At 48.6% G+C, this 144,179-nt stretch overlaps 1 protein-coding gene across 4 annotated transcripts; it reads right to left on the reverse strand.

Moving 5' to 3' along the window:
• Nucleotides 1-5,308: 5,308 nt before the first annotated feature.
• Nucleotides 5,309-87,227, reverse strand: LOC144160997 (dermonecrotic toxin StSicTox-betaIB1i-like). Of its 4 annotated transcripts, none has more exons than XM_077692064.1 (7): nucleotides 87,006-87,040; nucleotides 84,945-85,044; nucleotides 48,807-49,044; nucleotides 41,933-42,064; nucleotides 39,008-39,133; nucleotides 37,828-38,071; nucleotides 5,309-5,574 (listed from the first exon to the last, which is right to left on the reverse strand). In XM_077692064.1, the coding sequence occupies exons 2-7, from the start codon at nucleotides 85,023-85,025 to the stop codon at nucleotides 5,439-5,441; spliced, it is 957 nt and encodes a 318-aa protein (XP_077548190.1). In that variant the 5' UTR covers nucleotides 85,026-85,044; nucleotides 87,006-87,040; the 3' UTR covers nucleotides 5,309-5,438. The 4 variants fall into 4 exon arrangements, with proteins under 4 accessions (XP_077548190.1, XP_077548191.1, XP_077548192.1 ...); XM_077692065.1 differs by lacking the exon at nucleotides 87,006-87,040 and adding an exon at nucleotides 85,121-85,154; XM_077692066.1 differs by lacking the exon at nucleotides 48,807-49,044 and having other exon boundaries at nucleotides 87,006-87,227.
• Nucleotides 87,228-144,179: the final 56,952 nt, after the last annotated feature.

A 144,179-nucleotide genomic window follows, 5' to 3' on the forward strand; every position in this document is an offset into this window, starting at 1 on the left:
GGTCCTGTACCGTTATTCGGGCGGTCCTTTGGGTCAGAAAGTCGGTGATGTAGTTGTACGCCTTGTTTCCCACGTTCAAGTCACTGAGATTATGAAGGATGGCACTGTGGGCCACACAGTCAAAGGCTTTAGTCAGGTCAAGCCCCATTATGACTCGAGAATCAAGTGGGAACACACCCGGGTTGTCAATTATTTGATGTTGAAGTTGTAACATTACGTCTTGGGTTGATAGGGAAGACCGGAAACCCACCATGGTGTGCGGGAAAAGGTGATGCGTGTCCATGTGGTGGTTGAGACGGGTCAAAACCACGTGCTCCATCAGCTTGCTGAGCCGAGAGGTCAGTGAAATAGGCCTCAAGTTCTCTAACTTTAGAGCCTTTCCAGGTTTGGGAATGAGCTTAATCAGGGCGCTTTTCCACGTGGGGGGAAGGTTTCCCGTGTTCCACACCTTGTTCATGTAGGCGGCAAGAGCCTGCATGGACGAGTCAAGGTTGGGGATTACACGATTGGTAATACCATCAGGGCCTGGTGCAGATCGCGTGTTCAGATGAGAGATAGCCTCATACACTTCTGCTTTGGTGATGGGTCTGTCCAGCTCGAGGTTGGGTTTACCGGCATATGGCCTAGCTGGTTCTTAGGGGGCAGTCTGAATGTAGAGGCCCCGCAGCTTTTGCAGTAATGCGGTTTCATCTCCTTGATGCTCTCCTTGAATACTCAGTAGGTTGTAGCGCGGAGTGACGCGTCTTCCCTCTGGGTTTAATAGGCAGCGGATGGTGTGCCATGTTTTGGGGGTATTCATCTGCACCTCCATCCGATCACACAAAGTGTTCCATTGTTGGTTGGTGAGGTACGCGGCGTGTTTTTGATTTACTTGTTTAGTCTAGCGAGCCTTCTGGGCAAGGAGCGGTTATGCCGCTGCGTGCGGAGCCTCTTCTGTTTACTGTCTTTGGCCTCCCACATGTGCAGAAGTCGTGAGTCTATATTTTCAAGACTAGCCTCTTCCGGTACTACGTGTGTGGACAGGTCAACGTCATTTTGTAAACTTTGCACCCATGTGTCCAAGTCCTCGATGGTAGGGTCCTCTTCTTCTGTGTCCGGCACTCGCCTTAGTTTACGGAACGTGTCCCAGTTTACTATCTTGTGTTTCCGGCCGGTGGGTTTAGACGGTCCTGCTGTGGTCACTGTGATGAAGTGATCACTGCCTGAGTCTTTAAAGGTGTTTGTCCACGTAGCGCTTGGAGCATTATATACGAGTGTGAGATCAGGGGTGGTGCCTCGTTGGACACTGTTGCCTTGCCTCGTCGGGTGTGCCGGATCCGTCAGAAGTGTCAAATTGAGTTGTTGTGTGGCTCCCAGACTTTCTTCCCTTTTTAGTTGGCCTTGTGTAGCCCCATGCGGGGTGTGGGGCATTGAAGTCGCCCAAAATGGCCAACGGGTGTCCATGGGAGGACGTGTGGAGGGCTTGGTGTAGTAGCTGCGTGTGGTTGCGCGACTGTTTGGGCGCGCTGTACACATTTAAAATGTACAATCTCTGGACGTGCCGGGCAGACGTAGGAAGAATATCTAAAAATACGTATTCAGGGCCAGGGCTGTTGACATACAGTTGTTTGGAGGGATGTTTCTGCGCAGCAATGTTGTTACCCGCTGCTTCTGTGGGGCGTCTGTGTCAGCTGCGGTAGAGTGATACGCTTTATACCCTGAGAGTTTGGCCGGAACTTCTGTTTCTTGTAGGGCGATTACATCGGGCGTTGGCTGTGAATTATGATACAGGAAATTTAGGTACTGGTGTAATACTCCCCTTTTGGATCTGTACCCCCTACAGTTCGACTGCCATATGCGGTAGCTGTTATTACGTCTTGTCGTTATCATTGCGAGCTGTGTTTTGTTCAATCTCGTTGCTCAGAATCGTGGCGGCCTTCACTGCGTGCGTACGAGCGTAGGGAGGAGGCCGCGTGGGACCTGGGGAGCTGTGCGGAACACGCGTAAGGCTATATTCCAGGGATGTCACCTTCCCGCCAATCGCCTCTGAACTTGGCGAGTGCTCCGGCCAGAGTGGTTACCATGTGGGCCAGCTTGTCAAATCGCTCGTCGAATTTCTTTTCCAGCTTGCTCTCCAGTAATTGTAGGTCGTTGTGTACTATTGGTTGTTGACGGGACGTGTTGTCCTCGGCTCGTCGTTTCGGTGGGGCCAGTTCTGAGGAATGTATGACCTGAACTGCGGGCGTCATGGCCGGAGTGGATGTAGTGGTTGTGCTACGTTTCAGTTGTACTATTTCTGCCTTGAGCTGTCTGTTTTCAGGCAAGACTTAATCAAGTGTGGCGCGTATGCTAGCTAATTCGGCGTGTGCGATGCCGGTTGATGTTTGGGTCTTGGTGAGTGTGTCCCTGCGAACTGCCCTTTAGGGAGGCCGTCGCTGCCCAGCTCACCTGTGACATTCCATCCAGTGTTCTTCTGATGCTCTGTCGATCATGCTGTACAGTGGAGCTGTGCCTCGGACCACGCTTCTTCGATTTAGAGTGAGGTCGTCGCTGGGCTGGTACACTGTTGTCTCTTGCCGATGTTGCGCCTGTGGGAGGCCAGGCGTCGGGCAGCCTGGGGAAAGAAGCGGAGCGGTCCCGTCGGCGTCCTTGCGAAGACCGACGAGAGGCTTGTTCTTTCCGCCACTGACGATGTTTGAGAATAAATGGAGTGCGGTAGCGCTGCGCGCACTGTTTGTCGCCCGTGGGATGGTCTTTGCCACAAAGGGCGCACTGGATGACACATTCATGTTCGTCCATAGGATTAGCGAGTCCGCAGGCACTGCAGTAGGAACGGTCCGCATAAGGACACACATCCATTCGGTGACCCAGCTTGCCACAGGTTGAGCAAACCTCATGCTTCTTGAGAATGTAGCACCTGTACTCGGCTCCCCTGTAGTAGACGAAGTACGGCACTCTATTGCCGGAAAAGGCGATAATCGCCAAATTTGTTCGGCCCATGCGTATCGCATGCAATGAGGTGGGTTTCTTGAGTAAACTATGCTGCGAGCTATATCCTCTGCTGAGTCGTATGCAGGGATATTGTGGATCACGCCTTTTACGGGGTCTTCTGGGGTCGTGACATACGCTTTGGCGGAGAACGAGGTTTCCCTACTTTGAGCTCTTCGATGCGCGCATAACGTTCAGCTCGATCTAAGAGTGCAATACTTACCAGGAGGATGTTCTGCTCGTGGTTAACTCTGAGTAGGTCTTCTGTTTCTTTGGCCGGTTCCAGGCCGGCGGCTTGTAGAGAGAGAGAGAGAAATAACTTTATTATGTTTGTTGGGTAGTTGGACGTGGTGGGTGCCCCTAGTCCAGGGCTCCAGTCTCCAGGGCGCCGGTGGCTGCTCTGGCGATCGTTCGGCACTGCTCGTCGTAGTCGGCGCTAGACAGTGCCTCACTCCACTGCTCCTCTGTTAGAGGGTGTTTGTGAATTTTGTGGCACCCTGCTGCCGTATGGTAGAGGGTGGCTACTTGGTTGCACTTGGGGCACAGCTTGGGTATTGGGTTGGGTACAGTTTGTGTAGACGGGAGAGGTGAGGGAAGGTGTTCGTTTGGATTGAGCGGAGTGCTGTTTGATCCTGTCTTTGCAACTTGGGATGAGGATGTGGGAATTTAATTCGGGTTGCTTTACGCTGTCTCTCAACGTAGCGTCACTTACACGAGCTACATTCATGCCTTCCCGCGGGCGGATGACGACCTTGATATCGTCTCTGAGTGGTCAGGGACGGGGGCGCTTACTTGTACGGAGGCCTGGACGTCGTTGTCCTTGGGAGGTCTTCCCCTTGTTGAACGTCGCTGTGTCGTTGACGGTGGTGGAGAGGTGGTGTGGACTCGTTGCGTCACGCTGGAACTACTGCAGGGCTTGGCCGAACTTTCGGCGATGGCATGGCAGCCATCCCACAGTGTCACCGTGCTCTTGAGCCGTTATCGGTTCCCCTTCAACAACGGTTACCATCCGCACCGCTGTTCCAATGACTTGCCGCGACGTGCTCGGAGTTTGGGCGACGACTGTGCGCTCGGGCGATGCGTCGTTGCTCTGCGCCGCAGCTGCGCCTGCTGCTCCCCGTGGCTCCGCCATACCAGGAATGGCGAACCCACCACCGCCTCGCTCAGGCTTAGCGAAGCGGCGGTTCGGGCTTGGCTTGAAGCGTCGATAGCGTGGTCGCGGGTGACTCTGGAAGCGTTAGGCGTACCTTCCCGGGTGCCCAAACACCCCAGGAAGGTCGTACACTTGTCAGGTAGGCGATAACTCGCGAGTATTCGGCGTTAGGTCATAAAAACCACGGAGCCGATGTGGAGATAGACTGTTTGCTCGTGTCCGAGCACGGCTGAAGCATGCCGTCATCGGAGCTATATTTTATTTCGTGCGGCAGAATAAAGCGTGCTTCGGTGTCCTGTTTGTTTTTACAATCCCAGATTGCTGCTACCTGACGCAGCTTTTGGGGGGCGGTACGTGATGCCATCTGTTAAGCAAAGAAGTGCGAATCTGAGTTGGCGCCGAACCGCTGAGGGTTTTCCGATAAGGAAGTTTACCGTACGTCCTGGGAGTTTACTACCGGGAAGATTACCGTCCTGGAAGTTTACCGCCAGCGACCCGACAGAGTTGTATGTGTGTACCAATGTCGACACCCGCAGAGTATTTTGCCAGCCGTAAGACCCTCCTGCGCATGCGCGCCGGCCTATGCATGCTCTCGTGACATGCGTAGCTGGTTCTGTGGATCAAGCGGGTGTTTTGTGCGTTTCTTCTTACTCCTGTTGGAATTCGTGCCTATAAAAGCAGCGAGAGTGCCTACATATGCACTGGCTGCAAGCTTGCCAGGCAGGGTTTTTTTTAACTTTTTCGCTCTGCAGGCACCGCTTCCCATGTTCTCGCACCGCACTGTGCTGTAATGTCGTTATTTTATTTATTTATTTATTTATTTATTTATTGAGTGCCCACAGCGCCTTTAGGCATTACAGTGGGTACTGCTATTCTTCCCCTCCTAAAATAAGTATTTATAACTTTTTTCTTGGGCTTTTCTGGTCCGAACCCTAGCCGTTCTACCTTCACGAGACCTGAAACCTTCTTTCCGGTTTCAACAGTGCAGATGACAACATTGTTCGTGCAAGGAAAACACGTTAAGAGAGCTGTTAGCCCACTCAGTTACACACGGCGTTTCCCTCTCCAGACATGTTTTCATAAGCACTCAGATCGAAAGTTTCTACATGGGCAGTGTTTGTTCACCGATACTGTGATGAGGCCTTTAAATGTCATAGGTTGGTACCAAAGACAGCACACAAACGCCAATCCTTCGTACTGAGTTTTTATTTGGCAGCAGCGGAAGGGTATCTTGAGGGCGAGGAATGAAGATTGATTTCCGCTACCATGGAGTTGACAGTAATTTTGCATGAATCCAGTTTAGACATATTTAACGTATCTACCTGTCTCTAATAACGCGAGTCCAAGGGCTGTCTTGGCGGCCAGCGAGCCGCACCAATGGTGCGACGTCGTTCCATTTCATGGCCGCGAGGGCGTTCCTCGGGTAGTTGGTGATCACTGCGTCCAGTCCAAGCCTGTGGGATAAAGCAGCAGCGGGTCGGTATTCGATCATTTTGCCAGATATAACAAGCTTTTATTCACGCGACTGCATCAAATAAGAGCAAAACTTTGGTTTCAAGTAGTTGGTACCTGTGACGAAGGCATAGCGAGTTGTGCCGCAAGCCGTGAGAAAACGGTACAGCCTTGAGTTACTAGCAAAAAGAGCGCAGCACACAAGGGCTAGCGAAGTGCCCCAGCTAACATCAGGGGTGTCGCCAATGAATCCAACAAGGCTCCCGCAGACTTTTTTTCTAAATGAACAAAAATAAGGATTGCAAATGTGAGAGTAAGAATTAAGGAACGCGTGGCCGACAAACCCGCACGAAATAAACATGCTCCGAAAACTTCAAGAAACCACTAACTATCGGAAATGGATAGCAGATCGTTTTGAGTACGGGGAAATTTCATGGATTTCAGCATCATTTTACAGTACGGGAGAATTTGATTTCCCCGTAAAACAACAGATGCGAAACTGATAGCACGGAGTTTATAGCACGGAGTTTATATCGTAATTTGCGGTCACAACGCGTCTCGCGGCGCTTAGACCAGCGTTGTAATATGCGCGTCGTACTCGTGGAGATCCGCGCAAAAGCAGGCGTCGTGAAATCACAGCGCGGAGTTTATATTTTAATTTGCGGTCACGGATATGCACAGGATATGCACGACACTCTGGGAGCATTTTATTTCCAAAACTTGAAAAAATCGCTGATTTTTGACTGTTTGCGCTTTCGCACGAGCAACGGGAGAATGCGCTGCTCACAGTCTGCGAGGAGCTGCATGGCGACATCATCGTCATGGGCGCCAAGGAAACTACGTAAAACGTCCAAGGAGTCCATGACCTGCGACGCGGTCACTGACGTCGGGACCGTCGGAACACCATGCCCGACTTCTTCGTCGTCGGATGAATCGGCGGCGGCGGCGGAGGCGGCGCGAGCACTTTTGAGGATCTCGGCATCACTCAGCTCCTCGTAGACGACCACGTCCGCGTCGGCATTTACGTAGTCGCTCAATGCTACGTTCTCAGGAACAATGCCGGCTTCCTCGAGAGCTGCCCATGCTTCGGCCGTTTCCTCCTCCTCCGCCGCCGCCGCCGCCGCCGCCGCGTTTGAGCGCCGTCGGCGCCGGTAATCCGGACATCGAGAAGCGGCAGCTTCTCGATGTCCGGATGTTCGGAGAAAATGTTGCTACTAATAATTTACATTGTTAGAACTTATCAAAATTAGTTAGAGTGGTTCAGTCCGTTGCAGATCGAGTGACTTGTGTCCCGGGAAAATTTCGTTGAACCGGGAGAACAATAAAAAAAGTGGTTCGTTGTGGAGGGAGTTTTAATACATTGGGGCCTATGGGATGCGGGCGGGGAATCGAAAAACCTTCGTTGAAGCGGGAATTTTGTTGTAGCGGAGTTCGTTGTAGCGGAGTTTGACTGTAGCTCCCGTTTTACTTACTCTGGATGTAAAAAGGCAGCTGTGCGATTCAAATGAGCAGAAAAAAATTAGCCCACCTTCCCGCGAGGGGAACCCTGTGGAGATGCGACGCATCTTGGGGGTTCACTTGGTGTTTCCGCTGTGTTTATTCTCTAATTGCGTGAAACGTGTGAGGAACGCGTATGATGTATTCTTTATTTAACACGCGGCGTAACGTTAACGATGACGGCCTTGTGGTCGCTGAAATGTACGGGTAGTGGATGGTGAAGTAACGGGACCACCGTGCAATTTGCAGCGAAGATCAAGTCTATGCACGTGCCCGAAATCGGAACGTCGGTGCTGGAACGACCGCGGCTATGACGCAACGCCGCGCGGCTATGACGCAACACAATCCAACACAATCCATTTTAATCCAATCCAATCCAAATCCAATCCAATCCACTCCAAGCCAAGCCAAGCCAAGCCAAGCCAAGCCAAGCCAAGCCAACTTAATCGAATCCAATCCAATGCCCCTGGCGAGAGAGTGTTCGCTATCGGAGAGGAGAGGGGGTGAGCGGCGGAGAGCGCAGTTCGCGCGGCAAGGAGAATGGGGGAGGGGTGTGGAAGACAACAACAACGCCGTATGGAGGGACAAGGCGAGTGAATGAGATGCAGTCGCATCGAAAATTGGATCAGCTTCCCCTAGTGCAGTACAGGAGAAACAGCAGGGCGGAGAAACTGGAGAAACCCCTCTGCCCTTCGTCGGCGACCCGGCTGCTGCACGTGACATGGATTTCCGAGCTTTCCGCTGAAAGGTTTCCATGACTGGTAGGCCCGGATCCTTTTGTCCGCAGTCTTTCACATCTCTCACAAAGTGGACCGCATTAGTACGTACTACAGCCCGCGGCAACCTGCTTCCCGAACTCGGCGTTAACAGGCGACTGAATGGCTTGCACGCGAGAGTTCACGGTGGGCAGAGTGTTCTTGAGTGTGGGGCCTGACGATGCCGGGCGCTCGCAAAAAGTAAAAAAGAATTAACATGCGATCGGTATCTTCTTTTTAGATGCAGAGCATCTGATTCACTCGCCTTGTCCCTCCGGCGTCGTCGTCGTCGTCGTCAGCGTTGTCCACCCCTCCCCCAGTCTCCTCGTCGCGCCAGCTGCACTCTGCGCCGCTCATCCCCTCTCCTCTCCGATAGCGAACACTCTCTAGCGAGGGGCATTGGATTGGGTTGGCTTGGCTTGGCTTGGATTGGATTGGATTAAAGTGGATTGTGTTGGATTGTGTTGCGTCATAGCCGCGGTACGTTGCGTCATAGCCGCGGCAGACGCTCTGGGGCCGGCGCATGTGCAGTACTCTCTCTTCCGCGGTTTCCTCTCCTTCGGGCGCGCTGCGCATATAACCGGTGTGCCGTTCTCCGGCGAAGCAACATCCACGCTTGGCTCAAACACCTAGAGTCCACGCCGCTTTACAAGTACGCCAACGTCGTCATCGACTGGTACCGGCTTACGCAGTCCCCTCAACGTTATGCGCGCTATAAAACGCGGTCCCTTCGCCGCTCCGCCAATGCGTCGCATATACACAGGGGTTCCCGCGAGGGGAGGTGGGAGTTTTTTTCATTTTAAAGACGATAGTCTTTCTTGGGCTACTTAAAGGTGTTGTGCCACCAAATTTGTTGCTTGTGCATTCTTTGTTGCAAACGTTTTATATTTCATTAGAAAGCATGATACATGCTCTCACATGCACATATTCTGAGTAAAAAATTTATTATCGCACGATTCATGTGAACAGGATTCGGTTTCGGTTTCTGGGCGCCGATTCAAGCAGTGACGTCACAGTGTTGCGCCATAGCCTCCTTTAGTAGGTTATATAGGAGGCTATGGTTGCGCGGACGCTCTGCCACGCGTGTCTACCATGCGGCGCTGCGGTACGTTGCGACTTTACTGCGGCGTCTGCTCCCCCACATACGTGCTTCACCACGGAAGTAAACACGCCGACTCGTCACGTCAAGCCGCGACAGCTCCGACACGGATTCTTTGTCTGCATCCTCGGATGCAGACAAATGAAAACCATGGATATGCAAACCATAACAATGCTAAAAAAAACGCTCAAAAAAAAAAAAAAAAAAGGTTACCCTCCCCGCGAATCGACCTCGCAACGTTGACCGGGCGGGCGCGACGCGCGAAACAACTGAGCCACCGAACAACCGGTTTGCCATTGCGATATAGCAGGTGTACTAGATGGAGGCCCATCCTTGGAGTCGTACGTCGGTGTTGACTAGCTAGTTTACAGAATTCCTGACTTGTAAACTCAAATTTCTTAAATAGCGCTTGCGCAGCAAGGTTTTGCGAAGCCCCCGCAACAGCTTATCGCCATCAACTCTGCTATTTTGCGAAAGCGCTCGCAAAAATAAGTGTGCCCGGCTGCGACTGCGATTTTGCACTAAAGGGATAGTGCTTACCGTACTTTGGTTTTACGTTTTACGTTAAAAACCTTTGCCGATAGTGATCTCTTATTACCCAAATTCTTCTGCACGAAACTATTTTCTACAGGCGAGCAGATCGCACACGCATTCCGGGGTAGCGGCGTCGCCGAAGAGCACGGCCGAAGCGTCGAACGCCAATATACGAATCGCATTAGCGGCAGTGTTGAGTTGTATGGGCTTCATTGAACTTACTGAGTTTATTACACTCCAGAAACTAACAAAATAAAGCCGCGTTCATTGCGGCACGAATGTTGTCGGGGCGCAGTTTCTCTCGGTCGATTCCCGACGACGCGTCGGGCGACCAGTCAGGCGACCGGTTTTGTTGGCGTCTTCGGTCGGCGAGTCAGTCACACTACGGCGACTTTCCATCGGCCGACGTGTTTCTGTCGCCGTCGGCGTAGTGTGACAACGCGGTCTGGATATTCGGCAGTTGGCCGATGGTTTGGCGACTCGTCGGCGTCGCGTCGGCGTCGCCGTCGTGTCGGCATAGTGTGTCTGATACGACCAAGCGACCAAACAAACTGTGTGTAGTGAAGGGGCCGTGCAGAGTGGGGGCCAATCCGCCGGTACCGGTGGCGTAACGTGCGCGCTAGAGAAAGCAGCATCGAGGAAGCAGGGAAGAAGAAGAAGGACGTCGGAAGCTGTTCGTTTCGGAGGCAGCAAGACGGCCACCCTCGCGGTGTAGGCCCGAGGACCGTCGCCGGCTCTCCCGTCTGAGCCACGGCCCGGGCTGTCGACGAGACGACGGCCGACGAGACCACAAGGAGGTGTTGCGCCAGTCAGCGTGAGCGGTGTTCCGGTGGCATGGAGCGCGGGCAGCGAGGCCTCGGCATGGCGCAGGCCTAAGCACTTCCGTCCCGCCGCTAGCCATCGGCCACCGCCACGTCCCTGCCAGCGAGAGGGCACCTCCTCATCGACTTCACTAGTCTGCCCCGTTGCCATCCAGAGAACTACGTCTCCGCGTCGTCGCATCAGCGATCGTCTCGTCGCGCGATCGGCGTCTGTGAGCGCGTGACTTTCTTCAAGACTTTGTTTACTGTCTTCCGCACTTGAATATTCCCGCATCTAGTTCGCTCGTGTGCTACAGTGTCTGTTCCGGCTTTCTCCGTTATCCAGCTAATATAATGTTGTGTGTGCGTGCGCGAGACCACAGTAGTCAAGTCTCGTGACTTTCTATGCGGCCCGGCCCAACATTCATTACACTGTGGTAACTGGAGTTCACGCTGACGTCGCTCGAGTCGCTAACGTTGTATGACGTCACAAACTTTGTTACGCTGGCAATTCCCTGACGTCATGGTTAGTGGCGCTAGCGATGGGTCCCGATTTCCAGAAGAGCATTTAGGTAATTTTTAGAAGCGAATTAAAATATATATTAAGCGCTTGCTGTACCCAGCACTTCGTGTTGAGGGTCGTTGGATGCAGAGGAAGCCTACAGCAGGCTTTTTACAGAGTTAAAATTTGGTGGCACAACACCTTTAAACACACAAATTTTGGTCTGTCTGTATGTCTGCCTGTTTGTCCGTCTGTCTGTCTAACTCGATTCAGCCACCCGGCCAAAGTAAAATTCTTACTGCGCAATAGTCTTATGTACTCAGAGCCAAATGTAAACGTCTAAGCCCGGTTTATATGTTCATACTTGTCAACTTTGTTGAACAAGAACAAGACATTACGCAAATATAATACAGGAAATTAGTACACAAGGGATATTTACAGTGTTCCTTTATTTAAAAATTCAGGGATGCTTGGTTTTTCGTTCTATATGTACAGCAGAAAACCACCGCCTCCTGGCGGCATATGAAAAATCACGCGGACAAAGCAACGAAAGGTTCCACTAGCTAGGTTCCACGCTCTGCTAGGAACGCACGTGGAGCACGTGGCCACGCGGTTCTATAAACCTTGTAGACGGCCGCCTCTATTCACACGCGTCTCCGCCGTACTGAAGCGCTAGCATAAGCTCCGGAACGATCGCCGGGTGGCGCTGCACTCTCCCCTCCGCTTAGGTCCCTAAAATTACTAAGGTAGCGCCATCTTTAGATCTCGCCGCCTTTCGCTCTCGCCCGCGCTCCTCTCTTACTTCGTTTTTTTGCCATTTTCTTTTTCGCCGGCGAACGCCGTGCGCCATTGGCCAAGGGAAAAGTCACGTGGTTTTGTTTTTTTTTGCTCCGCCGCCCGGTCGCCTCGCCGATGCCTCGCCGGCTGGGACATTGCGCAACGCCGCCGCTGCGACGCCATTGCTGGCTTCCGAGCCACCGTCGCCACCGTGCTTCAGTACCGGAATTAGCTGCTCGATTCGAAAAAATGTCGCACCGGTGTCGTTTTAGGTTGCTTCTCGGTGTCGATGTGTTGTGCCTTAGGCAGCGCGAATATCGTCAGGCAGGGCACAAGACTTCGTTATTCCGTCCGGGAAACGCGACGCAGAAAGGAGAAAAGTTTGGTTGCATAGATTTGAACGGGCATACTTCAGGCCGACGCTACCATCACTCTTTTGCGAGGTAAGTTTCTGAATGCTTGTTCTTGCTCTGTTAAATTCTGCGCGAGCTTGAGCGGTCACTTACGAAGAAATGCGTATTCCCTTCGCGACCGTCGTCCACGTTTTGTTCTGAGTAGGCATTGCGCGCAGCGCCGAGTTCGTCCCGTCGTAAGCTTTGGTTTGGATAAGAGGCCGTGTATTTGTCATGTGCGCGCTTAACTTCCAGCATCAATATCAGCGGCGTAGCATGTTCAGTCAGTTGTCGTAAGGGTTTCGTGACGCGAGAATTGTTCACCTGAATTCATGCTTGTTTTGGCCGACGGCAGCTTGCGTCTGACCATGTATCGTGTGCGTTCCGAGTGCGTGTACGCTCTTTTTGGCGTGAAGTCATGTTTTGTGTGTTAGCTACCCGGGTGGTATTATAATCCCGTTGTTATGACATCGGAGTGATTTGCTGCGTAATATGGGCTTGGTCGGTGCGGCGCAAATTGAGGCTGTTGCGAGAAAAAAAAAATTGCGGCTAGGTAAAACAATTTAAGGTCAGCTAATATAGTGACCGCGCCGTTGACGTACGTTTGATGCGCAATTTCTGTTATCGCTTTATTAAATTCGCGCACGTTTGAATGAGCACTTCAAATGCATATTCGCACCGTAACGGCTGTACGCCCTTTCTTCCGTGTATGCACAGAGGAACGTTAATTACGACTTACGTTTGCATTACACGTGATGCCGTACATTTGCAGTGTGCGCGCTTACTTCATCTTAGAAGTCAATGGCGCAGCGTATCCAGTCATTGCGATTTGAACCAAAACACACTGGGCGACTATATTATTTTCAGCAGACGTATTTTTGTCCAGCAAAGCGCTTGCTAAACGGGTTTAGTGTAGCGAGTTGAGCGGACGCGGCACTGAGCAGATGCGCGAACACGAATTTGACCATGCTACGGTAGAACAGTCACTCACTCCCTTCTGCAATGCATTATTACCTATATTTGCGGAGTGTTTGTGGCGCATCTCAAACTCGGTGGCGACATTTCTTTTCCCTTCTCAATACGATTATTTCACGGATCAATTTGAGCAACGTATATTGGAGAAGCTTGGCGTTAAAAAAACTAAACCCAAATGCCACTCCCAACATTTTTTCTCACGGGAAGCCACGTCAGCAGCACAAGCCACCTGCACGACGTCATTACGGACGTTTGTTCCAATAAAATATCTATTTGCTGGCACCAATTCATTTTTGTGATTTATTGTTTTCTCTTGATAATCATCGTGACATTGGTCCTCTTTCGAATTTCTTTCGGGTGTATCCCTGTGTTAGTGCAATGTACAAATCTGCCAGAATATATCCCAGCACAAAACAATTCTGTCCAGGCGCCTCCATTAATAACGGCTGTAAACGACCGCGCCCTGTGAAAAAACGTATTGCATGATTAATTAACTGCAGTAACTAGTTACATAATTTGTACCTAGAGGGACTGTAATTTCAGTTTACCCGATCGATTGATCGCAGTCTTCTCTGGCGCGTATTCCCAGAATTACAAGTCTGCGTTTTTCACTAGGTTCGCACATGAACGTACGGCCGCGAGTGTAGTTTAGTGTATCCGGCTGCGAAGTCGGGGAAGCAGGAGCTTTTCACGTCGCTGTACGTGCACACACGCACAACAGCATGTGTATGTTTTTAGTCTACTCACAGCAGCCTATAACGACATGAAGGTGAAGGAAACATTTCTACAAAAACGGCAAAGCACTCTAAACTGCGCGTAATTAAGGTAGGCTGTAGGTCGTTAGTAAAAGCGGGCGCAGAGTGAACGCCGCTGAGGATACACAATTATCGCAAGAAAGGCGAGTGCAAGGACGCCAGCGCAGCGCTCGAACTACGGCATTTGCGAATGAAGCGCACTGTATACTGCCGCGAACCGTGCGCAAGACCTCTGTGCAGTGATTGCACGACCACAGTCACGCGAATGCAAGAACGGAACTACCGTAACAGAGCAGTTTGAAATGTCCACGCTCGATCCTTTCGCATTCACGAGCTATCCTGAGGTGTTACAGAATGCCGCACACGTAAACAAAAACCGCGCTGTGCGTATGCGCCAGCGGCATACGCCCCGCAAATATCCCCTTGTAGACAAAAATATAAAACAAAACACTATCACTCAGTGCCTGTTGGTAAAACGGGGCTCTAGAAATCCTATAAATGCTACCAAAGAGCGATTTCGGCGCGAAAACAAGAGCAAACTGCAGCGAGCGCCCTGAAGCGTAGCGAGGGCGTCTGCTCTCAAGTGGCCAACAAATATGGCGGCCCCGCCGCGGAGTTAAAGGGACGGCGGCGCCGCGGGTGAGGGGAGAGAAAAAAGAGGAGGGCAGCGGAGAAGGAGGGAGCAGTTGGCGCTACCTTAGTTCTTTCAGGGACCTTACCCTCCGCGGGAGTACGCCGCGGCTGCCGCCGCTTCGGGACGTGCTTTTTTCGCTGCGCGCGTGCTACATTTATCGCGCTACGGTGAGGTCCGGGTAAAATTTTCTTTGAACTTATGAAAGCATACACGTTAGCACGTGTCCAGCAAGTTCGGTTTATACGTAGAATACCTATTGGGTCCATTTTTGCCGGTGCTTGTCTTGTCGTCTGCTAGAGACGCGTCATCTGCTACGCGCTGCTCGAACGGCCGAGCGCCTCGGCGGTTTTACGGGATAAAACGTGGTCTTGTGGGCGACCCTTGGCTGGTCTCACCACCTCAGTCATCGCGAAACGACTGCGTCTGGTGAACGGCTTTTCAATCGAACCCGCGACCTCGTTCTCAGCAGCGCAACGCCTTATCACTGAGCCACCACGGCGGGTTTTTTCCCACATTTACCCACATTTCCCACATTTTTCCCACATTTACAAATACTGGTAATTAAAAGAGGTATACACCAAATTCTGTATAATAATAGTAATTAAAAGTTATACGCCGCGAGCTGTTATGTTGTTTCCGCGAACTGTCACTCTAATCCATACTTGTACTCCAAGCGGGTGACAAACATTGCGAACAAAAATTCCTTCAAGGACAAGTAAAATGAAAATGCGGCGCTGTCAGCGCACCCCTTAATTAGCGTATGCCTTTCTAATGCGCTTTTATAAGATGCAGCTGATTGTTTCAAGAGTAAGAAATAACCTATTAACCATAATCAATCACGCTTATCTTACATTTCTTGCAAGCCTCAGTGTTGCTGCAGTCGAGAAAATCCGGATGTCCGAAGCGCGAGAACGCGAAGGGAGTAACAAACAAGAGAAAAGTACGCTGTGTCAAGCTGAACAGCTGTCGCCTTGCAGGCGAGAAGACAGCATCCGACGACTGTCCCCTTAAAATCGTGGGGGCAGCCTGCCGGTCGAGCGGCGGGTAGCAAACGGGGCGTCTGTAGCAGACGACAAACAAACGTCAACAAAAATGAACTCAGTAACTACTCCACGTTTAAACCGAACTTGCTGGACACGTGCTGACGCGTATGGTTTCATAAGTGAAAAAAAAAAATTTACCCAGCCTTCTTCCTAGCGCGAAAAATGCAGCACGCGCGCAGCGAAAAAAGCCCGTGCCAAAGCAGCGGCCGCCCCCGCGTACTCCCGCGGAGGGGAGAGGGCAGCGCTGCCCTCGCCCGGAAAGCTTTAGCTTCGCCTCCCTATCGAGGAACCCAGCCTGCAGCAGTGGAACGCGGTAAATTCAAATCGCTTTGCGCAAACCTTTAGTGTGTTTACCTTCTATGGTACAGCGCGACGGTACAGGAGCAGCATGAGAGATGAGCGGGAAATCAAAGGAGGCATTTTCTTGGCAAATGTCTACAAAGACTATCGTCTTTTGACGACATTTGCAACGAAAGGAGCATAATATACTCCTCCTAACCGAAACGTGGCTGTCAAGTGACGTTACGGACAATGACATCCTGGCTGATCTCCGGAATTTTGACGTTTTTCGAAACGACCGCAAATAAGGGGCTCGAGGGGGAGGTGTTTTAATCGCCACTAGCAAGTCACTATCGTACTCAGTTGTTGATATTACATCTGACAATGAAATATTATGGCTTCGTATTCGTTCTACGCCACTACCTCTTCTGCTTGGAGTGTGCTATCGGCCCCCACAAAGCAGCCCAAACTTTCCAGAGAAACTTAACAACATATTGAATTACCGCACTGTTAAACAACCCAACGCGCATGTGCTGCTTTTTGGCAATTTTAACTATCCCGATATACCAAGTCGCTTTGACAGGGAGCAGTACTGAAACAAAAGAAGTCATAAATATCTGCTTGAACTTTAATCTCACCCAGTTGGTATCGGAGCCAACCCGCGTGACAAACAACTGAGCCAACATACTAGACTTGATACTAACAACGCACCCTGACCGTTTATCTTAACTTACATACCTTCGTGAAATCAGCGATCACAAGGTCATACACACAGTCTTGAATTTCGACCACTTGTCCCGCAAGCCTCATCCTAAAACTATCAGTCTGTAGGATAAAGGAAACTACGAGGCAATAAATAACGAACTTCTAAATTTTTTTCCGAACTTCGAAGCAGACTTTTGGAAAAGATCAGTAGAGGACAACTGGACGATTTTCAAAAACAAAATAGGGGAATTGGCAAGAAAGTACACCCGGCTTCAATATAAGCCGGGGCACGCGAGCGCGTGGCAAAATGCATCGCCGCGACATCTGACGTTGCACATCTGGTGTCGAGACACCGATGTGCGCGTGCGCGTCCAACCACGCTCGCTAGCCTGCCTTTTCATTCGCTTCAAACGGCAACGCTGGTCACATTCAGCGCTTGGTGCCAGGGGCCACTTTCTTTGGTCAACCCATCTTGCTCGCACATGCTTCAGCGGCCGAGGGCGAGGGTGAAGATGCGTTGCTCGCTCTGCGCTGCTCTGGCAAAGGATACATGGCAACGAGACTGCTACCTTCAAAGATTCAAAGATTTTATTTCCTCTCAAGTACGAGGAGGCAGGCTGGGACTAAAGGCTACAAAGCCTGACAGAGGCCTCAGCCCCCTTTGGTACAGTGCAATGATGAGGCAAAAGTTTTAGATGCTGCATTCTTTTTTAAAGGAAAGCTGTCTATGGCTAGGATCCAGCAGATCGTCTCCGGTAATAGAGCGATGTAGACAAGAATGTAGACAAGATGTAGACAAGAACTGCGCAGTTCTTGTCTTGTCTCAAGCAGTTCTTGTCTCAGCCAACCGAACTGTGTGAAACGCCGTTTTTTTACGTCCATAGCGCACGATACGGCTGTTACGTATTTAGTCTGAACATAGCATTAACGGAACGCACATCATTGTCGCGCGAAGGCCCCCCTCACGTTTTCTCCAAGCGTCGAGCGCCTCGTGCGAGCACAGCATACTGCCCCTTCCCTTCCCCCACCGCACACTTTCGGAGAGCGCTGGCTCGCGCCACCACGGCGAACCTACTCCCCTCCCAATTTCGCGACATTCTCCTTCTTTGCTTTCCTTCACCCGTCGGTCTTCCCATCGTTCGCACGGTCACGACAACGCCGACGCAGCTGAGCCCAGAGAAGGGCGCCAAAGGGCTATTCCCTAAAATGTCTTCCCAGCAATTCCTTTGTGTTAGGAGGTGAAGCAAACATTAAGTGAATCGTTGTAAGCTTGATTTTTGTAAGATGGCTTTCCCACATTGACTGTTGAACAGTGAATCACGTCAAGCTTCGGAGGGAATACCATCACAGAAAGTGGCTCTGACGCTTGTTTTATTGAAACTATACCAAAACAAATTATATGACAATTAGCCGCTAAGACGAATCTAACACCAAGTCGGGTTTTATATTTTTCAAAATTGCATGGTTCACAGTGAAATTGTAAATATTGTGTAATTCTCGTCCGCTGTCACTACATATAGGATTCTACGGGAGGGAAACAGAGAGCCCCATGTTTGTCCACCGGAAGAAAACTCTAGTTAATCAAAAGTTCATTCAGTCAATTAACCAGGAACTATGCTGAATCGCAAATTACAAACAAACGTGTTTTGCTTCGTGCACCCCTTGAACCTAGTCAAAGCTCACGTTGAGGCTCGGCACCGTAGCTTTGATGGCCATCCTTCTTCACAGAGTGGAAGGGCACTGAATTTTTTGTAATTTTTTTGCCCAGGACCACGCCGAACTCTTCTCCCGTTTCCCCTTCTTTAAAGGGGCCCTGAAAGGCGTTTTGAGCACACTAAATTGACTAGCGCAATCGTTAGATTGGGTCGTCAACATCATCTGTGCCAAGTATTACTCTTTTACGCGCAGCGGAAAGCTCACACTTTTGTTGCAAAGTTTGTCGCTTTTTTCTCACCCTTTCCTTCGTGTTTTTGGACGCCGCCATCTTCACATGTCTACATCATCGATTCCCAGATGTTCGTCATGAGCTAGACATCCTGCTATTGGGCGGCTTTTTTACGCACTTCCGGCAAAGAGATGAGTCGTCTGCTCAGCGTCGGTTCGCCGGCTGATCTGCCAGCGGAGTGCCGGAGTGCTTGGACATTTTACGAGAAACGAAACAAGTGTAAACAAACGCTTAACCGTTCGTATTGAATGCAACAGGGCCATAACACGACATGGATATTCTCTTACCTGAGATACGTTCCATAAAGAAAGCCTTGAAGCCCCGTGGCACTTCTTTCTTGCAATCGCAGAGAACGCCCTAAGCCGAATGCCCGGGTTTGACGCATTCAACTTCCAAACAATCCAGAGATGCGTTTCGAACGAACACAACGTCACAACATGCGTTTCAAGTCTGAACCGCGATTGACAGACGATGGGTTTCCTCCTCCTACCCCTCGTAAATTCGGCACTCACCTCGCGCGCGGTTTGCGGGGACGAACAGCAAGTCACTTAACTCTGGCGCACAAGCCGAGATGGCTCTTAGCCACGCACACTGCACATACGCCATGCGAGGTTGAGTCGTACGCCGCTTGAGAAAGATAATCCAGACCATGGGAAGCACTATCCACCCGCAGAAGCACAACGTCGCATTTCATCGCGAAACAAAGGCGTCCACAACACACACACCATCGCCTCCTGTAATGCCAAACGCATCTCGCACTTCCAAATGGGAGTGGGTAGTATGCCTGCAGTGCCCATATGCCGCGAGGTGGGGCCCCAAGCTGAACCGGGATCACGCAACCGTAACTGACTTCTAGAGCGGTTTGTGCCTTGTCGCCAGGGCAACCGTTGTTTGATATTGTCACAGAAATGGTGCTCGCTCCAGCGCGAGGAAGGTCAGAGCCGTGGCGGAGCATGTTTTGCCAACGTTGCCGCTCTCCACCACGCGTCGCCCCAAGCTGAACTCGCGTTTTGTGCACGGGTTCTGGATCGGTTTAAAATGTCTTTTTCACATGCCGCCGGCAGGAATTACCACCGCCACAAAATAAGACCCGGCACCAGCGGGGCCACATCTGATACGGCGCTTTTTGGATAAACAGTGCGCTGTCCATCCAAGGGAGCGAGCGCAGGATCCTCCCCGTGCGGCTGCGAGTTCGCCGCCGATAAAAAGTCGCGTTCCGCCGATAGCAAAGTTCTGCAGCAACGTACACCGCGAAAGGGCAAGGCCAGGCCGCCGCACTCATGGGGCCAGATCTTTCGTTCGCTTTTCCAGCCTTGAGCGGAGTGCTGGATTCATGGTGTCAACAAAGCTTGCCCGTAGCAGACGGCTGTGTGAGCAGCGCAATAGCGGAAGTACGTCACCGCCGAGGAGCGCAGCATCATGGGAGGGAAGGCTAGCTCGCCGTCAACAGCGGAGAGTAAGTTGAAAGGAGGAGGAAACGCGGCGCGACGATAATGCGCGGTTTTTGATTTACGATTTCTCAGCTAATACTCATCGCTTCAACAAAATTCTTGCAGGAGGAGATTGCTAATACATTGCTTTATTTGGTTACATGTACATCCACGCATCGGCGGAAGGTATTTCAGGACCCCTTTAATTGTTTCAGAACGTGTGCAAGGTGAAGTCTCATAACACATTCATAATATAGATTATTTCTAACGCTTCAGTTCGTATTCTGTTTTGTGTGCTCATTCTTAGTGAACAACCAATTGCATGTTTTACGAAAAAAATAGTACAACTCGTTCCACCGATTGTGATTGATATCTACGGAACCAGCGTGGAGCCACAGTTACAACCGTTTTCTCCAATACATGGCGATCTCTCTCCGTAGATTGCATTATAATGACAACAAACGAATCCTCCAACGTTTACAACTTCACTACCTAATTACGACAAGTAAACGAAACTCGGCATAGCGGTATAATCGTCCGATCAGCATAGTTTCATAGAACTGGTTTTTGGATACATTTAATAACAGAGGAGTTAAAGCCATTTTCTTTAATCATACTCCCTCCGTAGATTTCCATGCTTCGCTGCGCAACAGGCAGTGTCGGAAGGCCAGCTTACAAAAACCAAGCTTTCGCCGATCTTCATAAAGTCGGCTTTACCTGTAAACACAGACGCATTGCTGGGAACTCCGGAGGGAGCGTAAAACGATACAAGGACAGGCTGTAGTCAAGCCCAGCCCAAGAACAGCGTCGCTGTTAGAAACACCGATGTGGGAGAGCATATGCGGTACACAATTCTGTCACCGCGAGACGGGCAAGATTAGTTATCTGTCATAGCAGGGCAGGGCGAGCGACGGATTTTCACTCTCACCCTCGTCCGCTGAAGCGTGTACAAGCAAGGCATGTTGAGCAAATAAAGTGACCCCTGGCGCCAAGCTCTGAATGTGGCCAGCGCTACCGATTGAAGCGAAGTAAAAGACAGGCTAACGAGCGTGGTTGGACGCGCACGCGCACATCGATGTCTCGACACCAGGGGCCCTATTCTCGACTGCACAAATTGCCGGCAATTCAGGCAATTTTCCGGAAGTCTTTTCTGATTGGCTTTCAATTTTGGTCACGTGCTTCCGGTTGACAAAGCGGTTGTGTGTGCTGTCGTCATTTTGACGTTTCATGTCGTCTACGGACACCAGTTCTAAAGTTTGCCTTATTTCTCGTTACTAAAGGCGCATAATTCTTGGCCGGCAATGAAAAACCAGACTAAATGCAGCGGACATGACAACGTAAGCCTGCCTTTGCTATTCAACAACAATACTGCTGTAATACACACCCCCTCTGTGATTGGCTGAGAAGGCGTGACGTAATTTAAACAGTTGGCGGGAACGATTACGTCATGCATTGGCAACTTCAGCCTGCGTAAATGTGACGTAACGCTACGTAACAGCTTGAAAATGGCGGCTGTTTTTGTCGCAAAATACAAGCAAAATAGGGCACAATATTGCCCCGGCTTACGGCGCCGCGAAATGTGCGGCAATTTGCAGCAGGCGCAGTTTCGCATGCGCGCTGTTTAAAGCGTGTTTCCTACCGGAACAAATTATAGTTTCAACTGCTTCCAAGTCAGCGATCATGGAACATACAAATAACATGCAGTATTTTGCTTCTATGTTTGGCAATGAAATGAAAATTATTTGTTTGGCGTAACCGCAACATAAGAGGGCAGTACAAGCCTCTCCATGCCAAAGAGAACCCAATGCATGGCATTTGTCTATACTTGTCCTAGTAAGCTCTTGGGTCACATGATCGAACTCAAGAGAAGAATAACAATGAAAAGTGACTATTTAGTTCATTACAGCGCTGATTGCAGTGGAGCTTGACGAATGAGTGAATCGGCGACATCGGTGCGCTCCGCGGTTATCAGGCGTAGCGCTTCGCTGCTCTTATGTGTCATAGAAGCGATGGTCGCGGCCGTCTTTTTCTGTGATCACGCCATAAACTTGTAACATAGTAGCAGACGATGGCGTGGCGGTGGTGGCGGCAGGGAAGGTGATAACGCAACAAAGCTTGCATTGAAGCAGAGAGCCCAGCTATGTTAATAAAAGCGATTGAAAGAAATAAATAGATACGATAAAAAATTGTGTGATGTTCTTTAGCTCGACATCCGCCTTTCGCTCGCTTTTGGATCAACGTTACTCGATCGCCTTGTGGTGTTGGCGTCAAATTTGACCTCCAGAAATGTGTTTTTCTTGTCAGCCTCAGCTACCGTCTTAATTTTTATAGTACATGCCAAGTGTTTTTATATCTTTCTTGCACAATATTTGATGCCTTGGTAGCGATCTTTATGAGTGACTCGTCAAATTACACTGCATGTCGTCATAGCTATAGGTGCAGCACGTCACTGATTGCTTACGTCGTGCTTACGCAAAAAAACATGGGCGAAATGCCGGCAATTTGTGCAGTCGAGATTAGGGCCCCAGAAGTGCAACGTCAGATGTCGCGGCAATGCATTTTGCCACGCGCTCGCGTGCCCCGGCTTATTTTGACGCGGGGTGTACATACCGAAACCACATTTCGCGCATCTTGTCAGAAACTATTGTTCTCAAAAACCCTGAAAAAACTAGATAATAAGAAGAAACGATTATTTCGGGCTGCCAAGATAAAACCTGTTTCCGCGGGGATAAATACTACGCGGCCGAAAAAGCATATTTGCTTGCCATACGCAGCACGAAACACTCGTTTTTTCTCACAGACTTGCCCAAGATTCTAACTAATAACCCCAGAAAATTTTGGCAAATCATTAACCCGCAGTAATCCCACACTGTTACATTGAAAAATGAAGCTGGCGATGATATGAGTACAGCTGACAGCGTTGAACTGTTCAATGCTGCCTCTTCATCTTTCTTTCTTTCTTTCTTTATTCTTTCTTTAATAGTGTACATGTATAACAGGAGACCAGGGCTAAAGGCGAAAACCGGCTGACGGGGTCCCGGCCCCCTTTCTACGTTAGTACATCAATTCACATCAATACATTAATGAATACATTAAAACAGTTCTATCAGAGTCACTCGGAGCATAATGCAGAAAGGAAAACATTGAAACAGTGCACTTATCACTTTCAACAAAGTAACAGAAACATGAACATGAGCATTTATCAGTTTATACATTACCAGCCTTACCCTCACGCCGAAATTTTCATTAGCGTACAAGTAACAAACACAAAATCAAATACAAAAATGTAAGCCATATTGATAAACACAAACAACCAAAAAGATAAAATTTGTACTGAGGTTCATTCAGGGCGATGGATTTTGGCTGACATCAAAGCATTTCAAAGTTGTTTCTATCCCCTTTTTCTAGTCCATAAAACACCACAAGTACATTGCATAGAGATACAGGTTACCGAGTTATCACCGAAACATTTGTGTTTACTAAAAGCGTCCTGCACTTCTTTTTAAAGGTGGATGGGACGTCGGAAAAATTCATGCTCAGTTCTTGCATATTTAGCACTTTTGTTGACTGAAAATCAATAGTCTGCTGGCCGTAATTCGTCCTTATAGGCAATGGCCTTCGTTTTGGATTCCGGATATTATATTCGCCTGCACTTTCAGATGGTAATTTATATATCCCGCTCCTGTAAATCCACTGTAGAAGCTTAAAATAATAAACTTGGTCGGCTTTCAGCATGTTGTATTTAATGAAGAGTGGTCGTGTTCTTAGATCGCGCCTATCACCTTTGAAATTTTCGCACATTCGCAGAATTTTCTTTTGCAGAATAATTAACTTATTGTAGTTATACGCGGTTGTGGTGCCCCATACCAGGATTCCGTAGCTTAGCCTAGAATAGAAAAGGGAGTAATATAATGTCTGTTTCAGCCAGTTGGGTATCACTGTGTGTATTTGATAAATTTGCCCGGTAACACGTGATAAGTCGGATCTAAGGCTATTAACATGCGCAGTCCATGTAAGGTCTTCCGCAAACCAGACCCCTAAGAATTTCTGTTCAAAAACTCGGTCTAGTGTGGTACCATTGTAGGTTATACGGATGTTGTAGGGATCTCTTTTATTTATTGGTTTGAATATAATATACTTTGTTTTACTTAGACTTAATTGATTGTTATGGAGCCAGTTAGAAAGCTTTATGAGGTAGGAATTTGCAGCTTGTTCTAGACACTTTTTTGTTGTCCCTGAAAAAAATATATTTGTGTCATCAGCGTACATGATCATGTCAGTTGAGCCAGGTATCGTGGTTATGTCGTTTATATATATAAGAAACAGGAGCGGTCCCAGAATGGAGCCCTGCGGAACGCCACTGGTTATTTTCATTTTAGTAGAAAATATGTTACCCACACATACGTACTGGGTTCTGTCAGCAAGGTAACTTTTCATTACGCTTAGTGCTACTCCGCGCACACCGTAGCACTCAAGTTTCTTTAAGAGAATTTTATGCATCTGTTTTTACCAACGAAACCCATATACCGTTTCCTGCGTTACCGAACTGAATCCTGTCTTTTATGCCGCCTATCCCATTTATTCCATCGGGTGTATTGTCTGTTATCAAAAAATTGAAACTGTCTTCTTCAGCAGGTGTGGACGAAATCAATTCTAAAATTCTTAAAAACACGAAATCTATTTCTTCAGTGATTTTGTCATTGTTATTCTCACAGTCACTTCACACAGGCCACTTACCAGACGACTGGAAGGTAGGGAAGGTCACTCCGGTCTTCAAATCAGGTAACAAAGACAGCCCCCTAAATTATTGCCCATGCGGGGCTGGAAGGAAACGAAGCGGCTAACTTTGCAGCTCGAGAGCTCACCCACCGAGCTGCGCCAGGTCGCACCCCTTCCCATGGAGCCCAATCAACCCGCGACAGCCTCCTGACTTTCCAAGAAATTACCTGCCACTACCGCCTCTCTCGCCGGCGCTACCCTCCACCCCACTCTCTATTACCGAGGGACGGTACTGGCACCTTCTCCAAACCAACACCCTCCCCTGTCGCGCCAGACTACATGCAATTTATCCATCTGTATTTCCCTCTCCCCAATGTCCCGACTGTGGAGCCCACGAAACAGTTGCTCATATAATTTGGCAATGCCCTCAAAACTCATTCCCTCTCATCTCTTGTGTGGAGCACTGGGAGGCGGCGTTAGGCAGCTCAGATCCGCGGGTCCAACAAGGACTCGCTGAACGAGCAGCCCAGGTCACCGGGGCCCTCCAAGCGCTGGTCACCACTCGTCGTTGAACCAACAGCTCCACAATAAAGTGCTTTCTCTCTCTCTCTCTTACAAGCGTACCCTGTAAAATCATGGAACACGTCATCTACTCCCAAATCATTCACTTTCTTGACGCCAATAACTTCTTCCATCCTGCCCAGCACGGGTTCCGTAAGGGTTACTCTTGCGCAACCCAATTAGCCCTTTTTGTCCAGGATCTGCACACAAGTCTCGATACTAACCTGCCGACTGACGTAATATTTCTGGATTTCTCGAAAGCGTTCGACAAGGTACCTCACAAGCGACTGCTAATAAAACTTAGATCTTTAAATATACACCCTGATATTTTAACTTGGATTGCGGAATTTCTAACCAACCCCTCCCAGTTTGTTTCACTCGATGAAGTGCCCTCTAACCCCAGGAATGATGTGACACCTGGCTTACGAAACTTAACCCCAACAAATGTAAAACAGTCTCTTTCCACCCCCGTCGCAACCCCCGTTTGTTCCCTTACGCAATCTCGCTAACGTCGCTCTCGAACACGTGCAATCATATAAGTATCTTGGTGTCACACTATGCAATGATCATAACTGGCACCTGCATGCTACCAACATTGTATCATCTGCAAACAAATCCTTTTTGTTTCTGAAACGTCACCTTCGGCACGCCCCCCAGAATGTCAAGCTACAGGCCAACAAATCCATTATCCTCTCTAAATTGGAATATGCGTCTGCAATCTGTAACCCGCACCAAGCATATCTCATTGACTCACTTGAGGCAGTTCAAAACCGTGCTACTAGGTTAATTCATTCTTGATATTCGTATAATATTAGTGTGTCATCCCTCAAAAAAGAATCTGCTCTTTTAAACCTTGACGTCCGCCGTCGCATTTCCAGCCTCTGCCTGTTTAAGAAAATTTTTCATAGCCCACTCCGTCATCCCTACATTATTCCACCAGCCCGCATATCTCACCGCACTAGTCATCCACTTGAAGTTGCCCGTCCACGTATTAGAACGACCACTTTTTCTATGTCCTTTTTTTACGGACTGCAAACGACTGGAATGATCTTCCCCACGACGTCGTGGCCATTTCCTGTCCATCAACATTTTTCGACCAAGTGTCTGCATATCTTTCGCAATGAAAACCCGTGTAAATAAATAAAAAAAACTTTATTTTGTTAACCCACCCTTTATGTAATACCCCATCAGGGGTTATTAAGGAAATAAAGTGAAGTGAAGATACGCGGCCAATTTTTTTGCTTTTTGCGAGCCCCTCACGTAGTGGAAGTCCAGGGGCAAGCCTGAACGACGTCTGGCGCTCTTGACGATTTGATTTTTGATTGATTGTGGAGTTTAACGCGCCGACGCAACGCAGGCGATGAGGCGCGCCGTAGTGGAGGGCTCCGGATTAATTTTGACCGCCTGGTGATCTTTATCGTGCGCCGCTCTTGACGAGACGCACGCTCACGTGCGCTCGGCATTATCTTGGCTCGGTATTTCTTGTGTTCTTTTTGCGATGCGCAGAAATATTGTCACATTACAGACAGCCTCGTCGAAAATACCCAGCGCCGCACCCCCAACTAACCAAAGAAGATGCCACCAGGCCACGTACAGCTCCAACCAACACATACACACATTAGCGTACTTGACGCCACGTACGCGGTACAGTACACGGCGAACTGCAAATACTGCACGCAGACAAGCTCCCTACACCACATCGTATGGGAGCACCCCCACGCACCGGCACTTGCACCAAACCACAATCCCTCCTTTCAGCAGTGTGCGGAGATGCTGACCGGCCATCACCCCTCTGACGAGCAAACGTTGGAGGAGAGAGCCCAGAAGGCCGGTAGACCCCAAGGGGTCCTGGACTGAAGACTCCTTTGACCGGGACATCAGCACCTTGCTGCTTAATAAAAGGTTTCCTCCTCCTCTTTTTAGAGCCCGTCAGCCTGAACGATTCTTAGATGCGACTGCATCTCATTCACTGCATCTCATGCAGCGTCGGCGTTGTTGTCGTCCGCCCCTCCCCCATTCTCCTCGCCGCGCGAGCTGCGCTCTCCGCCGCTCACCTCCTCTCCTCTCCGATGCCCCTCTCTTGTCCACACCCCTGCCCCTACACTATAAAAAAAATAACAGTTAGCGGCCCCCGGTTTCGATCCCACGACCCTGTGGGCGGAACGCGAGGTACATGGTGCTCTTCCCACTGCGCCACAAAACCGAGACAGAATCAAATGCTACGAACGCGCCTTATATCCTTGACTCATTTAAACTACCTCAAGAAGCTACTGATACAACGCATGATGGGGCAATGATTAACACTTGCAATAAAAGAAAAGAAGCTCCCACTTGCAGCAACAATTATGGAGTAAAGGTCGTTGAGACAGCGAAGCCCCAAGCATACCACTTAGAGAGATTGACCAAGATTGGCGAATAAAACATAATAATAATCATAAAACATAATAATCATACGCGTTCCCGACACGTTTCACGCGATTTCAGAATCAATCCAACGGACCCAAGTGAACCCCACGATGCGTCGCATCTACACAGGGTTCTCCTGGCGGGGAGGTGGGCGCAATTTTGTTCATGGACGGCGCAAGCAAGAGCTTAAACACCTCACCTGCTAAAAATGTGTATTTTTCTCTGATGCTTAGTTTTCTGCTATCTAAATTTCGGCTCATGAAAGCTGGGAAGTGTGGGTCGCCAACTCAGGCACGGCAATGGCGAAATAGGGTGAAGAAGCCTCTGGAATTCCAGAAACTGTAAATCTCACGTGATTTTGAGATAACCGAAAGGAAGTAGAGTGGAGACTATAGAAGCTTTCTACATGTTGCCGATAACCATGGGACGTCTATTAGGTGGCTTTCTGATGATTTAGCAGAAACTTTTTCCGCTTAACATTTCCAGGAACGTTGAATACATTACGCGTCAGAAAGAGAGAGAGAGAGAGAGAGAGAGAGAGGGAGGGAGAGAGAGGGGGGAGGGGGAGAGAGAGGGAGAGAGAGAGAGACTGAATGGCTTGCTCTTTTGATGTGGACACAGATGGCCTGGTAAGAAATTAGAGGTAAAAGGGGGGGGGGTGATGGGTGATGTAAGACATGCCACAATTGAAGTGTATGCGGTTTGTGCAAGGCTTGTGAGGTCACAAATAACGTGAGCTGGTAGTGGTCATGTAGGGAAACACGAATGCGGCTGCACAAGGACGGTTATGACGGAAGTCAGCACACCTTATCATACCACCTTTTATAGACCACTGGTTAGTGCACATTCAGCCATTCTCGCTTTTGATGACGGGTTTGACACGAGAGCGTTGCAAATGCGCTTGCTCGTCTGCAGGGGGAAAACGGAGTTTCAATGGCGGCTCCCGATCGGCCATGAGGTGTGTGCAGTGCCAGACTAAACGATACAGATTAAGACTGCGTGTACGACTACAATACGGGGATCGTTGAGTTTGCGAGCTCGCTCCGTTTACCCGCGTGCGCACTACTTCAGTGGTTAGGGCCACGTGGGCAAGATTCTGCTTAGCCATAACCTCCCCGAACGTATGTCTATCTTTAGAGGTCTAGAACACCCAACGGAATATCATCTTGCTGGTTTATGTGACATTGTGCCATGAATTTCCTCGGGCAAAAGTGCTAGTCTGACCGTGGTCAGTATTGCGATGGAGGTGTGTCAGGTAACCACTGGAGGTGTGTCAAGTCTTTCCAGGCAGCGGTCACAGCCGTATGGTTGCCATGCGTCCTAGGCGGGTACCCCAGGCCCAGACGATGCGGGCCCAGGCAAAGCTTTTCGTGTGAAATCATCGGCAGACAAAGTCCACTAGTGACCTTACAAATAGGGAAAAGGATCTATGGTAATCTTTAAGGGAAACGTGAGAGTCCATGATAGCGCGAAATTTGCGACTTGACAGTCAGACTCGTCGCGGATAGAGCGCACATCTCATAAGATACCTACAATTTTCTACAGCGAGGCCTTATTTAGATTTGTTGAGAACCTCTTAAGAAGGACGTAGGATGAGATAAATTGAAGCTTGACGGTGACTACGGCGCAAATACTGAAGACAAAAGAAGAGCCACGCACAACATAGCGCGCGTATTGACGCAGTATCGGCAGTGAGTTGCTTATGTGTTTCTTCTCCTGCCGTCCTTGCTTCTGGCGCCGTAGTGACCACCAAGCATTAGGTACCAACTCACCCACATCAAGCTTTTGTTATTTTGAATACAATTTACTCCAGATTAAAACTTTTCATGTTGGACCGGGTAGCTCCTTCATGGCCAGTAATGATGATTGTCCACATTGTTTGAGGACGAACGTTGTGGGGTGGCTTGCTGCTCGAGTTATTCGGTGTGGGATATTGCGGTACATATTGTGTTCAGGCGCCGCTGTCTAAGGATGTTACTGCGTATAGCGTGAGATTACGGGATGCTCAAGACCACGCACGTGTAGGGCATTAATGTTGCAGAAAGACCCGAACGTTGAACGTGCGCTTAAAGCAGGGCAAAGATCCTGGCGAAAAAGACAGCGGGTGGTGCAATTTCGAAAACTGGTCTTTCGGGTCGTCGAGGAGCTCCACAGGTGTGCGAGCGAGAGAGAGAGACAAAACTTTCAAAAAATAACACCCATCTTCCCGCGAGGGGAACCCTGATGTGATGCGACGCACCGGAGGGGGTGGGGGTGTTTGGAATGACGCTGGTATTGGATTGCGTCAGTCCACTCTCTGAAGGGACTGTAGCTTCCATCACGTCTTCATCGGAAGATTTTGCACGGAGGTATCGTCAAGCAAAGTCAAGTCAAGTGCGAGAGCGAGTGCTGGACTGATCCGGCGCCGTGCGCTCCCCCGCTTATATTGCCGCTTTTCAAATGAGAGGAGCCGGAAGGGAGGGGGGGGGGGGTGGAGAGTCGCGCGCAAGCGCACACATGCGCGCACCCAGAGCAGCGAAGCACACACGCGCACCTGTTATGATTATGAGACGGAGTGAGAGTGTTGCCCACAGCTGTCGGAGAGCAGAACGGAGGAGAGTTGCGCATGTGCAGTGAGCGTGCGGACAACGCCGCGACAACGACGCTGGAGGGACATACCCGCGAGCAAGAGATGCGTCGCAATTAATAAACTGAGCTTGTCTTTAGCGTGAGAAGTTGGTGGTCGTTGTTACCAGGCCAACGACGACCGAGGCGGCCCTTGCGAACAGGGAGGTCTGTACCTCCCTGTCGTGGGATGCCAGTGCTTCTCTGCACTGTTCAGCTGTGGTTATTTGGGGACAGGGGTTTTGGGGGCTGGCCCACAGAATGTGGGGTAGGGTGGCTGGGGCTGTGCAGAGGGTGCAGTTCGGGGGTGGGACTTTTGTTGGGTGGATTAGGTGCAGGCGGGTTGGGTGTGGGTATGTGTTTGTTTGTATGTGCCTCCAGTCTTGCTCTTGGGCTGTTGTGAGTTCCGGGTGCGGGGATGCTAGCTTTCGGCGGCAGAGGCGGTAAAGTTCCGTAATATCGGTATAGTTAAGGAGACTGTCTCTGGATGACCTTGCCCCGTTGGGTGGGTCGGGCGCCACTCCAGCTCGGAGGGTAAGATCTCGAGCCTGAGAGTGTGCGGTTTCGTTCCCTTCCTGTCCCGTGTGGGCCGGTGTCCAGAGTATGTCTACTGGGGTGAGGGGGGGGGATTCTTCTGAAGAATTTTAAGTACCAGGGATGAAATGTTGCCCTGGGCGAAATTTTGAATAGCGGTTTTGGAATCTGAGATAATTATGGGGGGGGGGGGGGCGTGGGGCGTTGCGTCAATTCTACGGCTATTGCTGCCTCTTCCGCCTCTGTTGGGTTTTTTCGTGCGGATGGTTATTGCATGCACTGGTGGTTCGTCAGTGCCTTTCGTTACGACAATGGCGAATGCTGTTTTATGTCGGTATTCGGCAGCATCCACAAAGAGGGTGTTTTGACCTGGAGGGTATCTTTTTTGTAGGTATTGGGCCCTAAGTTCTCGTCTGTATTGGTGATTTGTTGGGTGCATATGCTTCGGCAGTGGTTTTATGATTAGGTTGTCTCTTATTTCTAATGGAATGGGCTCTTTCTCAGCTATTATTGCCGGGGGGTTTATTCTGAGCTGTTTTAGTATATGTCGACCTGTGGGAGTTTCGGTCAGACGGACTGATTGATTAGTTAAATGTGCTTCTATTAATTCCTTGCAATTGTTGTATATGCCTAGCTCATCGAGTCTAGCGTTAGATGTATTTAAAGGTATTCGTAATGCTGATTTGTATGCTTTTCTAATTAGTGTATTTATTGCTTTCATTTCTTGGGCGCTTAGATGGAGGTAGGGGATGGACTAGGTAATTCGGCTGATTGAAAATGCTTGAATCAGGCGAATACGGTCTCGCTCCTTAAGTCCTGCTCTTCGATTGGTGATTCTTTTCATGAGGCATATGGTTTGGTTTACGTGTGTTGAGAGATTCTTGATGTGAATTGTGTTTGAGCGATTCGCTTGAATGTGCAATCCTAGTATTCTGATTGTTTTAACTATGGGTATCTGATGTTGTTGAATGTGGAGGGAAATCTGTTGAGGGGTTTTCTCGTTCTTTCTTTTGGGCGGGATCAGGAGTAATTCTGACTTGTAAAGTGAGCAGGTTAATCCTGCTTCGTTTGCAGCTTTTGAGACTGCCTCTACTTCTTTTTGAAGGGTGTGTTCTATGTGAGCGTCGCTGCCTTTATGTATCCACAATGTAATATCATCCGCGTATAAAGTGTATTTCAGTGTGGGTATTTTGTTTAATTCTTTTGGGATCTTTAGTATTGCTAAGTTAAACAGGAGTGGTGACAGCACAGCCCCTTGTGGGGTACCGTTAGGTGGTAGTGTTATGGTGTCTGACTGCACATCTCCTACTGATATTGTACTGTTCTATTTGAGTGGAAATTTTGGATGTATCTGTAAGTTCTTTGTCCGGGATTTGTTGCTTGTAAGTTGTTTAGAATAGCTGAGTGTTTAATGTTGTCGAAGGCTTGGTGGAGGTCTAGGGCTAGGATTGCTACCGTGTCAAAGTGATTTGCTGGGATGATTATTTCTTGTTTAAGTTGCAGTAGTATATTTTGTTTGGAGAGTCCCGCTTGAAAAGCTATCATGGTCGGTGGTAAGATTTGGAGTCTGCTTAAGTGCTGCGTCTATCTCACATGTATTATGTGCTCTAATAGATTGCCCAGGCATGACGTTAGAGATATTGGTCTGAGATTCTCGATTTTGAAGGATTTTCCCGGTTTTGGTATAAACTTGACCTTTGCATGTTTCCATTCTTCGGGTAGTGTTTCTGTGGTCCAATATGCGTTAAAAAGGGCTGTGAGGGTTGTTATTGAAGTGTCGTCTAGGTTTCTGAGGACTTTATTAGTGATTTTGTCTGGTCCTGGTGAGGACTGTGTGCGTAGTTTGTGCAAGCCTCCTCTTAATTCCGATTCAGTTATTTCTTTGTCTATTTCATGGTTCACTTCTCCTCTGTAAGGGTTGGATTGGGTCCGGTGATGTTTCTGGGAAGTATGTATCTTTGATTTGGCTGATGAGATCTTCCTGTCCTCCGTTATGGCTTTGTATTAGGTGTGTTATTCGGTTTATTGTTTCTGATTGAGTGTTGTTGGGGTCAATGAGGTGTTTCAATAACTGCCATGTTCTTTTCATGCCTGGTTTCCCGGCATTTGGTTGCGTATGTCATCCCATTGGGTTTGTGCTAGTTGAGCTGTGTACTTTTGTATTGTTTCGCCCAGCTTTGCTAGTTTCCTGCGTTGAAGATGGCTCAGTTTATTTTTCCGCCATCTTTTTTGGGTGCTGTGATATGCTTCTCTAAGGTGTAAAAGATGGTGGTCCATTATTTCATCCGGGAGAGTTTCATCTGGCGTTTTCGTATGTAGCTTGACATCCTCTAGTAATTGCTGCGTCAATCTCTCTAGAGATGTCGTTTCTTGTGATTCCTGTTGGTTTTAAGTGCGAATGCACTTCTTAAGCGAGCCTGAATCGTCCGCCGCCGTCGTCCGCATAGCAACAGCTGCGGGTGCGCGCGCTCCTCGTCTTCCCTAGCAACGGGGGGAGATGGGCGCGCGCTGCCTGGCCGCGTCCCCATGGCTCATTCTTGTTGTTGTTCCTGCTGACATGGCACATACCCACGTGGGGGATTGGCCAGGAATCGGGCGTTAGAAGGGCTAATGCACCCGCTTAAAGGAGTAGCGAGGAACTGCCAATTTCGCACCGTCCTCCAAGACCCTTTGACGGTCCATTTCACGGACCACAAAGCGATCCTTCTAGCAATCAAGTACAACGACAACACAAATAGGTGTCTGTGAATAAATGCATCTTTCTTTCTTTGTAGTTGTGTGTGTGTGTGTGATCTCTCTTTCGCGAACATTACCGAACCGCGCAAATTCAACTCGTGCATTCGCACTTTCACATTCTTCCCCTCGGGGAAATGCGGGGAATTTTTTTGCTCGGCATACAAGTGGGCCGCGTAGCGTTGTGTCCGACGAAACCTGGAAAGTAACACCGTCTTCGCACCCAATTAACATAAACACGAAAAAACGTACAGGCCTGTCAAATTAAAATGTCATCGTGAAGCGCAGTTATTCAAGGCAAGTTCTCACGAACCGCGGCTGTTCCTTTTTGTCTGCGGTGATTTTTGACTTTGTTCACTCATACTTGACACGCCACCAACAAGCAACGGCATATCATCCGCGTGCTAACCACCGAAAAAAATGCCTGACCCGAACACTAACAGACGTGGCGGCCATGTACGTCCCGTCGGGCCATAGAAATTGCGACGTAGTACTTCCTCACGTCCTATTTGCTTAAAGGTCTCGCAATCAGACCACCAATGGCGACTTCCTGTTTTACGCTTTACATGACCAGGAACCCCTCTGCCCCTGGACAACAACTGCAGCTTCCCGAGGACAGAATAGGCCCACGATGCGGTGACGCAGGATGCGCTTGCACTGCATACTATACTCTAAAAAAAGCAGAACCTACAGTTACTCATCCAAGCTCAGCAATCCCCTCCCCAAATTATAACACTACAGGAAACAGGCAAAACGGTCTCGCTCCCTGAGTACAGAGCATTTCAACACAGGAACAGTCCCCTCACAGCAATAGTGGTACACCGCAACATCCCAGCAGTAAGAGAACAGTTCGAAAACACCGACGTCACACACGACTTTGTTACAATTCGTCCCACCCAAAAACAAGAAGACACGCTCCACATACTCAACGTATACAGCCCCCCAAAAGCGCACCGCCAAGATTTTAAGAACCTCGTCACACTAGCTAAAAATGCAGCGGGGTCACAACCTCTAATTATAACAGGCGCCTACAACGCACCACATCGAGCCTGGGGTTACCCCACAGACACAGTAAAAGGGAGAAACCTATGGGAACAGATACAGCAACTACATTTTACGCTTGAAAATGACCCCCAGACACCCACCAGAATAGGAAACAGCGTACAGAGAGACACTACACCCGATCTCACCTTCACCCATCGCATAAACAAGCAACGTGGCAAGTTACAGAACATACACTACATGGTGACCGCTACATAATACAAATAACAATACCCTTAGGTAATAAGATAAGACAACTACGCAAATCACCAAACAGAATAGACAGGCCAAAATTCAGACTTCATAGACAAAACATTCCCCGCATTTCCCCGAGGGGAAGAATGTGAAAGTGCGAATGCACGAGTTGAATTTGCGCGGTTCGGTAATGTTCGCGAAAGAGAGATCACACACACACACACAACTACAAAGAAAGAAAGATGCATTTATTCACAGACACCTATTTGTGTTGTCGTTGTACTTGATTGCTAGAAGGATCGCTTTGTGGTCCGTGAAATGGACCGTCAAAGGGTCTTGGAGGACGGTGCGAAATTGGCAGTTCCTCGCTACTCCTTTAAGCGGGTGCATTAGCCCTTCTCACGCCCGATTCCTGGCCAATCCCCCACGTGGGTATGTGCCATGTCAGCAGGAACAACAACAAGAATGAGCCATGGGGACGCGGCCAGGCAGCGCGCGCCCATCTCCCCCCGTTGCTAGGGAAGACGAGGAGCGCGCGCACCCGCAGCTGTTGCTATGCGGACGACGGCGGCGGACGATTCAGGATCGCTTAAGAAGTGCATTCGCACTTAAAACAAACTGAAGTGCAGCGCTTGCGCTTAATTTTTTTTCTCCGCCTCGGTTTACTTTAGATGCGAAAGCATCTTATGGTCTCGGCATGTCCCGCGTCGGCGTCCGCACTCACACTTGCCATGCGCAACTCTCCTCCCTACACCCACAGCTGCGCGATACTACCCTTGAAAAAAAAAAGAAATAGTTAGCGGCGCCCGGTTTCGATCCCACGACTCTCTGGCCGCAGCGGCAGGTAGGCGGTGCTATTCCCACTACGCTACATTTTTTTTTCTTTAATGCATAGAAATTTTAGAAAACTTCAAAAGACAAGACACTTAACACACAATATAAACACTAACAGACAGCAAAGGACAAGGACATCAGTTGAACAAAGATCAAAACTCAGGCAAGCAAACGCACGCATCCAAAAGAGGCAGCCACTCTGGTGGATCCCTCTGCGCAGCATAAACGCTCCGCACGTAACGCCGCCGGTTCCCGAAAAATGCACTTACAGGAGCAAGTGCTACGAACGCGCCTTATGTCCTTGACTCATTCAAACTACGTCAAGAAGCTACTGATACAATGAAGGCACGCGAAGCTGAACGCCAACGGAAACGACGAACTGAAAACTTTAGAGGAGGATGTTGAATTTCCCGTGGGAAAGCTGTGCCGGGAAGCGCCACGCGCCTTGCAGCTCAACCAGCCCCGTCCGCAGCGCCTCTGATGCTGATTGTGGCAGGATGCCCCTAGGGATTGGCCAACCAAAGAATCCATCACGAGATAGGTTCGCGTTCAACCACCGTCGTAATCTTCCCGTAGGGGAACCGCCGAAGAAGAAGAAGGAGAAGACAAAGCTGCAAAGTGAAGGGCGTGTACATTGCTCTCAGCCGGTGCACCAATGTCAACAACCTTTACCTCACCAACGCTGACGGAGACTACCGATTCTACCACAGAGACAACATCGACAAGAACATGATGGACGAGTTTCGGCGCCTCGAGAACCACCGCCTACTCACCGTAACACAACAGTACTTGCGTGCCTTTGCCACCGGTGTGGACCCGGACGCGGACGTTCCTATGTACAGAATTGCTCACTCGGCTGGCACGGGTCGAGATGTGTTAAAACGGGTTAAAAGAATGCCAGTTGCACCGGGATGTAAAACATTTTTCTTTCAACTACACACCGGGACACTCCTTGTGAAAACATGGATGCAAGAAAAGGGCCTTTTTATGCCGTGGGGTGAACAGTGTTGGTTATGCAACAAACCGGAAACCATTGAACATGTTTTCATTGACTGTTGGGACGGGGTCTTCTTCTGGGATGTGCTGCAACGTACGCTGAAAAAAGATCTGCCAATCGATGCCCATGGTATTCGGTATTTGTCCGTTGAACATGATGATGATGGCGTCCCTCTAGATCTAATAATGTTACTAGGTCTGCACAGTATATGGAGATGCCGAATGGCAGTCCGCCACTCGGACATTGATGCGCGGCCAGTAAATGAGTATTTCGAGAGGCCATATTCTATTTTCTTGAAGCTCAAAAGGCACGCCAATGTGTTCCAGACTGGTTGTCACGAGTGGAGGAGTTAACAAAAATGAAAATATTTTAGTAGTCAGCACTGTATCCTAGAGTGGAACAGTGATTTTATGTCTTAGAGTAATGGGTATGTTTTGTTGTTGTGTATTATGTTTGTAACAGCGGTGTTTGTCCGGAAATAAAGAAAAAAAAAAGGATTTGCAGCGTAGTAGGAAGAGCACCGCGTACCTCCCGTTGCGGACAGAGAGTCGTGGGATCGAAACCCGGAGACGCTAACTATTTCTTTTTTTTATAGTGTTGTAGCTCGCAGCTGTGCGTGTAAGGAGGAGAGTTGCGCATGCGCAGTGTGAGTGCGGATGCCGACGCACGACATGCCGAGACCATAAGATGCTTTCGCATCTAAAAAATTGGCCGCGTATCTGCTCCTTTCGTTGCAAATGTCGTCAAAAGACGATAGTCTTTGTAGACATTTGCCAAGGAAATGCCCCCTTCGCTTTCCCGCTCACCTCTCATGCTGCTCCTGTACCGTCGCGCTCATCCCAAGGTAAAGGTTTGCGCAAAGCGATTTGAATTTACCGCGTTCCACTGCTGCAGGCCGGGCTCTTCAATGCTAGCGCTGCAGTACGGCGGAGACGCGCGTGACTAGAGGCGGCCGACTACAAGGTTTAGAGAACCGCGTGGCCGTGCTCCACGTGCGTTCCAAGCAGAACGTGGAACCTAACTAGTGGAACCTTTTGCTGCTGTTGCCGCATGATTTTAATATGCCGCCAGGAGGCGGTGGTTTTCTGCTGTAGATGTAGAATATTATTTGCTATCGAAAAACCAAGCATCCATGAATTTTTAAATAAAGGAACACTGTAAATATCCCTTGTGTACTAATTTCCTGTATTATACTTGCGTAATGTCTTGTTCTTGTTAAACAAAGTTGACAAGTATGAACATATAAACCGGGCTTAGACGTTTACATTTGGCTGCGAGTATATAAGACAGTAAGCAGTTTACTTTGGCCAGGTGGCTGAATCGAGTTACAGACAGACAGACGGACAGACAGACAGACAGACAGACATGCAGACAGACCAAAATTTCTGGGTTTAAGTAGCCCAAGAAAGACTATCGTCTTTAAAAGACCTCAAGCATCTGATTACTAGACAGTACTGTAGACATCATTTTGAAACTTTATCAAAGAACCCAGTTCAAAACGTCGCTCACCTGATCTCTCGGGCGATGCTGGATTCTTTGTCGAGGGTCCAAGCGTAGCCCTTGTCAACGTGGTGGCAATGAGAGCTCTGGCCATCGCGGCACGCTACGATATTCTGCAGCCGAGAGTATCGACCGTCGAGGTATGCGAGGCAGTTCGTGTTGCCGCTTCCTTGCCATCGATTTTGAGAGATTCCAAGCCGGTCGTAAGTCTCGCCTATTTTCGAAAGTGATTCCATGCCGCCAATCTCGAACCCTGTGAGAAAGATATATATACGCCCTGTTATTTTGCTACGATTTCGGTATCTTGGAGAGAAAAAGGTGCCCTCGCAATCGGTACAGATGGGTAACCAGCGAAGCTCCAACGTGCAGCCGGTGTTTACTAATCCTTAAGTGGTTAACGTCTTTTCGTTAACGTCTTTTCCGCTATACGTTGTGTGGTTGTGGTATTTTTTTATCGTTCCCCTTCCTGCTGGCGGTGTCGCTGATCCTAAGCTGCCCGCTCCCCGGAAGAACGTATGGTGCGTGGCCTACCCATTTCGAAGCAACGAGCGGCCACTGCAACGTTAACGCTGCTCCGCCCAAAGCACCGACCGCCCCTGTCCACCATTATCGCTTGACCTACTCTCGACGCTTGCTGCGCGCTCTTCCGCTACGACCGAGATAAACCCAGCCGGACTCGCACCCCTTAGTTATAGCTCCTCTCCAGAGTGGATTTTCACGCATGCTTGCCGGATTGCCGAGGAAGTTTTCAGAGTGCACAAAACCGCTTTCGTCTAGCCATATAAAGGTTTTCGTCACAAAATGCCTATTTCGGCGGAAGCCAGGCTAGGCGGCTTAAGTGCTGCTTTTGTTCGGTTAGCACGGACAATTTTCAACACATGAGTGCTTCTTTGCCATAAGTGCGGAGCTTCTGTATCGATAGGCAGAAGCATTGTGGAGGTCATGGAGAGAACCCTCCTGCAGTTGACCCACATAGGCCGTTGTTGTTGATGATTATGATCATTGCTTGGTTCAAGCGCTTCTTCATTAGACGCCAGTAGTTTTTCTTGAAGATCTACGTCCTTGTAGCGTATGACACAATGTTTATTCATCCAGAATAATATTCGTGTATTCCAGCTTTGCACTAGTAACTTATATGAGTGCACCGAACATGTGATTTGATTTATCAAGATAGGGCATTTATATATACCTATGCGTTTCTTCCAAGATTCTGCGTCTGGCAGTGCGCCGATGGTGTCGAGGACTCCCTCGAAAATGACTCCGTCGTTCAGGCTGTTAACATGGAGGAGCACGTCTAATGCGTTTTCTGGCGAAACTGCAAAGTAAAGAAAGATCGATGTGGCATTGAAGGTATAAAAGAAACTAACCCTCGGATATAAACTCTGGCACATTCCAAAAATATCGACTGTTTGGGGAAACCCATAGGGCGGAATTATAGAAAGCCAGACTCTAATGACCCGAAAAAGATTATTGTTTTTAATTTAGAAGCTACATGCTACAAATGCGTTGTTTTGAAACCTTTTTCAATGACCAATGGCATTTCTTTGCATCATGCCGGATACACGATGCCGGATGACGGCAGAAAAAGCTGTTTCAGAAAAAAATGGCAGCATCGCCACTCCGCGCATGATGGCGAGGGGGCGGAGTACGGGGACTCGAAATGACATCCAAGTTGCGCCCCGTGTGACATCCGATTTGCGCCCCGACCGTCATTCGATTTGAGCTGTGAGTTGTACCTTGATCACCTTGATTATTCCCTAAATAAAACTGCAAACCACGGCTCCAATCGAATTTCGCTTGATTTTCACTTGGCGGGGGTGTGCGCACGAATGGACGCAGACGAGCACTGTGCGGTCCTAAGGCACTCCACACCTAAAATCTGACAGAGCTATGGGGTCAGTTTTGTAGGTAATAATAACAATATTACGCTTATTTCATCATCATTGGGTACACGATGACAGGGGCCCGCAGTAAAAGCTGTCCAAAAACAGGTTGACTGAAGCTGCTGACCCCGAACCTAATACCACAATGCACTTAATGTAATTAACCGTAATGTACTTAACTGTACTTAACTGTAATGCACCTAATGATCAATGTAGTGCACTCTTAATGTGTGCGTAACTGTGCGTAACCTCTGCAGTAAATGAGTCTTTGTAGAGCACGTATGTGCTGGGGCTGAAGAAGATGCAATCTAACCTTGCATGGCGCGCCAAGTTTCGTCGCGCTGGCAGCTCCTAGTACTGGTCGCACAACATTGAATGGGCAGTAAAGACAAATGCACCTCGTTTAACACGAACGAACAAGCCTTTGGTAACTCGCTCAGCTCCACTGTAGCCGGTGAATATCTTTTTCACCCAAAACGGTCGAAATAATGCACAACTTCAAACAAATTTAACTTCAGTGACGTATTATGGGTCACCACTGAAATGTAGTCGACAGCCTGCATCACTTGCACAAGTGATGCGACCAAACAGAACTAGGGGCCCCACTACAGCCGCCCAGTCATGCTTCTTTGTGGTGTCTTAGGTCGGCCACCCCCCATCGCACGAATCCCGGACAGCAGCGAAGCAGTCGCCTCTATTTCAGCTCTTTTTCTTGATATCTCCATTACTTTTTCTGAAGTTAGCTATGAAATCGGCGGCATTGTTATCGCAATGAAGCAGTCTTTTTATGAATCAACCGTATATAAAGTGGCGAAGGTCAGCGTGCTGCACACGCTGCAAAGCATTCATTTATTCGCCAGGCCCTCGCCTCATTAAAAGAAACACAGGCCGTGTTGGCGTGGTGATGTGGTTGCGTCATATGTGGTTGTGGCTTGCAGTATATACATTAAGTAATTGAAGGTTCAGAATGTAAGTGAGCTTGCAACACTTTTTCTAACTTTTGTGAACTCTTGGCCGAACGTAGTCAACCAACACACCCAATACTTAGATTAGGGAGTCGCAAAGTACCTCAGCCAATAATTATTGCTGTGTGCCCATCAGATAACTTCAAAACTTTCTCAAAAGAATTTTCTCACTTTTTCGGCGTTGGCGTTTTTCGACCGCTAAAATTGCGCCATGAAAGCGATGTAGCGCCGATTGGCAGGCTTTTATTTAGTGGCAGCAATGAATGCATTCGATAGCCGCCGTAAAATTACAGCCACAAAAGCAAAGGAGAAACGGAAGATGTACCTGCTGCGACGAGAAAGTTATGCAGTGTCATTCCGCGCTGGCCAAAACTGCAGCTTTCGCACTGCTTCCATACACGAAGGAAAAAGTGAAAGGTCTATGGGAAGTGTTATATAGCCCCTTTAAGAACATTTGCGTGATCTTCGCTGATAGTCCACCAAGCATAAAAAATCATAAAGAAGCTAAAGACACATTGGAGGATATGCAAAGCGGTGTTTCGAAACAACACACGAGTGCTTCTTTGTTATTGTCAAGCGGTGTAATTTACTTCTTAAATTGTTGCTGTAATGAGAGCGGAGGGATACGAAATTTAAGGAAAATATTACTGTATGTCATTGCGTGTTTCAAAAGTTTCTCACCAGTTGGCCGGTTTTAAATTTCCGCGTACGTTATTTGTCAGTAAATATTTCACGTGGGAACCGGCAATACGTACTTACAGCGCTCGTAGCTCAAACTATAGCACTTTATAGATATAGTGAGTACTTTAGGGAAAATATTAAACTTTAGTAGTCACATCTGTATAAGCCACATTGTAAGTGGCAAATTTTTGCTCCGTTTTGCCTTCTTAAGGCTGATAATTCACTTTTAATAAATGTATCGGTCTTACTAGTCACATGCAAATTTATTCTGCAGCGCATTTACTGTGCTGATTTTGCTGCTGGATCATCTTTCAGCAGAGTAGCATGAGGATATAACGACCGAAATGCCAATGGGAAAGGAATCAACTTCGGCCACTCGATTCAAGCATAACTTATTCATGTTTAGGCAACGAGACGTTGTGAGCAGCCTCACCTGAACTTTTGTTCGCCAGGACGTAAAGGCGAGTAAGACCACGTCATTCAAGGTCACCAAATTTGCAATATCATGTAATTAAAACCTGTTTGTTTTTTAATGTTGTTGTGTGGACGTTTTGGACCTTATTTGACTCAGAGTCTCCCGCTTACCGTTTCGCCAAAGGTGTCGAGTGAGCTTTCTTGCGATATCGATGCCAGCAGAGTATTTTCTTTGTTGATGTATCCCCGATGTTTTGAGATCCAGAAGAAGAAATGTCAGTTTGCCCTTGAACTTCCCTTCCTCTGTAAAGGTGAGAGCCCATAAAAATAAAAAAAGTTGCAAAGGATCCGCAAGAACATTCTCATGACATGACAATGTAATATCGTTTCGTAAGGCTAGGCTATCGACGTGTCCTCTGCCCTGAGACTACAACCTCGGTATCGACTACGCAGGTACCCGTTTCAGAATCCAATCCATGATACTGCGACAGTGCCTGCACACAAGGCCAACTGACACAGCGTGCGAGATTGCTGGTGCACGCGGTGTTGTTGTGGCTTATTGCGTCTGCTGCAACCGCTTTTGAAACGTCGCAGACAATGTGAATTGAGCACGCCGAGTGCGTCATTGTTTTAGTTCTTCGGGCGTGCGTGCTATGGAAATTGGCCCGTCAAAGTGAATTAGGTGTGCGCCGACTATTAGGGATTTTATCGGCGCCTTCGTGGGCGCCAGCCAGATGAGCGCGTGCGCCCACATTGCCAGGTAGCGTTTTCTTTGCTGAAAAATGACGGTGGGCCACTGCGGGCATGCATCTAGGGGGGAAGGCGGGTATACCAACCCTATCGAAGATCATTTCTTCTGGAGTGTCCCTCCTAAAAAAAGTACACGAGATGAAATCCTGCTTTTGGATTCCTTTTTCTTCACGTCTTTTGACTTCCAAGGTTTCCAAAAATCCTAAAATTTGCAAGCTTAATTAGCAATTGGGCTTGTTACGAATAAGCAAGGTTATTTGGGAATTACATTCGTTTCAACTGAGCAAAGTTAGTAAGAACTCGGTTATTTAGGAATTAGCAAGGCTAAAATGCAAACGTTATGCGGTCGCCTATTCGCACGACAAGCGGCTTTTCACTTCAATACTTATCTGATTGTATTTGTGAAAAATGAATCGAGCAATGTCCTTTTGTTTTTCGATATTTCACCGGTGAGCAGAACCCTCCATTCACGCCTATTCAGAAACCTGCAGTACCTCTCAGCAGCCCAATCTTATCGATTTGTCTTTGGCAGCTATAATTTGCTCAAAGAAATGTTTGCGGTCACTTTTACAGATTTGTCGAATTTCAGCTCGTAACAGGGTGAACGAATAACATCCCTAAACGTGTTTTCACTACTAACGTTATTCGGTCCTCAAATTCATAGAATTGGTTTTTGCATGTCAAAATTACTCATTTGTTCACGCAAAAAAAATTGAGCCTTTTAGAAAATTTACCGTTACCAACTAAAATGGAGCACTTGAGCTGGTTGTTGACGGCTATCCCTTAGGCCCAGGATGATGTGGCTTTGGCGCCTGACGATTACTGATGCCTACGTGTAAAAATAACATTTCTGATAACATTTTGATATGGTTTGAAATGTTCACTCGTAGCGTAACCTGTAGCGTAGTGTTGTGTTTCTAATTCACATAATACCTGTTAGGCCTATAACGTTTTGTATAAGGTTGATGAGTCTTAGGAAGTCTATAAGTTTCAGCATTCAGTACACATAAAATTCAACTAGGATAAATCCGAAACGCTAGCGAACACATCTCACAAATTCCTGAATATTTTATATGCCATCATGTCTATCAAATGGGTGTCTTCACTAATAATTAGTAATACATACGTTTATAACTTTATTTCTATTTTTATTTATCGTTCTCTAGAATGCAAAAGGGCGCCATGAAAAAGACGTGTTTGTTGAAGATGTGTGTGCTACTTGGTCCCGCAAGGAGTGAGCATAAAATAATAAATTTCAATATTTTGGAAATCATATTTCCAAGGAATGCATAGTAACAGATAGAAATTCGCACACCACCCAGTAGTCTTTCTACGTTGTAGCGTTATCTATTTGGCGTTGCTTTCAAGCTTTACTCATACGAACGGATGATAAAATTAGGTAAAACTCGGAGCGCGAATTAACAAGGACGATAGAAAGAAGACAAACACAAGCGCTAATAAAACGCTACACAAGCGCTAAGGGTGATAAAATTATTGTGCTGCCAACGTTAATAGCGTGACCGTGTCTTTGGAAATTTCTTAAACCCTCCAGTACTTGAATGCATTTCATTGGTTTCTGAATGTAAAAATTGCAAAGCCAGATTTTTAAAGCGAATTTAAATATGCATAAAAATCTCCCTTTTAACGAGCCTATATCATTCGCACATGGCTTCGTGGAATCACCGCGAAGGCTTAACCGCCAGGAGTAACTGCCCGGAACTTGGACAGTACATCCCTCCCGGTGGAAGCTGACTAATGCGGTACTATGAAAATAACATATAACAACATGTTCATTGTTTATTCACCAAGGCCACACATGATTACAGAGCCCTCGCGTGCGTTCGTTTGCAGTTTTCCATGAACACCAAACCGATTTCTTAGTTAACACCATCGTATAAACAAAGACGCGACAAAAAACGGGAATTTCGACCTCTATATCTGCCGTCAACGCTTGACTTACTGATGTTGGGCGAAAATATTATGCACCGCCAAGCGAGATTGGCTGTCATGCAAACATATCAATTGTGATTGTGTAGTCAAACCGTAAAGTCTACGTTGATTGGACGCTTTCAGAGTACGTCAAAGATCCCCAGGTGGTGAAAATTAATCCCGAGCCCTCCACTACGGCTCGCTTCATCGCCTGTGTAGCGTCGGCGCATTAAACCCCATAATCAACCAATCAATCAATCAATCACTTTATTTTGATGTGGAAATTGAAACGACTCAGTTACAATTTTGCGCGGTCTCTAAAGGAACTTTTCGGCGATTAATGGATAGTTGTTTGGCCGGTATAAATTCCGAACGCTTGAAGAATCACTCGCCGCAACTCCGTACATTTGGTTCGAAGGGTTCAAGAAAGAGTAAGACCCGTAGATAAATTTTCCTGCTCAGTTGGCCCAAGAATGAATGCTACTCAATGAGCGTAGTGTAGGCTGGCCAGTTGGACAAATTTGAATCGTCGTCTAGAGTCAACGAGACAACCTTTCTCCCAATCACTTGCGTGAAAAAATAACCTTAATTTTCCCCCTCCATTGTGACTGTGGTCGCTCCGGACCGGTGAGAGGTGTCCTTTTTGCAGGAAGAGTAGAGTGAGAGCTGTCCTCCCCTGGTTGTAATCTGCCGTGCGTGCCTTGTTCACCAGGCGAGGCTGGGTGCAGGTCAGCGCCGCCGCCCACACAAGGGATAGGGTTGTGATTAGGAGGGAGGTTGGGGCCTGCCCACACCGTGGTAAAAAATTGCTGAAGCGGCAGTGTTAACCACAAAGGAAACACTCTCGATGAAAGGAACCGAGAATCAGTCAAACGCGAAATGGTTCGGGAAATGGTCAAGACACGCGTACAGAAACGGGGGCAACCAAAAACTGAGGAAAGTTAGCCTGAATGAATTGCAAGAATGATTCTAACAAGGAAATGTTTTTTATACTTTTCTATGCAATAAAGCTGCTCGCACAATAAAGCTGCTTGCGCAAAACAGCAAGCAAACCAGCACAATTGAAATACACCTTTTTTGATCCACTACTCTGCCGTTTCCGTGAAAATTACTACAAGTGAGTGCATGGCTGCTATCATGTGTATAGACATGCGCAATGCGATCAGCTGTAGAGGTTGGAACGCGGCCGCAGAAGGCCTTGTCAGGAAATGTAATCGTATTTTTTGATAGAGGCTGAAGTGGTGAAGGCCATTGCGCCCCGCTTGCTGTATAAAGCACCTTTGTTATAACGTTTTTTTTTATACTCTCTAGTGATGTCAACGGTACCCTTGCATTGTTCATCTCTTTCGCAACCGTGCAATAAATAGGCCATCATTCGCGAGTGAACGGTGATTTTCAAACCTCCCGCAAAAACTGAAAACAGCGCAGTAAAGTTTGGTTTATTGAAGAAGGTGGTTGGTATCGTCGTGGAGGGTGGTGAAGGACCCGATGACGAGACGAGGCAAGTAGATGATGAAGAAAACGAAGTCTATTTACACTTATTTACACAGACGATGAAGAATACATAAGACAAAAGGAAACCTGGATTACAATTAAGAGGCGCCGCAGCGCACAAAGACCCCGGAGGTCGAAAAGGTGCCAAACCGCCGCAAGGTTGGCTTAAAGGTGCGTGAGGTCCTGACGCCCAGAAACCGCCACGGGAGCGAGTCTTCGTGCGACCGCTCGCAGTTGCAGCTATCTAAAAACTCATCAAGGGATGCGCGAGCAGGGTGCAAACGAAGCCGCCTGCCCACGGCAGCGCATCCGCCAATTAGGGTTTTGAGCCCCGCTCCCCCCCTGTCCGCCGACCCCGAAGGTCGGGAGGAAACGAAAGCCAGCTGCGACGAAGGTGGTTGGAAAGGCCGTCCCAAAGGGCTGCCACTCGGCCGACGGATGGGGGACAACAAAACCAGGAGAAGGGAGGGGGGTCATCGTCCCGACGGGGTCTATCGGCGCTGTCATCATTGCAGGCGCTATTCGGGCAACTGACGCCATCTGGCATGCTTATTAGACACGCGTTTTTTTTTTTTTCAGTTTGTTGCCCATTGTTTACATTTTACGTGGGTATACGGCGTCGTGAGTGAAACTTGAACCACAGGTTGCCGCGAGTTGGGCGGAAATGGCATCCGTTTCACTGCGCGCTCTGCAAAGGCGGACAGCGGTTTCAGGAACTTCGGCCACTGCTGCTGCTGATTTTTGTAGCGTAAGCTACACTGGCCGAGGTTGAGCATTTTCGCGTGTTTTTTGAAGGGCCGTTCTGCGCAAGCCCGAGAGACATTGGATTGGATTGGCTTGGCTTGACTTGGCTTGTATTGAATTGGATTAAAGTGGATTGTGTTGGATTGTGTTGCGTCATAGCCGCGGCAGACGCACTGGCGCCGGCGCGTCCCCAGGTATGCGCCTAAATTGCGCAGTAGCCAAGTCTGACGCTGCACCGGAGCCGCTTGATAGCCGTTTCGCGTGGCTCGTGAAGAGTCGTGCTGAGCATGCGCGAGGAGCAGTGACTGGACTGGACTGGATTGGACTGGATTAGACTGAATTGGACTGGACTGGATTGGACTGGGTTAGACTGGATTGCTGAACCTTAGCTCATGCTACGTATATCCTGGCATAGCAGAGCTAAGCCACTACTACTTTTTTTTACTCCAGCCTCAGTGATGACTCCAGCAACTATGTGGACTTTCCAGATTTTAGTTCTGATGAAGACTCTCCCATTCAACTGCCTCAGACTTCCACAGGTGCTGCCAGGGAAGGTTCGTTTTTGAGTATTTATAAACAAAGCATCCATAATATCTGACGAATGCGGTATTACTTTCATGTGTAGGGTCTCGAAACGTGCGGCGCGGATATTTTGCCAAATGCACCGCACCGTATCACGTTATCTCCTTCAAGACAGCCTGGCGCTCGATCAGAAGAGCGCTGCGGAGCCACGCGCGCCGCCTCTGAAGGGCGCTTTTCTTGCTTTTTACCACTGAAGTGATAAGTATTTTGTGTCAGAACAGAAACATGTATGCATGCAAGCGTATTTTAGGGCGACTTACTCTCAAGTGGGTTCGCAGAGTGGCACAGCCGTCAGGGCCGTTGGGTTGCTGGGCCCGCCAAAATCCAGAACTTGGTGTACGGCATTGATGTATATTTTGAGTCGTAGCTTCGGAACGTAGAAACATTTAGCATATCTTAGAATTTCTTAGATAATTTTTAGGCTCTGTAAAATCTCCTGTTTGTGTTTTGTGTGTACTTTATGTGCATTTTCTTTTGTTTCGTTGACCAATTAAGAAACAGTCAAAAAGTACACCTTTCACAAAACTGCTGTTATGTAGTTCAAAAGAAATATATAAGCTACATTTTTGTGCATAGCAATGCGGAATGTGTCCAAAAGTTCAAGACAAACCAAATGTTTTCTGGAAGTACTCAATATCAGCCATTTTTTCGTGGTCGCGAAAGAGTATAAAGGGCATAACATCTGCGTTCACATAAGTTGATTACGTAGGGAAAAGTTGCGAATTTGACTACCAAAGCCATTGCACTCGGCTGTATCAGGAGCTGTAGGTTACCCTGAATGAAGTGCAAGAATGATTTTAACAAGGAAATGTTTTTTTCTACTTTTCGATGCAGCCGTCGATGCAGCCGTCCAGTGGCAAGAAAATTTCCACGCGTTACAAGAAATGTCGAGAAAAGGTAGGACAATTGTCTACTAAAATGCAGCAGTTTTACACCGCTTGTCCGCGTTGTTTTTTTATAGTCAATTTCTGTGATAAGTAACCAGATACGATACGTTGGCTTCTTTTTGATTTTTACAGCTTTCATTTGTTTTCACTGTTTTGCCCATGATGTATGTTTATCTTATTACAGCGATTAACTTCCTTAAACACACCAATAGCGTATCTGTGTGCAGATGCAAGGCACAGTGCGCGGTTGGTTTCTTTTGTCAAGATGTCTTTTAATTTATTGTGTTTCTAAATGTTCTTGGGATTCTTCTATTCTGGTCTTCGCGGCGAGGGGTAGAAAGTGCATATGCTCGATTTTGCTTGTACCTTTTTGTAAACAAATCTTTTTTGTTTTTGCATTTCTTCGCTTCTACAACTTCCGTTAAAATAATTATCTCTATTTGATGATGATCAAAGGTGTTGCTTCCGCCAATTATGCCTTTTTGTGCAAATTCCGGACGTTACGCGGTCCTCACAGGCGGTCCCCGCCAAAGATTGCTACGCACTAAAACTGTGCCGCAGAAGTGCTCCAAGGTGACTTCTGCGGTGAGGCCGTTGTGTAGGCACAAATCGTTACCCATGCATCTTTTCCTTGGTAAAAGAGTGTCTGAAACACTCACCCTCACTCGTCACGCTGCGAACGTAATCGAGAAAGTCCGCGATTTTAGAGGATCTTTCGCACTCTCGGAAGCAGTCGCAAGGGGTTCCGTGGTACACCCATGTCGCCCTTCCATGGCTGCTGAACTGAACGTCCGTCTCGAGGGCATTCGCACCTTGCTGTAGGAAGACGTCGACGTCGTATAGTGAGTTCACCATGTGGCCGATGACGTAAAAGGGACGCGGAGAGTCTGCATGGGCCTGCGAGATGGAAGGCGAGGTTGGTGATTCCATTGTCTACTCCTTCAAGCCGTCGGGGGCTTGTTGTGCCTCGCAACAAGTGGGCGTTGATCGAGTCGTGCACTGAGCCCTTACCACTTCTTCTTGGTTATAAAATGACCTAATTTGTCTGTCGTTCCGTGCTCTTCCGTTTCCAAGTGGACTTGACTTTGTATACATGTTTACCTGCTCTTCTCACACTTGTTTTGATGGTTTATTTTTATGCTTGTTTACCCTTTTGATGTCCTCAACTAGCGTAAGCTTTAACAAATTAGAAATAAGGTGGTGTTCGCCAGGTAATGAGTGCCGGCTGCAGGTTCTCACGTTGCTTGTCCAGTGTATGGCAAAAGATGAGGCACACGATGTGTGCAAACTGTACACAAAAAGTCTGAAGAATATTTTTCTTCGGACAACGTAATCGCGAACGTTCAGCATTGGGAAGGGTGTAGATTGGATTGCACATTAAATAATAAACAGCAAAAACATGTACAAGGTAAACAATAGTGACTACAAAATATTTACAGTGCAGACACCGTAACACGTTTGAACATTAAAATAAACATCGTGGCAATTATTAATGGCTTTGAATGCGGCTTCATTCTAAGACGCTCTTATAGATAAAAAAACGAATTCCAAGCACTTTGCAGAACTTTATTGGTCGATTCTCTAAAGCCATCAGGACCCTTTTAAAACATAGTATGGTGATGGGGGCACTTTAAAAAGAGGTAACTTTGTCTCCGCCACACTAACTGCACGATCTGTGTGAACTTCGACCTTTGCAATTTTGTGTAAAAAATTCGGGCTTTAGCACCCCGAAAATCACAGGAGATGTATAGCCGTCTCTAGGCTTTTGTTTATCGCTATCGCAATTGTAAACCGTAACAGAGGACGAATGGCAAGTAGCTGGCTACATTGGGGCTGCCTACGAACAACATAGAGTGGCAAGGGCGATCAAAAGTAATTTTGAGCAGGTTTTGGACGTCTGGTGGGAAATGGGGCAGCTTTTTTGTCATTTAAAATTCATACCCTTGGCGGGCTACCACATCTACGGCTGTTTTACCGGAATATTGTAATGGCGAGGAATTCATTTAAAACTAATGTAAAGAACCTCGAAGGCTCTAGTGAAAACTTTTTATTTTTTATATACTAGAAAGTAGTTAAGGGCACTTGGGATTGCGTGTTTTATGGATGGAGGCTTGCGTGTTTTATGGATGCTTAAGAACTATCACAAAGCACATAAACCTCAGTACCAAGAGGAGGGCATACATTTCCGTAGTAATTGAGGAAGTACGATGGTGTAGCCGACATTTATGTTTGTAATTAAATTCCGGTATGACAGACACGGACGTAGAAAAATAGACTTGGTACGACCCATCTGAGTAGACGTAATCCAAGTTGGAGTGCCGCAAATGAATTTATATAAGGCTACATGCTTCGCGGTGAGTGTAATAGTATCTCCTTCTCGTGTTCCGTCCGCTTAATTACTGGGGATCAAACAAGCTACCGGGGACACTGAATGTCTCCCTCCCAAAATGTATACGTTGATAAAACATTTTATGGTCTTCGAGCATCCTCCTGATTCGAAAACCGCGTTTATTTCGGTCAGGGTATGTTTAAACGGATGAGCCTAACGTTAGTTCAAAATGGGGTAGTGACGACGTGTTTCTACTGATCTAATTCCATCACACATTCGGCAACATTTTTTTGCGTAGCACTTGTACACAGAAATATGCATCCTGTTTTCAACAAAAAACAGCGCATGGTAGGTCATGGTTCATAAGAACAATCGTGCACTCGATGCGCAGATGCGGCGCTTCAACCCAGTCAGAAAAGCCATGCAGCCTGCGTCGTCAACACGCAAGACACAGGACCGGCAGAACTAACTATTCTCACAACTTTCATCGGCATGGCTGAAAGAGCCGCCATCGGTATTGCTGCTGCAACGGACGAGGATTTCGTCACAACCATCACTGTCTCCCTTACCGCTGGCAGTGACTGTAAATGGCCGCATGTCGCAACGAGTGCTGAACCTTCTCTGGCAAGCAAAAACTTTACAAGAACTTCATATTGTCTGGTCACCACTCCATGTGTCCATTGAAGGGTACGAGGTGACACACCCCTCTGCTCGTGTTTATTAGCGTAGATTGGGCCGTTACCCCAGAAGGACAAAACAACGACCGACCAACGCCACCACCACTCCACGCACGCACTGAAATTCCAGCGCACTACAAAAACGACGGCTCAGACTAGCAAAAACGACGATCTCAGATTAGCCATGCCTATCACGGGCTGGAGGCCCTAAGAACACATCCTCAGGCTCTCGAGTCTACAAAATGTACGTCTGTCCCACTCTACAGTCCGCATCACAGTAAATGGTAGTTGTTGGATTTCAGGAACTACCACAAAGCTCGACTAAGGCTCGAGGAACACCTTATGCAAACGCGAAGGCTCCCAGCCAAGCTAGGGAAGTCTTTAAAGGAGTACTGACACCAAATTTTGACGCCTAAAAAATGATATAATTGGCTTCAGTAGTTTGTACAGATGCCTCAGAGAAATTTTTGCAGCGATCCGAGGCCGCAATCATATCTAAAATCGAGTTTGATTGTCCCGGCCGCGAGCTTCCACAAATCGGCAGCACTAGCGAAATCACTTTCGGCGTGACGAAACATCGGCCGGCGTGTCTGGCCGCTTCAGGGTGACGTCATATAGTCGTTTTCGGAACCAGAAACGATATCCTGCGCTGCTGTTGTCGGTGGTATTCGTTTGGGCAGGAGACGTGGGTGTAGCTGTGTGAGCAATGCTTGTAAACTTTGCACACTTTGCGTGTTCGACGTCTTTGCTCTTCAGTTCGTGGCCGGCGCGTAGTGTTGCCTTGGACTGGTGCCGAAAACGGCGCGGTGCCGGCACCACGCGGTGCGCGATGTCGACGCGCACCGCGGCGACGCGGCGGTGTGCGCCGCCGAGCTCGCCCAAGTTGTGCTATGGCAAGCTCGCTGAATGCGAAGTACTGCTCGTGGAAGCCTCTCCGATGCATTATTTTCCACGAGACGACTTGCAGCGCTAAACGTGGACTGAGTTCGTACGCGTCGGCGGCCGCAAGAACTGTCACACAAGCCAGCGGGCTCGGCGTTACTCGGTTCAGCTTGGGTGTTGGGAACTTTAGGCTTAGTATCGTGGCGAATATTTGATCGCCGGTATGTCTACAACTGCGAATGGCCATCCCTTGCACAAAGTGTCAATCCACTATCATCCCCTTTTTCGCATATAGAGCTTTATTTTGGCGATAATTCCCGTTTCAGCGATCGTTGATCAAGACATCTGCCGTGGCCTATTTTGATTCTAGCGCGCAGGTGGCAGCATCTTTTGGCCGCTTGCCGCACCGTGGTGCCGACAGTGCTGGGTCGGAGCGCCGAACCTTCTCTGCCGATCAGCGTAGGCTTACCATCGCGGCATATATCTGAACACCGCTTTTAAATTCAGCGCTGAGAACAACACCTAGCACAATTTTTCACCACACTAACATCTACTTTCTCGCATGTGGAACTTCTTTTTCGCGATCAGATTGATTATAAGAGTGGCGACAAGCTGTTACTATCACAGTCTGCGCCGGTTCGAGCCGCAGTGATATTAAAATATAAGTGAAATGAAAAAGATTTTACTCGCAGACGACAAAGGCACCCGCGTCGCTACTCGCGCCAACCGTGTTTCCAACCTCGCCAGACACTTTTTATTTCAGTTGCCTTTCCTCCCCTACAAACGGTTTTCCTTCGCGCGGGGATGCCCATCGAAGTAGGTCTGCAACATCCCCCTCGCGAGGGGCACGGTCAAATGCAGAGCATTTTCGGGGGGCGCACATACCCGATTTTATCTGGTTCGAAAGAAATTGACAGCGAGAGCGAACGCCGAGAACCGCCCCTTCACGGCACGACCGCGCCACGACCACGTCACGACTACGTCACGATCACGCCACAACTGTTGTTGCTCCCGCGCCAAACTACGACGCATGCGCGCCCCACTTGTTGCTGAACGCGATCCGAGCACGCAGAGAACACGCGAGGAGCAGCGGAGAGCAGGCGAGGAGGAGTGGGGGAGAGGGTGCACCTGGAACGGCTGTTGCGGACGCCGAGGCGCGCCAACCCCGGGTGACATCGTGAGTTAAAGAAATGCTCTGCATTTAAAATGGACGACGGCGAATACATCGCTGGCCTAATCCCCTGGCCAAATAAAGTTGTTCAGTCTGTCGGGTGGCAGCGACTCATCCGAGTCTGACGATTCAGACGACATGTCGACTCCGCGGGCGAGTGCGGACCATGTACAATCGTAGCAGACGATGCGGCGAACGTCCCTGACGTCACAGGGGAGACCGTGACGTAAGGCTAACCCGCTTGCAGTCTGGCCTTCGAATGGCCAGTTTCCCGCGCGGCGACCGAATTTGAAACTGGTTGCAATAAACGTGCTGTAATTCATTCTATGCTGGCGGCTGATGGCTTTCGGTTCGATTTTCGTAATTACTGGGCCAATAGGTATTTGTTACAGCATAAAACCTGAAAGCGAGAAAATTTGTGTCAGTACTTCTTTAAAGACGTTGAAGTGTCTAAGACCGTTGAAGTCTCTGAAGCCCACCACCACAAAATACTACTTTGTTTAACTGAAACGAAGCAGCCTTTGGTAACTCACTGAATTTAGTTCCAGCCATAAATGGGGTTTTCTGCCTAAAAAATGCAAAAAGCTTTAAAAAACTTTAAAAAATGCGCCACTGTGACGCAATTTGTGCGGGATCGATTATGACCCAGCACTTAACCGTTTTTATCAGTCTTGTAAGTGCAGGTTCATATTCAAGTGATGCAATTAAAGGATACCAGAGGCCCCACTACGACCACCCAGTAAAGTTTCTTTTCGTTCAGTGGTTTCGGTCGGCGGCCACCCATCTCACGAACGAGGTGACGGGACGTCGAATAAAAAATGCCGAAAAGGGGCCGGGGAATCGCCGCCGCTTCGCACGCTCAAGCTAATACCGAGACTATTCCACTCCAGGGGACGGCCTAACTTTGAAAATATTGTGAAGAGGTGTCCTCATCACTAATCCCCTCCAACATCTTCCACCAGCTTTCACCGCGATCGGAAACTGACCAATGTGGTTCCCGTTCACAGATCAGGTAACAGTCATTGCCCGGAGCACTACCGTCCAAGTTTATTCACGAGCAATCCCTATGAAATTCTAGGGCATATAGTATAATCACATTTATTTAGTTTCTAGAAGAAAATTTGCTACCCTACAACTGCCAGCAAGGCTTTAGGAATCTGTTGTCATGCGAAACCCAGCTTTTGTCCTTTAGTAACGAGCTGATTGCTTGCAGTGGTGATACGTAGCGCGGAAAAAAATCCACGGAAACGAAACGTATAGGCACGTTGCGCTCATGCTTGCCTCGCAAGAAGCAGCGCCGTTTTCTATATCCTGTGGTTCGAAGGGAGGGAGGGGAGGGCTCATTTCTGTTGTGAAAGATGCCCCGCATATCCCGGGCTCGGTTCGTAGCCTTCATATTACGCGAGTGTCGACGCTGTGTCCCAGACACCAACAGCGGGGTTATCACGTGTCACACACGGGCGCCCACACAAAGAAGGCATCTAAGGTAACGTCACGATAACAAGGCCGAGAAGAACGAACAGCTTAAGTCAGTCGCTGCTATTGTAGCCGACCAGTCAGACCGCAGGGAGGAACCGATGCATTCACCACGGCCATCTTTCTTTACACTGTATGCACGGCATGCTGTAGGCAGTGGGTGATAACTGCTCGAGAAATCGCCGCTTCTTTAGCGATGCCCTAGCGTGTGCGGCAGACAACTTTGGCAGGAAAAATGCTGCGCACACAGCGGCTTCTGTGCGGCGCAACGTGCCTATACACAAGGACACGTACACAAGTAGGGGTTGCACTCCGCAGTTCCTCAGCACGACAGTGGTCGATAAGATAAAGGATAAGCAAGGGCGCTTAATCAGTGAGACAGTACAGATGGCGCGTGAAAGGAATGACTGCGTAAGCAAACCGTCAGTTGCGCTATCTGACCGGGAACTGCATTTCTTGCAATGTGGGGCCAATGCCAATAGGCCGCTGTGATTGTCCATTATTTTGGCGCGTGTTCAGTATCTTCGCTCTTTCTCTGCAGTATTTTCTCCTTTAAATAGCCCGTGTCCGTGTGCATACTTTTCGTCCCCATGGGTTTTTCTGCGCTATGTATCACCCCTATGCATATCCAACTAGCCCAGTCCACAGATTTACTATGTTTGTTAACGCTGATCGAGGTGTTGACGCAGATTGTATCTTTCTTGATTTCGCGAAAGTCTTTGACACTGTATAGCATGAATTACTTAACCTAAAGCTTAGCAAAGTCAACATTGGCCGCAATGTGCTCGCTTGGATAAAAAACTCTTTCTAACCGAACCCAGGACGTAACCTCTAATGACTGCTTGTCCCCCTCAAGTGCTGTAACGTCTAGCGTACCTAAAGGGTTAGTGCTGGGACCAGTGCACTTTCTTTTTACATTAACGATCTTCCGGACTGCATCACTTTTTCTACCATTAAGCTGTTCGCTGACAATTGTGTATTGTATCTAAAATTTTTTAGACCGGCTGACCTCTTCAAACTTCGAACCGATCTTGACAACGTATCCGGTTGGGGCAATAAATGGCGTACCAAGACGAAATGTAACTACCTGCAAATTCCGCGTCCCGTAATACTGCTGACACGTGCACGTAGTCTTCATGACGCTTCTTTCTCACACGTTGATCATACAAGTGCCTCGGTTTTCATATCACAAGAAACCAGTCTTGGCAAATGCATCATCATCATCCCCAGCCCATCTATGCCAACTGTAAAGGGCAAAGGCCTCTCCCATTAATCTCCAGGTATCCCGGTCCTGTGCTAACTGCGACCAATTTATCCCCGCAAACATCTTGATCTCACCTGTCCATCTAACTTTCTGCCGCCCCCTGCTACGTTTGCCTTATCTAGGGATCCACTCTATTACCCTTAATGACCAACGGTTATCTTGCCTTCGCATTACATGCCCTGCCCACGTCCATTTCTTCTTCTTAATTTCTACTGATATGTCCTTAACACACGTTTGTTTTCTGACCCACTCTGCTCTCTTCTTGTCCCTTAATGTTACACCTACAACATTCCATTCCACTGCTCACTGAGTCATCCTCAATTTAAGTTGAATCCTCTTAGTGAGCCTCCAAGTTTCTGCCCCGTAGGTGAGTACCGGTAAGATGCAGCTGTTATACACTTTCTTTTTCAGGCACAATGGTAGGCTGCCACTCAACATCTGAGAACGCCTGCAAAATGCGCTCCACCTCATTCTTATCCTTCTAATTATCTCTGCCTCATGGTTGGGATACGGGGTCACAACTAGGCCTCAGTTGATATATCCGCTTACAAAGTTCATGTTGACTATATCACTAACAATTATAATCGCACGCTGGGATATTTACTCCTCAATTTTTTATCTACACCTTCTTCGCAGAAACTTCTCTTTACAAAATGCTGGTACTTCCGAAATTATAATAAGCATGCGACATCGAGATGCTTCCAAAACCGATTATCCGGGCTCTCGAATCTAGTCAACACCGCTCAAGTCGTTTTGTATTTTCCAGCTATACCTGTATATCCCGAGTACTATTCTAGCGTAACTGCCATACAGAAGTCACAAACTTGCCTCACCGGTCATTGCGCCGTAAATGTTCACGGCTTTCACGCTTCGACAAAATCTTTCATCACAACCGCATTTTAGAAGAACCCCTTTCCACAACCGTCTTCGATGTTTCGTCCCGGTTCGATCATGGTTTAGAAGTTGGTGTGTCACCTAGTCAAAGTAATTTTTATTGCCACTTTTGCATTCCCCGCACAAGCAGAGACTGGAACCACCTTCCCGCCGCCATCGCCTCCATCATAAACAATAACTTCACGGCCATCACCCGTCAATAGATGCTTTGCTCTTGTTAAATCCCACTCGTTTCTCTAACGCCCTTGGGCCATGAAAGTACATAAATGAAAATGAAAAGAAAATTTGTTTAAGGTTCGCAATGAAATTGTGTAATTCCTATCGGTACAAAGAAGCATTTTCATCAATCAACTTTTCCTTCATACGCCCGCGAAGAAAACATCAATTGTGGTCTCGTCACATCTGCGCTACTGCATCCATAGTTCATTGGTTCGTGGGTTACGTCACTCCTGCAAGCCAACGGCACTTTCCGGTTCTAGTTCTGTTTTATTTTTTGTTATTTGTTGAGAACCAGCAGGCTTCTTGTCGTCGCCGCCTTCCTAGTAGCGAGCAATTTAAAGCCGCTGGGTGAGGTCACCGCTTCGTCGATGCGGAAACCGTCCCGGGACACTAATCAGCGACGACGGCCACCACCGCACATATTATTTTGCAAAATAGAGTCTTTGCACTCCCGTATAGCATCGTCGTTTCCAGCAGACCAGATGGAGCCGTGTCCTGTGTGTGTAGGGAGGTAGGATGCGCCTTTTCTAGGGAGTTTGTTTGTCGTACGTATCCGGCTGTGGCGGTATGATGACGCGTGCGGTGGGTTCGAAATACAGTTGCTGTAAGTTGGCGGCCTGTGGCAAATTAAAACATAAGGCCGTCAAGCATCTCTCAAACTTGGCGACGTAGCTCACGAGGGTTCCGCTGCTGCGGAACCCTCGTGAGCTCGTGACTGCTAGTTGATGAGCCGTCGTAGTGTTTGCGGCGCTTCGGTTAATTGTACTATTTTTTAGATTTGCTAATTTTTGGTGGTCTTCGTTTTTCAGTGACTAACTCACTGCCCGTCTCCTACGGAAGCTTGCGCTCCCCCGTGGAAAGCGCTCCTCAGAAACGAGCAGAGGGCAGGCGCTATTCTCCCGGCCTAGCCTGCCAGCAAGGCCGAACTCTAGTCGGGGCGAACCACCAGCAGGGTCGAGAGCTAGCTTTGAAGCCGGGCTCAACTTTACTCGGGGAACGCGCCGGATAACGCCGCTTCGGCGACACTCGGCGCCCTGTGACTCCGCGCCTATAGGGCATAACTGCCCCGAGTAAATGGCAGCGAAGAGCGGAAGATCCCGAGCGCCGCGCTTCTTGGCCCTCCTCACTGGCAGCGGATCACAGAAAGGAAGAAGCTAACTCGACCCCAAACCACGCTCTTTCTCCAGCCTTGCAGTAAAGGGGCTAGTTGGCTAGTGGCTAGCTGGGCAGTGAGCCAGTACCGTCCGGCACGAAGGTACCATGACGCCATCGTTCGCAAAAATGCCTAGAGGTTGTAGAGGCCTTTCACATTCGCAGAATGAAAGACGCGTGGATTAGTAAGCCATCTTAGCTACACAGGCAGAAATGGGCTTACTGGAGAAACTAACACGGCGATAATAAGTAGCCCTCCGTTAGTTCATGCCTCTTATGAGTTACCATTTTATCTACATTTCTGTTTACATCTTTATTGTTCCTTTATGGGTGTTTTTTGCCTTGCACATGCGCACAGGGATGATTGCTTTTTGTGTAGATAGAATTCTAGATCCATAAATTTCCCTTGAGAGTCAGCGCTCGTGCCGTGTTCCTTTCTTTTCTATCTGGGCTTTTCCGCTGTAGCTGTACCATAAATTATTCAGCCTTGCACCACCAGCGCAAGTTGCTCCATGTTTCCTCCTACAAAAAGAACACGCGAACACATCAAACTCACGGGTAAAGTGACCGCATCTGTGTGCGGAAGGTTTAGTAGGTGGTGATTCACGGATGGGGAGGAGGTGGGTCGTTTGGAAACCGAGAAAACGTTTTACCCGGGGTATCTCTGATAGCTTTTGCATATTGTTTCGAGGCAGATGGGAACTATTTACACTCTAAGCACAAAATCAATCTATTCTCAAGGAATCACAGTCGAGTGGAAGTAGTCCAAAGCCGAGTGCTGCTCGTGCCAGTCTGCCTCTGGGAGACCTCTTCGTCTTCTCTTCGGCTTGCCTTGCGCGACCCACTGATGTGGCACGTACCCATAGATACCCATCGGCACGTACCCGATTGATTGACCAACAGGTGATCCAGTGCATTGCCATGTGAAATGTCAAGAGTTCTGTGACAATATTTACCAGTTGCGGTTTTTCTTGTGCCTTTATTTGCTTGCTCTGTGCCTCTGGCCATATCGAACAGCTCGTGATTATCGCCATTTTATCTACAATCTTTAATCTAAACCTTTATTTGTTATACATTCGACTTCAAGATAAGCCGTACCCGGAAGCCTATCATTCGTCAGCTCGAAACGAACAAGCTACGAGCCCTTCGACTCCACGACTCCCGCGTGTGGCGGCACTGAGACGATCATAGCGCGTCTCTCTACAAGCCTTTAGTACACCACCAGTGAAGCTTTGCGGCGAATGTTTTCGCCATAGTCTTGCACATGCAGCTTGTAAAGCTTAGGGGAGAAAAGATTTTATGAACAAAATATTTTCTGATGAGTGCAATAGGGCGCACTGTCTGCCCAAAAATAAAACTGTAACAGCTTCTGCTCTTAAACTGCTGAACAACGCTATTAACGGTGAAGTTCTCGTGGCAGCAAGGCGTCTAAGCATGGAATAGTTGACACCGTCTGTGTCTGCGTCTGACGACAAGAAGCGAGTGTGCACATCAGGTCATTGAGAAGGGAACAAAAAAAGTGTTGTGGGTGCTAAATTGGAAATTGTAAAAGATAGCTGCACACGTATAACCCCACTCTTCCAAGTTCTCGTGCCCGTGTGGCACGAGAATACCGCGTGTGGAACGAAAACTCGGGGACTTGTGTTTAGCTAGCGACGAAAATCAAAAAAATTGTTCTGAAGCCTTCCATATTTTCTTTCGTGTATGCACACTGCACAGAGGACCGTTAATTGCGTCTGATCGTTTGCTTTACACGTGAGGCCGTGCATTTGCAGCGTGCGTGCGTGCATGCGTGCGTCCATGCGTCCGTGTGTGTGTGTGTGTGTGTGTGTGTGTGTGTGTGTGTGTGTGTGTGTGTGTGTGTGTGTGTGTGTGTGTGTGTGTGTGTGTGTGTGTGTGTGTGTGTGTGTGTGTGTGTGTGTGTGTGTGTGTGTGTGTGTGTGTGTGTGTGTGTGTGTGTGTGTGTGTGTGTGTGTGTGTGTGTGTGTGTGTGTGTGTGTGTGTGTGTGTGTGTGTGTGTGTGTGTGTGTGTGTGTGTGTGTGTGTGTGTGTGTGTGTGTGTGTGTGTGTGTGTGTGTGTGTGTGTGTGTGTGTGTGTGTGTGTGTGTGTGTGTGTGTGTGTGTGTGTGTGTGTGTGTGTGTGTGTGTGTGTGTGTGTGTGTGTGTGTGTGTGTGTGTGTGTGTGTGTGTGTGTGTGTGTGTGTGTGTGTGTGTGTGTGTGTGTGTGTGTGTGTGTGTGTGTGTGTGTGTGTGTGTGTGTGTGTGTGTGTGTGTGTGTGTGTGTGTGTGTGTGTGTGTGTGTGTGTGTGTGTGTGTGTGTGTGTGTGTGTGTGTGTGTGTGTGTGTGTGTGTGTGTGTGTGTGTGTGTGTGTGTGTGTGTGTGTGTGTGTGTGTGTGTGTGTGTGTGTGTGTGTGTGTGTGTGTGTGTGTGTGTGTGTGTGTGTGTGTGTGTGTGTGTGTGTGTGTGTGTGTGTGTGTGTGTGTGTGTGTGTGTGTGTGTGTGTGTGTGTGTGTGTGTGTGTGTGTGTGTGTGTGTGTGTGTGTGTGTGTGTGTGTGTGTGTGTGTGTGTGTGTGTGTGTGTGTGTGTGTGTGTGTGTGTGTGTGTGTGTGTGTGTGTGTGTGTGTGTGTGTGTGTGTGTGTGTGTGTGTGTGTGTGTGTGTGTGTGTGTGTGTGTGTGTGTGTGTGTGTGTGTGTGTGTGTGTGTGTGTGTGTGTGTGTGTGTGTGTACGTCCGTCCGTCCGTCCGGTCATTGCGATGTGAACCAAAACACACTGGGCAAATATATCCTCAGCAGACACATTTTTGTCTAACAAACGGCTTTTTAGGCGCATTTAGTGTGAGATAGTTGAGCGTGGACGCGGCACTGGGCAGATGCGCGAACTCGAATTTGACCAAGCTACGGTAGAACGGTCGCTAACTCTCTTCTGCAATGCGTTATTGCCTATACTTGCGGTGTGTTTGTGGCGCATCTCAGACTCGGTGGTTACATATTTTTTCTCCTGAATAGGATCATTTCACGGATCAATTTGAGCAACGGATATTGGAGAAGTTTGGCGTTAAAAAACTGACCCCAAAAGTCACTCCAAGGATTTTTTCTCACACGAAGCCTCTTCATCAGCACAAGCCACCTGCACGACGTCATTACGGACGTTTGTTCCAATAAAATATCCATTTAGTGGCACCAACTCATATTTGTGATATACCTTAATGTTTGGTCTTGATAATCATCGTGATGTCGGTTCTCTTTTGAATTTGTTTCGGGTGTATTCCTGTGCTAGTGCAATGGTCCCCGCCTCCATTAATAACGGGTGAAGACGACCACGCCCGGTAAAAAAAGGTATTGAATTAAGTGGCTGTCGGAATTAGTTACATGAGAATCAGGGGCGGAACAGCTGCGCCAATTGCGCCACTCGTTCTTCCAGCCAATTTCTCTACCCGAGTCCCCCGTGCCGTTTCCCTGGGAGGCTCCGCCTTTCATCCCTGAGATCGCTTTGGCCGTTCTTCGTCCCTTGCGCACCGCACCGTGCGACAAACTCGTCGGCGAGCTTACTGCCCTATACACAGCGTTACCTAAATCCCGCCGGTCCTACCCCCAGCGCCTCACATTTTGTCAGCAGACATTTTCTCAACGCCTCAGCACAGCGGCTGTGTTGACTTGGAAGGCTCCTGGCTGTCCTCGGGGGTTCTGCATGCGCCGCTTCCACAGGCTCAACAACCCGCCGCGGTGGCTCAGTGGCTAAGGCGTTGCGCTGCTGAGCACGAGGTCGCGGGTTCGATTCCCGGCCGCGGCGGCCGCTTTTCTGATGGAGGCGAAAAGCAAAAACGCCCGTGTGTACGAGATTTCGGCGCACGTTAAAGATCCCCAGGTGGTCAAAATTAATCCGGAGCCCTCCACTACGGCGCGCCTCATCGCTTGCGTTGCGTCGGCGCGTTAAACCCCACAATCAATCAATCAATCAATCAATCAATCAATCAATCAATCAATCAATCAATCAATCAATCAATCAATCAATCAATCAATCAATCAATCAATCCACAGGCTCAACATTCCTAGCAGAACAAAAACGTCATAGAACATCCGATCAACTTCTTCAAAAGGCAAGAAGAAAATTGTGTACGGGTGATGTCAATATCCTCCTCAGTGTCCGTTGCAAAACGTCCCAGAAAAAGAACGGGCCACGGCACGACTCAAAACAGTGGTTGGTAGTCGCTGATTGATTGCACCAGCGTCAAAATCTGACCAAGGCATCCACATCCGTTTTTCGCGCACAAATGTTTTAAGTGGAAGCTTTTGGGAATGAAAATTGAATAAATACGTTTCGGCATTTGGGGGAGCGCGCATTGGCTTGACGCAGGCCGAACAAGTAGGGATTGGGATAAACAAGCACCGGCCGCAGATTATCAATTTAAAGGGGCACTGACACAAAATTTTGAAGGCGAGATAACTTCGGAGATAGATTGGTGGGAACACATATACATCATCTGCAAAATATCAGCGGCGAATACAGCCTAGAACATATTTAAAATCAATTTTAAAGTGTGCGAAACGCAACCCAGCAGCCAGCAGAGGACCACGCGCAATCGACATCCCGAGGTTATTGTGTAAATAAACAACGTCCAAACACGTCACGAGTTTGTGTTTGCCGCTTCCGCACTGCCGGTGTTTTTCGCCGGCTCGCCCGGCTCGCCGCTCCAATCGGAGGGCCGGAGGGCGGAGCTTCTGCTCTCGAGAACGAACGACCCGATCGTTGGCGGCGGAGGCGCCGTGATTTCGTCAGCTAATCGGGCAGCTGGCCGCGACGAAAGTTCTACAGCGATAACTCGATCCGCTCCTCGGAGCGCGAAAGCCAGCTGAGGGCCATCCAGCGGCTCGAGGCTGCCCTGGGCAAGCAACGGCGAAAGGGGAACCCGCATTCCTCTCGGCCTCCTCCCGCGGGAGCGAGGGCTAGGGGCGATCGCGGTGGCACTCCGAGTAGCCCGCGCCGACCGGACGCAGTCCTCGGGGTCGGCCCGACGCCGCGGTGAGCGGCGAAGACTACGGGACGGTGAAGCCCTGCGCGGCCTGATCCGTCCCCGACTGCAGGAATCTCAATAAAGTCCTTTCTCTCTCTCTCTCTCTCTCTCTCCAGGCACTCTGTTTCTATTACTGTTTATTACCATTGGATGCGAAAACGCGCCGGAGGCACGAAAAGCCCACTGAGCTAGCCGCACGGTCGCTCTGCAGGCGGCGGCCACGGCCGCGAAGTGGCCCAGGCCGGCGCAGGTAGCTCGAGTGATAGCTTGTTACCGCTGCACGAAATTGTCCCCAAGTCCCGACCATGGTGGCTTATATGAGAAAGGAGTTAATGATGCGATGACGGGTTGCATTAAAAATTGTCACCTGCACTGCTTACGAGAGCGGCACTCGAACATCCGCCGCAGTGCTAAGCAGAAAACATCTCTAGGCGGACCTGTAGGCAGACCGGCCGGCTGCTCCCAGCGCGCGTCTTGCCACCCACCGTCTCGAGCGTCGCACGTCGTTCTTTAGCCGCGGTAGCATTTGCACTCGCAGCGCCTGCGTCACATCCACGGTCGCTTTTTAATTAAGCGCCTCACGAGATCAGTATGTGGGGGCATTCGCAGAAACTGCCGTCGATGCGGATTCGACAGTGCTACGGCGGCTCTGCTCTGTGATATCCCTCCGACGGTCACGTGGTCAGCTTTGTTCACACAAAATCCACAAAATCCATCGTTTCGCGGCACTCGCTGAAACCGAAACTGCGACTGGCCGCATTGAAAATGCCTCTAATTAAACAACCGTCGCACGCTGAAGCAAATGTGGTTTCTACAGGTTATAAGTAGGTCACTAGCTACTTATCGCAACAAAAAAAAACAAGATGCAAAATTTTTGTGTCAGTGCCCCTTTAAGTGTACGTCATAGTTTTTCTTTTTTTTTGCGATAGAATTCCCGTTGGCATAAAAAATTAACGCCAATCCACTCTGTGAATGTGTTTGGAAAGCAAAGCGGTAAACGGCACTCACAGTGCTTACCGATGCGACGTCACATAATTCACTCACTTCGCTCCACAAATGTTGAAACCAGAGAGAAGAGAAATTCACTTTGCATACCCTCTACCCTCTACTCCTTCAAACAGATATTCTTGGTAAGGTTAAATTAATGCATGAAGCATGAACGGTGGTTCGTTGAGTTGTATTGGTATAGCACATAAGTGGAAACTTCTTTCACGAAATTAAAGCTCAAACCCGGTGTTAGACGATCTCACTTTTCCGTCTCTGCCGTCGTGAACGGTGGCGACGAGATCAGCGGCAGAGACGGAGCAGGAGCCGGATGAGGAGTAGGAGATGCAGAAAGAGGAAATACTTCTATTCAGATTCCTGAAAGGCCCAGAGTGTGGTCCAGGGGAGCGGTTCCTCCTTCACTGTAGCCCATATTAAGTCCGCGCCACCTGTGCTCTCTCTACCAGCTGAAGTCGGCTAGAGGGACTGGATAGCAGCATCTTCCATGGCTCTTGTTCGGTAGTTGACGGAAAGAGAGGAGGGTGCTCAGGGCTGAAGTCGCACACCCCGGTTATGTGGCAGAGTGTTCCTACTTCTGAGCAAAGTTTACATTCAGCATCGTAGCGATTCGGATGCATTAAGTGAAGACGCGTCGGGTGTGGGAAGGAGCCGGATTGTATGAGCCGTAGGGTAGGTTGTTGTTCTATGGGAAGGTCAGGGTAAGGCGAAGGTAGGGTCTGTCTCAGAAGGTGATAATGCTGTGTTACGTCCCTGAACGAGACAAGCGGGTGACTGTCATCATGCAGCTTCATAGCAGGGGGGCTAAAAGTACGGCTTGGTGGACGTATTCGTTGCCTTTCATGGAAGCATGAGCGGGCGTCCAGATGAGCTGAATGGAACCATTTGAGGAGTGGTTTTTAGCACACGCAGTACGGGTCGGGACACCAAACTCGACAGGTAATTCTGGTAGGCTTGTTGGGAATTGGTGACTACCTTACGAACCCATGGTTGAGTGAGAGCCAAGGTGATGGCTGCCTCTTCTGCTGCCGTCATGTCTTCGGTCTTGAGTGAGGCACAAGCAAGGAGGTTGGTTCTGAAAGTAGCCACGATGATGGCGTACTGCTGCCCTCGATATTGGGAGGCGTCTGTGTAGCTAACTGCATAAACCCCACCGATGGTGGTGTTGAGTGCTTGAGCCCGTGCTTGTCGGCGACCCGCGTAGTCTGAGGGGTTCATATTTCTAAGCAAAGGGAGCGTCTTCGTTTCTTGTCGCCAAAAGTCCAGGAGTACATCAAGCGGAGTGACATTCTGTGCTCCCCAGCGAACCTCGTGAAAGATAAGGCGACCCGCCGCAGTTCTGCTCATTCGGAGCTTCTGGATAGAAAGATGGCCCTCTATCAGCTCTTTCACCGTGTTGTAGAGCCCGGTGCTAAGCAGGGTCTCTGTGGACGCACTCATTGGAAGACCAATGACTCGCTCAACCGCCTTTCTAATCATTATGTAAGGCATGTCTACGTCCTCCTTGCCGAGAACAAGACAGGGGGTTGACGTAAGTAATTCTCGAGAGGACTAATCGGACTAATCGAACGGTATGGGATTCCTTGAGGCCTCGCTTCTTGGTGGCAACTCGCCTGATCATGCGTATGATTTATTGATAGTGTGTTTGAGGTGTTGCAAGGATACGCCACTCGTGTTGTTGGCCTGAAGATGGAGGCCCAGGATCTTGATGCTGGGGCTTGGAGTGATATCCTGGCCATCAAGGAGTATTTGAATGTGTTCCTTGAGGTATCGATTGGCGTGAGGGGGCACGACAAGGAGCTAAAATTTTAACGGGAACACTGGAAGCCACAGGCCCATTGGCGTACTAGAAGTGAGATGACATGGGTTGGTGTGAGCTTCCTTTATTCGCTTTCGCGTGGCATGTAGCATGGCATGTGGCATGTAGCGTGGCATGTAGCGTGGCATGTAGATGTGCTTGGTGAGTGCACCACTTGTCTTACCGAACTCGGCGTGGGCTCGTAGCTTAATCGGTAAGACAACGGGCTCTTGCTTTGTTGCTCTGTTAGTTCCAGGTTCGATTCCTGGCGGTGCAGTAAATTCTTTTATTTCTTCGCGGGAGTTTTCTGGTGACACCAACGGTCGCGAAAGAACCCTTGGGGGGTAGAGGTAGAAAGCTTTGCTTTAAAAACAACTTATTTACAAATATACATGGGCACCCGTCTCTCGAAGGAAGTCAAGAAGGCAGAGGTGGTGGGGTCCCTAGAGCTACCGCTGAAGGTCGGGGGTCTTCCTGGATGGAGGCCTGTGCCTCTCAGGTGTCACTTTCTGGCTGAGGCCAGTGAAGGACACGCCCATATGAGATGGTCCGCATCAGCTTGTGCGGCAGGAGCTGTGCAGAAGGGGCAGGTGTCGTTGAACGGGGCATGATAGCGTGGTGGCCATGCCCGGGTCACAGCAGGTGAAAGCGCCACTCCAACGCGAAGTCTGCGCAGCAAAACCTCTTCCCAGCGCGCAAGTCTACTGGGAAGGTCCGTTCACACGGGGGGATGAGGGCACGTGTGGCGCGACGCAGATCGTCCTTACGTTGGAAAAAAGTTTTCTATCGGACCGGTTGTTAACATTGGCAGCGGCCGAGGAGTATACGTCGGGTGACGAGCCATATCCGCTGCAATGTGAGCGGGGAGAGTATTCCGCCTAACGCACACCAGCCTGAGAGGGCAGGGGTACGTGTCGAGTAGTGTGTGGACGTCCCTTCAAATAGTACAATTGTTCGATACTTGACGTAAATCCCGTATCGCCGCGGTGGAGTCCGTATAAAGATGTAGGATGGCACCCACGGGGGCGCGTGCTAGGGCCGACGTTAGTGCCTGTAGGACATCCCGGATGGCTATGAGCTCCGTCAGTAGAGAGGGCAGGGTGCGGATGGTATGGAAGAGGCACGTTTGAGAGGCGTCTGGATAAACGGGACACTAGTTTTTTGTGAAAGGCCACACGGATACGAAAAAACACGCCCAGTAAGCAAGCTAAAAGTGCCCACAGCTTCCTCTAAAAAAACCCCTAGCGGCTTCAGGTTAACCTCCCCTGCAGAAACAAGGAGAAACGGTAAATTCCTTTGAAGTATAGTAAGTAAATGGGGACGATTCGCTATGAGTGAAACTAAAGCGCAAACAGACACAGGGACGAGAAAGGGAAACGACACCAGCGCTTCCTATCAACTGAAAGATTTATTAAAATCGAATTATTTATACCACGCCAAGACCTAATAATCAAGCACGTGTGACCGTCGCACATGCGTACGGCGGTACATGAGGACAACCGCCCCATTTCCTTCTCTTTTTTCTTTCCCTCACCTTCTACACCCTCTCCTTGAGAAGTTGCACTTCTTTATCTAGAATACTCAGCGACGGGTGACTTATGCAATAAGAATCCTTAATGCGGATATGGAAGGCTTCAGCAATTTCCCTGGTAGCACGGTCTCTGTGCTAAAAAACAACCTGCGTGTCTGTGAAGCATGGCTTACAACCGCAGTCTGAACAGTGCAGCGGCAGGTGTGTGTAGGGCCTTCCTTTCAAGGAGGAATGATGCTCCCTCAGGCGTACATTAAGACAGCGGCCGGTCTGGCCGACGTACACCCGGCCACAGGACATTGGAATGCAGTACACAACATTGGTCATACACCGAACAAATTGGAGTCTGTGTTTTATATAACAGTGAGGTGGGGGAATATTGTCTCGGGAATCGAGCCTCTTGCTTACCATGCTGCATAATCTGCCTAGCTTGTTCCTGGCCGACAAAACCACCTTAAACATGGTAAAAAGCGCACTAGACGGGGACACAAGAAAAAGACAGTGACACGGGATGAGCGCTCGTCCCGTGTCACTGTCATTTTCTTGTGTCCCCGTCTAGTGCGCTTTTTACCATGTCGAAGTCGTATTACCAACTAGCCCAAATTTCTGCGTTGAAAACCACCTTAACCCCGAATTTGTCAGCCGTCTTCTTAAGGCGATGCGCCAGCGCATGTACATAGGGGATGACCGCCACTTTTTTACTCTGGTCGGTATCTGTTATGTGATGCGCGAACCCTTTCAACAGCTTCACAAGACGCTGACAGATTGCCTGGAGCATTGAGAGGGGAAAGCCAGCGTTCACCAGCCGAACTATTTGCGCATTGAAGCTTTGTTGTGCCAAATGATAAAAGGATTGGCTGACAACGGATTTGAGACACGTGTGGGCTATCCCATTCTTAACCAGCTTCGAATTAAAAGAAGCAAAGCTCAAGAGCGGCTTACTAGAACGGGCGCGTACATCCAGCATGCATGATACCGCGAGAAACGGAGCTCGAGGTCGAGAAATTTCAAGGTGCCGTCAACGGGAACCTCGGCCATGAACTTCAAACCTTTACCTTTCGCCTTGAAGGCATCAAGAACAGCACATTGGAAGGACTCAATTTGTACATCGCAGCACAGGACCAAAAAATCGTCCACATAACGAAAACCCTTGGTAGCAATACCCTGTAAAGCAAGCTGCAAATCACAGTCAACCTCGCCCAGAAAAATGTTGCTCAGGACTGGAGCAACCTTACACCCAATGCACCTCCTGACTTTAGTGAGTATACCTTATCTTGAAACGCCGAAACGTACTCAGAAGGTAGAAACTGAGCAGCTCCAAAAACGCCACCACGGGGATTCCACTACGACTCACAAAGGCCAGCTCATCATTGTCGTTTGTAATGCAATCTCTAGTACGTCGCATCAGCACATCATGAGGCAGGGAGTAAAACAGGTCCTCAACGTTCACGCTAATTCCCGAGACGTTCAAACAATCAACAGAGGACAGATACTCCACCACCGCCTCAGAGTTCCGCACAGAAAACGGATCAACGATTGTCAATGATTTTAAATGCTTCTGTAAAAAACCAGAAACAGCCACCTGCAACGACCCTTGCTCTAAAACGATAGAACGAAAGGGTACCCCCCGCTTGTGGGTTTTTGCCGCAAAAAAAAAAAACAGCTTCAACGTGTGTTCCTTCTCCTTCTTAATAGCCGTGGCTAGGCTATCCAGATTCCACGAGGTACACATGTCCAGGGCCCGGTCCCTAGCTGTTATCCCACTTGCACGTACCTCTTTGAAATTCTTACGCACCGCTGCCACTGCCCTTTCAACGAACGTGGACTGCTCGAGGACAACAAAATGGCCTTCCTTATCCGACTCGAGAAGACGGGCGCCTTTAGCTACCAAACGACTAGAGATCCAGACAGCGGCCAGACCGGCCGCTGTCCTAATGTACGCTTGAGGGAGCATCATTCCTCCTTGAAAGAAAGGCCCTACACACACCTGGCGCTGCACTGTTCAGACTGCGGTTGTAAGCCATGCTTCACAGACACGCAGGTTGTTTTAAGCACAGAGACCGTGCTACCAGGGAAATTGCTGAAGCCTTCCATATCCGTAGTAAGGGTTCTGATTGTATAAGTCACCCGTCGTTGATTATTCTAGATAAATAAGTGCACCTTCTCATGGAGATGGGGTAGAAGATGAGGGAAAGAAAAAAGAAGTAAATGGGGCGGTTGTCCTCATGTACCGCTGTACGCAAGTGCGACGGTCACACGTGCTTGACTGTTTGGTCTTGGCGTGGTATAAATGTGTTTTCGATTTTAATAAATCTTTCAGTTGACAGAAAGCGCTGGTGTCGTTTCCCTTTCTCGTCCCTATGTCTGTTTGCACTTAGGTTTCACTCATGGATGTTCACCAGCTAGCTCGTCTCTCCATTTTGCTTCATGATTCACTAGCTTGTAGAAGAAAAAACGAACACACGTTGGTGCGCAATGTTACGAATCGGCCCGCCGCCGTAGTTTCCCGCATCACTCCTCGGCTGTGCGGCGACGGCTCCTCTACGTGCGCCTTTTTGCACGCCCCCACCGTGTCGGTGACTCATACTTTCACGTTCCGACAAGCTTGGGTCAGACGCCTCGCTTTCGGCGCGCTTCAAACTACGGCAGTTGCAAGCGACACGTCGAGACGCACCGCAAGGACACAGAGGCCCCGCGATCGCAGCGGAGTCCTCCTCTCTCCCCTCTCTCGGAATCAGCGTGTGCCGCTGCTACTGACTGCTTACGAACTCCGGAAAGAGTGTTGTGTGTTTTTGTGACGTTGGTGGCGTGTGCACAAACTAGAGGGAACGCTGTTTCGACCGTTGCCGCTTTTGGGTATAAATAGACCCAGCCCAAGCGCTGTAACCCATTTCTGTTTGAGCACAAAATCATTGCTGTCACTACGCTCGAGTCCTCTACTGTTACCTCGCCCGTCGGGGCATTGCTCTTTGGCTTCGGGTAACCTCTCGCTATGAAGTAAACAGTTACGTTAGCCTACGACTTCTGGACTTCTTCACGGCTGCAACAGCGACTGGCCGCTCGCTTCAAACCATGCTACCACACGTATGTCGGAGGCGACGGAGCTCTGCTCGGGTCGGGCCTCCCGGTCGCAACAGCAAACAAGTGTCTTAACTAGGGGTGTGGGAATAGTGAAATTTGATCTCGAATCGAATTCGAGTCGAATAGTGTCGAATAGTGGGCAAAAATATTGAATATCGAATACCAAACCTTTTATTTGGAAGAACAAGTATGTTGGACACTAACAAACACATGCTCATGTCCTTGAGCTTTTAATAGTAAATACACTAAAGGGAATTAAAGAAATCACAAACTGTCATGTTAAAGGTATTAAAAATTGTCATGAAGAAACACAATCTGCTCCACATGAGCTGGCTTCAGGCTCCCTCGCCGCGATGACACAGAGTTCCCCGCAGTAGAAAACATGCGTTCACTAGGCACCTCTGTAGTCTGTTTCTTGGTGGTCTGTTTCTTAGCACTCTCTGACAAGAGGTCTTTTCCCTTGGTCATGCCTAGCAAGGTTTGTTGGTTTGCGCCTTTAGGCCGCTGGTTTGCCTTGGCTGAATCTTGAATCTCCAAGTAGTGAACGTGGTGTTTGCTCTTCAAGTGATTCAACAGCGGGCTTGTCGTGCTTGCCGGCGTCTTGAGCGTGGAGCCGCATTTCTTGCAGATGGCAGAGGACGGACTTGCCTTCTCGAAAAACTTCCACATTACGCTTCTTTTTTCACCGTGGCTATTCATGCTGAATAGCACGGCACGCGGACGTTACACAGGTGAAGAATCAGGGGCGTGCGACGACCATGGCGACGACGGCGACGACCGTCAGATTGGCTATGGATAGGCGTCGAGAAACGGTATAGGATGGGTGATGATAGTGTGTTACAGCAAGGGCAGAATCACAGAAATTTAACAAGACCATAATTATACGCTATTTTGCGGCTGCACAGTCGTGTGATAAAATTAATTAACAAAAGAAAAACGATATTTTACGGCCGACTATCAGGGGTGAAGAGTCAGTGTTATCGCCATCACAAAATGGCGTCATCGTAGTAATTTGTTTGTTTTGTCCCGAGTGGGACGCATCATATTTGTTTCCAGTGACGTGAAAACGGCAACGCACCTGATTATTAAAAAACCCGTATGTGAGGAACGTTTTCTGCACGCTAAATACTGCTGTGTCGCTCCTTCTTTCCGTGTATGCCAGTGACGCAAAAAGATCGAGGAACTATTCAATTACATGTCGGCAATGAAGTCTCTGCGGGGGAAAAGGAGGAATATGTCCAAACCTCAAAGACAACTTTCCTGGCCGAAAACGGGTCGGTGGCAATTGTTTGACCAAAACCTTTCGACGTTAGGGTCAGTAAGGGCCACACTAATCCAGCCGCAACTTCGGCAGCGGTCGGAATATTCGTCACGTCGAATTATTTGCAAGTCTGAATGCTGGGTACTCGAAAGTCGAATCGAATTATTTGGGCAAAAACATATTCGATTCGAACTCGAAAATCGAATATTCGCACACCCCTAGTCTTAACCCAACACCACCAGGTACCAAAGCAAGAAACAAATCATCCCTACGCATTGGCTCCCATTCACACGAAGGTAGCCCACACGAAGGTAGCAAATACTTTGTGTAGAGCGAAATACTTCGTGCAGAGCCCGTGCACACTGCAGCACGTAAGCAAGCGTTGCTACCAGAAAGACTCTGCAGGCTTGCGCACGTACGGGCAAGTACAGAAAGTTCTCGCCCCATTCATGCTTGCGAGGTGAGCTTGACATGCGTGAGCGCTGAAGACCCGTGTGGCCCGGAGCTCCTCGTTACGTGCACAGGCACGTCAAGGTATTCAAGCTGCGCACTGTCACAACTAATTCCCGCAACTTTGTCGTCAACCGTGTTCTTTTAAATGCAGAGCATTTTAGTAACTCACGATGTCACCCGCGTTGGCGTCCGTAGTCCGCATCACTACGTAGCCCGCACCCTACACTATGTAAAGAAATAATACCTTCCGGCGCCAGGTTTCGATCCCACGACTCTGCGGGCGGAACGCAAGGTACACGGCACTTTACCGACTGCTCCACGGAGCCGACACAGAATGGAAGGTTACGCACGCGCCTTATATCCTTCACTCATTCAACCGTCGGCCACAGGTGCGCCCTCTCCCCCGCGTCATCCTCGCCTTCTCTCCGCTCGCAACACCCTCTCTCGCCGCGTTCGGTTCGCGTTCATGTGGTGGCGCGATTTCGGCGTTATAACACTCTCTCGCGAAGGGCATTGGATTGGATTCGATTGGATTTGGATTGGGTTGGATTAAAGTGGATTGTGTTGGATTGTGTTGCGTCATAGCCGCGCCACGTTGCGTCGTAGCCTCTCCACGTTGCGTAATAGCCGCAGCAGGGGGTTCACGGCACGTTTCACGTTTCACGCTGGAAGACAACAATTACAACAACAACCAATACGTAATCCATAAGACTTGCAGGCACGCCCCCCGCGGAAATGCTCTGCATTTGATCGTGCCCCTCGCGAGGGGGATGTTTTTTTTTCAGATCAGGCCGCCGGTTAGACAGGGCTGCCCACTATCACCTGTACGTTCGCTCTGTGCATAGAGCCTATTTTTCTTAGCATTGAACCGAACCGTGGTTTTTATTTTGTGTCGTGTGAATGTCGAGTTTGTGCATATGCCAATGACGTCGCCCATATTTGTTCAAACAAGCTTACTGTTCAGAAAGCCCTTATATTGACTAAGCAGCTTTGTGACGTGTCTGGTGCTGCCAAAATGTGAAGAAAGAAGTGATGGTGTTTAGTTTGGCCAGGTACTCTAAAGACCCGGGTTCAAATCCCACATTATCGCTTGTTTTTTTTCTTGATTTACGCTTTCGTCACCGGAAAACCGCTGCCACAACGCGCTGTCTCGCACAATGGGTCACCTAAGGCTTCAGCCATAACTTCGTTGTACCACATATTCACACTTATTCAAATGATGTGAAGAAATAATTTCGTCAAAAACAACAGGTTCCATGACGAGAATCGCTGTTCCCTCTCATAAGCTGTTTTCCTCAGGTATAGATGTCACGATGGCAAGTACAGCAGCGATGAAATTGGGCAGGACAAATTTCTCCGCTGAAAAGATGTTGCTTCCAGTGGACACCGCTGGAGAGAGAGAGAGAGAGAGAGAGAGAGAGAGAGAGAGAGAGAGAGACAAGTTTATTGCCTAGCCTGCAGAACGAGAGGATCGCCTCCTAGAGAGGCACCCTATCGTGACGCGGCCTGGACGTCCTCGTGGTGTGCGCCGCAGGCGTCGACTGGCTCGGCTGACGGGCAGTGAGGGGGTGGATCCCTCGGCCTCGCCGCCTCCCCGAGTCTCTGCTGTGCGAGAGCTGCCTCGAGCTGCTGGACGGCCTGACATAACTGCAACTACAGAACACTTCTCAGAGAACGCTGTTTCTGTAAACACTTCCAGAAAGAGCGTCGCTGGAGGAATTTCGATTGTGGGGACGTGCCTCCGCTCGATCGCCGAACATTGACAGCGACTTCGCGCGCGCCTTGTCCTTTGCTATGTTTTTTTTTTCGTCGTGCGAAAGGTACGTTCGCGCATCACGGCAATAAAAAGTAAAAAGAACGCCATGTTTGTCCTTACGAGTGTGCGCAAATACGCTGGCGTCCACTGAACAGTTTTTTTAGCATTAATTGAAATGTAGAAAAAAACACCCGGTGGTCTCTTGCTAGTGCATCAGACCCCCTTAGGGGTAGCGATAAGTTAAGGTTCACGACGGGTATGGGTGGGAAATAGCAAGGGAAAAATAGTGGGTTGGGATATAAGTGAAATGAAAAAAGGAGGGCAAGCGAACTACCATTTCTACGCAACTTCTGCGAGCCTTGTTGCTACAACCGTACGCCAATGAACGGAGCGGGCGGAATGTGTCCTGCTCAGCACAGAGTTTCTTACTATATACACTAGAGAGGAATGTGGCGCTAGCGTCTATGCGGCTTTTCCTCAAGGCCGTCTGTGGCGCCATGTACAGCCATTATTCGCCCCGAGATCGAACACAGTCGGCCCCTGGCGGCGGCGGGACGAACCGCTTATAGTGTGGTGGCGCTCTGGCGTCGTCTGCTCTTCCAATTTCTTCTAGAAACGCAATAAAAGCGGCCGTTGCGGGTTAATGCACTGGTTTAATTCCACGGAACATCTTCGCCGCGGACGCCGCTTGAGTGTGAAACGTGTTGTAAACATTGTTTGACGCATTCCACTTTTCTTATTGACGAGTGCAGTTGTCTGCCGTTTTCGAGACGTCAAAGGGTGATTTTTGAAGTTTGCGTGGTGGGTGTTTAAAGGATAAAAGTTTAATACACGGAACTGGTAAGAAGTGACAAGACCTGTGAATACCCGTGCATTTGCCACACCCTTGTAAAATTGCGATTTGTCCTTATAGAAAAAAGAAACAAACAAAAACAATTACAATGCAGAAGACCCGGGCGCTATCGCCCACACGTTACCGGGGACGTATTTTACACCAGCAAGCGCCTGTGTAATCGAATTCTTATTCCGTACCTTTTCGAATAAGTATTATTTTTGGACAGACGTTGCTGAGTTGCTAATTTTACATATGATTTAAAATACGTTTCTGTGGCGCACAAGCGTACTTTAAGGGGATTTCTATGTAAAATTAAGCAGTTGTCAGTTTGCGCCTGTCCTGTGGCATTTCGTGTGTCATTTTTATATATCCCATTTTCAAGTCCCGACATGAATCAACTTGTCCAGAAACGTGTTTCATTGAGCATAACTAAATGCATAATATGGTGACGTCTTAACCTGTTCAGGTGTATCTAAGTTTAAAGAAGGAGGAAAAATCGCGTAATGCACGTTGTTTCCCACATGCGTGGAGGGTGTGTGCCATGACTCGCTGGATTTTTTATTTTAAAGCAAAGCTTTCTACCTCTACCCCCCAAGGGTTCTTTCGCGACCGTTGGTGTCACCAGAAAACTCCCGCGAAGAAATAAAAGAATTTACTGCACCGCCAGGAATCGAACCTGGAACTAACAGAGCAACAAAGCAAGAGCCCGTTGTCTTACCGATTAAGCTACGAGCCCACGCCGAGTTCGGTAAGACAAGTGGTGCACTCACCAAGCACATCTACATGCCACGCTACATGCCACGCTACATGCCACATGCCATGCTACATGCCACGCGAAAGCGAATAAAGGAAGCTCACACCAACCCATGTCATCTCACTTCTAGTACGCCAATGGGCCTGTGGCTTCCAGTGTTCCCGTTAAAATTTTAGCTCCTTGTCGTGCCCCCTCACGCCAATCGATACCTCAAGGAACACATTCAAATACTCCTTGATGGCCAGGATATCACTCCAAGCCCCAGCATCAAGATCCTGGGCCTCCATCTTCAGGCCAACAACACGAGTGGCGTATCCTTGCAACACCTCAAACACACTATCAATAAATCATACGCATGATCAGGCGAGTTGCCACCAAGAAGCGAGGCCTCAAGGAATCCCATACCGTTCGATTAGTCCGATTAGTCCTCTCGAGAATTACTTACGTCAACCCCCTGTCTTGTTCTCGGCAAGGAGGACGTAGACATGCCTTACATAATGATTAGAAAGGCGGTTGAGCGAGTCATTGGTCTTCCAATGAGTGCGTCCACAGAGACCCTGCTTAGCACCGGGCTCTACAACACGGTGAAAGAGCTGATAGAGGGCCATCTTTCTATCTAGAAGCTCCGAATGAGCAGAACTGCGGCGGGTCGCCTTATCTTTCACGAGGTTCGCTGGGGAGCACAGAATGTCACTCCGCTTGATGTACTCCTGGACTTTTGGCGACAAGAAACGAAGACGCTCCCTTTGCTTAGAAATATGAACCCCTCAGACTACGCGGGTCGCCGACAAGCACGGGCTCAAGCACTCAACACCACCATCGGTGGGGTTTATGCAGTTAGCTACACAGACGCCTCCCAATATCGAGGGCAGCAGTACGCCATCATCGTGGCTACTTTCAGAACCAACCTCCTTGCTTGTGCCTCACTCAAGACCGAAGACATGACGGCAGCAGAAGAGGCAGCCATCACCTTGGCTCTCACTCAACCATGGGTTCGTAAGGTAGTCACCAATTCCCAACAAGCCTACCAGAATTACCTGTCGAGTTTGGTGTCCCGACCCGTACTGCGTGTGCTAAAAACCACTCCCCAAATGGTTCCATTCAGCTCATCTGGACGCCCGCTCATGCTTCCATGAAAGGCAACGAATACGTCCACCAAGCCGTACTTTTAGCCCCCCTGCTATGAAGCTGCATGATGACAGTCACCCGCTTGTCTCGTTCAGGGACGTAACACAGCATTATCACCTTCTGAGACAGACCCTACCTTCGCCTTACCCTGACCTTCCCATAGAACAACAACCTACCCTACGGCTCATACAATCCGGCTCCTTCCCACACCCGACGCGTCTTCACTTAATGCATCCGAATCGCTACGATGCTGAATGTAAACTTTGCTCAGAAGTAGGAACACTCTGCCACATAACCGGGGTGTGCGACTTCAGCCCTGAGCACCCTCCTCTCTTTCCGTCAACTACCGAACAAGAGCCATGGAAGATGCTGCTATCCAGTCCCTCTAGCCGACTTCAGCTGGTAGAGAGAGCACAGGTGGCGCGGACTTAATATGGGCTACAGTGAAGGAGGAACCGCTCCCCTGGACCACACTCTGGGCCTTTCAGGAATCTGAATAGAAGTATTTCCTCTTTCTGCATCTCCTACTCCTCATCCGGCTCCTGCTCCGTCTCTGCCGCTGATCTCGTCGCCACCGTTCACGACGGCAGAGACGGAAAAGTGAGATCGTCTAACACCGGGTTTGAGCTTTAATTTCGTGAAAGAAGTTTCCACTTATGTGCTATACCAATACAACTCAACGAACCACCGTTCATGCTTCATGCATTAATTTAACCTTACCAAGAATATCTGTTTGAAGGAGTAGAGGGTAGAGGGTATGCAAAGTGAATTTCTCTTCTCTCTGGTTTCAACATTTGTGGAGCGAAGTGAGTGAATTATGTGACGTCGCATCAGTAAGCACTGTGAGTGCCGTTTACCGCTTTGCTTTCCAAACACATTCACAGAGTGGATTGGCGTTAATTTTTCCCACAATGCTCGCTTTCAATACAATTTTGAAAAAGCCGAGCCACAATTCCTGCACAAGCTCCCGCCAAGGTTGGGAGGGGGGGGGGTAATCAGTTTTGAAAATACTGGCGTCTACTTGCTGAAGCTTAACCGCCACTTCTTTAACCACTACGGAACATGACGCCTAGCGCGCTTTCAATGGCAAGTAATACCGATAACCAACGTTTGGCTTTTCGCGTTACATGCATTCTCTTCCCGCTGCGCTTGTAACTTTCACTGAGCCCCCCCCCTTCCCCCCAAAAAAAACTAAATGCACAGAAAACTTTTATCCGTGCCTTTTTAAAGAAATCGTCAACAATTAAACGCCAAGAAAAAAACGAGGTTCAGTTTACAACACAAAGTAGTTACCGGGAATTCGTTGCGCTCTTTCGTAACGAGAAATAAAAAGAAACGTTATGATGCATCTGCAGCAGGGCAACTTCATTTGCCATCTTTGTGTTTCGTAAGTGACATTACGTAAGAATGCAAACACATCTCGCTGTTCTAGGCACCTGTTAGATTTCAATAGCAACACAAATGGTCAGCAGTCAAGCCGCAACAGAAAACCTGTGCCCACTGTGAGGTCCCAGAAGCTTGGTTTACACACTGCAAACCTGCTTGTCACTTTGCAAGTCTAGCTAAACATGAGATGCTGATTGTACTGTATGCGTTAGCAATTTAATTCGGAAGGTAACTTCGACGAAATCATTAAATAAGTGATCCAACACCGTTATTCATCAAACCTGCCTTCAGATTCGCTAAAATTTTATTTAACTAAACCGTCGCGCAAAAGACCTGTTAGAACGGTAGCATTTATATCTCTGCACTGGCTAAAATTCAGTAATTTTATGTTGCCTTTCGAACTCACAAAAAACATCGTAAGCTCTTAGAAAAAATGTCGGGGCAGTTAATATGCTGTTACCATTTCAGGGCATCCCACAAGTGCGAGAATGCGTCATGCTACCAGCAAAGGCGAATGAAACTGCTGTTGTAAACTGAATTCCAGAGATGGAGGCTTTCTGATCTGTTTCTATTTATGATTTCATTGAAAGCTCTAAGCCATAGTCTGCAAAGATCGAGCTTGCTACGATCCACGGCGTACAAGTTCGTTGTCATTATTGCGGCCGTTCTGAGATTCCCGATGGGTCGCCGCTTTTTTGGCGTGCTATTAAAATCTTACTGGCCATTCCATGCTATTCATTGAACGCTCAAGAACCGAACTACAGCATACCGCTCTTGTCTGCGCCTTTCGTGCGCGCACATGGCGTGAGAAAGGCACGAAGCGCGCCCTCAGTGTGCATTCTCCCGGGCCGCTCAGCGGATCCACACTAGCAGCGCGACGCTGCCGCCACCTACATGTCGATCTCGCGGCGAATACCGTGCGCTCACGTTTTTTTCATCCTTGGCTTGGCTTGAAACCTTCTAGTCGCCTTAAATTCAAATGCAATGCTACAAAACCGCAAGAAGAGTGTCCCGCGCGCGGCGGGACAATGAGGGTTGCTAATTCCCTCCCAGACGAAGGGCGCCGCCGCCTGCCGCCAGTCCCACCGGAAGACGCGCTTCAGGCCCACTCGGTGGTCTCCGAGGCGATTGACCCGTCAACGACCAACGCCGCCGCCGGAATCATAATTACCCTTGAACAAGCCCTGCCTTTACCTCCGCCTAATATATTGATCGAAGAAACGCAAGCACGGCACCGACATAGGCTTGAACTCACTCATCAGGGCTATAAGCTACAGAAATGGGACCAACTCGATAGCAAGTCGGATTTGGACACGCTTCCGTCTCTGCTTCCCCCCTGGGAAAGGCCTGCGGTTGGAATTATAAGAAAGCGGCCGATTCCACGCATTCGACATGAGGCCCGTGAACAGCTTATCAGCAAACTGAGCGCAGAACGCTTGCAAGATGAGTTGGACATCTTCACAGGTGCTGCCGTAATGGGTAATGAGGCGGGAGTAGCATGGCGATGCCCAGACCTTCCGCTTCTCAATGGATCAAATCGTGTATTTAATCATTTCTGGCTAGTGGAAGAAGCGGAATTGCTTGGTATCTTCGGCGCCCTTCGAAGACTTCAGGAGCAGAAACCCCAACTCATTGCTCATAGTACCACTCGCTTTAGGATCATCACCGACTCCCACGTGGCCCTTCAAGAACTGAACAAGTCGTACAGTCGCAATGGCGTTCCTAATCAGATTCTTTCACTAATTAAAACGCTACAGAAGAAAAACTTTGAAATTAGATTGGCTTGGACACCTGGCCATTCCACCAGTGCTGTTGGGAATCAGGAGGCACACGACGCTGCCCGGGAGAGTCTTCAGTCTCTTTCACCTCCCACTGACCCACACTCGCACGAAGAGCAACCCTCCAATACCTGGCACCAACAGCGTCGCCAACTGCACACTGAGAGCCGTAGGCGACTACACGATGCGTCTCCGCCTGGCTTCTTATCCCTCATAAGCGGACTGTCAAGATCGGCTGAAATTTTCGCAAACAAAGCCCACGCGAACGTGGCCTACACCCCGGACATTCTTAGGAAATGGCACTTTCCAATCGTCACTTGGTCGGCCTTCTGCCCGTTTTGTGACACGGACACCATTCCGAACTTGTGTCACCTAATCTGGAGGTGTCCTGCCCAAAGGACGTGATACACTGATCCAGAAATTCACCCCGCCATCTTCAGAACAAGATCACCTCGACGTACTTTGATCGGACCCCTCCGCGCTTGAGTGTGTGGCGAACTACGCGATGTGAGTGGCCTGTTCAAGGCAGTGTGATGCGTGTTTCTAATCTATGTGCCCGGACACAGATGTAAAAGGAGCTAGGGCTATAGCCATGACTTGAACATTGAACAGTGATCTTTTAACTGTAAACTTTTTTTTTCTCCTGACCCAATCCCCAACCAGGCCCTACGGCCTCCTGCTCAATAAAGCCATTCATTCATTCAGTCGAAGATTTTCCAAACTTACACCGCCCGCGCTTTCAACACTAAGAGATACGATAATCTGGCTTCCCGTCAGCTTGTTATGCCGAATGACCCAGCCACCTCCGACGCGACAGAGATAGTCAGGCTAATCGCCTCCGTCCTTTGACACACAAAAGGACGGGCACAACACACGCTCTCCGCGTCTCCGAACTTGGCGTCCGTGCGGCTACATGAAAGGGACACGGGAAAGTAGCTACCAGCGGAGGCGATGCCAATACATGGGCCACCGGCGGCCTTCATTAATTACATGCGGAGCCCGAACTTAACACCCGCCATTGGCTCCCTGAGGCATTGGTCACATGCGATAAACCCCGTTTGTTGCTGGGGGGTAGGAGCGTAACTAGAGGCTGAAGGAGGCGGAGAGGATCCAATTTATTCAGGCTTTTGTTATCAGTAGGATCACTTACTCACTCCGCTACTGGAAACCCAGTAAAAGTGAATTAGAGAAAGTCAATCGCCTCATCCGCCGGCCATACAAAGCTGCCCTTCACCTCCCTCTTAATACATCTACTGCCAGACTCGAGGGACTTGGGATACATAACACGGCAGAGGAGCTCAACGAAGCCCTTTTATCCATCAGGTGGTCCGCCTACCGAAAACTCCCACTGGGCATCACATTCTCAAACAATTAGGAATAACCACTCTGGACGACCTTGAAGCAAAATCTCCCCTCTCTAGCGACATTCACTCCAATCTCATCATCAGACCAATCCCTCGCAACATACATCCTATTCACGACGCGGGCCGTAGAGAACAAAGGGTACGAGCTCTATCCCGGTACGGCCCGATGTAGTATATGTGAATGCTGCCGAATATAGGCACTATAATGCCTACGCCAACGCTGTAATTAATGACCCCGATAACCCCCCACTCACCTCCCTGACCATTAACTCTCCCCACCCAGCCACGGCGGAGGAGGCGGCCATTGCGTTAGCATTCTCAATGAAGCCGACGCCATTAATCATAATCTCTGATTCTAACACGGCCGTTCAAAATTTCACTAGCGGCCTAATATCAACGATGGCCTTCAAAATTCTCCAACAAAATCCAGCCAATTCCCCAGTAGATCTTATCTTCACTCTGGCACACGCTGGTCTCGAGGGAAATGAGGCTGCCCACAATGCGGATCGAGGGCTTACGATCCGAGCCGGTGCCAGTCACGTTCTCCACCAGGGGGCCAGATCTGCCATGGACCGACTAGTCACGTACAATGAAATTACTACCCATTACCGCCTCTCCCGCCGTATATGACCCGCGCCCATATCCAACTCGACCTTTCGCAAGAACACGCGTGGCGTCGCGTGGCGTCTCAGAGACGAACACCTTTCCTAATCCCACAAAACTGAACCTTATCCATCCTTCTTGAGAATGCCCTGCATGCGGTTCACTCGCCACCCTTCCTCACATCCTGTGGGGATGTCCTAAAGACCCGTTTCCTTCAATTACTTGTGAAGAGCAGTGGGAGAAGGTGCTAGGGAGCTCAGACCAAGAGGTGCAAACCGCTGTGGTCAACAGAGCTACCGAAGCCGCCGCACGGCTCAAGCTGGGGGCCACTACAGACCCTTAGACCACAGAACGCTCAAGAGAGTCGCTCTCTCTCTCTCTCTCTGTTTCAGAACACCCTCAAAATTTATGCATCCAGAAAAATGACCTATACTGTTCAGGCATCCGCACCGTTGATCTTTTGTTTTATTTTTTTAATTACGCAGTGGCGTGTAACACGCCCCCGAAATATATTTCTGCCTACGCCACTGCTGGAGGGTATGAAGCTTTCGCCCTTCATTGCCGATTTACGGCACATGGCAAGTAGTCCGCGATGCCCTCAAGCTGGCAGACAGCCAATATGACGGTGACACAATGAAGAGGAGCTTCTTGGCATGGTGAGTAGCCATGCGACGCCGCTCGTTCATGATCTGAGCGCTACGGAGCTAGTTATGGAAAAGCTAATTCAAACTCCTGTGTCCATCCTCCTACAAAATTGAAAGGGGAGTAGCTGAACACTTCGAAACCATAAACAGAGAAAAACGGCGAAAATATTGTTACGTGGCGGCAGGACAGACGACGTGAACGTCGAGACAGTCGACCGATGTATTTACTGCCTATTTACATGGTGGCCAAGGCCGAGCCTGCGCAGGCAGCGCGCACCCACGGAGCTTCTTCGTCGTCGGAAGCTCGTACGCCAGTGCTACGCTGCGTTGCCCTGTTCTCGTAACGATATAAAAGGACATAATGGATGATTTGACAAATAACGCAGAGCTTGTGAGCTGTCACCAATGTTCGGTGGCGCCAGGGTGCGGCCGAGCGGCCGAGTTCCGCTGCACTGGGACACTAACTTAAGGCTATCCAATGCACCACGTTCCTTTTGATGTGAAGTTGAACACAGTAAGGTAGCGAATTGGGCGAGTTGGAGTGCATTCATGACGGTCAGCGCAGACGAGAACTGGGCAAGAAGAGTAAGGATGGTCCTTACTATTCTTGCCCAGTTTTCGTCTGCGCTGACCATCATGAAGTCGAATACGAAATGCCGCGGTGCAATCGTCCGGGTGATGCACAGTTAGTTGGGACGCTTGCACTCAGAAAAGTGCAAATTCTGCAAACAGACCTCAAGACGCTCAGCAGGTCCATGGCCGTGTTCTCCGAGAAGGCACACATACTAGAACGTTGTGGCAGGAAGGTGAACCCCGAAGGACGATGCAAGTTCACATACCAGATTGCTACCTTGTATAACTTTACCTTGCAAAATGGAAATAAATAGTCTGCATCGTTTTGTTTGGAAATACCTTTGCCGACGTAATCGTTAGCGGCACGTTTGCGGGAGAGGAACCAGTGGTCATCACCGGCTTATAAGAGAAAAACCACAGACTCGTCGGAACCTGCAATGTTAACCAAGTCTACCGAATACGGTTAGGCCATCTAGCCATCTGACTCTAAAAAATACAGCAAAAAGTACCTGAAAAACTTCAGACCAAAAAAGTAACTCCGTGCAGTGCAGTATTAAAGCCACCATAAAATCACTATGAAAAGTCCGTTTTAACTATTTATGAATAGTGGTTTACTGGGTACTAAGAGCAGCATTAATAACGAGAAAAAAAACTTAATAGGGAGCGATACGTGTACCGAAAAGGCTACATTGCACCGATTGGGCGCTCTTGAAAGTCTTCAAATAAAAACAACATATACATGTTTGCCGACTCACAGTCAGGGCATGATACACATACTACTAGGTTCTTATAATAAATTTACGACAGGTAAAGGGTATTATTACTGTAACAAACCTTTCCTCACTTCGTTAACGGAACGTGATGATCAAAAGGTACGTGTCACGAAAGCGGAATAGTTACGATCGGCTGCATAAAAGCCAAGAAGATAATAGCCATGTTTTTGTGGCAGAACGCACGCCATCAATAGTTACTGACATTATCTGTCAGTATCTGTCCAGTGGAATGTTAAATTATCTGTGAAATTATCTGAAACTATAATGGGAATTTATTCGTCCAGTGGAATGTGAACTTTAACTGGAATGGGTATACGTTGCAACATTTTCTGTAATTGCATCTTCACAATTTATGAAGCCCTGAAGTTCCTGTAACACACCACCCTGATAAATCAATCTGCTGGCATGAATTGCGCAACATGACGAAGAAAGTGCAATAATCGCTGATGCTCGCCAACACAGAAAAAATGAAGCGTAGGGTGATCATCATTCTTTCTGAGAATGTCCATAATTTACAAAATTTCAGGTACAATATTAGTACGGTTTGATTTCGCTGTGAATATTGTGGGCTTACTGAGGGAAAGTGCTTGGGAGTGTTGGTTCACGTTGGCTGGTAAAATACGAATCACTAAGGGGAGGACACAGAGGGCTAAAGGTTCAACTCTGTCCAGGGCCTCCCTTCGTCTTTCGTGTTTTTACTGCGCCATGTTTCTTAACGTTAATATCGTGGTGGTGTTACTTCTCTTGGTGCAGTACATCCTTCAAATTTAATACCGGTGTATAGTTTCGCAATTCTAGAGGTAAATGTAGGAAATGCTGTTTGTGATTACCTTGGGTGCCCACGCCTTCTGGTAAGAGAAGGAATCAATCGATGATTGACCTCTGATCAAAGTTATCTGTATCACGGCAAAGCGGGGATTTAAAGGAATGCAAATTAACCTGTGGACCTCACGAGGGTTCCTCTTTCCGGTGGCAACAACAAGAAAAGACAAACTTACCATTTGGTGTCCACTTCGTTGAAGTGTCACGCACGCCATTGTACACCAAAAGAGTTTGGCTAGACTTGTGGTGGTCGCCATTGCTGCTGTGTACGTTAACCTGGTTCAGAGAAAAGCAGATTTCGTGTCTATTACACTACAGCAAAAGGTTGATTTTTCATACAAAGTGTACAAACCCTGATAAAACTCGCCAGCTGGAAGACCACAAGCACACGCATATGTTTCGCATCATTGTCCTACATCGTCGGCATTGAGACTGCTTTTATAACGGGGTCGTGACACCGCATGCCCCCACGGACTGACTTCAGCTGAGCAAACAGGTCACCAACCGCATCAGGATGTGCAATATTGTGGACGTTGGCACGACTCTTTATCACATGTTGTTTTCCCCCTCGGAGAGATAACACCAGGCGCGTCCTCGTTGTTATCGCTGTACAGGCCGCTTTTATCACGTTAAAGACGACCCCTTGATGGCAAGTTGAAACACAATCTGCAATAACTTATCATCTCCAAGTCGTGTCCAAGATTAAAAATGCGTTGCTACAAGAGTGGCGCGCATCTCAGTGTTTGAGAAAGACCTCAAGGGAAAGAAAATATCGCCGGAAGGACTTCATGGGCTCTAAATGTACTAAATAGTACAAGTTTTGTTGAAAATGTGAATTGGCTGATGGGCATAACGAAGACTTTCCTGCTACAGGGACAATCAACAATTATTTATACAAGAGTGGTGCACCTTCTTTTTATCGGTAGCCATGCACACAAACCTACAACGCTTCGTTTGCGTGTGCCCGAGGGCCTACTTTACAACTGTTGAGGGCTGGACGCTCATTCAACCCCGAAATGGGTGAGTACTCCGGTCGTTTCTCCAAGACGGCATGATTGCGCCCAGTGGAGGTTCACTCGGGAACTTTTACAATATTGTTAAAATACCTCTATGATACGTAATTACAAGACTGAAATAAGAATAATCCCACTTCATATGAGAATGCACACTATGACAAAGTGTAGTAGTGTAACGGTGTGCTGTACGACTAGAAAATCAGTTCACTACGCAATGAAATGTATATACAGCACAACTAAAACCTACTAAAGTCAAAAAAGCACGTATGAAAACAACACACGCGGACATTTTTTCTGTTTAACGCTGGGCATGTATATGTGGACCGACTTCTGGAGCCCGGTATGCGTGCTCCAAAAACTAGTTTTCCTTAGAACGGCCCAGCAGTGAAGGTTGCCACGACCAGTGGGATTTTAAAATCGGTAGTTTACAGTTTGATATTACTGAGCGCGTACTAAGTGCCCGCGAGAGTATTCTGGACAAACGTGTTAAACGGGCTCCTAAACAAAATTAAAATGATGTAAATATGCACAAACACCAATCATAAAACTACTCGTATCAAAGAAATTTTGTTAGAAGAAATCTAACACAAAGAAGAAAAACAACGGCAAAGAGAACAAGCTGGACAAAAAACGCATCAGCGGACCCTGTCGCTGGCCCGGTGCAACCGCTTGTACCGTTTCCCTATATACCTGTCTCTCTTGCCCTTTGTGGCTAGGCCTTCTATTGTGTTTTAGTAATGCAGCATATCAATGCAGCCCTGCCCTTCGTTTCGCTTTAATGGTTCCCGGAAGAAGAATATGCTGGGAACACTGCTACCGTTTACACAAGTGTACACGTCCCTGAAGGTTATCCAGGTACGTTTAGGCGCAATTAACAAATTTTCCGGCCGATACTGCTGTCCTATTTAAGAAACGCTTCATGGCGAGCTTCTAACAGTGCCGTAGTAGCCGTGTAATCGTCCTCCGCTTACCCTGTGTCCTGTCAAGCTAGCGCGCATTTTTTTTTTGTTTCGTGGTTACAATGATTCAATTCGACCAAGCCACAACCACAAAAGCTGTAAAGAATGTTGAACTGAGTGCGACAGGACGACTTCTCAACTAACGGAAGAAACTTCTGCAAAGATTAAGCGAAACCAGCGTGCACGTGTGTCATATTTCGCGCGGATTTTCTAACTACCAGAATGCACAGGTCTCGATACTCTTTACAGAAACTGCGCTCACCTTCTTAGCGGCTGATGCCGAGTCTTTTGCAGCAGCTGTCGCCTGAGACCACAGAACGGAACGATGGCAGCGTCGCCGAGCGCCAAATGACGTCATTTGACCACTTCAAGCCGGCAAAGGGCAGCGTAGTTTCGCATTGTATATGGATGGGCGCAGCTGATTGCATCGCTGCGAACCGGCGTAGTGCTTGGGTGGCGCGCCCGGCAGTTGTGCATATCTGTTCACGCAAGAGCGCGTTATTCCCGGCCGCTTCACTGAGTCGCATCTTATCTGCGCGCCGTCCCCGCCGTTGTCTCTCCCCTTGTGCCGGCTCTCGTCTCGGATGTCTTCAAGGGTGTAGCGTGCAAGAAGTCTTATCGCTTAAAAAACGTAGATCAGCATAATGACACAGGCCCTGCAAAACACCTGTATCTGTGTATCTTGTCTCTCTTGTCCCGTCTAGTTTGCGCCACGTTTTTAACTTTGTTTGAACTATGTACCAACTAGCTCAGCAACAAGTTTTGTTAACACCAATAAAAATTATGAGCAACCTTGGACAGGTTGCATGTTGAATGGTTGAACGTTGCGAGAGAAAAAACAATGCATGAACAAAATTACCGGAGTCATTTCGCATGCTTGCGAAGTATGCGAAAGCCTATTAGCGCTGTGGATAATTGATGTCCATTTCAAACGCAGCCAGCCTGCCGACTCAGATGAGAGTGATCCTAAACGAAGTGGTTCTTCAATGCTGCATTAAAGATGAGTCTTGCCTGTATCGATTGCCATCCGCATTCCGTAGCTCCGGGCCTCCCGGATGCTCGCTCCGAGAATCAGTGAACCGGAACTGTATGTAGCAAAGGCGATTCAGCAGCAGTTAAGCGAGCGCTATACATGTCTAGAACCACGGCTGAATCGCGCTTACGATCAAACGGACGATCAGTCACGGCGTATTCTCTTCACATATTTTGTTGCGCTGTGTTTACGGACGCCGTCTGCGCATTGCAGTACTTGTTCGTTTTCAGGATTTGTTACCTTGTCGTTCACCCCTATTTCTGTGCAGCATTTTCATATATTGATGTCTTAAAGCCCAGGTGTGTTGAGTAAGAACACCTCTCTTCCCTTTCGTCCGTACATCTACACACTAGCAACAAAACAGTTAACGAAGTAAAAAACAGAAACATAACAAGTATAGGAAGCAAAACGCAAACATGTGGCTGCAGTGTAGCGGAGGACGAGAATGACGCTGCATAACAGACTCAATTTGTAAGGGTTTCATGTGAATACTGGTACTTTTTTTTACTCACAACTCCGTTTTCCGACTAATTCTCAATCAGTATATGAAGTGTGTCATGGGTAGACTATTCCAAAGGCATACTGAGTCTGAGGAATGGTAGCCGATAATGTGCCGGCCACTTGAATTTGGGATTGTGGCGGAAAGGTTCTTTCAAAATTGGTTTTAATGAAGCACTGATTGACTGAATGGGAAATAATTATTTGAAGTGAAATATCTGTTTTGGTAAACTTGGTTAAATACTTATGTGACGGATAGTGCAATCTTACCGGTTGGTAGTGCGTTTCTAAAAAAAAAATGATATTGGGTGGGGTCGCTCTTGATTGAAACTAATTCCAAATTTTCCGTGTTATCCGAAAATACTTACTCCAGGTTTTGCGATACAGTCCTCATGTTAAGTAAAAGTCACTTATTGAAACATTTGCTTATTAGAAGTTATGTGCCTGTTCCGGAAATACTACATGCAATTCAGTAGCCGTAATTGCTCAATAATTCGGACGTAAAACTCGTTATGTAAAACGATCGACATTTGGGCGAGTTGGTGTGGTTCTGCGTCTGGAGTTAGATTCTATCGTAGTGCTTACGTTTGCGCTTTCTTTTCAATAAAATTAGTTGTGAGTATAGCGGCGTCCTGACATCTTCTTCAAGTTACCGCCTGTTTTTCACTATTACACAATAGCTCAAGATGCAACACTCGTTTTTGGAAGTTATTTCAAAAAAAGAGCATCGAGTTGGCCGTCCATTCCTAGAAAAAAATAACAATTTGAAGCACAAAAGCAGCGACCTGCTCTGTCCTGATTTCAGCGCCAACGTAACTGGGATAGCGCCACAGTTGCTAAAGCGGGAAGCCAGCTGAGACTCGCGCTGCTGGCGTCCGCATTTCTTTCTTTTGAGGTCTTCAACTTTCGTTGTTGCACCCGCCGCCGTGTGAGCAGTTTGTGTGTTTGACTACTCATACTTCGATTTCAGACATAAATGTCAACTATCTGGCGACCCGCGTAGTACGCTGTACTCAACGACGAAAGCCAACGTTCTGAACGAAATCAAGAACGGAGACATGCTGTGCACTAATAAGCACGCTCTTATTGTTTTAATAAGGGAGACATGCTGGGCACTAATAAGCACGCTCTTATTGTTTTGAGTGTTTAATTAGACATTGGGTTGTTTGGAACTATTTTGCGGTATCCGCGATTTATTTTCGGCTGGTATGACCGCATTTTTCCTCCCTTATCTCACGAATGCTCATTGTCGTTAGAACCCCTTGCTTTTCGACGCACACTTGATCGTATCACTCCGCTACATAAGATTGTACACAGGCGCAGTTGCATTGAAGCACCTATTACTTTTTGTCATTGAGCACGACGAGCCACGCGCCGATCTCACCCACTCATCATTGTTCCCTTTCAGCCATTTTTTTTGCTTTAAGCATTCTTTTTTTCCAGCCGTTGTTGAGATTTGGAACAACCTAGATGGTTCCCTGCGCGAAAAACCAATTGAACTGTTTTTGAAAGAACTGCCTAACCATATTTTTTAATATGTTTTAATATGCTTTGTATGTTTCTGTGGTGTTGCCTAATGTATGTTCTTTTATCTTTCTTTTTTTGATCTACCCACTCCTACTGTGTCTCGTGTATCGAGACAGAAGTATCTGTAAATAAATAAACAAAGCATTCACGGGAGCTGATTGTAGTTTGTTTTATTTATCGTTTTCCTAAGTTTTATTCAGTTATTCAGCTTACTAAATTGGCCCAAAGGGCATTGTTGTGGGAGGTACATAAAATGTTCAGTGAAGAAACCAAATCATAAATGTCATATTAGACAAAAATAAAAATTAGCAGTGGCTTAGCTCGGCTATGCCAGTATACACGTAGCGTGAGCTAAGGTTCAGCACCCGTACTCCAATTGGATTGAATTTCAATCCAACACAATAAAATTAAATCCAATACAAATCAAGCGCAATATAAGCCAATTCAATCCAATCCAAGTCAATCCGATTCGGTCCGATCCAAACCAATTCAATGCTTCTCGCGCTTGGGCAGAACGGCCCTGAACGGCACACGCGAAACCGCTCAACCTCGGCCAGTGTAGCTTACGCTACAAAACTCAACAGAGGAATATTTTAAAAGCTTGAAGCAAAGGGCATTGTACAACAGGAAACGGCAACGGAGCCGACGGCAAATAAAAATAAAAGAAAAGAAAAAAGGAAAACAAGACGAAAGGCGAAATGAAAAAAATGGGCATTATATAAAACGACTCACAACAGTCATCAAACATTGCTGTGGGCAGCAACACGCAGCAGCAATAATGAACAAAAAAAAACAAATATTGACAGGAACAAAATCACAATTCAAGAAACACTGTTTCCAATGTCGCACGCAGATAACGCTTTAGAGCTGTGTCAAATCTAACACCAGATGTGTAAACGACGTTTTCCAGAAGCTTATTCCAATCGCCAGTTCTGGGTGGAAAAAGATGATTCATGAAACGAGGTGCAGCAATGAATTTCCCTGATCTTTTTGCTATTGTCTCTCCTTTTAGATGCGACTGCATCTCATTCACTCGCCTTGTCCCTCCATACGGCATTGTTGTTGTCCGTCCACACCCCTCCCCCATTATCCTCGCCGCGCGAGCTGCGCTCTCCGCCGCTAACCCCCTCTCCTCTCCGATAGCGAACACTGTCTCGCGAGGGGCATTGGATTGGATTCAATTGGATTGGCTTGGCTTGGTTTGGCTTGGATTCGATTGGATTGAATTGGATTAAAGTGGATTGTGTTGGATTGTGTTGCGTCATAGCCGCGCCACGTTGCGTCATAGCCGCGGCAGGGGGTTCACGGCACGTTTCACGCGATGGGAGTATCAACCTAACGGAAACAACAACGGAACCCCCTATGCGTCGCATCTACGCAGGGGTTCCCGCGAGGGGAGGTGGGAGAAATTTTTTGATATGTAAGCAGCCGGTTAAAAAAGTCTGGCGGTTAAAACCTGTTTTTTCGTTAGCTATATGGTTGAGGAATATAGCGGTGATGTTGTCAGCAGTGCCAAGACAGCCCCTTTTTAGGGGCGAAGCTCCTTAAGGCGTGGGTCTGGCCATCCTCGACGTATGTATGTAGCCACCTCTAGTTTAGTTCTTGGATTGTTTACTAGATGGCGGTACTTGTATATGATGAAAAGATGCGCTTGGATTGTTTACTAGATGGCGTGGCTACCTCTAGTTTAGTTCTTGGATTGTTTACTAGATGGCGGGGAGCGTTGTAATAAAATCCGTTCGCTGTTGGCGCGCGCTCGGAGTCGCCCGATGTGCGAGCCCGCGAGGCAGAAGCGCTCCGTGAAGCTGCGCGACGCCGCCGCCAAGATCCTGCCGTACGAGAGCGGGAGGCCGAAGCGTGTCGTCTGGCTGCGCGACGACGCCGCCAAGATCCCAGCGTTCGAGAACGAGAGGCCCAAGCGTCACGGCAACGGCGCGAGGACCCTGCCGTACGCGAAGCGGCACGGCTGCGGCGCGAAGAGGATCTCCAAAACGTCAGAAAACGGGAAGCGGCGAGAAAGCGCGCGTATCGGCAGGCAGACCCCGATGCAGTGAGAGCTCGTGAGGCGTCTGCAAAACGCATCAGGCGAGCTCAGCCCCAAGGTGCCGACGCGCGGTTTAAGCGAGGCTTTCTAGACGTTACGTTCGGACACAGATGTAGTGGGCGAACTTTCACTGAAGAGTCACGGTTTTACCGATGATTTCGCCTCAAGAGCTTCGCCCACTCATCATCATTCACCCCGTGGATATGCTGTGAATTTTTTTTATTGCGGAAACACTGCTATTCTTACCTAAACAACCAGTGACAAATGGGCAGCACGCTTTTGAATAGCCTCTAGTTTGTTAATGAGTACCTTGGTGTCCGCATCCCACGCAGCAGCAGGGTATTCTAGTATTGGGCGCACATTAGTTACGTACAGTGGTGATCTCGCTAAGGGTGAACATGGGAGCGCGTGGCCTCCGCTACTATCAGAGCAGCCTACCGTGCCCAGCGCGAAACATCACGCATGCGCTGTGCGTGCCGAGCGAGACTATGCTTTAAGCGCGCGCACTGCGTCACCGGAGCATCTGCGCGTCGTCTGCTATGTTTATCGCGCGTGTAGCTGTGGAGCCATCAGCCACTGTATGAATGAGTGGAAACTAGAATCCACATGAAAAATGTTTCCGTGTGAGCGGTAATTCGTTCTTTAGCTCCAATACAATGGTTTCGGCACAGCAGCGTAACTCGCCCACTTGTTTCAAACAGACTCAATCAAAAGATCACGCAGATTTTAACAGCACTTTATTTTTGCAAGTGCTTACAAAAACTCTTTTAAATGCACATGGAAGCGCCCAATTCAGGCTTCGAAGGTGGTCGCTCAAAGTGGGCGCAGGCGCTACGACCTTCATTCAATATACGGGAGAGAACTATCATCCTTTACCTTTTTATATTTGGGCGTTTTCATGCAAGAATCCAGTAGTCGCGGATCAAAGCAAGGTACCATTAGCAGACGAGACGCAACATAGCAGACGACGAGCAGACGCTCCGATGACGCGATGCGCGCGCTGAAAGCAAAATATCGCTCGGCCCGCACAGCGCATGCGTGATGGTTCGCGCTGGGCACGCTAGGCTGCTCTGATAGTACCGGCGGCCACGCGCTCCCGTGTTCACCCTTAGCGAGATCACCACTGTACAAAGTCTCTTGTACGTCCTGTGGCACATTTCTGAAATTTATATTTACAAAAACTGCTGTCCCATACCTCGGACATAGCAGGAGAGTGAACAGAAAAATCCAAAAATAACGCAGAAGCAAACAATAGTGCACACAATTTTGTGACTGACACATAAAATTCTTCCCAAACTCTGCAGTGTTTAATCTACGAAAAGCACCATCAAGCTTGTTCCCCAGTTTCACCACGCGCGAAAAAAAGAGAATTTGAAACACTCCAAACGAGGCCTGAAGGGGACAAGGTTCAAAGCATCTGTACTACGTGTTGTGCGCACTGGTACATCAGCGAAAGGTAAGGGCGCGTGAATGCGGGGTTTTGTGTACAGTCTTGTGCAACAATGGGCCTCCTCGATTATCAATCCCGGATCGTCCATGTTGTGCCCGAGACGCGATCCGGCGCTCGATATTCCTGTGTATTCCTATGGGATTTCTGTACCGAACGCAGTCCTCGGACTCCCGCGGACCGTCCAGGACTGGTAAATCGAGAATGCCCTATATAACACTCTCACGCGTACAGAGGTGTTTTAGTGAATGAAGTGACAACAAGTGAGCATGTAAAGACGGTGAAAAATCTCGATCATAACGATTAAAAATGGACCTTATAGCTTTTTTCTGCAGAGATTCTAACCTGTTTTTATCTTGCTCAAGATGAGGCGACCAAACCACAGTAGAAAACGTCGGAAGTTTCGTTTGTAGGACGATAAATAGCTCCTACAGACATAGCCTGGTCACATATTTTTAACTTGCACCAGATAGATTGGGTGTTTGGCAACCACGAAGCAAAGAAAATTCAATGTTATTTTTGATAAAAAGTGCTACACCCCCTCCACGACCACATAGTCTGTCTTCGCGTAAAACTGAATAACCCGGGAGCAAGATTTCCACATCTAAGATGGAATCGTTTAATTTAGTGACGGAAATAATTGAGGGCTGGTGACATTCAATAAGCCAATTGAAGCTATAAATCTTGTTTAGTAAGCTACGTGCATTAATATTCAAAATGACCAGATTTTGATCAATACGCAGTCATTCTGGAAGCCGTGTTGAGGTGAATGTAAAGGCGCAGGCGCGGGCGGGCGCTCAGGTGGGGATTCAGAATGTTTTACAAGGCTACCGCTGGCTATAACGAACGCTGTAAACGATAAGGGTATCGTGGTGAAGTGGAACTTTATCTACATTTTTTTTCTGATGTCAGCCGAGTGTTGCCACAGAGATTTGCGTATTTGTCCAACACGTGCCGAGAAGTCTTCATTGATGTATATTTTCGATCCTTTAAGCTGTCGTGCGTTGCTTAAAATTTGTGCCTTCGTACGAAACGCAATGAACTTAAGTATAACAGGTCGTTGAATACTATTTCTTCGCGTTCCTAGCTTGTGCCACCGCTCAATGTTTTCACACTTGAAGCCCAGTTTGACATTCACGAGTTCGTTCACAGTTTCCAGTAGCTGCTCACCGTTTCGGCTCGTCCGTACATGATCAGGTTGTTCCTGCGAAGGCGATTTTCCAAATCGTCGTTTCGGTGGTCAAGAATTACAACCATGTTTTTTATGTCCCTGACAGTGCTTTCGAGCTCGCTCATTCGGGGAACCCGGTCCGCAGCAGCAGCTGTCATTGCCTCCCCGGTTTTTGACCTACTATCGAGAGACGCTACTGTAGTAGTGAGGCTGGCAATGTCCTGGCTAATTTTTTTCTCACCGGCAAGCAACTCCATTAGCATATCTTCAATCTGTGGTCCAGGATTAGACTCTATGTCTCTAGAAATCAAGAGTAACGTTCTTAGCCAACACAACAATGAATTCACAGCCCAGGTGCAAGGCAGGGGGTCCGGCAGCAACAAGAAACGATCATCGCTTCTGTAACACTTGAAATGGTTAGTACCTGTAAAACCAAGCAGAACAGCTTGTAGTGATCGGAAGCCACGCCGCGGCCTGACCCACTCATTTCTTCTAATAAAATTAAGTACACCGCCAGCCTTCATTGCTACGGTTTTTAGTGTGTTTGGTCCAGGTCAGGTTTGATGAGAATGTGAGGCCCAGGTACTTAACTGAAAATGCAATGCTTTCCGTCTTTAAAAAGTAAAGTAAGTCGTTACTTTATTTTACCGTTTTCGGCTGAAACGCATGCGGTCGCATTTTGAGACGTTCAGTTTTATGTTCCATTTATCACACCAGTTAACAATACTGTTTAGGTCCAACTGTAACCAAGCAGAGTCATTTGGATTGTACAATACGCAACCCTATACAATACGCAATCATCAACGTATAGCAGTAGTTTATATGAAACTTTTTCACCTGTACCATTATTAAAAAGTGAAAACAACAGGGGCCGAGGGCAGAACCCTACGGGACTCCTGAGTGTACGGGGACGGGTTCGAATTCAAAGCCATTTCTGAAAACCTTTTGGGAACGATTCGAAAGATACGAGGTCACCCAACCAAGCACGTTGTCAGGGAGACCAAGATAAGATAATTCATGAAGCAAGTAAGAGTGAAACACTACATCGGCATTATTTCTGCTAATGATTGTCAGATAAGAAACGTGCGGCAGACTGCAAATTATTGTTCGAAATTGTAGGTTTGTTAAATCGTTTAGCAGTGCAGCCACCTAGGTCGCTAGTAGCAAAATCGTTATTTATCAAACCCCGCAAATGAGTTAATGTTGGCTGCACAGCCTAACATTGGTGCACAAATGTGCTTATTCGCACGCCTCTGGCAGAGAAGTAGGGTTGTTATTACAGCACTGGGCGCTATAGCTAAGTGTAAGTTGGCCATTTAAGCATTCCTTAACTGTATCTCCTTTGTGCCGGCCTTTTCCGGGCATGCCCGACTGCACCGGGATTAACTGGTCGATGTACTGGCGACAACCTTTCGCACGAGCTTGCCATGCCACGGACACACTGCCAAACCCATGCCACGGACACACTGCCAAAAGAACAGCAGTCATGTTCGAAGCCAATGAGGAGACGAGATAACTTTAACTCTTCTATTTCCATTCATTCTTTGCACATCAACCTATAACGACATGAAAGTGAAATAAACGTGTCCTACACCAACGTCAACGCAATTTAAACTGCACAGAAAAGCTGGGGTGTATGTCGGTAGTAACTGTGGGGTGCACACTGAGCGCCGCCTAATAATTTAAAGCAAACACAACAAACGCGAACGCGACAAAGCCAGCGCAGGGCTCACACTGCGAAATGTTCGCTTGACGCGTTATTGCAGTGAACCGCGCTGACGCCCTGTGTGCAGTTCCCGCATTGCACGACCACAATTCAATCACGCCAATGCAAGAACAGAATCACGAAACAAAGTAACTCGAAATGTTCAAGTTGGATCATTTCAGGTTCATGAACTATCTGGAGATTTTGCAACTTACAGCACGTAAACAAACACTGCGTTATGCATACGTGCAAGCGGCATTCACCCCGCACAAATATCCCCTTTCAGACAGAAAAAGAAAACAAATAGGCCTCACTTGGTGCGTATTGGTAAAATGGGGCTCTAGACAATCGTATGAATGCCACCAAACAGAGATTGGGGCGCAAAAACAAGAGCAAACTGCAAGAACAACGGTCTGCAGCGGGAAACCTAATAACGTTACGAGGACAACACAGAGGGCGTCATCGCCTTGGAGTTAGGAGGCCCATGGCGCCTCGGGAGAGGAGAAAGTCGAGATACGGAGAGCGCCAGACAAGGGGGAACAGTCCGCGCTGCCTTAGGGCCTTACGCAGCGAACAGGCGTGCCTCACTTTCGCTCCGTCGTTTTTTAACTTTTGAGCGGAGTTTTTCACCGCGTCTTTAGGCGAAAACTGTGAAATTTTCCTACCGATGCGAGTTTTTAGGGCCCAGGGCCCCGACCGAAGTAGCCATTGCCACCAAAGGTCACGCCGGAACTTGGCTTACCCCCTGTGAACTTTTTCTGCCGATGCGAGTTTTTAGGGCCCAGGGCCCACATATAAGTAGCCATTGCCACCAAAGGCCACGCCGGAACTTGGCTTACCCCGTTGAGCCTAGCTTCCACTTCCATGTCGCTCCGAGGCGACATGGAAGTCGTCGTGGAAGGAGAAGACATCCCCCCTGACGAATTTCAAAAGCACGGTTGAAAGCACATTCCCCACGCACATCGTGACAACGCGCCCGCCAAGAAGAACACTGAAACGCCCAACCCAACCACTGCTGCCGACCATGCTACCAAGCAGCATCGTGCTCGCCCGAAGCGACGCATTCCACCTCCCGAGAAGCTTCCTGAAGACTTCGAAATCGTCTTCCGACCTCCTGGCGCACCCAATTTCCGCACAACAGACCAAGTCGACATCCTGGATTCTTCAGGCAGCCGGTCTATTGTATGTACAAGGGGAGCAGCCAAGAACGAACGTGACTTCTAACTACTTGATGTTGTACACACCTTTGCAGGAAAGAGGCAGTATAATCTCCTCGATCAAACATATCAATATATCAGAGGCCGCCCTTTCGAGGTCGCCACGAATGTCGCCGCCCATCTCGCAGGCTACCTGAATAATATTCAGTGTCCCCATTGACGACTATAGCGTGAGGCCATTACTGAAAGCCTCCCAAGATTCAACCCGAAGAGCAGCATCCATAATGCCAGAAGAATGGCCAACTCCAACACGGTGCAAATCTTCTTCGACGGTACTACCACACCCTACCACATCTTATATGGAGGAGCAACCTACCGATGCCAAACATTCCGACGAGGAACAGAAGCATGCACGCGATGCTGGTGCACAGGAGATCGACCGGGCGTTTGCTCCAGCCTCTCAGGTGGGTTGTGCAAAGTGCGGATTCCTCTACCCAAAACCGGAGCACACCTGCCAGCCCAAACGTTTAGTGTGCAACCAGCCAATGACGATTCCCGCCAAGGAGGAGATTCCCTCGGAATAAACAACAACCCCCGCCTCCCCTCAGGAGCCCAGAAGATTGGCCTGGTAGTCCGGAACGTGAAATAAGCCGCTCCAATTCACCGATCAACAAAAAAAGTCGCTCGGCAAGCAAAGAGAAAGAAGAAAACCAACCACCACTACCTACTACCCACCCCAACAATAAGCCGCGGGCTCCCACCTTCCTCAAAACCAACATAGAACACTCCATCTTTCCTTGGCACATGGGCCAGACTAGCTAGCATTCGAGCTGAATTCGAGGCGCTCAAACAAAGATTGTTGAAACTAGAAAAAGACAACTCGGCCTGGGAGTCAGAGAATAAAGTACTGCGGAACCGCCTAGCTCAGGCAACACCCACAACGGTAGCAGAAACAAACAGTCCCCCTGTCAAAAAAACGCGTTCTAGAGTCTCCCGTGCTCTAAGAGGACTATAGTTCATACCACAAGCTACATGCAGCACTAGCCCCGGATACGTGTGGTCCATGTCCAGGTGTTTATTCGCATGTCCAAGGCGTCAGAGGCTCCGGGGACGCTTGTATTTGTAATGAAACCGGTGGGTATCCAGCGGCCCAGGATTCGAACCTTGTACCTCCCGCTTACGATACGATCGAGTGTTTTACCACTCGATCATCGCCGTCGGTCACAATTTCAGTACAGCCACACAAAACTCCACAACAGCGTACAGCTCCAAAACAACATCATCAAAGGCATAGAGATACTACAGCATCTTCAGGTACCAACAAACACCAGGCGACAATCCTCAGGACCACATGTCGAATGCGGAAGGAACAAACCGTACAGGTAATGTCTGGCAGTGGGATCGCCGCGGATATAAATGTACACGATCCGCTTTCCAATTGCGGTTCTATTTCAAAACAGGGCGCCATATATAACTGCGTAGCAAGGGACAAATACGCACACAACGTTATCGCGCTACAATGCATTCCAAAACCAGCAAGAGCCGCAAACCGCGGATGTGGCCAACCGTAATCTCACAGCAGCTCGTCAGCAGTTTGATAGTGTTGATATTCACACCGACCTAATTACAGCATACCCTAGAAGACGGAGCAGCACCGAAATATCTATTCTCAGCGCATACAGTTCTCGAAAACACCGAGAGCACATATTCAAGCACGTTTTCTCTATAACTGGTAAGGAAGCCAGAACACGTGCGCTCATAATTGTAGGGGACTTTATTGCCCCCCACACGCAGGGTATACAAGGAAAGCTGTGCTAAAGGGAGAGACCTAAGGGATAAGTGTTACGTCCGGCAGCTCGGCATCTTGCAGTGTTCAGCGTAGCGCGCGCCCGGTGCTATCTCTTGATAAGATCTGAGCGACTGTCTACGCGACGGTGACGTAGTGTGCGCCGGCTTCATAAGCCGGCAGCCCTATCTGTGTGTGCTTCTTCTTGACTTGTACTTTGTGCTGACGCCAGTCCAAGCGTCGAATAAAGCAGTAAGCCACTGCTGCCGTGTCGTCGTGCTCCCGTCATTTCCAAACCCAACAATAAGTCTTAACGACTATCCTTAACGACCGAAGCAACGCCCCCAGAGTCGGCAAAAGTGCACAGGCTGACACTAGCCCGGCCTTACCTTCACTTTACACATCAAACAAAACCAATGAAACAACACAGGGCATACATTAGGCACTGACCGCTATATAATAGAAACCATTATATAGCACACCGACAGGATTAGGTACTTCCCCCGACAACAAACACTCACGGAGTTGGATGACTTGTGCACGCTACGAGAAAACAATGTAGAAGAAGCCCCCATAACACACATCACAGCTTCTGTCGGACGTCCTAACAGTAAGAGAACGAATAGATACGGATATTCTTTTTGTAATAGAGGATATCAGGCTTGCCCATCTTTAGCAGCCTTCCAAAGCATGCAAAGACGCCGGAGAAAGCCTAAAGTCAAGCGTACGCTGAAACTACGGCTAACCGCCGTTCAGTCTGAAACCGAAAAACAGGCAGCAGAAGTCGCTCGAAGCCAGTGGGACCGGATGTGCGATCAGCTGCAGGGCAACTTCACCTACGTAGGCGCTTAATTGGCCCCAGAGAGAGAGAGAGAGAGAGAGAGAGAGAGAGTAAACATGTTTATTACGAGAAGCAATGGGGAAGGGTCCTAGACAGCTTCCAGCCTCAACAGACCTCGACACCCGTGGGCGCTGACCATTGAATTCGGAGCTGGTAAGAGCTTTTTCCCAACGCTTGTAAAAAATAAGGGAGGGATTGGGCGAATAGTATCAGCAAGACGGAACAAAGTATTTGCCTCACCCAGATAATACAGAAATACCAAGGATCGGATTCGGAACTCCTAGGCGCATTACGCGACATCTACCTTTCCCCACCGCGAAATTGCAACTACCACCCTGCGCAGGTCTACCCACTCTAGAGCTGGACCGATATATTACAGAAGCTCAAGCAGAGCCGCACCATAACTCCAGTCCAACGCCGCACTTAGCGTTGACCAAATAACAAATAAAGCACTACGCAATGGCATGGCCCCCTTCCATGCCGACAAAACACGTTAGTTTTATTCGAACGATTTAGTGTTTCATTGTGCCCTCAGCACTTTTACGGCAGCAAACGATGCTTTTTCACCGAGAAATTAAGCATTTTATGTCAAAATTGGAATTATCCCGCTAAGTCGTGTGTTTTGTGACTTCAACAGTGGCGTATCCAGAGCAGCGCCTTACCACTGCTTCCGTTCCAAGTTCGCCACATATGGTGACGTCATATGGTGGGGGTACGCCCGTAGATGCATAAAAAGGATTTTGCTGTTTTCCTTGGCCATTCTAAGCTTACGACGCATGGAATTGCCAACTAAGGGCTGTTGAACGCGGTAGTTCGATCGTGACTACATGGAATGGAGTGCAGCCTGGACACGCAAGTGGAGTGGTTGCGGTGGGCAGGCTACCCACAGGCCTTGATTCTGAGCATCGGGGAGGCACTCCTGAAGAAAGCCCGCTCGACTCACAAGACACAAGGTAAGAACCTCATGAGCGTGATTCCATGCATCCACATCGTATCTTACCGGATCAGAGAGGTCGCTGAAAAATTAGTTGTGCGGACCGTGTTCTCGGCCCCGAAATAACTTGGAGTTTTTGCGGAAAGGTGAATGCGCCTGGGCGCCCAAAGGTGCGATGCGCGACAAAGCACGCGAAGCGCTCCGTTGCTTGCCGCGACAGCTTCATGTACGAGGTGCCCCTCGCCAACGTTTATAGATACTCCCCTCGCTGGTGATCACGTGTACGCGGGGCAGACCGGGCGGTGCCTGAACGGGCGCCTAAAAGGACATGCGCACTCACCCAGAGACGGCACAGGAAGCAACCTGGCAACGCGCTGCAAGGCCTGCAAGTGCTCAGCGCGTTCGGAACACACGAAGGGGCTCAAGGGGTTTCGCGATACACGCGCACGCGAAATCTGATGCGTGGGAGATGTCCCAGCGTGGCGAAGAGTGCGTGAGCGCCCCTTGGTAGCCTTGTACAAGAAGCAACTCGGACATGCGATTGAAGTGAGGATTGCTCAGCAAACGCGCTTGCTCTTTGTACATTTGTTTGTGTTTCTTTTTTTCACGCAAGAATGTGACGTCATTATATCTTTCGCTATATATTTCCGGAAGCAATTAATCCGGGAGCTACATTGAATTAAGCTCATACTCGGTGCTTGTGTCTGTGTCTTCTTTTACTGCCTTCGTTCAAGTGCTTTTACACTGTTTGACTACCTGTACTCACTTCGTGGTCTCTTGTCCCGCCTTTAATTGACCTGACATTTCCCGCTGGCGTACCAGTCGCACAGGCATACGCAGCTTACAGCTCCAGCGAAGTGAAGTCACCGAAGCGTCGCATCTGGGCTTGTGCGGAGCTACATTAACTTCAGACTTTACTAAGCTTGATACAGTCCACAAAGCACGGAGCAAGAATTATTCAGGAGGCGCAACAGCGCTTGCTCCGACGGCGCAATAAAATCACGCCCCAGCGGAGCGCGCGGTCATCAAGGCACACTACCGGGCTATAGGGTGCCTCGATGCGCGCCCGCTCCGCTGAGGGTGGCGCCACTCTTGGAAGGGGTCGCCGCTGCCAAGACGGCTGTCCCTATCCGCACGCCTCGCGCGGATAATTTTTAAAACTGTCCGCACACCTCGCGCGGATAATTTTCAAAACTGTCCGCACGCCTCGCGCGGATAACTTTTAAAATTGTCCGCACGCCTCGAGCCCGAATGCAGTGCCGTGTGCCAAGTTTCTTTTTCTTTGAGTTGTTATGTTTCTTCCGCTCTCAACTTGGATGCTATCCGCGTGTTACGTTGTTGAGGCCGGTTACTTAACCCAAGTGCAGCGTCGGTCTGCTAACGCTCGGCTTCACGCTGCGTGCTGTCCTGAGCCAGCTCACGGGTGAAGCCGGCGTGCCAAGCCCTCGTCGGACTACGAGAAACGGCGACCACGACGACACCGATCCATCTCCTGAATAATCGAGGACGAAGTTTGCCATCGTTCGTTCTGGACTTCCTCTCCTACAAGTCGCGTTGCCATCAGCAATAACATGCAACAATGTGCCAGAGGTCACCACACGAACTAATGCCGTGCTGTGATATGGCGAATACAGTGAGGTGAAGATGACTGTGTGCATCGGGGCGTAGAGCTCGACGTACTGCCACATTCGGCTTGTGATTGCGGTGACGGCGTAGTACATGGTAAATGCGCGAATGAGGTGTGGTCCAGTGCAGGGTGTGTTCTCTGTGTGTTCATGCCGGCGCATTCGGCGGCTAAGTGCGTTGCTTGCACGGGCAGCGACATGGATCAGCGGGAAGCTTAAAGGGGCCATGCAGAAACGCAGGTTTGGTTCATTCGAAAGGTTGCCTCGTTAGATACATACTGACACCATTCTTAACGTAAACGTCACTCAAATAAGCTATATAATTATAAAAAAGGGAACGGCCGTGTGACCCACAAGCTCATTTCACGCAGCAGAACCCATGATGTCATACACGCCAGCACTGGGATTGGCTGAGGCCGGCAAGAGCAAACATGAATTAGGCAGAGCTTATAAGTTTGGGGAACAAGCTATTTGCGCTTAAATTTGGGGCACATTCTTTTTATAGCAATAAGAATGGTGGGATAAACGGTGGAAGTTATGAAAGCACATGTAAACGTATAAGTATCGATGCGTACTGCACGCACTGTGCTTGTTTTAGCTGCACTGCACTGCATCTCTTCGGGGTTGTCTCAGACAACATTGGCCGATTGGTGTAAGCAACGGCGTATTACGGGCCGTATTTGTCGAGCGAGCACCATGTGTCACGGAACGATTATTTTCTCCCTTAACAAAAACAAGCCAGGCACAAATATGGTCAAAAGCAAAGCAAAGGCAGAAAACGGCCCGCTACAGTATGCTGGCACTATCTAGGTTGACTAACGGTAAGCAAGTCTCCGCTTCACACCAAGTTTAGCTTGAAGACCCACTCTTATGTTGTCGTTGCAGGCGTCTTTAAAACTCACAGTTTGATGTGAGAATCAAAATTTTAACTTAAATTGATTATTTTGCAGTGAACAAAGCATCGCTTGCTTCCCTACAAGCACTGGGGGCACTATAAAACATGAAATCTTTCGAATAAAATAAACTTGTATCATGTCTGCATAGAAGTGCACCTCCTGCAGCTGCGACTGCCCTACCTGGACTAATTAGACCCAGTAACGGCACAAAATGACGGTTTTAACAGATAAGCCATCCGCTCTGCCGCAGTGCTTTGGTGTCCGTCTATTTCCCTGTGCAGGAACACACCCAGCTCAGCATTATCACGGACTTTGTAAATGAGAGCAAAAAAGAGCGATGTTCCTCCAGTTGCGAGTGGCCTTGGTGCTATATTCATTTTCACGGCGAGCCTCCTCACGCCTTCCTTTGTGGTGTTTTACAGCCATTGCTACTATTTCTCAGGCCCACTTTGTGTTGCACACAGAAGCAGCCATTCCACTGAGAGGAGGGTGAATCACCTTTGCAAGCCTCACCCATCCAGACGTGAAGTCACCTGTACTCATTCTCTAAGACGTACGCTGTGCTGTCAATTCTGTAAGTACTGTGCAACACAAGATAACGTGTATGCTAGTTCAATCAACACAGTGCAGCACTTGAAGTAACAGGATGATCCTTTGAGTCTGCCAGCGTATCTACAGCCGCAGTTCAAGATCTCTATACAGTAGTTGCAAGAGCACAGCCTGAATGTTTATAACCACTTTGCCGACCACACTTTCCCTTCGCCTTATGTGAATCCTTGCCAAGTAACTGTCATCAGGTCCTGTTGCCTTCTGTAGCTCAAAAATCTCTGCCCTCTAATGTCCTGCTACATCTGCTCCCTGCCTTGTACTGTTTCCAGCAGGAGGAAGATTCTCACACACAAAGGCAGTCTAGACCGGCCGACCTATGGCTGGGGAGGGTGCTGATCCTTCACTGTGGCACCAAGGCCATTCTTGGCGGTGTGTGCAGTGAAGTAAGTCTCTGTTTCGGGTGTATTTTGTTGTTCGTTCACTCCTTGCACTGCACGAAAAAACACACGAGTGTTTTGATACCATATCCAGTGTGAAAATTTGGTACTGTATTCTTTTTTTGTGTATGTGTGCAAAGTAGTCGCGCATTGAGCGTTCGAGGAGCACGACTGCAAATGTACTCTCTGTAGTCTGTAGCCCTCTTTTGTTTTTGTTTTTTGTTTTGTACACTCGACTGCAAGTGTGCAATATAATACACTGTGCCCGCACGCTGCCTGCCACCGGAGCAGGGGCCCTAGTCAGGCTCCAAGCCTTTTGCCTCTGCTCCCCTTTCTGTACGGAAAGAAACAATAAAGAAAGAAAGAAAGAAAGAAAGAAAGAAAGGTAGTCTATTGATTGTTGGCCTGCGTGAGGGACTGCTGATAGCACTGCATATACTCCACCGTTCCCGCTATCATTACTGTTCACTGCCCTTTCCTTTACCGCCATTTCTACCCTTTTGCTCACTTTCTTCTCAATCCCTTTTAGGTCTCCCTGTTTTTACACTAAAAGGCAACCTGTGAAGGAATAAAAAAGTGGGTAGGAGGAGTAGAAAAAACTAGGAAGCCAAATAGTGCTCAACAGAAGTCATTATGCGACAACGACAGGGGTTTTCAATTATCAGTCCTGGACTCTCTGCGTACTCCCCAAGAGGCAATCTGACATTTCTTGCTCGCATGTATTCCTGTGGTGTGGAGAATCTTGTGACTACCCGTGGACAACAGGTAAAATGTCACTGTAAAACCCAGTATATGGCTCAGGAATTAAGTCAACCTAATGCATATAGATGAGACTGAATATTTGTCACTTGAATAATCTTGCATATTCTTCACATTTGGCCCCATGTTAGATCCTTCTGCACTGGCAGGCTTACTGAAACTATGTATGGACTCGCTGCCTCTGGCAGGTTCCAGTGTACTATTTTTGATCAAGTAGCTTGCTGAAAGATACCGAACACTTTCCAATATCAATTTCAGGTTAGTTATAGTGCGGGGGCAATTTGTCATGCACGCAAAAGCCAGAATGTTTTCATGGCTAAAGCTATGGCTACGTGATAAATCCAGCATGTGTAACATCAGTTGTTAGGCCAGCGGCCGTCCTTATGTTTCTTCTCCTCTCTTCGTTTCGTTTGCACCGATTCCACCCAAAAAACACTGTCTAAATGTATGCACAGCTTCACCTAAGAACTAGGCCATAAACTACAGTTCAGGCTAACAGCAGCCACCCGGAGTTAACATCTGTGGAAGAGAAGGTGAGGAGCATGATCCGCAAAAAAAAATTTGAAAACGACATGAGGCTGTTAAAACACCTCATTGTGCTCACCTTCTTGCAGAAAAAAGTTAGTAGCGCGTGAAAGCGGATTTCAGAGATTAGTTTATCTTCAGCATTTCCTTCGGTAAAGTTTTACTAAGGCTGCTCTCATTTCACAAGCCGACATCGCAAGCATGGTGAGTTGCGCAACAGCACTGCCTCGACATTGAAATTGTATAATGTAAGGTGTTTCAACTGTGGTGATTCCTGCACTCAATAAAATGCAACAATCATGCGCTTAACAATCACATATCACTCCACATTACTACCCCTCCTTTTGGATAATACCACTAAAAACTACTGCATTCTAATTGTACTTGACATGAATGAAAACAACCTCTGGGCACCTTTCTCTGGCACCGATGTCACCTATTTCCCTTCTCATTACAAAATTATGAACAAGGTAATGGTCCTTTTATAACAGCCTGAAACGAAACTTTGTGTTTAATTTTTCCTTTGTGCTGAGTGAAGAGTGGGTGCTACTAAGCCACCCATGTCGAAAGCAGCCCTGTTCTCATCTTTCTTGCCCCTGTGAAAAATAAAGGCAATTTAAGGTCACAGGGTAAGCCCTATACTACCCATGCATTTTTGGCCACTTCGAGGTACACTTTTATCGGCATCTACTAAAGGCATCTACATAATGCGTACATGATTTTCTTTCAAATTTGGGGCTGTTTTAAAGGGAAGCTGAAGCGCTTTCCAAAACATTTGAGTTAGATTAACAGTTATATAGTTTCTTGCGCGCTGATTCCGAATATCACATTGAAATGTATCGTACATGAGTCCAAGTGGCATTTATCTTGCAAAAAGCGCGGCCCCCTTTGAAAGACGCGCGCTTTTCGTCTTTTGGCGCCCCTGATTGGTTGCGCCCGTCATGACGTCAAAGGAGGACACCCTTCGGCCGCGCGGGTTGTCGGAAGCATTGCGAACGATCGCACGGTTGTCTTTGCGGCAATTTAGCTTGAAATTTAATTTTCGCACATGACTGGTAGTTTGTTTTATAATTTCCCGTGCTGTTGGTTCAATTATCTTGGAGCTTAAATTTGCTTTACACGACAGAGAACCCCAAAGCAGTGACTGTGACATCGACTAGTGGGTTCCATCAAAATATTTTTGAATTAGGCAACCAGCATAGGGGGATTTTATACCTTATGTTAATATTAGGTACTGCCTTAACTGTTTCTTATTATAATCAAAACGACTTATGCCGAAGATTAATGGGCGTTTTATAAACAATCTACCAGCGAAAAGCACGTACGTGCACTGCGCGAAAAAATAGCGTTCATGCGCTGTAAACGTATATGCGAGACACATTTTGCAGGTACACGCATAAACCAACAACCAGACTCTGCTTCCGCATTTCCTTTGTTCGTTGTCGCCCACCCCAGCCCCGTTACTCATCCCCGTACACAGATCCACACGCGCGCGCAATTTCGGCAGCGGCGCTACAGCGCCTCCGCGATTGCTAGCTGCACTTCGATGAGTGGCGTCTTACTGCTTCACATGCATTTATTCTGAAAATACTGCAGCATAATAGTGCCTGCTCAGCATTATTGGCTGTAGTAGGGCTTAATTTTCGCTTGTGCGTTGTACATTCAGCTACAATATTACGGCCACCTCGTTATAAATAACAGACCAGTCGGACAAGGCAGTTACGTTGTAGTTACGTTACTTTAGGTAACAATCACCAAACGTTTGTGATAATGAATGGTTGGCCTGTTTCAGCATTTCTAGATTTAAGCATTTGCAGCGCTAGTCGGACAGAAGCCGTATATATACTCTTCACTCCTAATTTTTTTAGTATCATCATTATATATATCACCGACTATCACTGGAGCACACTTGAGGTTCAGTGACAACAAGTGCTTGCCAGGTTATAATATGCAGCCACACGGAATCTTGGGCAAAACATTAGGCACCCGCAGTCAACACAAATTATGGTACGATGGTGGTTCGGAGTGGTGTTTTTTTTTTATTCCAGACAAACATCACCTTATCGTGACATGTATACTTGCAAAATAAGTAATCTGGTTGTCTTGGTTCTTTTACTTTGTAGGAATACTGTTCACCTCTTAGCCGGGAGAGAACTTCTATCAGGAGTGGCCCCTTGTGTTAGTTTCGCCAAAAAATTGTTTTTTTGAACACTGTCCTGAGCCCATAGGGAAAGAAAACCGGCGCGTTTAACGAAACAAGTATTTCATGAACAAATGTGACTTGGTTTCTGGAATGGAACAAAACAACCCCGGCCAAAGTACAGCAGTATTCCCCATCCTTCCTAAATCTAGAATCTAATGTGATCATTCACGTCCATCGCATCAAAAAAAAAAAAAAAAAAACCGCATTGGAGCGGTTTACAAAGTATTTAACGTAGTGTTGTATATTCTCTGTCATCAAGCACAGCCACCTCGGCTGTCGCTTCCGTACGTTATCAAGCATCCCGGCGTGGCATTATTCTGCTTAGGAATACGGCATGATAACGTACGCCTCGTTTGGCGTTCGTGCATACTTTTTGAACACAAAAATTGTACAAGTGAGTGCTATCAACCACAACAACAACAAGTATCATTAACAAGGAAACACGGCGAAAAGAGCATGGCCGAGGCGGCCGATCCGGCCGGAAGTCCAGGTATGACGTTTTTCAGCCGGTTTTCGCCCGCGCTCTTCGGTCTTCCGGCATCGCGCGGCGAGATGGGGGCGGGGCATCGGGTCACTTTTGTTTGCTCATTGCGCCGCATTTATTGCATGTATTGCGAAAATAATTCGTACACATGAACTATTCAATGTGTACTTGCTGCTAGTCAAGTTTTTTTTAATTCTAAAACCCCTTCACCTTCCCTTTAACTGTACCAGAATTACTAAAATCACACTAAAATTACAATGTTTACGAATTTCTTTCCGCCATTATCTAAATTTTTTCTTACTTTACATATTAAAAATTTTGTAACAAGAAAACCAGTAGGTGCATATTTTCAATTCTGGCACAGTGGATGTCACAACATGTAGATGACAGGAAAAAAGAATCGGACGGTTCTGCAGGAAGATCTAGGAAATAATGGTACCTACATGAAAAACAATTTTGAGATAATTGAGTTAAAAATAAGAAATTAGGCGAAAAACCACTTTTTTGCCACAAACACCACTCGTCATTTATTTAGTAAGCACCAGCTTCATAATCCCCGTCGAAATCATGTTTTTGCTTTTCAGCCAGTCGTCTGTCCTGCCTTGCCTATTTAGTAGGCTGTTGTGCAGCTCTGTTCACAAAGTATCTTTGCGAACAGAGTCAACCTCTTTTAGCCACTTGTTGGTGCTGTTGCGCACAGGGTTCATTCCGAATTATTTCGAATGCTGGCTCTTGCAATGCTACCATCACTGAATGAAAGACCAGCACCCAATGTTGCAATCCTGAGAGGGTGAAGCTCAACAAAGACATTTTTTGGTGCGTGGCTTTGAAGCACAAATGTGGTAAAAACATGATGCACAGCATCTCTCGATTGCCTTGGATGAAACATCAGCTATGCAATGGCTTCCAAGCAACTTCTTAATACAGCTCATTCCAGACTAGTGTTTTGATCTGGAGCTGGGAGGTTCTTGATGAAAAAAATGACAATAAACACGGAGCACATTCTAAAATCGGACATGGTCACTTTCTACTTGCTCAAAAAAAACTGTTTTTTAGCCAGAAATACGTTTACCTTGAAAAATGTGCATAAGGAGGTGAACTTCCCTAATAGCAAAGACAAAAAAAGTCACTTTTTAAACAAATTTGGCTTACCCTTTGCCCTTAAAGGACTACTGACATTAAATTTCCAATTTGAGCAACCATACAAATAGCTTATTGTGTGTATGTAATCTTTCAGAAGTTGGAACTTTACTGTTTCATAAAACAATTTCAATCTTTGCGCGTATTCAAAATGCGAAAGACATTTCAAGATATGCGTAATCTGATGTACGCCATGGTCACCAAGAGAGAGATAGAGGGGGCTCTTTAATGTGAACTGGTGAGGTCAGCCCTGCTAGTAACAAGGCTTGCTACGCCACATGGACTTGCAATGCCAGACTACAATGAGTGATGAATGCTGGACATTAGGGGTACAGCAGGGAGAAGACAAACAAGAAACGTTGAAAATGAGAAACAAGGAAATGCTGCTAGCAGAGTCCAGTGCGTAAAAAGTACATTTGAAAAGAAAATCATTAATGTAAACTCTGAATCAAAATACAAAGTAAATACAAAGTAAACAGTGCAAAAACAGGGAAGAACACCAACACAAGAAAAAGAAATTGATAAACACCACAGCATGAGAGAGTACATATCTTGAGATACTTGCACTGCCTATGGTCTAAAGAGATATGTCCAGTTCAATCTCGTAGGAAGAAACGAACATTGTGAATAACTACACTTTTAATATGTGTGCCGTTTCATGCACGCATAATACAAAAGATTAATGGATACTCTCTGGAAAGAACTCTCAAAAGCACACGGTGATGACTATGATATAATCTCCTTTCTCAAGAGTGAATGTATACACTGGTGGCACAGGTTGGAATTATCATTGAAGTGTTTGCTTTTGGCTCTAGCTCATCCATTACCATATGGAGTACATTGAACAGAAAAGTTTTGACCTACACATGATGCACAAATGGAGAATTTTCGGCTAGGGGTCAACACATATCACACTATGTGACAAAGTGTACAACAGTGGCAGTGTTGGTTCTGCACAAGAGAAAAAAACAGCGTAGCTGGAACAACGACAAAGAAAAATGTGACACACCCAGCACTCGTGCGATGAAATGCTTGCCAGTGCCCTCTTTGGCATCATAGAAGACCTTGAGTTGTGGACAATTTTGTTGAGAAGCTTTGTATATCTAAGGCCACATATTGCGCATGTGCTAGTGCCAGTAGGGAGTGTTCTCCAGCCCGCACCCCACCCTGCCCTGGGAAGCCGCATCTATAGTCTGAAATGCATAACGCCTTTCCTTCTTGCCCACCCTGTGTTCACTATGTAAATAGGATCCTCCTTCCCCACTTGCCATACACCCAACTGCCCTTCGCACCCCATCAGTATGACCCCTTCACTGGGAGTGCCATCCACCATACCTGCCTAAGCTACCACATCACTTCCTGGGAAGACTGGCTGAATGCAGATCAGATAACGGACGAGAAGTCGATGCAAGAACTTCTGGCAGCCCACTTCCTTTGGGTTAGTGAGGGACTCTGGGAGATTTGCGGACTGGCCGTCTCCTAATGAAGATTAAGAGACAGCTAGCCAGCCTGGACTAGGGCTGCCTAGATAGTAGTTTCTCTCTCTCTCTCTCTCTCTCTCTCTCTCTCTCTCTCTCTCTCTCTGGGCATGAATGCCACGTTTATAATGTTTCAACGCGCTCATAACCGCAGAGCATACAATGTGGCGCTACTCAGAAAGAATGTGGCAATGCTGTGTGTTGCTGAAATGCATCAGACTCGCTTCATACAACAGCAGTTTCCATGAAAGCGAGGGCTTTGAAATGGAGCAGTTGTAATGTCAAACCAAATTTTTTGGCATGAAGTCCACTTTAAGACTGATTTTTCGTACTCAGTGTTTTGTAAGGGTCTTTGGCACCTCACCACATCTAGCATAGCTAGGACATCAAGGGGCGAGCTAGTTGGTAAACGATAATGCTCACAAAAGAAATAACGGGCAGATTAAATGACAGCAAACAGCGCTTCTTTCTTCTCCTTTTCCATGAGTTGTTTTTATTTTGTGCTGTGAGCATTATTCTACGTACCCTCGTGTTACGTTAAGAATGGTGTCAGTATGTGTCTAACGAGGCAACCTTTCGAATGAACCAAACCTGCATGGCCCCTTTAGGCTTCCCGCTGATCCATGTCGCTGCCCGTGCAAGCAACGCACTTAGCCGCCGAATGCGCCGGCATGAACACACAGAGAACACACCCTGCACTGGACCACACCTCATTCGCGCATTTACCATGTACTACGCCGTCACCGCAATCACAAGCCGAATGTGGCAGTACGTCGAGCTCTACGCCCCGATGCACACAGTCATCTTCACCTCACTGTATTCGCCATATCACAGCACGGCATTAGTTCGTGTGGTGACCTCTGGCACATTGTTGCATGTTATTGCTGATGGCAACGCGACTTGTAGGAGAGGAAGTGCAGAACGAACGATGGCAAACTTCGTCCTCGATTATTCAGGAGATGGATCGGTGTCGTCGTGGTCGCCGTTTCTCGTCGTCCGACGAGGGCTTGGCACGCCGGCTTCACCCGTGAGCTGGCTCAGGACAGCACGCAGCGTGAAGCCGAGCGTTAGCAGACCGACGCTGCACTTGGGTTAAGTAACCGGCCACAACAACGTAACACGCGGATAGCATCCAAGTTGAGAGCGGAAGAAACATAATAACTCAAAGAAAAAGAAACTTGGCACACGGTACTGCATACGGGCTCGAGGCGTGCGGACAATTTTAAATGTTATCCGCGCGAGGCGTGCGGATAGTTTTAAAAATTATCCGCGCGAGGCGTGCGGATAGGCACAGCCGCCAAGACCAGTTCTTGGGAGGTGCCGCCGCCATTTTCTCGCATCCCACCCCCGCCGACTCCCGCGCTAGGCGCTCGAAAAGCGGTGCTCTTCACAAAGTCTCTGCAGAATGCAAGGGTGCTGCGTTCCCCAGTGTTCTAACAGCGCTAAAAATGTCTGCATGATGTTTTAAGTGCAATGCACTTCTTAAGCGACCCTGAACCTGCGTCCACCGGGAATGTCCGCGCACGTGGAGATGGGCGCGCGCAGCCTGGCCGCTGACATGGCACATACCCACGTGGGGGATTGGCCAGGAATCTCCTCGTCTTCCTAGGCAACGGGGGGAGATGGGCGCGCGCTGCCTGGCCGCTGACATGGCACATACCCACGTGGGGGATTGGCCAAGAATCGGGCGTGAGAAGGGCTAATGCACCTGCTTAAAGGAGTACTGACACGAAATTTCAAAGCTGAGATCCGCTCTAGCAATCAAGTACAACGACAACACAAATAGGTGTCTGTGAATAAATGCATCTTTCTTTCTTTGTAGTTGTGTGTGTGTGTGTGATCTCTCTTTCGCGAACATTACCGAACCGCGCGAATACAACTCGTGCATTCGCACTTTCACATTCTTCCCCTCGGGGAAATGCGGGGAATTTTTCGTTTCCAAGAGACCCGAAAAGGCGGCTTCTGTGGACGGGGAAGATCAAGCGGGACAAGTTGCAGCCGACGAACCACTCCTGCATATGCAAAGTGCCCGGCCTGTCAGCAATGCCAAATCCATTTCGGGCTATTGTCAGCTTGTCTGTGTGGCTGTTTCTAGATACCAGACGTAGGATTTTATGTGTTTATGTGGGAGGTTTCATCGTGCTTTTGCGGCCTTTTTATATTTCATTGATGCAAACAGATGTGGCCTCTTAAAGCGGGGGGCGGATATGAAACGTGTGGCGCTTTGCATCTTCAGCCATTTCGCTTTGTATCACGAAATAAGTCGCGCGTTGTAAGAAGTTGTGCGACGTTTCTCAGTCCCAAAGCGTCATCCCGGCATCACGCTTACTTCAGCAAAAGCCCATTTTTGGCAGTGTGAATGAAATATCCCGAAGCGTAAAACTGCATGCGACGCGTTATGCTCGTGTTTCTCCTCGTTGTCTCAACTTAAAGTCTGTTTTGCATCTTGTGCGCAAGAATTATGATAGTTAGGACATTTATTCTCGCTCATCCTGTCATAAACGTAGCGCATGAAGGTTAAAAGTAATGTGAATTACACCTCTATTTTGTGAATCATGTGCGGATGGGAACCAATACATGTAGATGCCAGTTTTTTCGATTTGCTTGATTTCACGTCATTTTCTCCTATTTCTCGGGAGAAAAAGGCACCTATATTGACAATTTATCCTTCAGGCTCACTTTGAAGGATCATGTTTTGAACAAAACCGGGCAGATGTATGGAAGAAGCTGACGCCAAATGCTGTGCCAACGCCTTTCGAAATCAGAGGTAGGCATTTACCATTTGATTCACTGCGCGTTTTCGTATAAGTGCGTACATTACTTAACAAATCAGTGGTGGCCGCTGGGAAACATTCCAATGGCTTTTGAGCCGTCGGTCTGGCATCCTTCCCTTCTTTTGACTTTAACACGTTATGCATGCATTCAGGAAAGTATGTACATGTATCGATGCTGCTTCTCCTGCTCTTATCGGGAGGCACTTCCACCTATTCAATTGTAATGTCGATCAGCCCACGCAACAACCCTAACCTCACGCATCCGCTTAATCCATTTCCAATGGAAAAGGAACAGTCGCTTGACCTGGTTAATTATTACAAATGTAAATGCTACGGCGCTTGTCATGCAGTGTTTCCGCTTTGTTCTTTGTCTTGATTTCTCGTTCCCTTGACTGCCACGCTTTCCCTGAACTTACTGCTGAATTTGATCGTTACTTTGCATACATTTCCGCTTTTAGTTGCTCCAAAGCAGCGAAAGCCACCCATAGCGAAAGCCACCCAGAGCCCGCATCCAACAATGAAGAGGTGGACAACCACGCTGAAGAACCTCACGCATCATCAGAGAGAGCGGAAATGCTCCCCGAGTCAACTCACACGATATCACAAGAGACGTCATAGGAAAACCTCCAACTCAACAGCGGAGGTGTCGAAGCTTTGAATGTCGGAATTCCAAACTCGGCAAATGAAACTTTCACAAAAAATATACTTAGACACAAAGGGATTGTGCTGAGTAGAAAAAATTGGCCGCGTATCTGCTCCTTTCGTTGCAAATGTCGTCAAAAGACGATAGTCTTTATCGACTTTTGCCAAGTAAATGCCTCCCTTCGCTTTCCCCCTCACCTCTCATGTTGTTCCTGTTGCGTCGCACTCTTCCCAAGGTAAAGACGCCAAAGGTTTGCTTAAATCATTTTAAATTTCCCGCGTTCCACTGCTCCAAACCGGGTGTCTCGATGCCAACGCTGCCGTACGGCGAAGACGCGTGTGAATCGAGGCGCCCTACTTCAACGTTTATAGAACCGCGTTTCCCTAGTCCACGTGCGTTCCAAGCAGAACGGGTACCTATCTAGTGGAACCTTTCGTAACTCTTGCCACTTGATTTCTTCAAATGCCGCCAAAAGCTATATGGTGCGGGCGACAGCAGGCGACGGCGGAGTGATATTTTTTCTTCAGTTGATGAAGTATTTAATCTCGCCAAAATCAAACATGTACTATTTTTTATGAAGGAACGCTGCAAATATCACTTCTGTATTAATTTGTTGTCTTATATATGCGTAATGTCTTGTTGTTCTTCAACAATATTGACAAGTATGAACATTACACCGGACTTAGACGGGCACATTTAGCTGTGACTATATAATACTATTGCGCAGGCATTGTTTTACTTTGGCCGGGTGGCTGAATCGAGTCACAGACAGACAGACGGACAGACAGACAGACAGACCGAAATACAGGCAGACATACAGACAGACCAAAATTTCTGGGTTTAAGTAGCCCAAGAAAGACTATCGTCTTTAAAACCAGTTGGAAGACCTGGAAAAAAAGATACACCGTACGTCAAGAGCATCAGACATGCTAAGAACGCAATTCAAAACCTCAAAAAGCAAGTTCGAAAACATTCGACCGTAATCATCATTAGCTCTTTTATAACTGCAGTGAAGTGTGTTTGTATCATTTTGTACATAATGTATTATGTAACAGCAGTGGAGTATGTTCATCATTTTGTGCATACAGTATTTGTGCTTCAAGGTATTAAATTATTATTCCTACATGCGGGTAAGCCTTTATGTTTAGATTGCAGCCCAAGGACGATGGTTCGATTCTCGGCGTGGCGGCTGCTTTTCTGATGGTGACGACAATACAAAACGCCCGTGTGTTCGAGATTTCGGCGCATGCTAAAGATCCCTAGGCGGTCAAAATTCATCCCGAGCCCTCTACTACGGCGCGCCTCATCGCCTATGTAGCGTAGGCGCGTTAAATCTCATCAATCAATCAATCATGTTTAGATTGCACAGTGCAAGCATGACACAGTTTGCCGCCAGGCAATTCTGTGTAAGTAACGCAAGTTTCAGTGGTCGTAAGCGTGCCGGACATTCGTACTTGAATAGGTAGCAGTCCCCTTCCTTCATGTACTTCGCCTACTTTCTGCTATGTTTACATGTAAACGCAACGACAGGAAGTTCACGGCACCGGTATGACAATGATGGCGAGAAGTTGCCTGCCGTGTCACCTATCGTAAAAAAACCTTCGGAAAAAAACCTTTGCTAATCATCTCAAAATAAAGAACCCTTCACCAAAACCTTGCTCTTCTGTTCATCTACCCTAGAAAAAGAATGAATATCAAAAGTAAAGTCAAATCAAGACCACACTGTTAACGAGACCAGAACTATCGAGGGGCGTCACGCAGCAAACGCGCGCCCCGCGTCCAGCAGATGCAAGGAAATGGCTTTCGCGCTAGCAAGGGCTAGGTTGTCCTCACCCTCAGCGGAGCGGGCGCGCATCGAGACGCGCGACTAAAAGGAGTAAAATATTCCACATTTTGATTGGCTCCTGGAACCAATGTCAGTTGGGAACAAAAGTTAGGGATGTTTAGGGAATGCGTTGTTGCAGCGAGTAGGCTTGTTGTGGCCTCGCGCGTCGCCTCCTAGGGAAATCCCTCTTAGAAGCGACGCGAGAAACGGCTGGAACTGACACTTTCTTTCAGTTCTGACGGGTGTCTTGCGTGACGATATTTTTTTATGAATGCGGAGCGTGCTTGCCTGACCATCTGCAAGGTATCGCCCGAGTTTTTCCCGCGCTAATTCTTTTATTCTTATAAGTTTCGTTTTTAAAGCAAAGCTTTTTGCCTCTACCCCCCAAGGGTTCTTCGCGACCGTTGGTGTCACCAGAAAATTCCAGCGAACAAATAAAATTATTTACTGGCACCGCCGGGAATTGAACCTGCAACTAATAGACTAACAAAGCGAGAGCCCGTTGTCTTACCAATTTAGCTACGAGCCCACGCGGAGACAGGAAAGACAGGTGGTGTACTCACCGAGCACATCTACGGGTTTACCCCCTGCGTTCAAAGCGTCACGCTACCACTCACGCCCGTCTAGCGGCCCTGTGCGCACCTTGCTTAGCACATGATCATGATCATGTGCTAAGAGTTAAAAAAATTAAAGGAAGCTCACACCAATGCATGGCATCTCACTTCTAGTACGCCAATCTGCTAAAGCCTGTGGCCTCCAGTGTTCACGTAAAAAATCACAGCACCTTGTCGTCCGACCTCACTCCAAATCAAGGAATACATTCAAATACTCCTTGATGAGTGAGAGGGTAGTCACCGATGTTCAGCAAGCCTACTGGAATTACCAGTCGGGTTGGGTGTCCTGACCTGCACTGCGCGTGCTAAAAAACCACTCCCCAAACGGTTCCATTCAGCTCACCGGGACACCCCCTCACGCTACAATGGAGGGCAACAAATACGCCAACCCAACAAGCCTGCGCTTTTACCTCCCGTGCTATGGAGCTGCACGAGGACAGTCACCCGCTCGTCACGTTCAGGGAGATAACCCAGCATTATCGCCTTCTGAGACAGACCGTACCTTCGCCTTACCCTGACCTTTCCTGAGAACAACAAACTACCCTACGGCTCATACAATCCGGGCTCCTTCCCACAGCCTACGCGTCTTCACTTAATGCATCCGAATCGCTACGACGCTGAATGTAAATTTTGCTCAGAAGTAGGAACACTCCGCCCCGTAATCGGTGTTTGCGATTTTAGCCCTGAGCACCTTCCTCTCTTTCCGTCAACTACCCAACAAGAGCAATGGGAGATGCTGCTGTCCAGGCCCTCTCTACCTACCCAGCTTCAGCGGGTGGACGGAACACAGGCCGCGCGGACTGCATATGGGCCCCACAGAAGGAATCACTCCCCAGGGCTGAACTGTGCGCCGTTCAGAAATCTGAACAGAAGTATTTCTTCCACCTTCTCCTCCTTCTCTGCCGCAAATCTCGTCGCCTCCGTCCGCGGCGCAGAGACGGAGAAGTCCGATCGTCTAACACTGTGTTGGAGCTTACTTCAATTTTATCAAAAAAGTGTACACTCTTGTGGTACACCATTTCAACTCAACCAAACACCGTTCATGCATCATGCATTCGTTTAACCTTACCAAGAATATCTCTTCGAAGTTTTACTATTGGTAGAGCGATGTGAGTGAATTAAAGTGACGTCGCATGGGTAATCGTTATGGGTGATATTTACAGCTTTGCTTTTTAACCACATTCACGGAGTGGATTGGAACGATTTTTCCCCTCCGCGTGGCCCTAACATTACTGCTGCCGCACCAACCAATCATCAGACTTGGACGACGTCTTCTTCATTATTTCTCCGACACTGAATTACCTCTGTGTTTAAGTTCCTTGCTTCTTTGAAGAATGATGAAAAAATCAAAGAAAACTTCCGTGTAGAGCTGCGAGATTTCCTAGAAGCGCTCGCGTGTACCGGGCGGGGAGAACAGTCATCGCAATAGCACTTTTACTTGTGAAGGGTGCCACTTCTAAACTAAAAAAAACGTAGCATGAGATATTGCCTCTTCAAGTCGGTTTCCAGATGTGGTCATTCCAAAATACACATTTATTGGTGATAGATGGTAGCGTAGCTTATTTAGTGGCTCTAATTCTAAACAAATTAATCTGTGCTATTGCAAGATGCTTGATTGCTGTGACACTAGCCATTTGTAGTAACTGATGTAGAGCAAGCATTAGATTGCTTCCAACTTACAGGCTTCAAGAGCAGATGTGAAGGCTAGTATAAACATATGCAAAATTTGTAGAACCTGCTGTTGTAAGTTAACTTTGTGGGCTTCAACAGTGCAATGCAGTGCAGCCTGCCGAGGTGCCCGCCATGGGTTCGAGCGAGCCAAGCCGTAAAAGGCAGCGGCGGCCCTCGCCACGCGTGCGCAGTCACTCCGTGAAGACGAAGTAGCTCCTCAGAACGTGGTTTTATTCCGGGTAATTCACGGTACACCAACCAGCCCTGGTATTACACTCCTAGCCCTAGGGCAGAGAGGGGGGGTACCCGCCGACCGTACGCTTCAAGCCACAGAGTCCGACGCGCAGGAAGGGTAATCGGCAGGTGTTGGTCCAGTGGCGTAAGCCACCGAAGCGCTGCGGGTGATGGGCCCGGCTAGGACCGGAACCGACCACCAGACTGACCGAGCAAACCCAACTCCCTATACGTTCGCCGACCTCACGGAAGTGAGAAAATGGCGGTCGCTCAGGCCGGAGCGAGCGAGCAGCGTACGAGCACGAAGTACCTGTCGGAGTCGGCACCCAGCCAATCTCCCCTGGGTCCGACCGAAGTGCGCGCCCACCACTGCGAGCCCTTGGGCGGGGCCATTACGTCACGCCCCACGTGGCCCACGGACCGGCGTGTATTGGTCAACCCGTGCCCCTTACAGGGAGTGGGCACGAGGGGCTATCCTCGCCCCTCGGGGAGAGGGGATCGCGGGCTACGTGCTCGCGCAATTGGGAGTAGCCCCAATTAAGATCCCCACAACCTGCAGTGTAGCATCTCAGTCTTTAAAGGAGCCATGAAGAGAAAACACAAGTTTGGTTCATTCGAAAGATTGCCTCGTTAGAACCATAACGACACCGCTTATAACGCAAACTTCGCTCAAATAAGCTACATAATTAGGAAAAAAGGAAATGACCATGCGACCCACCAGCTCATTTTCCGCAACAGAACCTATGATGTCACTCGAGAATGCTCTGCGATTGGCGGAGGCCGCAAAAGCAAACGCATGTTAGGCAGGGCTTACAGTTTACTGCACATACTGCACATTCTTTTTATGACAAAGAACGGTGGAGTAAACGGTTGAAGTTCCGAACGAACATGCAAGCGTGTATGCCAATGCGTACGAAACTACCGCCAGCCGAACTCGACATCTCGCCGTCGCCACCGTCGCGCAGACGAATTTTCGGGTTCAAGACTCTTCGGGGCCAACGAACCGTCCCAGCACGAACAGCCGCGACCTTGCTTGGTATCGTAATCCCTTCACAGGAGGTCGGCCGTCATATCGCCAACCAGCAAAGGTAAAAATAGAAACAAGGGGAGTAAGGAACACAGAGCAGCAACGAGATAGTGCCACTGGTCGCACAGGTTTAGGTATGGAGGTCGTGTTGCCTTGCTGCTGTCGTTACGAGCTCGTTTACAGTTCACAACCACTGAAAACTTCAGTTTGTTCGAGTACTTTACAATTAAATTTCGTTGCTGTGTTTTGAAATGCCCATGTAGTACGGGCAAATAGTCGAGGGAGTGCGACATCCCCGCCGGTGAGATCTCCTTTCATGTGCTGCCCAACGACGAACCTTGGCGAAGCAAGTGGCTACGTTTTGTGAACTTTGCAAACGGAGGAGAAAGAGAGCTAAAGGAAGTACGAGTGCGCTCGCTTTATTTCCGAGGAAGTGATTACGGCAGGGACCCGGGCATGCTGGCGCTCGTCGCCGACTTCGTCAAATCGCCTTTCAAAGCACTCTGACCTTGGGGAAAAAAAATTGCCGTACACACCGCGCATTGACGCTCGAATCTTTCTGGTCGGAGCAGAGAGCTCGAGCGAACGGCTTTCCATACACGACACCGGCCAACTGGCATAAGGGATACTGCTACTGAAATTGAAAATACGGCACATACGTACCAGTCTGTATTCGTCCGTCGCGACGGGGCTGACGAGGCAGCGGTGCCGACGGCTGGGCTTTCGTCTGTTGTGGCTATCGCGGAATGGTCGCTTTCCCGTCCACCGCGTATCCCACAACTCTTGCCGCTCGTGCACTTGGAAGCATTGAGCGTTCAAGTGGTGTGAGGTTGTTAAATGCAAGTCCGAGCTCCTCGGCGAGAGTTTTGTTATCCGGATCAGGCGATTCCATGACTAGGGCTGCGGGTGCACTAGGCTTTACTAGTATTTTTAAAATGGCCGCCGTCTCGGTCGACTCCCGCGTGTGGGCGCTATATGGAGTCTACATACTAAGTATCTGTTTCATGGACCGGCTCGTATGACGCCATTGCTCACATGACGAAATGTGCAATTGTAGCGGGAGATTTAAAATTTTGGCTTAAATTGCCTTATTTCTCAGTGAATAAAGCATCATTTGCTTCCGGGAAAGCGCTTGGGGTACTGTGAAACACCTAATCTTTCGAATAAAACAAACTTTTGTTTTCTCTTCATGGCTCCTTTAATCATGTGCTCTTGTGAAGACCTTTAAAATGTTCCTCAGACAAATGAATTACAACTTTTTGCTTGAGAGGTACAACTTGAAATGGTTGTGAATGTTGGCTACCTGGCAGTTCGTTGTTTAAACTGCAGCATAAATAACAGATAAGAGACCGGGGGACGATGACGTGCAAGTGCTCGTGTATTGTCCTCCACATTATTTACACGTTCCTGCAGTATTTTTCACTATTTCCACGTTCCTGCACTATGTAAAAAGAATATACAAAAGGAAGGAGACAGTTTTTAGTTTGCATTATTCCCAGTTTCACAGCCAAAGAAGATTACAGATATCAGAGGTGCCCAGCACAAATGTTGTAGTGCATCCAGATGCTTGTTGAGACCTCTGACACTGAAAAGTAAAAAAGAAATACCATTTTCAAAACTGGTCAAGAATTACACTGATTTCCTCAGGAGCCTCCCATTCAAAATTCAAATGAACAAATAGCTTAAACACAGTATACTTTTATTGTGTTCCTTGCGTGTACGTTTTTTTAGTATGCGTATGGACACTGACGTTTATGTAGTATTTTTTCTTTTCTTTTTTTGTCTTGTACACGCTTGGCAGAATTCTGTGAGGCTATTATTTTTCGTTCAATCTGCTCAGGCATCACACCCCTCATCAATGCCCGTGGGGCTATAAGGGTATCTTGAATAGATAAACGTAGAACACCAAATACATGGAACTACTTCTACAAATTAACGTTCCCGTAGGATTTGAAAATTTATAAAACAAATAATAAAATTGCACATTTCCACAAAAACCCCTAATACAAATAAAAACCCGGCCAACTCCAGCTTCCTCAAAATTTTGTATACCAGTCTCTTTGAACTAGGCAATAAAACTGTAAACATCTTGCGTACAATTTTCTTTGCACATAAATTGCAGGCAGTAGTGGTCCCAGAGATTGGTTTTGGAGGGGCGAATATTGAGGAGGGGGCGAATTTTCTCATGGGGGAAGTGGGGGGGGGGGCATAAAGAGCCGCTCCCCTCCTTGCGCCAGTTTTTCGGAGGAGGGGATAACCATGCCGGCGTGCGCGCGTATGCAGAGTAACCCGCTTGCGCACAATCACTTACCAGCACAGTGGTTTTTGGCCCCGCTTAGGTGGTACCACGGATGGCTTGAGCCCGCATTTCTGACGGTCGCAACACGTTTGCGACCTTGCACAAGTTGGATTCTCAAAAAAAAAAAGTAAAAAGGTGAGGACCTCTTTGGGGGGGGATCGCCACTGATTGCAGGCAGCTTAACTTAGGTGTCGCAGAAGCTGTCGTGCAATGATGACTTACTTGCTCGTCTCTATTTTTCTGATTTTGCCCCTCTACAAGCAAGTCACATCCTACAGTCGCCATGAGGTTGGTCGACTTGTTAACACGTTCCAAAAAAGATAGCTATTGTATAAATTTTTTTTCTAACAGTATTTTAAAATTCTTACTCTCACTCCTGTGACACTTAAGGCTGATTCGGATGGAGAGCACTCCTGTGTGGGCAGCAAGTTCTATGGTGGTCCTAAGTGGCAAACACTCAGCAAAACAAAACCCTTTCTGATGTAAGGATGATCCTCCGCCAGGTGAGTGCAAGGGATGAGATCGCATGATCTTTGCACAATAATGCCTTAATCATGACTAAGTTCAGTTAGGTGTCCTCAACATTTCAGAGAAGTGCGGAGCAAAAAACGTTTCGAAGAAATACTTAGAAATACTGATGGCCAGAAATGGGCGGCCAGAATGTTACGGCCTCTCTTAACTCCAAACTCAAAACGTCAGCTTAAAACGACTAAAAATACCTTAAGGAGTAGCACCACTACTAAACGTTCATAACATGATTAGGCTCTACTTAAAAGAGTACTGAGACCAAATATCAAAGCTGAGATAACTATGCAAAAAGTTTCCTTTGTATATGAAGATTTTCATAGCAACTGTTTAGTATAACATATTTTAAATCAATTGTAATCGTTGCATGCATCAGAAAGCTCAGAATAAACACCCTTTTGGCACTGGCATAAGCAAGACGCGTGGGCTGACACGCCATGCAGTTCGCCCAAAACTGCCAACATCAGGGCTCCAGTGATATAACCAACACACCGGCTGCTGATGACGCACGCTGCACTGCCTCATGTATCATGTCACAGTTTTGGGACTGATATCGTGTGGCCCAGGCGCGTGCAACCGTCCGATGAGCTGAATGGACGCCAACAATTCTGCTTTGTATCACCACATTGTTCCCTGCGGGAAGATGGCGTAATTTTTTTTTCCACTGGAAGCCCTCCTATGCGGACTCTGCAGGAACAGGATTAAATGCTGTGTCAGCACAACTGAAAATTGGGAAGGCTAATAATACACCTTTGAAGTCAAGGGTATGAGGGAAGCCCGTCTGGTAGGGATGTATTATTGAAGAAGAAAGACCCGGACGCCAACCGCGAGTTCTTTCGAGTTTAAAAGGGATTAACGTTTCGGCTTCCACATGGAAGCTCGAAAGAACTCGTGGTCGGCGTCATGGTCTTTTTTCTTCAATAATACATCTTTGAAAAACAAAATGTGTAATAGATGGCGACGTGGAATAAGACCACACAGGACAGCCCACTACCAGAAAAAGAACACACAGCGCATCGTCCTGTGTTTTGTTTTCTGCAAAAGCAAAAGTGGGCAATCTTTGCCGCATTGTTAATAACAAGGATCGTCCAAGGAAAGGGAGGTGTTACCTATGCGCAGCCTTTATTTCGTTGTATGATAGGCATGGTTTACAGAGTTCCGTTGTCGTGCAAGTACGTGCATGTGGGCCAGACACGACACTGTCTAAGCGTCCATCTGAGAGAACATAAGTTAACCATAAAAAATTCAACGGGCGCAGTTATTCCGGCACATTATAAAAAGAGGGGGTGTCACCCTTTGTTTGATGAGACTATGGTGCTGTACAGGCATAATGATCTGACGGTTAGGCAACTGGTTGAGGCGTTCTTTATCAATGAACATAGTAACAAGCGTGTCAGCCAATCGTCTATCACTCTACACGGGCAGGAGCACATGCTAATCGGCACCATATTTCTTTATTCGAATATTTGTTTTTGTGTATAAATTTTGTATTTTCCAATAAAATGGCAGTTGCCAGTAAGTGCTTGTGTGTGTCCCTCCTGCCTGTACACCTTATTTGTGCGCTTTCAAATTTTCAGTGGCTTTATGCCCTGCCACGTACTATTCATCCCATACGCAGCTTCTTCCATTCACCTTCAATGTAGACTTTACTGACAGTTGCTCCTGGTGCCTCCTCATAAAGGGTCCAAAATGCCGCGTAACATTCAGAGCCCCTTGGACGACCTGATTCTCCCGCCGTCATTAGGTCTATCCCTTTTTCTCTCCCTCTTCTGTCCTTTTTGGCTCACGGTTTCACGCTTTTTTTTTTTAGAAGCGAACGCATCTCATTCACTCGCCTTGTCCCTGCATCCATCCGGCGTTGTCGGCGTCTACCCCTCCCCCATTCTCCTCGCCGCGCCAGCTGCGCTCTCCGCCGCTCACCCCCTCTCCTCTCCGATAGCGAGCACTCTCTCGCGAGGGGCATTGGATTGGCTTGTATTGGATTGGATGGGATTGAATTGGATTAAAGTGGATTGTGTTGGATTGTGTTGCGTCATAGCCGCGGCAGACGCACTGGCGCCGGCGCGTCACCTCACAGTTATGCGCGCTATAAAACGCGGTGCCTGCGCCGCTCCACTCCATCGTTCCAGCGCCGTTCCTCCGCTGTACAATGCTGCAACGTGAACCCCCTATGCGTCGCATCTACACAGGGGTTCCCGCGAGGGGAGGTGGGAGTTTTTTTTTTCCTTTGGCCGCGATATCCTTACGTTCTCTGTACAGAAACGACGTTTCCCATTCATCTCCCGCAACGCGACTTAACTGCCCGAAGAGCTAGAACTCTGATGCGTGCGCATGACATACTCGCGAGATTAACGCTATCAAACACATGCATACTTACGGTCGAGGCACTGCACCTCGCACATCCAGGACTGCGCTTCGGGAAGTACACGTCACCGGTTCGATCAAGCCTGATCAATGTTATGGGCTCCTACACAAAAGGAACAATGAAACTCTTGAAACTGCGGGCGCAGTGTGTGGGACATAGCATCGGAATTTGAATTTAGCCTGTGCTGCATACGTGGACGAGAATCAGGAACTGGAAAAAGACAAACGACAGGCACGTTGGCTACACGAAGCAGGTGTTGGTCTGAGCGCCAACGTCTGGGTTGTCTCTTTCCACTGTCTCTGTTCCACGTACATGTATGCCGCGCACGCTAAATTTTAATTCAAGATAATACAAAAATTGTTAACGTCGCAGTACTATCGGGAACGAGAATGACAGCTAGGAGGACGAGGCGGCCATGCAAACAAGAATTCACGCAGGTTTAGGTACACAGTACAGTGGTATAAACACAAAAACTACAACAAACATAAAATAACGATGTTACTGATTTTGCTAAGAAAATGAGCGCATAGATGCCCTGTTTTCCGCTCTTCCGTGTCTGTGACAGCAAACGCCGAAGACCGGCATGGCTGATCTACGCTGAGCTCAGGCTGCAAGTCTCTCTTGAAATGTCGCAGTAGGTATGCAAGACATTCAATCATATCGCACAAATACTAGCATTCACGGTATATTCACGCAACTGCAGCTTCGTTTGGTAGCAATCAACACAAACTGACACCACAGAACAGGGAGGCTGACACGCTGGGTTGGCTGGGTACTGATCATGGAGGAAAGTACTGGTAGTGCTGATAGCGCAAATCGTTCACTCGGGGGGGACCCAGGGAAACGCTGCGCCTCATGGAGGAAAGAATACTCAGGAGAGGCCCCTAGCACCCCAATGCATTGCGAAAAGTGTGGAGGAAGTCACGTGAATTTTCTTGAGCCCATAGACAACGTTGCTTACTTGTTTACAACTGCGGCGGCCAAGTTTTAGCGAATAGAACGGACAAATTTTTAAGGCGCTTGGAATGTGGCTGCCTCCCTACGCTTGCAAACCAACGCAGTCGCTACGACAAACGTTTTTAAATTAGGCCAGTTTGAAAACTCTGCTGTCGGAGGCGTCTGCGTTCGCCATCCCGCGAGCCTGTTGCTATGACGACGACAAACTCTACTTTGCCAGGCTTAAGAGCTGAAAAATCGTCCTTCTATCTCAAAAACGAAGGCCGTTTTTCGATTGAAACTTGAGGTGAGGGTTAGAATGGGCAAATTGAAGGCGAAATCAACAGCTTAGAAGATGACATCGCACCGAGGAATTAGCGCCGAAGCTGTTTTCGCTTCGAAGCGGGAGGGCAGGGCGACGCCATGTTAGTCAAATCAAACCGAAGACAGCAAAGGATGATGGGATAGAGTGCTGGGCTCCGTGGGCTCAAGTCATGGCGGGACTCGGCTTCACCAATGTGACGTCAAGGCCTCTCCTAACCTTTTCTTTCCTCCATGCTGCGCCTACTTCGGCGTTGTCCCTAGCAGGGTTGCCACTGAGTTTGGAGTCAATTTCGCCAAATGACGAGCAAGAAGTCGTCGAACTAGCCATTTTTTCTTCAGATTTCGCCAAAAATGTCGCCATACAAGATATCTGTCGCAGCAGCTAAAAATAAACGCTTCTAATTTTGTATAATCTCTTAAAAAACAGCACTGTTCTAGACATTTACGTTATAGTGACGATTTTCAACGCCAGTCGCATCGTCCGCTTCAAAATTCCTGGTTCTTCGACTAGGCGTAAGATGGCGCCGCAAGGCTAGCCCAGTTATCATCATCAATTAAAGTCCCTTCATTGCTTTTAGCCAAAGGCTCTCCTAACTTTTTCCCTTTGTGTCTGGGAAGGCTAGTACCGCAGGGTGTGGGGTAAGGTAGCAACAGTTGCTGGAAAGACTTAATTAATAATAATAATAAACATCAAAATAACCGCGCCGAGGCACCACCTTTACCTTCAGCGCTACCGCTGAAAGTGCTGGCTGTAGCTTCCCGTATTTTAATCCCTTTAGTGAGCTTGTCATTAAGGCGTTATTTGTGAGTTCATTGAAGCTAGCACGACAGCAGTGTTACAGGAGACGAGCAAGGGAGTCATAGCTCCTCACTGTGAACAAATAATCTCCACATGGCCGCCGGAGGTATACAATAAATGAACACGTAAGCAATGCAAAATGCCTTAACCAAAATTTTTCTTGCACGCACACACCGTAAACAACGGAAAATACCGTAAAGCACACGAGCACGGCATGTCAACCTCTCGGCTGTAAATATCCACGTGACGGATGTAAAATGTGTTAAGCAATGGTTTTTAAAGCACACACGCACCGTAAACAATTGAAAATGTCTTAAGTAACGCACCCCCCCCCCCCCACACACACACAGCCTCTTGCCCATAAATATCCCCACGTGACCGCGAAGCATTTCCAGTTGCATGGAAGGGATGGTATTCGTACATACTGCAAATGCAAGCCCCAGAGTATGTTTAAGTACAATTAATGCGTCATGCGTCAACTATGCCAATTATTCGGAATAAAATTTTAGTTTGGGCTAGAAACAGCGCAGGGACGCAGGACGTCCCTGCGCTGTTTTTTTTCGCGTTATGCAAATGATGTATTTTTGCGCAAATGCATCACAGCTGTCACATTCGCCCTGTTCCATCCAAGAACAAATGACCAAGTAGAACTCTATGTGGCGGAGCACTCTCCAAGGGCAGCGACGCTTGTCCCGCCCCCTTTTCGAATTTCAAGCAGCACGCAACAGTGCAAAGCACCATGAACCAAACCCCTGCGACGCTAACGTTTCTGCGTGGGATGAGAACGCCGCTCACAGTTTTTCGTCCAGAGCGAAGTTGCACATGATACACACGACCAACCGATGCCACTGTACAAAAGGAAACTCAGTTCTTGACCGCAAGTTTCAGCAAAAGCAAGAATGGGTCCCAGCGACCGTGAAAACTTATTGGCCTGCCCTCATGGCTTGTCCAAATTGCCGGGATGACAACGCGTGCACCTCAACCTTTCAGCCGACTTCGAGCAAAAGGCCCGCCACTTCGAAGAAAGTGTGTCACCACGTTTCAACAGAGCCTCATATCTCAACCATCCCAGCACAGGCGGGGAAAGCGACGCCTCCGGCAGCGCGTGCAGTAGTCGGCTCTCTCCCGACGTGGCTCCCCCAAGGCACTTGACCAACGCAGGTCCACACGGCAGCGACGACCTCCTGACCCTGAATCCCTTAAAGTTTGTGTGTGTGCTGTGCGGGAATGCGACTTGCGAATGTCCGGACCAATTAGAGTTTCCTACGAGAGCCTTCCCTCGCCAACGCCACTCCAACAAAAGCAGTGCTCGTTTTTTTCGCAATAAACCGCCTTTTCAGGTGCTACTCGTCAGCTCATCACTGATGCGGGGTAGCAACAGCCCCTTTGCCCTTAGGCAGAAAGTTGGGTTTCTGCCCCCCCTCTAACCGCATTGGGGCGCCTGCTAGGCTACCACCGACAACCGCCTTTGTAAGCATTTCGCAGTGGGACTACTTGAGTTTCGGGAATTGTCAGCACACAGAAAACTCTCATTAAGAGCTCGTTTTCGATAGTTACAACATTGTTTGCGCCTGCTATCGCCTTTATAAAAAGGTATAGGCGAGTGTGCATAGCTTAGGCGAGTGTGCATCACAAACCAGGTGTCTTACTCGCTTTATGACAGCCATAACCTGTTTACATGAAGCTTTTTCTATTTGGGAGGACTCATTCAAGATCACACCAATGCAGGCGGGCAGTTTCCGGAAGATGAAATGTTTGTAAATTCACGAGACGCGAGACGTGTTCTAGTTACTTTTGACGGCACCTGTGAACATTTTCCAAACGCCTTTACTGTTCCAGGGATGAAGTGAACCCCAGTTCTGCATTCTTAAGAAAGCGGTCAACCGTTCAGGCATTGATAACGTCGGGTGGTAATACGTTCCACATTTCAATGCATGGCGAAAAAAATACTTGAATGTATTTTTACGCGTGTTAAATGGCCTTATATGTTTTTCCATGATTATTCCTAGTCGAGTGCCAATGTGGAGGTTGGATGCAAGCACAACGACGTGAGGAGACGGTTACAATTCCTACTAGAATGCGCAGTGAAGTTACACTGCCGTGTCTATATTTAGTGTAAATAAAAACGCTGCTGAGTACGAGGACACGGTTCGATTTCAGGCCTTGGCGACCGCTTTTCTGATGGAGGCGAAAGCAAAAAACGCCGGTGTGTATGCGGATTCGGCGCACGTTAATCCGCATGTGGTTAAAATTAATACGCAGCATACGGAGCACCTCAACGCCTGCGTTGCGTCGGCGCGTTAAACACTAACAATCAATCAACCAGAGTATTTATTTATTTATTTCAATATCTTCAATGCCCAGAGGGCGTTACAAAAGGGAGTGGTTAAGTTTACAAAACAATTGTACTCGGGGAGATGAGTCAAGTTACACTATAAACGCGGTTTACATATAGAAAATAACAACGTTTCCAGAAATTATACAAAGCTAATAGCAACACACAGGCTCAAACAATGAATTAAATACTTCGTGGAGACCCCCTGAAACCGTCACTAAAGGTGGATCCCTCCGAACTACACGCAGCGCTCCACTCGCCTCTCCAGTTGCCTTTGGAGAAACTTTTGTCCCTGCCAACGAATCGCTGAAAGCAGCGACCCTGAAGGCAACCACTAAGTCGTCGGTATGCGTCGTAAATTCTGCACCTTGTGTCACGCTGCAGCCACATGGCGAGCTCATACCACAGGGAAATGAAAAGGCCGACGAACTAGGAACAGAACCCGTCGAGTGTGTGACTGGAGAGAAGGAGCATTCAGTTCTGGCTGCTCTGGGTTGAAGCTGTGCCATCGCAAACAACAAATCGAATTGTCGCAAGACACGGAAGGTTAGGCCGGGGGCTGGAGGGTGTGCTGGAGCTGAAGTCCCAATGCTGACTGCAGCTGACTTCCAACAACGAAGAGGGCAACCATTCTCGCGAAGGGGGGATGTGGACTACTGTGCACTCTTATTGACGAAAACGGCGTTTGAATCACGAGGAATCCCAATGAATGCAGCGTTGCAAAGAACCTCGATCCAAGATCGCCCGCTATCTTACTCCCACCCCGGAACCGAGTGTGGTTGGACTTTCCTTTCCAGCACTAAACAAAACCGGTACAAGGAATCTACATCACTCCCCAAAGCGCCGGTGGAAAAGGAAGCAACTCACGACCTGACACCGACCTGCCCAACGAATCACAACGAGGATGCTGAACTGGCTGTTATTTATTTCTGTGGTATTTCCAGCGCTGGTCCTGTGCATGTCTGTGTGCGTGAATCATTGTCGCGGGCGGGAGTGTGTTGAGGAAAGAAGACGTGTTTGCTACACTATCACCATCAAGTAGTAGAAGGGGAATAAAAAGCGTTCTGAGCGGTGCCATGGCCCGGGGCCCATTCCCTTAACACGTTCTTCACGGCAAAGAACACAAAGATGCGTGCCCTTTCCGCGTCATCGTATCGGAATGGGGAACATGGCAACGCCTCATGGGGGCCTATTTGCAGAAGTGCCTGGGCCTACTGGAACTCGACGATCCCTGTGTCATCAGGAAGCCTGACTGTGTTTCGGAGTACCTGCTGACCCAATGCCCCGTGAGTGTGTGTGCCTTCTCTGTGGACGTGAAGGACTCACTTCCCCAAGAGCTTGTCTGCGAAGAGGTCACCTCGTGCATCGACCGATTAGGAGTGCTGAAACCCCAGAACTCCTGTGGCACTGATGTGAGTCGTTTTCTGGAAGTGCTGAGGTTTTACCCCCCCTCCCCTCCACTTTCGTGAACTGTGGCAGCTGTCGTTTTATTCAAAAGGAGGGAATATGCATCCGTTCATGCGTAACGCCAGTCTTAAGAGACGTGTTGTTAGCTAGGTTTGACAGAAGCCTTGTGCTGCACCTTGCTGAAATGAGTTGTGAAAAAGTTTTTAGAACCGTTGACGGTTTTTTTGTTCTCTACCAACCGGACGAAACCGACACCAAAACGAACATGGAAGAAATCTTGGATGTCTTTCAGGTTGAGTTGAAGCCCTCACAGCTGACGTCTAGAACTAACGTCTAGATCTAGAACTAACATTTACTAACTCTCACACAAAAAACAGCGCTCAAGACGGAACAGAAGGAAGGAGGCTACACACACAGCGCTGAGTGTGTAGCCTCCTTCCTTCTGTCCCGTCTTGAGCGCTGTTTTTTGTGTGAAGTATGAACCAACAGGCCCAAACACTTCCATTACTAACTCTCACTTACCAACATTTACTAACAATTACTAACATATGCCCCACGTTCTCAAAAGCGCATTCTTCACTACTCCTCATGCCACTCTAAACTAGTGAAGAGAGGCATAGCAAAATCGTGCCTCGGGGCGGTCATTAGACGGTCATGCGAGCACTCAGTAGAGGCAAGATTAAATTCGCAGGTCTGTAGGTTGGTCGAGGCGGGCCTCCCAAGCCAAACTTCAAAAGGTGTGGCAGATTCATTTCTTCGTACGATAACTACTGCCAGCAAAGCCAATCGGGAACCGCCGGATGTGGCCGGAAACAGCATGGCTGCGATCCCTTATGTACATTAGGTTTCGCACAATATCAAGAAAATAGCGTTGTTTTCAGCGCGCCGAACAAACTTTGGCACCTGTGCAGAAAAGGTAATCACCAGCACAGCCCAGCCAAGACCTGCGGAAAGAAACATGCTCGGCCTTATGTTGAATGCAAATCTTAAGTGGTGTACAGTATCCCGGTCAATTGCAAAAGGTACTACATAAGCCACACGGCACTTTGCATGAACGATTGTTTGCGTGAATACGCCAGTGCGCTCAATGGGTCTGTTGGCGGGCACCTTGCTGCGCACTGCAAAAGTTGTGGCGGCACTCCTTTGTTTGAAAAATGCAATATATTGGGCCTCTATCAGGAGCAGAAGGCACGCGAGATTTACGGGGCTTTTTGTATTGTACAGCAAGGTAAAGATTGTATCAGTACACCGAGCGTCTCGCTCATCGTAAACAGCCCGCCAAGGAGCCGAGCGATGAGAACGCTTTCACGTCGGTTGTGCATTTTAACGCCAGTTTCATCGCTTAAAGTGCCCTGCTCCTCACCAGCCCGGCACTGCCGGGTTTGTAAAGCTCTGCGGATCGCACATATACCAACGTCAGGAAAATCGGGCCATTCAACGGTCAGTTACAGCCTTTTGATGTTCCAGCCACCCTGCACAGCGAGCTATGCCTACTCAGGGCTAGCACACCGGGCCAGACCCCGTCGCCGGCCTAGGAACGCAGGTGCACGCGCAAGCCGCGGCGCGCCGTTTGAGCACCCTTCGAACATGAAGGTTACTGTGGCCAAAGAGGAAATCGACCCCACCGAACTCAGTCAACGTGTATGGGCTGAAATTTGTCGCAGACAGCGAGCCTTCCACGACGCTGCAAATACCCCACCAAGAACACCCCTCACTCGGCCCCTGCCTCTCCCCAAATCAGATCCGGCTCTCGACCGCCACCCCGTCAACCTACCACTTCGCCAGTACCGGGCACGGACATCGAAATCGTGATGCGCCCGCGTGGTGGACTGGACCTGAGGTCAGTGGCACAAACTTCTCTCGCGGATGCCGTCATGCACCAAGCGGGCATACCCTTAAACCCCGTTGATCAAGTCCGCATCCAGCAGACTGCCAACTACACGCTAATCAGCACCCCATCCGAGGATCGGGCGAAGAAGTATGCGGCGGTAAGCTCCCTCACGATTCGGGGGTAGTGCTACGAAGTGGCTGCGCATGTGTCGGCACCCGAGAACACCGTTACCGGGGTTATTTTCAACATCCCGGAAGAAGACACACCAGAGAAGGTGCGGGACCCCATCTGTAACTTCAACCCGGACCTTCGCATCCTAGATGCGAAACGCCTAAGCACGTCGAATATGGCGCAAATTCTTTTTGATGGCACAAAGGTCCCTTTCTGGATTCGTTATCGATCCACCACGTACAGATGCAAACCTCAACGGCGCAAGGACGAAGCGTGCGCCCTTGCTGGAAAACCGGACACCGAAAAGATGTCTGTCGCAGTGCGCAACCCACAGGTCGGCAAAACAGAAAGAACGCACTCGAACTCAATCACAATTTTTTTTGTTAACGAAAAAAATCGAACTAAGACTCAAAAAGCTCGTCTGTTCTCGAAATAACTCATACTCACTCATCACATACTCGTTTGTAATCGTACAAATGAGTATGTGATGAGCGCTTTGGGTATAAATAGACCCGGCCTAAGCGCTCTATTTTCATTCCTGTTTGAGCCGTGAATCAAGGCTGTCACTCTGATCGAGTCCTTTACTGTAACCTCGCCCGCCGGGGCATTGTTCTTTGGCTTCGGCTCATCTCTTGCTATGAAGTAACAGTTATGTTAGCCTACGGCTTCTGGACTTCTTCACGGTTGCAACAGCGGCTGGCCGCTCGCTTCACACCACGCTACCACACGTATGTTGCAGGCGACGGAGCTCGACCCGGGTCGGCCTTCCCGGGTCGAGCTGCCAACCAGCAACAACTGGTTAGCAGCGGTCGGATGGCAACTTCGTAACACCAGGAGCCAGCGGTGCGAGATCCAACACCACGGATGTCAAAGCGGCTTCGGACTTCGCAGAATTCACGACGGTCAAGGGTGAGCGCTTGACTTTTCTTCACTGAGTTTTACGAGGCTCCTAGGATAGCTGGTAGGGCGTGTGTTTTTGTCGCGTACGTTATTCGCGCAAAACATTTTTTTGGAGCAGTGGGAAAGCAGTACTATAGACCGGCCATGAATTTGAAGGCGTTGAAAAAAACGCAGTTGTTGGAGCTTGCAAGAGTTGGGCTTGGATGTTACGGACGCGCTGAGAAAGCAAGAGCTGATACAGGCCATACTGGCTGTTGGGGCTGACGATGACGAGTTGTCATAATGCATTGAGATGATCAATGGCAGGGAGACCGCGAAACGTCAGGCTGTAGAGGCAGAGGCTGAGCGCCAGCGTGAGGAACGAGAACAGGAGCTCGAGAGGCAGAAACAAGAACGCGAGGAGAAAAAAAACAGGAACAGGAACGCGAGAAAAAAAGGCAAGAGAGGGAACGTGAGCGACAGCATCAGCTGGAGATGAAGCGTCTAGACATCGAGGCATCTCGATCTAGGCGTGAGAGTGACGGCAGCGCGCCAAGCGTGCAGTCTGCGGCGACTGAGCGACCTACGTTACGAATGAGTGATATGCGACCCTACAAGGTAGGAGAAGGCATCAGTCTTTTTTTGGTCAACTTCGAGCGTATGTTCGAGAGGGCCCAGTTTAGCCGAGACTCATGGCAGCAAAAGCTGCTCACGCTTTTGCCCGATGAAGCATCCGACGTGATATCCCGCTTGCGAAAGGTTGAGGCGGAGGACTACGAGAAAGTCAAGTCGAGCCTCCTGCGTAAGTACAGGCTCTCAGCAGAGGCGTTTCGCCAGAAGTTCCGTGAAGCCGAAAAAGCTAAGGGCGAGTCGTACTTGGAGATCGCCTACAAGCTGAGGACTAACTTGGAAGAGTGGCTCAAAGAGGCAAAGGCTTTCAGAGAGCACGACAAGGTAGTTGAGTGTTTCGGTCTTGAGCAGTTTTACCGCCGTCTACCAGAAAACCTGAGACTCTGGGTGCAAGATAGGCCAGGGGTAAATACTGTGGATCATGCAGCTCAGCTAGCCCAAGAGTTCGTCGCACGTCGAGGTGCGCAGGGGCCGAAAGACGACCAAAAAGAGAAAAAGAGGTCAGGCCGAGGCCTCATGAGTCAGGGCCTAAAGAAGAGCTCCCCAGGAAGACGGTGGAGCAAGCGAAGTGGTTCTCGTGGATTGGGAAAGTGGCCGCGAAAACGAAAAGAGGGCAGAATACGCTGAGGTGCAGCACAGAAAGAAAGCTTTTGAAGCGCGCAGACAGGCTGCGTGTTACAACTGCGGCGAGACGGGACATTTCGCTGCGAGTTGCAAGAAGGGACAAATCCTCTTTCCCATACTAGACCAGAGTGAGGACAGCAGGCAGTTTCTAGAGCCGTACGTAAGCGAGCTAGTGGTCAACGGCAAACCGTGCCGAGTTCTTCGCTACTCCGCGGTGACGGTACACATGATCCACCCTTCTTACGTTGAACCGGATCACCTGACGGGACAGTGTGTTTGAGTGAAGCAAGCCGTAGCAGCACGAAACGTGAGCCTGCCGATTGCCAAGGTCAGCATCGGAGGTCTGTTGGTGAACTTGTCACGCAGGCGGCAGTATCCCCACAACTACTTCCGGAATACAGGTACCTATTCTCGAACAGGTCGGATCAGCTGTTACGCGAAAAGGGGTACAATTTCGAGAAACTGCCGAGGAAAGAACCAGCCGGGCTCGCTGAAAAGGGCTCAAGTAGCCATAGTGTCGCCACCTCTAAGAGGAACGGCGAAACTCAAACAGATAGCGAGGATGGGGAATTTCTGGAGGCTCACGACAGAGGGCAGCGTAAGCACACTGTGTGTAAGGACCCTACAGTGAGCGGAGAGAGACAAAACTTTTTAAATTAGACTAAGGTGAGGTGGTTCCTCATTTCAGGTAATCATGTGCTGTCCCTGCTCGACTGGCCCTCTCGACCAGCAGAAGTTGATCTTGAGGGACGGAGCTGGACAGCAGTATCTCCCACTGCTCCGGGGTAGGGGAAGGAAAAGGGGCTGGCAGGTCTGGGTTCTGGACACATTCCCATATTATGTGCCGTAGAGTGCCTGGTTGAGTACAGAATTTACATTGTGCGTCGAATTGTGTAGGAAATAACAAATGCATCCTGACTGGATGTGCAAACGTATTTGTCTGTATTAGTCTGAGTATGGTTTCTTGGTTTTTTGAGAGCTCTGGGTGTGGTGCCGGGAATGTTCTTCTACTGAGCCTGTTGTGTTGGGTAATTTCGTGGAAGGTTCTGAGTGGCGTGGGTTCCGGTGTCTCCTCCGCGGCCTGGTGGGCGATATCTCGGACCATGAGATGGGCGTGTTCGTTGCCTCTCATGAAGGAGTGGGCCGTCGAATTGTGTAGGAAATAACAGATGCATCCTGACTTGATGTGGAAACGTATTTGTCTGTATTAGTCTGAGTGTGGTTTCTTGTTTCCTTGAGAGCTCTGGGTGTGGTGCCGGGAATGTTCTTCTACTGAGCCTGTAGTGTTGGGTAATTTCGTGGGTTCCGGTGTCTCCCCGCGGCCTGGTGGGCGAGATCTCAGGCAATGAGATGGGCGTGTTCGTTGCCTCTCCTGAAGGAGTGGGCCGGTGTCCACACAATTGCCACCTTCCTGTCCGGTGTCTTGCTTTTCAGGATGCGTAGCGTCACGGGTGACACCCATCCCGACATGAAGCTGTGGCATGCCTCTTGTGCGTCTGTGACAATGGTCGTGGTGGTGGTTTGCGTGAGGGCGAGAGCGATGGCAAGTTCTTCAGTTTCTTTGGCTGTGGCTCTTGGAATGGATGCACTGGTCAAATGCTTACACCCGTCCGTCACCACGGCCACCATGGCTCTTTTACCGTTGTAGTGGGCTGCGTCAGTGTAGGTCGTCGTCGGGACTCGGGAGTAAATCTGATTCAGCGTTTTTGCGCGTGCTTCTCTGCGACCTTGATGGTAGTTCGGGTGCATGTTTCTAGGTATCGGGTGGACTATTTTGATTTACGCCACGATTCCGGGATCACCTGCGACTGGGGCTGGTCTCGTGGAACCCACTGAAGATTGGTCAGTACACTGCGGCCCGTTCGTGGACGAGCGAGCCGTGCCCTTTGATTTGACAAGTGGCCCTCAATGAGTTCCGATACAGTATTCTGCAGCCCCATACGTAGTAACGTCTGTGGATGCGCTCATCCAAGGGCTTGCTTAAGTGACTTGCGTATGAGCACGTCGATGTTCTCCTGCTCCGTTCTACTCAGGATGACGTATGGAGTCACGTAGGTTATTCGTGAGAGGACGGACACTTGGATAAGCCTGAGCGTGTCGCTCTCTTTCATGCCTCTGTGTCGGTTCGTGACCCTGCGTACCATATGCGTGACCTGCTCGATGGTCTTGGTGAGTTGCTCTAGCAATGCATTGTTCTTGCCGTCCGCCTGGATGAGCAGACCCAGAATCCTGATTGATTTGCTTGGCTTGATGTCGTGCCCATTGAGGGTGATTTGGATGTTGTCGGCATCTTTATTTGTTCGGCGTCTCCTCACCACGAGGAGCTGAGACTTCTGTGGCGAGCACGACAGCCCACATCTATTTGCGTACTCAATTACAACGTCGGCGGTGAGCTGGAGTGTGTCCTGCAACCCTCCTAGGGAATCGGGGCCCGTCCACAGGGTCACGTCGTCCGCGTACAGGGCATGGCTTAAGTTAGGTATTCTTCTCAGCTGCTCTGGGAGTGCGATGTTGAAGAGTAATGGGGAGAGGAATGAGCCTTGGGGAGTCCCTCTACTCCCGAGAGTGATGGGATTAGAGGTGACGCCCCCGATCTTGAGTATGGCTTTGCGGTTGGAAACAAAATCAATAATGTAGTTGTAGGTCTTCTCCCCGCATCCTGTTTTGGCCAAGGTTTGAAGGATCTCTTCGTGTGCCACGTTATCGAAGGCTCCTTTCAAGTCCAGAGTGAGGATAGCCCTCGGGGAGTGACGCGTGGCAGGGACGAGGACCTCCTCCTTCAGTTGGATGAGCACGTCTTGTGCCCCGAGATGTTTCCTGAAGCCAAACATTGTGTCCGGCATTTGTTGTGTTGCATCAAGGTGGTTTTGTAGCCTTTTCAGTATAATTCTTTCCATAATTTTGCCAATACAGGATGTTAGCGATATCGGTCGCAGGTTCTCATTGCGTGGCGATTTGCCCGGCTTCAGGATGAAGCGAGCCTCAGCCATCTTCTATTGATCCGGCAGTTTTCCTTTCATCCAGAAGTTGTTAAAATGTCTAAGCAGGATTTCCATGGTGGGGCATCTAGGTTGGCAATAAGCTTGTTTGTAATTTGGTCTGGACCCGGGGCAGTGTTCCGCTTGCTGTCTGCTATTGCTTCTCGTAGCTCGTACATTTGGATCTCCTTGTCAAGGTCGGGGTTACGATTTCCTTTGTAGGGAGGGGGAGAAAAGCCTCCATCTGTCTGGAGGTACTTCTTCTCTAGCTCCTTCAGAAGTTCGGCGCTGGTTGCAGAATAGGCGTTGAGTGTGCGTATTAAGTCCCTGTTAGACGCCCCTTTACTTTTCAGAGGATCGATTAAGTGCCTAATTAGTTGCAATGTTTTCTTTGTGGTCAATGTGCCTTGTAGGCCATCGCAGACTTGTAACCAATTATCTTTGCATAGTGCTGCCGCATATTCTTCAGCCTGTTTGTTTATGAGGGATATACGCTTCCGGAGCTTTTTATTGTGTCTTTGCCGCTTCCACCTTCGTGTGAGGCTGTGTCGCGCTTCCCATATTTGGAGGAGTTTTGCGTCCACATAGGGTATCCTGTAAGAGGTATCAACAGTTTGAGTGTGTGCTTGGGCATCTCTAAGAGCCGCCTGCGTCAGTTCTCTATAGGATAGTTCAGAGTCGAGGTCCTGTGAGACCCTGGCCTGCCGGAAACCATCCCAGTTCGTGATGCGGGCTGATCCAATACGAGCCTTGTAATTTTAGTCCTTGATTAACAGATGGATTATGTCATGGTCAGATCCAAGATTTTCCTGCGTATTAGTCCAGGTAATATCTAGAGGTCCCGCTAACAAAGTAAGGTCGGGACTAGTATCTCTGGATACGCTGGTGCCCGTTCGAGTAGGTGTGTCGGGGTCGTTGAGCAGCGTTAGATGATCGTGCTGGATTGATTGTACTAAATCTTTCCCCTTTTTGGAGTTGTGAGAGTACCCCCCTAATTGGTGTGGGACGTTAAAATCTCCCATGGTTATGAGGGGTGAGTTTCTTGCTAATTATAGGGCTTCCTGGATAACGTCTCGTATTCCAGGCTGTGTGCGCGATGGCCGGCAATACATGTTAAGTATAAACAAATTGGATTTCTTCTTTGCTGACGGAGGTAGAATTTTGACGAGCCTATGCGCGCAGTCCTTCTGTGAAGTGAGGTGTTGAGTCGCCGCAACGCAACCTTTGACGAGAAACGCTGTAGACTTTCCTGTAGGATCGGCATACGTGATGTATCCTGGCAGACGAGGGGTACTATTAGTTTCCTGTAATGCAATTATTTCTGGTTGAAGGTCAAGGTAGGAGACGTACTGTTGAAGTTCGCCCTTCTTGTTTTTTATACTACGGCAGTTCCATTCGAGAACCATTGGGGCGCTTGTTTTATTTGTTGTGGCCGTCATGTTGAATGGTTGAGTCTTTGTTTTCTACTGAAGATTCTCGTAAGTATGGGGAGAGCCTGCGACTGCTGCGTGGGTTCGCGGTTTCGAGGCGGTCTATGTGGATGCTGTGACGATCTCCTTCTTGCTTAAGGGCCTGTACATCCTGCTTCAATACTTGTACGTCTTGATGTAGTCTCTGTAGGTCCTGTCGTAGGGCATTATACTGCGCATCTATGTTTTTAGTTTAGTCAATGTCTCTATTATGGTTGTTATGGCCGCCTGAAACCACTGGGGTTGGGCGACTTGCAAGGCATCTGGTGTCTGGACTTGATTTGCTTCGGGACGCTCGAGTGTCGTGCTTTGTAGATCATTCGTTGTTGTTGGTGGTGGGGGAGCTGTGTCCATTTGTGTTGATTGTTCTGGGTCAGGGCGATTGGGTTTCTTTCGTTTGTCTGGAACGTTTCCCGTTTGGGAGTTCTCAATTCTTTCAAGTCTGGCTTGGAGTGCTGCTAGTTGTACTCTGAGTTGTGTGCATTCTTGGCACGGAGTAGGTGATGGTTCGTGTGGTGGGGGGTGGTTCGGGTTACTGGGAGCAGTGGGAGACGCAACATGTGCCCAGCTCACCTGCTCGTTAGTGGTCATGTCAGGCTTGAGCACATTGTTCCGGGAGGTAGACTTGGACCTGAAGCCCGTGCTGCTGCGCCTCCGCCGGGTAGGGGTACTAGAACGGTCCCTGGGCCGCCTACGTTGCAGTGTAGAGCCTCTACTCGTTGCTTGCTCCTCCGCCTGGCGCCTGGCTTGCTCTTTCCGTCGAAGGATGTAAGGCTCACGGAAGCGTTTCGGGCAGCGCTGAGTCGCCGTCAGGTGGGAGCCGCCACAGAGGGTGCACAGTGGCTCACAGGTATGGCTCTGTTTAGGTTCTCGGCGGCCGCACTGGTGGCACACATTGAGGTTTGGCTGTGGGCACGCTGTGGATCGATGTCCGGTTTCGTGGCATAAGGTACACACGGGGACTGTCTTCTTGTACAGCGAACAGGGGTACTCCGCGCCGAACAAGGTTACAAAGTACGGGACCTTGATTCCGGCAAAGGTGAGTACCACCACATTAGATTGGCCAAGCCTGCGACAGCCGTATATTTCGCACTGGCTTTGGTCAAGGTTGGCAAGGATCTCGGCTTCGGAAAAGCGCAGGGGCACTCCCCGAATCAGTACCTTGGATGAATCATCGGGCGCTAGTCCATACAGGCTGACCGCATGGGTAGTATCGGCGATCCTGAGTTGTCTCACGTTGCTTAGAGCCTTGGCTGCATCTGAGGACGGTGTGCTGATCGTGGCTATATTTTGCACGGCATCTAAGCGAACCTTGAGGTTAGCCTGGCGCCAGGTGAAGTTTATCGTGTTCAACAGAGCCAGGGAAATTTCGGCCATTTCTACGTTCGCGAGCTGGAGGCCGCCTTGTGGGCGCAAGACCAATTTAAAGTCATCTTGGGGCAGGGGTCTGGGCCTGGGGCTGGCCTTGCGTATGAGCGGCGAAGACGGAGTTGAAGACGTGGCGGTCAGGCCTACCTCAGTGTTTGTCTTGCGCATTCGTCTCCTCTGGGCCTTGGTGACGACGTTGATCCAGTCTGAATTGTTACCGGAGTAGACTTTTGCATTGTCACCTTCGCTGGAGTCATTCAGCATCGTTTTTTCGTCCGCTTCGCTTGAGTTGGAACTAGGGGACTCCACGGCGCGGCCCCCGTCGCCAGGCGAGCCCTGCATGGAACACAATCGGGCGAGGCCTAACCGCTGGGATTAGGGCTAGCGTGCTCGTCCAGGAAAGTGTAGGGAATTCGTCGAGAGTGCACCAGCTGGTCACAAACAAGCGTCCATAGGTGCACTACGGGGAGATGAGTCCGCTGGCAGCGTCGAAGATTGGCGGGGAACCGATTTGCGCACAACTGAATGAAAAACTGCACTGCCCATGTGAAGCGTGTTCGCTCGATGCGGCTGCCTGGGCGGAGATGTGTCAGCGGCGTTCTCGGGGTGCTCAGGTTCACGGGAGGCCTTCAAAATGGCTACTGACCCGAACGCGCGCAGTTCGCAAGCTAACGACGTTCCGCGGGAAAGCCTAAACCGTGATGTTAGCGGAAGGAGGCAACACGAGTCTGTTGAAATGAAAGGTGTTTTTCCGGACGCGAGTTCAGAACCGAGCTACGATGGGGCAGAGCCGGCAGTCCAGACACTGAGCGGGGTTCACGATGCAGCTAAGCGAAGTGACGGCGCCGCAACGGAGCGAGTCGCTAGCGTTCCACCTGCAACTCAGAAACTTGATGACAGGCAACGGCCAGCCGGGCACGTAGCCATTCCGGAGTCTCCTGGGGTTAAGCCGTCTTCTGAGACCGGGCCCCCGCGCATAGATTAGCCTTGACAGCCGGAAAGGAGAGCGAATTAATGCACCCTGCGGTGTTCGCTTGCCGACAGTGTCGCAAAGAAATGCGGAAATAGCTCTCATGCGCACCTGCCGAGTGGCAGCGCCGCACGCTCGCTTTGCTCCGAGTCTCAGCGGACCTCAGAGCGGCCGAGAACAAAAGCGCATGCCTTGCTCAAGGGGTGGAGCAGTTTTCTCCGCGCGCCCGAGACACGTCTCGGAAGAAGGCCGATGTCCTCTCATGTGCAACAGCTGACCGAGGTATGCGACATGCCATTGAGGAATCAGTACGCCGAAATTCACTCACGTGGTGTTGACGGATTGTTTTTATTGAATAGAGTTGGATTTCGTGGGGATTTCGTGTCCGTTGCGCATGGCAATGATGCGGGCTGCTTTAAAGCCTGTTTAGGTTTTGGGCCCGATTGTAACGCGCACACAAATATTAAGGCTAGCTTTTAGCCAAAGAGGGTGCGCGTTAGAATCGTGAAAATGCGGTAGCCCCTTTTCCGGGAGTTCCGTCGCTCCCCTCACCTCAATTCTTTGGACGGGGTTCAATAAACCCGGGAGCAGTCGAGGTTGCTGAACCCGCCAGTCGACTCGACCCTTCCTCGTCGAGTCCATGTATCCGGGGCTATGTCGGCAAGCCATAACAGCGGCGTGCGCACTGTCCGAGAGGGAACCCCGCGCCGGAACAGTTTTCACTGCTGTGCACCGCCCCGTCGAGCTGACCGCATACCAACGCAACAGAGGTACTCAGGCTAAGCACCCCCGTCTTTTGCCACACAAAAGGAACGAACACAAAGCATGCACTCGGGCCCCCGACTTCACGTCCCTGCGGCTGCATGAAAGGAACCCAGCATGGCAGCTACAAGCGGAGGCGACGGCGATACATGAGCCACCGGCGGCTTTCATTAATTAAATGAGGAGCCTGAACTTAACACCTCCCCCACTACCATCTATGTGGACGCGGCTCAATACCCCAACAATCATGGTTACGCCACTTATATGCACGGCCCTACCCACACCACAACCATGTATGTGCGTACGGTGGCAGAGGAACTGGCCATTGCCCTCGCCGTAGTTCAACATCCCCAACCCACCACCATCCTCTGTGACTACCTTAAGGCACGTATCTCTCCGCAAGCTCTCCGTATGATCCTCCGACTTCCTCCCCAGGATCCTGTGGAGCTACTGTGGACTCCGCCCCACACTGGCTTGGGAGGCGATGAGGCAGTACATTCGCATGCTCGAGAACTCGTTACCCGGGCTCCTGCTTCTTTTGCTCCTAACCACAGCATCCCCCCTGTACACATACACCGACATTACACTGCACCACAGGCTGAGCCGTCGGACCCTCCCCTCCCCTTCCCCCACAGCTCCATATCCCCAGAGGAGGCCCGCATGTTGCGCACCATCCAAGCGCACACCTTCCCTCACCGCACAATCCTGCAGCACTCCCGCCCCCACATGTTTCCCTCACCCTGTGGTGCACTGGGCACGCACTTTCATTCCCTCTGCCAGTGCCCCAAGAATCCCTCCCCGCACCCCAGGCCTGCGAGAAGGCCATTCGGAGCTCAGAGGTTTCGGACCAGGTGCTAGTCGCCTCCCGAGGCCTCCAGGTCGCTGGGGCCCTGTGGGCAGTCGCCACCGTCCCATAAGGGGGAGCTCGTTAAATGAATGTTACTTCTCTCTCTCTCTCGCTCATCGAGAAAGAGATTCACTCTCTCAAAACCTGACACGTGTCCCCTGTAACCATTGGTGTGCTTTTTTTAGGAATCGATTTGGTCCGGCTTTCCCTTGCTCCTTCGCCCCTTCCCCTCCTTTTTTCTTCGTTGTTGTTTTTGGTGGTCGACCAGCATGTATAAATCTGGCGCCCCGATGCAATAACTCATTTGGTTGTTACTAAGCCCTCGTGTTTGTTTCGTCTTCGCTTCGTCCCGTTCATTGCGCTTCCCTCTACTGTGAAAGCTAGAAAAGCACTGTGGAACTTTACAAGTTTTGCAGATCCATAAAGATTCTCCGAATGGCGTTGTTTGCTTATTTTGGAGCTATGTCATTTCTGTGCTGGAAAAAGAACTACAACTCTAGCGTCCTAGACAGCTAGGGTCATCTAGTGACAACTAGATAAATCGAAATGTCGTTCTTGTTTACCTTTTTTCAGTAAAGAGATTCTAGATTGCTAAAAGAAGCAAACCAGGCCGTCAGGAACATTCATGTATCGGCACACGGTGGTTTTTAAACCGCGTCGGTCCCATAGTAATGCGACCAGGTGAGGCCCCTTGCGACGAACGGTTATGGGCCACGCTTGTGTTGGAGCGGCGATCGGGCCGCTGACGACACTCATAGCGCGGGCGTGGGAATAAGTCAAAGGTTGGCGCACAGGCCGCGTTTTCGGAAGGTCGAATTCAAGCGCTTCCGGTGTCCTCCGTTTTCGCGCAGGGGTTCACCAGGAGTCAACCGCGTTTCACGGTTACTGAT

Source organism: Haemaphysalis longicornis, unplaced genomic scaffold, assembly GCF_048455015.1.
Source record: "Haemaphysalis longicornis isolate Haplotype H1 unplaced genomic scaffold, Haemaphysalis longicornis Haplotype H1 scaffold_11, whole genome shotgun sequence".
Classification (NCBI taxonomy): domain Eukaryota; kingdom Metazoa; phylum Arthropoda; class Arachnida; order Ixodida; family Ixodidae; genus Haemaphysalis; species Haemaphysalis longicornis.

Coding starts and splice junctions, on each gene's coding strand:
- LOC144160997 (XM_077692064.1), bottom strand. CDS start 85,025: ATGGCGACCACCACAAGTCTAGCCAAACTCTTTTGGTGTACAATGGCG. Junction 49,045..84,944: donor AACGAAGTGGACACCAAATG/GTAAGTTTGTCT, acceptor TCCATCTCGCAG/GCCCATGCAGACTCTCCGCG. Junction 42,065..48,806: donor TCGCAGCGTGACGAGTGAGG/GTGAGTGTTTCA, acceptor TCACCTTTACAG/AGGAAGGGAAGTTCAAGGGC.